At 44.0% G+C, this 144,179-nt stretch overlaps 1 protein-coding gene across 2 annotated transcripts; it reads right to left on the bottom strand.

The window, feature by feature from the left end:
* Positions 1–50,897: 50,897 nt before the first annotated feature.
* Positions 50,898–125,524, bottom strand: PELI2 (pellino E3 ubiquitin protein ligase family member 2). Of its 2 annotated transcripts, none has more exons than XM_056346750.1 (6): positions 125,325–125,524; positions 99,116–99,245; positions 63,721–63,822; positions 56,657–56,854; positions 55,801–55,989; positions 50,898–52,882 (listed from the first exon to the last, which is right to left on the bottom strand). In XM_056346750.1, exons 1-6 carry the CDS (start codon positions 125,399–125,401, stop codon positions 52,316–52,318), a joined length of 1,263 nt encoding a protein of 420 aa, XP_056202725.1. In that variant the 5' UTR covers positions 125,402–125,524; the 3' UTR covers positions 50,898–52,315. The 2 variants fall into 2 exon arrangements, with proteins under 2 accessions (XP_056202725.1, XP_056202726.1); XM_056346751.1 differs by having other exon boundaries at positions 125,349–125,524.
* Between the last annotated feature and the right edge of the window lie 18,655 nt (positions 125,525–144,179).

Genomic DNA, 144,179 nt, shown 5'->3' with positions numbered 1-144,179 from the left:
CTTTTTTTCAGCCAGCACACTGTAGCAAACCCAATTTTGGGTAAGGCTCTGTAGTTGTCACCAGACAGCATGCCTTTTCATGCAGGCCAGCACAATAAAACCTGGATCCCTCCAGCAGTACAGACGTTCCCTGCTGGTTCCCAGAGACGACTCATTAGGAGAGAAATAAAATCTTCAATAAAAAGCTCCTTCCATCCAGATAACCCTGCCAGCTCTTAGATCTTGTCAAGTATCTCATGACAGAGCAAGTCCCCAGTCACTGGGACGAAGGGAAGGCAGTCTCAAGGTTTTTAACGATCAGTGTTCTCAGTTCCCAGGTTTGTTGACAATAGCTTGAAAGCTTGATGTACTCCAAAAACTGAGACCAAGTGAAGGCAAGTTAAAAAAAAAAAAAAAAAGCATGTGGCTCTGAAGCTCATGTTTGGAGAGTGGTAAAATCTGGCTCAGGAGATTTTTTATTTTTTTTTTAATTTATAGGGTTAAAGACACTACAAATAAAACCTGTTTGGCTTAGAGCTCACTATCTCCACAAAGCCTGACCTATTGCTGTTACCACCTATCAGCCCACCTGTTTCCCACTTCGCTCTGTGCAGCATCTTCACCTCCCATGGGACATCAATACTTTCAGCAGCTGCAAGCCCAGGCTGTGGGGGTGCTTCACGAGCTGCCCTTGGTCCTGGTGCAGGAGCATCGCTGGGCTATCAGTCAACCCATCTTCAATGGGTTTTCCTTGTGTAAGGCACAGAACGTAGAACAAATGCAGGGCTCGAGCACTCAAGAGTACTTTTGTCTGTAGCAATGTTGTGTTTAAAATAATGTTAAATATCTGGTCTAGGTGTTCATGGCACATCTGTTCAGAACTCAGTTCTGTGCTTAGTTTGTTCTAGAAAACAATTTTGCTGGTCGAATTACTCTTAAGAATTGGAAGTGAATATCGCTGCCTGTTTTCAGAAAAGGGTGTTCGTACTCAGAAGCACAAAGCTGGTACCAGAAACCTCTTTGCTGAGCCACCTTCTATGAGGCTGGACTTACTAAACCAGTCTAATCTTTCCCCATAACCTTGTGAAATGCCCGTGCCAAGTTCTCTGCGGGATGGGCAGAGAAACAGGCAGACATATCCATCTGTCCTTACTTTTGAAGGATGCTGGGGCTGGAGTGGCAAAGGCGACCTTCAACAGATTGTCCACCCATTTCAAAATTAAGCCTTCTTAGCCCACGCACAGAAATTCAGAATATGACCTGTGACAACCATTTGGACATGAAGTATGCAGTATTTGTGCTGATTTTTTTTCCCACCAAAAAAGTGATGTTAATATAATAAATCATCTCAAACAGGTGGAAGAAGCACACTAGCTATCCAGGGAGCTGTTCATGAGTATCAAATCAGTTGCTGGTATCAGCCTTTGCCAGGCTCTTGACTGTCTCCATCCAGGCAGACGTACAGGATGGATGATAATTTGTGAGAAGCAGGGGTCCAGTTTTTGTTAAAAGTACAGATTTCCTCCCCTGGAAAGAGAGAAACACCTCTGGAGAGCATCTTCTGCCATTCTGAGTGGGACTTAAAGTAGCTAGGATGTGTCATCTCCTCGAAGAGTCCATCTTTCCTCACCAGCATCACGGGGAAGCCAGGCCAGCTTGAGCTGACCAGGATGAATCCACCCCATGCTTTGATAGGACCATCTGTCCGTGCTCAGCCTCATCCTACAGCAAACACAACATCCTTGATTTTCTCATACATCTTAGGGGTGCCCTTCCCTGGGTGCAGAGATGGGTGTTGAGGTGAGTGGCCGTGGTGGCACTATGAGATGTACTTTCTTCCCGTGTAGCCTGTGCACATCCTCCTGGAGCACGCTTTCCCTTGTGGAGGTCCTCAAGTGTGTGCGTAATCTGCTCCAAGAGCACAAGGCATTGGAGGGCAGCGTCAGGTTTGGAGATCTTTCTTGTGAGAAGAGGTGAAAGGAGCTGGATTTCCACAAACGAGGAAGAAAACCGTCAAGGGTCTGCAGTTGCATCTAAACGCAGGTGTCCTTCCTTGGTCTGATGGGCAGTGTGGACCCCAAACATGCCAGGTTCAACTGATTGTGAATCCGCCTAGAGAAATGAAGTTTTGTAATTGTAGGGGCTGGCTGATTCTGGTGAGAGCAGTGGGAGGGAAACAAGGTGGTTTAAGCAGAGGGTGAGCAGCTAATAAAGGGGATTATGGTCCCTGGCTCTGTGTGGCAGCAGGTCGAGTGTGTCCCCACAGCCCTGCGACCCACTTTGGAAGTGGCAGGTGGCAGAGGCCATGCAACTCCTCTCTTTCTTGGTGCTTTTCCATCAGCCGTTAAAGCTGCCATTCTCAGCAATGTGAGACCTCAGAAAGCTGAGCTGGGCCACAAATTATTGCTGCACGTGCAGCATCCATAAAGCAGAACCTTTTGGTTGGGCTCCCAAATGCTTGTTAGCCTTCTGTGACTCAGCAGTGGCTAAGTTAATGTCAGCTCTGCCCAGGGGAAAAGCTTCAATATTTTTTTTTACTTAAAAAGAAAGAAAAAAAATCCCAAACATTATTTTTAAGCTCCTAAAAGAGCATTACAAAAGAATGAAGAGGAAGAAAAAAGAGACTGTGTAAAGATTGCTTACCAGAGTCCTTTTACAATAGTCAGCCACACAACAGAAATAGGTGGACGTTAATTCATGCTAACGTTGCACACCTAAATACCATTAATTCATCAAAACTAATAACATTAATTCCTTCAAAAATGAGATTAAAGACAGGCACCCCTTGCAGTCATAATCTGTGGCTGATGACACTAAAATGAAACCTCCAGTATACAAAGCTACCAGCAGAGCTTGCAGAATCTCATAAATTGCAGCTGGCAATACATAAATCCTCGAGACAATATATTTTCTGGGGAGTGGGTTTTTGCATGCCAATTGCCAGGCAAAAAGGAAAGCAAAGCTGTATAACTTCTCTCCCAACACAGGAGTTGTTTTCAAAGAAGCATGATGCCACTCGGACCAATGCTTACCTAAATCTGTCAGGCCAGAGCAGGATTTAGGGCACACATCCTAGGAACCATATTTGTTTAAAATTTGCAAACCCAGCTAGCAGAAACAAAGTATAACCCAGAGCTGGAGGTGCCCTGATTTTCTGGCAATGGGTACATGACTTTGGATGGATATCTGAAGAACTGGAAGAGGTCTTTAGCAGGACCTGCTGATGCCTCTGATGTGTGCTGAGATGGCGTTAGGGTGAAGAAGGGCTCAACGATACGTTGCTTTCTCTCCAGGGCTGCATCCAAAGGCAGCTGTAAGTCAGCTAAAAGCTTTCCTTTAGATTTCAGCAGGTTTGGGCCATTGGTGAGGTGGTGGATTCTGAAGTGGCGCACTCTTAAGGGTGGGCTTGGGTGGGGATGGGTGAGAAATATTAGCTAAGGTTAGCACAGCTCCTCTGTCTGAAAGCAAATGGAAATCTGAAGGGTTCAGTTCCTGTTCCCAGGGTCAGAGCTATCACCAGGATTCGCATCTGTCTGCTCACTTCCCGCGTCTTGCCCTCTGCCTCGTCCTGTCCCCAGAGGCATGGAGGGGAGAGTGTGCTCCACAGCCAGCTGCCCTGTCCTGTGTCCTGCCTGTCCCCTTCTCCCTCTGCTTACTCCTTGGTGGAGATGTCCCTTTGTCAAGGGAAGTGCTGACCAGGGCTCCTGAAACATCCTTTTGCTGCTTTTACTACTCATATTTCAAGTGCATCTACCTGATCCCAGTGCCCGGCTCAGCATCACCAGGGCCCTGTTTAGCACTGGTGTGACCCTGCCACTGAGGTCTGTCACACATCCTTGCCATTTTCTCTGTTGTACTCATCGCATTTTTCTTTTCATCCCAACTCAGGCAGAGGTTTTCACCTGCACCCAGCCGGATGGACTGTTAGAGCACAGCCTTTGCCCCAGGGCTACATTTGCCTGTGACTGCAACAGGGAGACTGCTGCCTGGAGGGGGACCGTGACAGTCAGCATGTGCCATGTCCAACACATCTCCAGGTGCTGGACCCACAGCTGCATGCTACCTGCAGCTGTGTCTGCACCAGTCTAGGACCCTCACGGACTCCGCTTGGAAATAACAGAGTCACGGGCAGGCCTGGGAGGGTGTTCACAAACTTGCCAATTCACAGATTTCTATGTATTGCACTCAGACATCTACAGACCATGGCCAGGTTGAGGGCAAGATCACCTGCTGCTGCTGGTGGCCAGAGACCCAGAGATGTGTGCAGGAGGCCCTGGGGTGCTGCTTGCACCACCGGCTTGCCTGGCAGCACTACCCAGGGCACGTGAAGGGTGGCGGCTGGTACTGCCAACCCTTTGAGGCAGCGCCAATGCATCCAAAACACCGGAGGTATTATTTCAGATTAAGCCCAGATTAAGCCCATTTAATTTTAACTCAGATTAAGCCCCTATTTAGAACCTGGCCCTGTTTCCGATGCAGCTGGGCTAACCCCCCCTACCCCCCGAGGGGCTATGATTCACCGGTGGCCACGTGTTGGGTACCACCCAGCCTCTCACCCCCCATCCTCTTAACACAGACGGGTTAAAACACAGAGTTACTAAAATTAGGCTTGTCTTGTGAAAATTTATTTAAGAGTAGAGCCACACGTGGCTTTTGGGGTGGGCTTTAATGCTTCGTGGCTTCAGGAGGGACCCCAATGCCTGCTGCAGTCCACGGGGGCTTCGGGCAGATGTGAGCACTAAGGAGCTGCGCTGGTTTAATCTCTAAATAATGATGGAAGTGCAAGTGTGTGTATTACTCCAAATGAATGTATCACCCACACATACTACGCTCTTTGCATATTTAATTACACAGCACTTTCTCCTGCCCTGCTTTTTAAGAAATACTCCACAATCCATCAATGCCTTTTAAAGAATAGCTGATTTCAATGAAATTTAGGGAAAGACGCATTCAGACAAGCTGGAAAACAGCAGTAGGGAGAACATAATCAATCTCACTCATTTTTTATTCCGATCTGTGTTACCAGGGTATCTGAAGGGTCTAAATCCAGAACAGACCCGGCTGTGCGAGGAAATACACAACCCCCAAGGCAGGAAAAAAAAATAAATCTCTGTTCTGAGATGTAACAGTGAAGTGCAGCATGCGAGGGATGCACATGACTGTCTACAGTGAAAGAACAAGATGCTTTTTCTTTGACTGAGAGCTACAAGTCTTCAAGGTTTCTTAAAAACCAGGCGCTACAGCAAAGGCAGGCTTTGCAGCATTTGATTTTTTATTTGATAGATTTGTGGAGTAGTTCTTATTCTAACTTGCCTGACACTGCCTTCATCCTAACCCTGCGTTGGGCTGTGATATTAGGTGACTGTGTGGTGTGGTTTCACTTCCTATTGACTGGTTATGTACTTCCCTCCCGCTAATCCCTTGTTAATGGACACTTTCTTTGAGCCAGCTGAGATCTGAGTTACGTTGTCTTTGTGCTTCTTGCAGATTTTATTACTTGGATATCTTTGTTTTCATTATTTTGAGATTTGGGGATTTTGTCTCTTTCCTTCAGATTGATTCACGCAGTTAGAGACAGGCTGGCCTCCCACGGCTCCTGTTTGCATTTGAGCCGGGAGCGGTGGGAGAGCAGCTTCTCGGCTGCAAATAGCACAGTCCCGCACTTCAGCCGCCAGAGCCGAGAGAAGACCTGCTTTTGGCTTCCACTGGAAAGCACCTCCTGCTCGCGAAACAAAAAGTAAAGCTATTCCACTGCTTCCCACACTCAACTGGGGTGCACTGGTGTTAACCGGACCCTGCTTGCAGGTGCACATCCAGCAAGCTTAGAAACTACCCACAGTGGCAGGGAGGTGGCAGCTTGAGTGGGCAGGAGCGGGGACCTCCCCAAATCTGGCTCCAAGATGCCGGGAGACCCTGAGAGGTTTTGAAATGTGGAGCCCGAAGGCTGATGGAGCATGGCTGGGTGCAAGCTGTCATGATGTGGGGAAGCCAACGGTGACATCCCTGGACACGGTACCCAAGGCAGTGAGGATACACATGCACGGCAGGTTCAAGGACATAACTCTGACCTTCAGAGGAGGAAAAAAAGCACAACCCATGGGGCAACAAGGAAGGATGCAGAGCCCAGACAGAGTCCCCCAGCAGCAGGATGAAGCAGGGCCCCTCCTCTGAGAGGGAAGTGAGAACTGGGAAAATCCAGGGTTGCAGTGGAGGGCAAGGACAGGCTCCGGTGGGAAAGCAGAGAGGTGGAGAACCAGCAAAGCCACTGGCAGAAGGGAGACACACAGAGACTCAATCTTCCCAATCAACTTTTCTCCATCTGACACAGCCCTGGGCAAGGAGCAGAGCTGTATGACCATTTTTTCATGTATATATGGTTTAGCCCTGTCATCCTTAGGACGGGCACTAAGCCGGTCCAGGGAGGAAAGGCAGAGCAGTTGGTGTGGGCGTAATTTGTGCAGTCCCTGGAGAGCTGAGGCTGCATGTGGGGACCAGACAGGCCGCTGAGGGCAGGTGGGAACCAAAGCAATGTTGCATCAGGTTTTCAAGACAAGGCAGGAAGGTGTTTTCCGATGCAGAAGTCAGAAACCTGCCCCAAGTTTCAGGAGGTGCGAGAAAAATAAAAACTCTTAAGAGTTCAGCCAAAGGGATGTGGTTTGTGGGTGACTCTCAGCTGGGGCAGCAGAGCCTGGTGCTGGTCGCAGTGGAGCTGTGGCCATGCTTTCTCTGGAGCTGAATGCCAAATGTGAAATGCCAGAGCCCGGGAAAGTTCTGGCACGTTTGATGTCCCCACTTTGTCTTCTTAGTGCCCTCTCCTCAAAAACATTGAAAACTAATCTGATATTTTGATGCTTCCTGATAAAAGTTACGTCTGTCAAAATGACCTTTTGGTTAAACAGCAATAGCTGGCATTAATCCTATTATTTCTTCATGATTATTATTTTTTTATCAATCCAACACAGCTGCCATTTCATCTTGCACTAAGTGAATTGAAGTTCTCAGCTGGGGCACGCCACGCGCTCAGATGTGTGAAATGCTGATAGCTGCAACATGAATCACCCCTCCTTTTCCCTCCCTGGGACCCCACACTTGACTCTAAGTCTACATTGAGATGGTCAGAAAAGCCAGCTCAGCATCAAGAAAAACAATCTTTTTCCAGATCGTGGATGCATCAGATGAAATTCATGATTATCTTTTGTGGTGCCCACAGCTTCTTGCAGCTGGGCGATGCGAGAACACCTGTTAACTTCTGCAAAAGGAAGCAATGTGATAGAATTGCTGACATCTTAAAAGAAATAACAAATGAATACAAGACAGTCCTATTCCAAGACTGATTTTAAGGCAGATAAAGACGAGGGCTAAAGCATTTCAAATCCAGTCCAACAAAGTCCTTAAGCACATGCTTTAAGGCAAGCAGAGGAATAATGCTATTGACTCAAAGGGGTTGTTTATCTGGTTATATTTATGAGGGCGCTTAAGAGCTTGGCTGGATCACGGTGTCAGGTGTGAGAAGCAAAACACCCTGCTCACCTCGGTAATGACCTCGGCACACACAACCAGTGGTGTCAGCTGCTCACAAGCTTCACAGGGAGATAACCCAAAGGAAAGTACAGCTGTGACAGAGTTAATTATAAGGGCAGCAAAGCCTGAATAGATGGCTGAGTGAGGTGGTGGGATCTCATAGGAAGTCTTTATGAGCCAGTTAGACAAACACCTGTTTGGTTTGGAGATCTCTGATCCCACCTGAGGGCCAGGCATTGATTAGGTGGCCTTTTGAGGTCCCTGCTAGCCTTAGTTTTGTTCCTGTAGAAGCAGAAGGTTGGATTCACAGGAGATGGTCCTGCTGAGCCCTGCCTCTATGCTGCCCTGACCATGGATAGACATGAGAATGGGCATGGGTATAAGCATGGGCATGGGGATGAAGATGGACAGGAGCAAGGAAGTTAAGTCTGAATGACCTCTGGGACCCACCTGATAATGGGTGCCTGGTGGTGGTGGTGGTAGCCTGTGCTGGGACTGGGAATGTCCCAGCCCACACAGCGAAGAAGTGACAGTTATTCACCAGAGCAGTTCCCTTCCTCAGGGCTTCTCAAAGACTTCATCTCCAGAGAGTTCAGCCAACAAAAGTCCCTTCTGCTCTTGCAACCCTGTTCCTGGACTCCAGAGAAACTGAGGCTGAAGCCCACTCCCAGGACCAGGGTGACAATCCTAGGAGAGGCCGAGCCTTAGAGGATCCCTCTGTATTTAGGAGATGGTGTCGGATGATGCCTAATTCTTCTGCAACTCTTCATTTGTCCTTTACAAGGTTCTGTGATTTAAGAACGTGTGTTAAATCTTCTGCAACAATCAATTCAAATATACAAGTTTGGCTATTCAAATTACTTTTCCAAAAGTACTTTAAAATGCATTAAGTTATTAATTGCCTGCTGGCACTTTAATCAAACGGGAAAATTGACATAGCCAGAGGCATGTATTTTTGTGGAAAGGAAATTTATTTAAGAAGAAACAGCGGCTCTTACTGCTTAATTTAAACTGAGAAAACTGTGGAAAATCAACTGCTATGGAAAATTAATAAAACATTTCCAGCTGCAAACAGTGACTAATTGTACAAGATGAAGACTGCCTGGAATTAATAACTTGCAATCTTCTGTGTGAAGAACCCCCTACCAGTTCAATTTACTGGGAGATTAAATTACTTCTAAGTTTGCCATATTAAAACAGAACATGAATAAAATGTTAGTGAAAGCACATCTATTATTTACTGTCTGTGATATGGATATAATTATTTCCAAACAACTACAATGTGACGTGACTGGCAATATTTAAATTATTTGCTAGTGAATGTAGTTATACCACCTTGGTTCCTATAAAAGCAGCCCAAATGGGTTTTTACAGACGACATATTCCTGCCACGGAGAATTATCTCCCCATCCTCTGCCCTGTGGTGCCCAGCATCCCCGTCTTACTGCTCTTTCAGCACCACCACCACCGCGCTTCCCCCACTGCCCCATGTCATATGAACTCCGTGCTTCCTTCGCTTTGCTCGACCTTTACAATTTTTTCCCCCTTTTTAAAGCTGACTGCACTGAATACCTGGTGCAAACAAGAGCTTTGGTGGTGGTAGAGCATAATGAAGTGAATGTTTTCCCTGCGTGCAAGGGCTCCTTGCTGAACCTGGTGCAGAAAGCTCACCTGTGGAGCCAGCAAACTCATGCTTACCTCTTTCAAAGCATGCCAAGTTCATGGGGTGCATAAGCCCATTTCAAGGCAGCAGAAAATAGGAAGGCAAAAAAGAAACAAATCAAGGTGAGAGGGTATTTGCTAAAACCCAAACAAAACCCAGGGGGATTCTGAAGCCACCTGAGAAGGAGCTGGATGTGGGAGAGCCTCGGAGGGTGGAGGAGTTGCCAGCCCTCAGGGACACCCACTGGGATGCGGTGCTATGGCCTCAGTGTGTTGATGGGTGATGAGATACTGCAAAGAAAGGGACTGTGTAAGTGTGGTTTAGGTGGAGTAAATTTTCAAAGCACCAAGTGAGCTGGGAATGAGGAGAGACCACCTGGAACATGTTTGGGGCTGATGTGGTTGACCACATGCCCACTGCCCTGCCATGAGATGCAAAACACTTCCAGGGCCTTAGGATAAAATTGAGATCCCCTAAAAACCTGCGAATTATAAAGTGTTGCAGAGAGAGGTCATGGGAGGATGTTAATGGGCTGTAGGGTGTCAGTCCGTGCTGCTCTGCTTGGAGAAGACAGGGAGAAGGGCTGTGTGGCAGCATCCCTGCTTTAGAGAGGGAAGACCGAGTCACGGAGCAACCTGGAACAGCCCATCTCCGGACATCAGGTGGGGCCATCATCTTGGGCATCTTGCAGTCACAGCCATGGCAGAGACACCCACTCCATGTCCCTCTCTATCCAGATGGTCACTAAAGGATGCTCAAGGTGACACTCCCAGAAAAGCCTCCCAGCTGCTCGGGGTTGTAAGGACACATCGAAGGGCTCTCAGGAAGTCATAAAAAGGGATGAGAGTGATGGTGCTGGATGAACTGCAGCAGGAATCACTCAACAACTCGTTCAAATAGAAATCATTTTTTTTACCATTAAACGGGACTGTCTTTAAAGCTTTGCACAGACATTGTTAACTACAAGTGCAATAAACCAAAGCTGTGTTGGAGAAGGACAGGACCAGCCACAATGTGCTATCCCAAAGCCCACCTCATCCCGTGGTCCCTTTCCAGTGCTCACCATTGTTAAGCATGGAGTTGTACCTTCACATCTTTTCCTCACCTCCAGTGGTCTGCCACACAACTGCTTCCAGCCACGAGTGGTCCTATGGACCTGCGTGTGTTCCTGCGGTTGCGATGAAGAGGTTCATAGCTTCATCATGGGTCCTGCAAGGAAGGGCTTCCTTGGCTACTTGGAAATGATGCCCTAACCTGTCTGAGGATCCTGCTAGCTTTGGCTTTATGAGACAAAATGAACACTGTACCTTCCTCTGCCATCCCAACTGTTTGAGACATCTGCCACCTCCCTCTTCTGCTGACAGTTTTCCAATGGGGAACTTTCTGGGATAGGACCTCAACAGGAACGACTTGCACTTGTGTTTAAAGGGATTTGGGCATGCTCCATGGAAATGTCTATACTGCAAAAAAGGGAAAGATGCTCTGTGGTACCTATGAGCATCCTTATTTGCCATTTATTAGTCCTAATCAGTCCTCCAGTGTCCTTCCCAGCTACAGGTGAGATGGTTGCTCCCACTCCCTGCTCAGGAAGCTCCCATTAGGAGGATGCTGAGCCCAAGCAGAAGGCCCTGCAGAAACAAGTCTGCTTGCTCCCAGATCTTGACATATTGGCAAAAAGCAGCTTGTGTTCAGAGACAGCCTTTTGCAACGTGCTTCCAAGGCCTGTGTACGATAATGAGCCTGATTATCATCCTTCTTCTCTGCCCACAGATAAATGAGTTATATCTCAGATCTGTAGGTTAATACAGAGGACTTGCATGGATGGAGATGGAGTTTCCCAAAGACACTTTCACATTTCAATAACTGAGCGTGTCACATTTAATTGCCATAGGCCTGTCACTGTGCAAACCTGGGGAACCTCTCCTCTTGATGTCAGCTTAGACTCAATTGCTTAATTGCATTACCTGGGTAATTAGATAGAAATATAGTAGCCCTGTGCTGCACGATAGTGAGGATCTGCTTCCTAACAGAATTAGCCTGGCTTTAATATGGAAAATCTGTACACACACGGGCACATGCAACTTAACCTGGCTGTAACCACACAGATTAGGCCCAGGAGCTTGTTCCATTAAAGCAGACAAAACCGGTACAAGTTTTGTTCCAAAAAGCCTCCTTTATGCTGTAGCTTGGTTCCCAGCAACTAGAGGTATCAGGGCCACCACACTCCCACCATGCAGCACTTTTGCAGGGTTGCCCAAGAACTCAGTCCAGCCCAGCGTGAGGTGCTCCAGATTTGGATACACCAGCCACAAAGGTGCATCTTAAGCTTTGTGGAATCATGGTGCCAGGTAGGGTTTGGGGTGTTACGGGCTTCCTCTGTGAGTTGTAGAGGAATTATAGAGGAATGAAGGCAGGTTAATTTACATTGATAGTATACAGCTGTGGGCTTGCTTCAGCGGCGGTGGGTTGGCTGAGGTGGATGATGTGCAGCTGTGGCTGGTTCCTGCTGAGTAGTTAAATAGCTCTAAGGGGTAGGGAAGGGAAGGAGTGGATGAAAAGAGACATGGGAGAAGCAGAGGGAGGAGAGAGAGCACCCAGGATGTAGGAGAGACAAGGAGGGGGCCTGGATGAGGAGAGGGTGGCTGGAAGAGGAGCCTGGAGAAGGAAGAATCCAGACACAGCAGAGGCAAGAAGCAGGGTGGACTGGCCTGAAGAGGATGAAGAAACAGCATGGACAGTAGATGAACTTTTGAAGCCTTGTGGGGGATCGGTGGCTGTGTCGGGACAAGGTGTGGGGAACTACTTACTGAAGCTAACCTGGTATGGGGTGGTAAAAGCCTTGTTGTAGCCAGTTAGTTTTGATAGTGCAGTGATAATTGGTGCCCCGTGTGAGGCTCAAACTCTGGACCTTCAGATTATGGGACTGAGTGTCATGAGCAGTGGCCAGTGGTGATGGCTGTGCCAGGGGATGGTTGAAGCTTTGAATGGTGATGGTGGTGCCCACTGTAGCAGAGACAGGCGAGGATAGCCCGAGATCCGGATCAGACACCGGGAGAGGTGAGCCATTGGGGGTAAAGAGAAGGAAGCCTGACCGCCGTAACTCAAACTGCAACAGTGAGTCATGCAGGTGTTTGGGGCCAGAGTCACAGCAGGTCCCCTGCAATGGTGGCAGGACCTGGAGAAGATGGAGGGAGCAGCATTGCAGGCAGCAGGACTTACTGCAACCATGACTTGTTGCCGCCATGCCTACTGCCCCTGTGCTTTTTCTCAGCTGGGGGGAGAATCAGCTTTGCTCTGGAGTGGGTTCAAGAACAAAAAGAAACCAATAATCTCTCTATGGCAGGGTACAAGTATCATAAAAGCCAGTGGCTGTAATGCTCACCTGGAGACTGGTGAGATCTGTTGGCCTGAAGGTCCCCTTTCCTCCCTGTACGTGCAGAACTGGGGACGTGCCCACAGCTGCACTTCCACTGACCAGGGGTCACCTGCACAGACGTTGGGCATGGTGTGACCAGTGAGGAGCAGGAGGAAAAAGGCATCTCTGTGCAGATGGTGGCTGGCATTTAAGGCTGGACGAGCCCCTTTTCCAGCCCTTACGCTGCTTTTCACCCCTGTCTGGGACAACCTGGTCTTTCTTTGCTTTGAAGGTCCCATTCCCCATCTCATCTCTGCCTGCACTTGTCCCACCTATTCCTCAACCATCACGTTTCTCTCTGACATGCCACCAACCCTCCCTTTCTCCCCTCCTTTTGTTGCTTTCCCCCCCCTTTCTTTTTTTTCTTTTCCCCCTTAAAGAGCGAACAAAACAAGAAAAAGCGGTGCCAAGCCGATCCTCTTAACCCAACGCTCTTACCCCGGGGAGGGCTCTGGCAGCACCAAAGCGTGCGGCAAAAACCCCCACGCATTTTGTCCTGTTTCTTCATAGCAACTCGAGCAAATTGAAAGCCACGGAGGGGTGTGCCCCCAGGCACTCGGTAAATCCACTTCCTTTGTCATAACAAGAACAAATCCCACCTTTGAAGTTTTTCCTTCTTGTTACAAGGGGAATGTCTTTTGTTTAATCCATTTTAGCCTTTAATGCCTGACCTGGATCAATCCTGTTGGGTAGATTACACACTACTCACGCCGACTTTAAATTACCCTACAGGGATTTTTGTTCTCCCCCCCCCCCCCCCCCCCCCCCCCGTGCCACCCCACCACAGTAGTGTGAGAATCTCAGCAATAATCGGCATTATGACTTTAGACCGTCACTCACTTTGAAGGAGGAGACTGTCCTTTAACAAAGGGGAGGGAGGGGGAGGACACCCTCAAATATCAAACAGATCTGATCAGCTTTGAGGTCTTTCAATCTCATATTCATACTGGATCTTTATTAGTTATGAAAATCAGTGCTGAACTTGGCTGGGCTCTGTGTCCTCCTCCTCCATTTCATGCTCCGTTCAGGACTGAATTCACTTGCCCTCTCAGCCTTCCCAGCGCTGATCTGGGGGAAAGACTGGGAAATACTTGCCTGGCACTGCTACAGACACATTGTCAAAGTGTCCATCACCCACACCACATCTGAACTGTACTGTCCTCCTCCATCCCATTGCTCACAGGAGTGGAAGAGGCTGAAAACTGCTGCCAGGAGGACTCAGATGGCCCCCCTTGATAACCCGGACACGTGTGTTGCTGCACGGAGGATAAATCTATACGTGAACCTGTGACCTCCATCTCATTAAACCTTACATTGAGACTTGCTGTAGAAAGAGGTGGCCCTCAGCTCTTGCCACCCTGTTATTTTACAAGAGAACCTGTAGCATGGACTTCCTTTGTTAGTAACTACTTATAGCAGATACGTCCCTGTCCTGAGGCCTTCTCCTGCTTGCAGCATCTCTGTTCTTCTACAGCATTGAAGCATTTGCTGTGCTATAGGTCTTGTTGGCAGGTTAACTTTGGCTTTGTTGCTCTTTGTTGTGGTTTAAGGCTAATCACCAGCCTTGTTCTCGAAGGGATACAAAGCATCAGGGCTCAGGCACATGCAGGGCTGCAGGGGACCTCCAGAGGTGGTTGCAAGGAGCATTTCCCAGTCCTCCCCAGCTGTGGCACCAGGATGAAGCTAACAAGGCTCCCATCAGCCTTGCTTTACTCCTTGTGGCCACGAAGTTGGTGCTGGGGAAAGTCTGAATGACCTAGTCCCTTCCCAGGAGCTCCCTATCCTGGAAAGCTCCAAGACAGAGGCTCCACATGTTCCCTTCATCATGTCATTGCTCTTTCAACTCACACCAGTTTTGCACTGAGTGCAGTGGTTGCTGCTCTGACCTTTCTCCAAGGAACAGGAGGGCCAACGCCTGCTCCAGCAGCAGGCTCATAGCCCATGTCCTCTCACTGGCCATGGGCCAGGATCAGTTCTGTTCCTCCTCTCTGGAGTCTCTCCAAGTTGCTTGCAATGTTTTGAACATGGTGCTTCCCCTCATGCCTGGTAGGGTTACATGAGGCAGAACCAGTCCCTGCCAGGGCTCACATCTTTATAATTAATCCCCAAATTAAATTTTTCTTTCATGTCACGTCAGCCTTAGGCTGCACTCAGCTCTGTTTTCACAACCCAGCCCCAATGCCACTGCTTCCCTGTCTGTTCTTCATTTCATACTCCGGTGTCAAATTTTTCCCTCCTATTGGTACCCAAAAGCCCTGGGCCTTGAGGACTTGTATCTGCTCATTTTGGACCTTGGTTCATCAGGATCATTTTGGATTCCGGTACAAAAGCTGTGGTCCCCAAGCTTCACAGCAGGCAGGTGTACCAGCTTGATGTCTCATCTGACCAAGCACGGGAAGGCAAATGGAAGAGCTTAAATGACCCAGATATGCCAAGGACATCTTGTATTGATGCCCTTGAAACCCCCCAAACCTCTTGAACAGCTGAGATGAGGCCAAGACAGAATTTGGCACTTCCCCATGAGAGGGGATAAAAGGGAGACTTGTCTACCTGCTGGGGTCCCAGTTAAGTAATAAGTTGTAAACAGATTCTGTGTCACTAAGCAGACACCTTTTAGGAGCTGGGAAAACTGGGGACATGAGGTCATTGAGGATGTGGGACTCCTATCAGAGACCAATGAATGCCAAAACAATATTTCACCAAACTTGGGTGACTCAGGGACATCTTCCATCCTCACCCCTCAAGCAGCCCACAGCAAGCACCAGCCAAGGTCACCCCAAGTACTCATCCCAAGAGGTGGGAACCATCTGCTCTTACCACCCCCATGGCCTCATTTGAGGACTTTGCAAACAGGAGGCACAAAATGCCCACCAGGATGCTGTTGCATCACGCTGTGGGAAAAAACAAAGAGTAGGACCATTTTACAGCAGAAATACGCCCCCCCCCCCCGGCTTAGAGTGGCCATGGGTTAGGGCACAAGACTTTCCATCCCCATTTCTGACAGCATCAGCCTGGGGGATAAAGTGGCTTTTCCTTGGCTTATTGTAGGACCAACCCCCAACGATGGAGGTGGCAGAGTATTTCAGCACGTGGAGCCAACAGCCAGCTCAGGAAGGGGCTCGTTAGCCCCCCGACATCCCTCAGGACAGTCGAGTAAGGAAACATCTTTCTACTTTTTATGAGATTGATATGATTTGAAATTAGTAACCCTCCGTTAGCTCTCCAAATAGCTCTGAATCATTAGGGTCAGTACATCTGCACTCCTCAAAATGAGCTTTTACCTGAATTAGCATCTCAGAAAGGCAGGACTCCCTTCCCTGGTTTGAATTCCAGCATCATGCTGCACATCAGGATGGTTTTAGTGGCCAATCCAAGCCCCGCATCCCAAATACATTCAGGGGAACCTGCTGGCTTGTTTAAAATGTTCTTTTTCTTTCCCATTCTTTACTAAATGCCTATTATATTAATGTTTAAAATCCATTTAAGTTCATCATGGGTGGCTTTGTGAAAGGACACCAGCTCCGTCATTGTAATTAGATGATTTATTGCCCTCTCGTGGTGACACACGCTAACTAGAGAAGCTGTGATTTAAATTGGATGATCCTTCCAAGAGTGTTTGAGTGAGAAATAAAGGGAGAATTATTAATACTATTAGAGAGCAGTAGCGTATACGTGCAAGGGATATACTATGCTAGGAGAGGGATTAGCCAAAACTTGCTGTTCTGCAGCTGAGCACTGCTTTCACGGGTGTCTGGCTTGATGTGGGACCAACAAGTCCCATCAGCCAGAGCTGTGAGCAGGGCAAGGTGCTGGCACAGTGATGGGCACATTGTTAAAAACCAAAGTGTTAGCCAAAATCGCTGGGTTTAGAGTGGTAAACCAAGGGGAAACCACTGCCCCAGGATCTGCTGCTCCAGCAGAGCCAGGTGTCCTGGCTCTGCCCCACAAAGGGGGCCATCTCTGCTGTCCCTCCTTTTCGGAGGCTGCCAGTCACAGGAATAAGTGAAGGCATTGAATATTTTTTTTTTTCAGTTGAAATCTTGGTTCCTCTCTTCTCCCCACTGATTAAAACACATTAAGTGCTACCTGGTTGACAGACCTTCTCTTCGAGCATGCAACCTTCCTCATCCCCACTCTTGGAAAAGCTAGATGACTTCCAAAGTTAGCCCACCACAAGACAATTCCTCATCAGTGTAAATGAATCTACATTGACATTTTTCACTGATTTAATTGAACTGCAATAATTTGGTATAGAAATCAAGTATAGACCTAGCCTGGAGCTGTTATTCAAATGCTTGGGTTAATACAGTGTAAACCCATGAGCACATCCTCTTACGATGGGGCTTAAATCTTTTAAGAGTGGCTTATATCAATCTAGTTTAAGTCAATTCCTCACTGAGTTAAGCTAAATTGAAAGAAGCACTCAGACCCCAAACACAGTGACCTAATCTTTTTGCACATAGCAATGGCTTCGGCCAGGTGCCTGTTGGCACGGTGGGACGGTGCAGGGTATGGGTGGCCTTGGCCAGACCCCGTGGAGCACCAGGGCAGAAATTTGATCCCTACTGCTCTTTGAAAACACAGCTACCCCCTCTCAAAGGTCTCCTTTGCTGGAGACCGTGTCCTGACCATGTCCTTGCAGAGGACGGGGGTCTCCAGTTCACCATGCCTTTGCAATGAGCTGTCATCTCCAAATCATTCACATCTGCTTTTCAAGTTTTGGAGAAAACCTCTAATCTTGGGCTGATCCAAAGCAAAGGGCAAAGCTAAAACCCAGTAAGTAATGGTTTCCTGGCAGGAGGTAACGGGTACAAAAGAAGTGCCAGAGACAGTGGATGGATGTCCTGTGACCACCAAATGCGTGTGTATGCAGATGGGGACTTCCCAGTGGTAAAAGAAAAATAAAGGAAAAAAAAACTTTCCTCCTACCTGGCCCAAAGCTTTGAGGCCACACGCTGGCTCCGTGCTCAACTGCACAAGCTTCGCCATCAAACTGGGGTCATGCTGGCTTGAAGGGGGCCCAGGAGCTCCCAATGGGAGCATTGTGACCTGTACAGAGGTAAACTTCTTTGTGGTAACTAAATAAAATCAAACCTTGACTTTTTGGCATAGTCACTACGAAGATCCTTGGTTGGGTCCCATCAGCACATGGGCCACCAACCCCGGATGTACTGGCACCCTTCATCTCTGCCCTCCGCACCACCCAGGACCCCCACCCTGGTGCTGAACAGCACCTTTCCAAAAGCCAGAGGCAACCCCAGATGTGGTGACCTCCAAATGCTGTGTTTGTGTTCAGCCATGCAGACCTCCTGCCCTCTGTGCTTTTTACCAACCAGCAGGAAGGAAACATAAAGGCACCGCTGGTGAAATCATCAAGATCTCTTGGAAGACCCTCAAGACATTAAACAGGCACCACTTTGAGGGTCTCTTTGGGCAGGACAAGAGCTGGGGTTTAATCCATTTCACATGAATGAAATTCACACTCATTTGGGCGAGTGATAATTGGGAATATGAAGCCATATGGAAAAAAATAACCCTCTGCAGAAGTGACACAGAGTAAGGAACCTGCCGCTGAGGACTTCAGTGAGTATGAAATAAATGAAAAGTCATTACAGGCAGCAACACTACTTAAATACAGAGATGAATGAACCCATCAGATCTGACTTTAAAAAACTCCTGGCTCCTTCTGCAGATTTCCCATCCAGCCCATCATCCCCAGCAGTCAAAGCAAACAACTCTTTCACCTCCGGGGCAGAAAAACACTGTGGGGCAGCAATTTCAGGAGGACCGTGGTGAGCTGGAGGGTGGTTTTCCTGCAAGTTTTGGGTGTGCTCAGCCAAAAGGACCAACCTGTAAACTAAAAAGTTTACACCCAGGTCTACCCTGCAGCCCTGCTCGGCTGCTCCCACTACTCACCGTTATCCATAAGGTTCCTTGGGCTGGCGCTTGGGAAAGGAGCATCATTTACCTGCAGAAACAGTACCTCTTAAAGAAAGGGGGTTATTCTTTTTCCGTCCTAAAAAGTGTCTTATGTGTTTTGTTTGGTTTTTTTTTTCCCGGGTGATGCTCTGCCATGGGCCGCAGGGTCCGGCCGTGCCGTGCCTGAGCCTCCCTGCGCCAGCCGGGCTTGGGCATTAGATGGCAGCAGCGCCCAGGGATGGAGGGCAGCCCCCGCCGCCCCTCCCCCCCCCAGCCGAGGGCCTGGGACCGACTTCGGGTCACTTCTGCAGACCAGAGGGTCTGGTTCGGGTGGTGCATCGCAGGCTGGCAGCGAATATCGGACATGGGCAGAGAAGATGAAAGTATTTCAAAAAGTAGCTTTGGGCTGTCGGCGTTACACTGGATGCATCGCTGACCGTGGCCTCTGGAGCATCTTTGGGATTCATCCCTAAGCACTCTACCCCCATCCCAGGCTGGAAGAGAAAGGGGTTGCCAGGAGCATGGGATGGTGCTGAGCACACGGGTGGTGGGGGCAGAAAGCTGGGCACGGCTCCCACAGGTTGTATCTCCACCAAGCTGTAAAGAGATGCAAGGTCACCTCCTTGCTCCACCCAAAGAAGTCACTTGCTGGGAAAAAACCACAGGGAAAATGTCCCTTTTTATAGGACAGATTAGGGCCAGCATTCAGTTTGGGGTGGTGGGGCACAGTGTGGGGGCATTGAGATACTCCACTGTAAGCCCGACTTTCGGAAGCAATTTGCAGGAGGAAAAGCGATGCTCCACCTCCAGACACGATTTCGGGCTAACCAGCCTGGGTCCCACAGCGTTCTGGTGTCACCAGCGCTGACACAACACAAGTCCCCTCATCCCCAGATATGCCAAGGCAGCAAAACGGGTAATTCTTTTAAACCAGCTCGGGAAAGAGAGATGCTCTGCAAAGACTCTGGTGTGAGTCCAGGAGTGGTGTTCAGGAGATGCTGGGGGTCCTTTTCCCCTGAGCCAGGTGCACAGCACCAGGACAATGAGCAGCCGCTGCTCTGTCGAAGCACTGGAGCATGGCCTGGTGGCTGAGAGCCGGCAGCAAAACTGCAGTGCAGTCCTCTGCCAACCAGTGCTTCCAGCCCCGTGCCTGACCCCACTGGGCAGGAGTCAGAAAGCAGCTGTTTAATGGGTATTTTCATAAACAATGATGTTTTCAGCCCCAGCTTGCTGGGTTTGTTCCCATCAGGCATAGACCGTTACTTTGCAAAAAAACTGGAGAAGGGAAAAAGGCTTCTTGGCTGTTTCTGCAGCAAATTCCTGGATGCACGAGGGGACTTGTAAGGCACAGTATTTAGTTTTTTATCTGACATACCCACTCGCTCGGTTCACATTGTCTTATCTACCATCCTGAAAAGAGCCCCAGAGAAAAACCCAGCTGAGAAATTAGCAATCAAGAGCTATTTTATCAGGTCTGTGTGACAAACACAGGGACAGAGAGCAGCATGTCCTTTGGCCCCTCAGAGATAGGGGTGCCTGGAAACCAAAGGGCTTTTTACAAAACAGGTCAGAAAGATGATGTGGCTTTAGAGGTTTTTATTCCTGGTACCACTTCTGTAAATGCCTGGTGCATCTGTACCCACACCCCGTGGGTTCAAGGCAGGTTCAAACCCTGGTAACCAGAGGGTGCTTGACCATGGAGTTACTATAGAAAGTCTTTGTTTCAGCAAAAAAAGGGATATTTTTTTTGTCTGAACCCTCAGCTGGGTTTGCTCCAGAGCCCAAGAAAAGATGCTGATCCCCAACTGCCTGCCATATTACCGGCTTGGCAGTACATGGGGCGACCCAGATGCTGCCCGCAGGCAGCATCACCCCAGATCTCTTCTCTGCAAATGTGAAGTCCTCATAGCAAAAAACCCCACCACAACAAACCACAGCAGACTGGACATCCTACAGAGAAAACCACAGATGAACTAGCCATGGTCTCCAAACCTGAGAAACAGCCCTTTCTCAGGCCAGGTTGGGGTCTGGCATGATGTGCTCCCACCCAATGCTGCACCTTGCAAAGTGAAAAACCAGCAAGCTGCAGATAGGCAAGTTCACCAGATCAATATCGTTATTCAGATTTATATTTTTTAAAAAAGAAAAAGATTGCTTATAACCTTCAGCTGTAACCTTTCTCTGTCCTGCTGATGAGATTCAGCAGCCTGCCTGCCAAGAAGGAGTTGCAGGCCTTGCCAAGCGCTATTGAGCAGCGTGCCCTCATGACTCAGGGGGATTTCGTGCCTTATCACATGTGCGCTGCAGTGATTTCCACCATCAAGGAGGGGAAGCAGGAGGTCACATTCACAAATGTTGTGAAAAAATCCTTAATTACTCCCCCAAGGGCTGTTTCGGAGCTACTGTAGGGCCAAACCCGAGATTGAAAAGGTTCATTAAGGAAGTTGGCAGGCAGATGTGCCCGAATCACAGAGCCGCAGTATGGTCGCTGACCTTAAAACAGGGAACCTGACCACCGTGTAACGAAAGTGGAGGATGGAAGAGCTTTAAACCAGCCCTTCTTGTCAAGCAGCCATAGCAGGGAAGATGCTGTCTTGAAATGCGGATTTTTTCCAGCTGCGGATTTTGCTCAGTGCAACATGCAGCAATGCCAAGAGAGGGCAGCCCAAGCCGCCACATCACCGCCTGGCTTTTCCCAGATCTGTACACCAAGCTATTAGGATGCTGTGAGCAAGCAGAAATAAAATTAAAAAAAATTAAAAAATAAGGGGGGTGTGGGGGGGTTGGGGGGGAAATAAAAGGCATTTCCAGTCCAAATCCTAGATGGATAAATGCTGGGAGAGAAAATACAGGGAGAAACCAGAAAGAGACCCCAACTTTTGAGGGATGGAGAGGCTGAAACCATAAGGTTGGAAACTGCCTGTGCGCAAGAATGTTTTAAAAGGTGCGAGGCTAGTCCATACCCCCCCTAACCAGGGACCATAAGGGGGTCCGTGTGCTGGAGGGAGGTGCCCCAATGCCACAGCTCCGTTTCACCCCCTGCGAGGGACATGAGCTGATAGCCCAGGGGTTTGAGGTGCTCCCAGGGGTTGAGGTGATCAAATGCTTTGTTTTCCAAATGTTTTAGGAAAAAAAAAGCATCTGGGGAAGTTTCCTACCCAGGGCATAAATCATGTTCATGTGCCCACAGGAGCGGGTCTCAGCTCTTGGAGCGGGGCAGTGATTTTTCATGTGGGGGCTGGGGTTTCTGTCTCCCCCGCGCCCGTAGCAGGCCCCTTCCGTGCAGAAAGAGGCAGCTTTGCACATTTCCAGAGTCTTTAATAAATAGTGACAACAAAACCTGCGGAGATAGGGTAATGGACCGTGTCAATGTGCAAACATGTCTTCAGGGCATTTCCACGCAAGGGGCTTTAGCTCAGCAGCCCTAATTGTGGGGCAGAAGCAGGTGGGGTGCATCACACTCCCCAGGCGATTCAAACTGTGGATTATTCCCAGCCCCGACCCAACACTGAGCTCCTTTCTTCCATTTCAATGCAGATTTGGGCAGTCTTAGAAATCAGACATGTGTGGCTCAGGGGAAGAGAATAACACCTCCCAGGCTATTGCTCCCAGAGGGTTTGGGGAAGGGTTTTATCCCTGTTTGTGGCACTGGATATTTTCCTTTCTGAAAGAGAACAAAACCGCAAGACTTTTTTTTTTTTCTCTTTTCTTTTTCTTTTCTTTTTTTTTTTCCCTTTTGCAGCACCCAGCTGAAGCTGGGCTACGTCCAAGTGAATGTTCGGAGATGGCTTAGGTGAAAATCCAGGACAAGATGAGGTTCTGCCCCTGAAGTATCTGAATTTTACATGGACAAAATGAATTAATCAGGAAGAAAAAGAATTACCCAGCAAATTCCCTTGATGTGTTGCACCAATTTAAAGCAATGTTAATGTTGATTTATTGATTTGGAAAGGTACTTACACTTATAAAAGCAGCAAGGGCTTGTCTATAGTGCCAATAATGTAACACTGACCTGCTGGCTGTAATCCTGTGAGTCCCTTATCAGCATGTAAAATTCATCATGTGAGAAGGATGCAAAGGGAAATAAAACCAGGAAACTTTATTTTTCCTGGGAAAAAAAAAAAAAAAAAGAAAAAAAAAAAGGAGGCTAATTCACATTTCCAGCAAAGGCCACAGTATTGTATAATGAGCCAACTATCCCGCAAAGAGCCAAGGAGTTAACTAGGCTGGAAATCAAAGCAGCAATCGGATGGAACAGCGAGACCACTGACACATCTGAGGCTCAGGGATCAGTTACTTGAACAACACCGTAAATCCCTCAGATATCTCCAGAAGCAAAAGATGGTTCCCCCAGGGATTCAGCTGGAAACAGATAATATTTCCCAGGCATTCCCAGCAGGAAAGGTGGGAGGCAAGGAGCAATTTATAGGGGCGAGAGATGATGCTTTAGGGCTGGCTGAATAAAAGCACAGAGCATCAGTGAATAAACGTGGAACAACCTTCCTTAAATCCAGAGGGTTTATGTGTGTGTTTAATGGCACCATTTGGTTTCTGAAAAGCCCCAAGGCATTAGGTCAGAGTTGCTCAGCGAAAAGACACTTTTCAGTAAGAAGGGCTTTTCGAGCATAGGTTTACTCAGAGCAGCTCAGCAAAGTGTGATCAAGCGAAAAAGGGTTTCGGGAGGAAAAAGGTTGAGAGATGCTGCATGCCAAGAGCCTGGAAGTGGCCATGGATGGACATCCCTGGGGACACCAGGGGACAGGGCTGGCCCTAGCTTTTTCCCAGGTCACCTCAGCTCCCTCTGCTTGGTAGCTTGTCCTGGAGATTCATCAATGGGACAGAGACAGGAGGAAAATCCCCTTACATAGCAAAGGCAAACCCATAATCTGCTCCAGGCTTGCTGTTAGGAGACATGTGGGAATAAAGACATTTTTCAGAATAGAATGCAGAAAATAAATAATTTCTCATGAATCCAGCATGGCCCAGGTCAAATAAGCAGTGCAGAAAGGACTGACTTGTCCAAGAAAATACATAGAACCTCCTCATAGTTTGCTCAAACTCCTCACCAGCTTTTCAAAGTTAAAGAAGGAATTGAGCTTCTTGCACAAATTCTGCCCCTGGGATTATTCCAGGCTGGACTAACCCAGAGAGGGTAGAAAAGCAAGAAAAAAGTCAGTTTTCTTGGCCAGGACATCCCCCTTCTGTGTCCCGTGGAGCTCCTGGATGAAGCCCTCATGTCCTCCCATGCCCAAATACATCCCTGGAGGATGGGGTACCATGTAGATAGCTGTAGGGGGAAAGAGGGCAGTTGCTCTCTCAGCAGACAAATTATCCGCAAATTGTACAAGCCACAGAGGTTGTTTCAGTAACTAAATGTTTAAAGCATCTAGTCTCTGGAGTGATGAGGATGAATATGGTTTGAAAAAATGGGATATTTGGGGAGGGGAGAGAACTTCTCCAGCATCTCTCTGGGGGCTGGGCCATAGGAACCCTCCAAAAGAGCCCCAGATAAGTAAGACATCATTAATAAATCAATGACAGGGAAATGAAAATGGAAGTAGATGTATCAGCGAGCTGATCAGGTCACAGATGAAAAATAGCACATCTGCTGCTGCTTTCAGTGCATTAACAAATAAGGCCACTGGCTCAGACACACTAATGCTTGGAATAATGAAGCTTCAAGACCGATTAGAGCATAAATCACTTTTTTAAAACATAGCCAGCCCCTCCCCAACCATCGGGGGACATATTTGCTGTATCCCACACGCTTCCCGGCAGCTGCCGGCTGATGTTGCAGACAACGCTGCTGCCCTGCTCTGCTCCCGGTTTCCATAGGGTTGGCTCCCAGAAGCTGAATGCACCGAGCCAGGGCTAATCCATACATTCAATCCACACCAGTGACCGCCTGCAACCTCCACACCAACCCACTCACCAGCTGGACAGGACCCAAGCACCTTCCCCTCTTCCTTTTCCCACTTGCATTGATTTGGGTGTTTATTTGGACTGAAAAGGGCAGCGACTGCAGGCTGCAAAATAATCTGCTCACTGTTACCAGCTTGAGTTTTGGGAAGGGAGACAAAGCAACTTTTCCCTTGTTACACAAAAAAGCAGAGTGCTGGGAGTAGCCCCAGCCTGACCCCCCAGGGTTTTCCTGGGACCTTGGGTTTGGGTGCTGGGGCACGAAGGCAAAAGCGCTGCAGGTGGACCCACACCACGTATCGCACACAGCAAACTGACACTGAACAGCCACAACTGTGTCATTCCTGCATTTTTCAGTCTTCTCCCTGTTCATGGTTCCCCGTCTCCCTGCTATCAATCACAGTGACACAGCCCAGCGCGGCACCCCAAAGGCTCTCACTCATCCATCAGCTCTGCACCAGCCATCCCACCGAAAACCAGCCTCCAGGCACATTTTGGGGACACAAACCCGGAGGTATCAGCACCATCCAGACACCCACACCACAACCCACAGATGCGGCTGGGGGGTCTCCCATCCCCACTGCTCCCCAGTTTCTCTCTGCACATTCCCACCTCCTCTGTCCCCTTCCCTGGACACCATGGTCACTCGCACGTAAACGAGGAGATCTATAAGCTAATCAAGCTACTTCCCCTGCAGGCTTGATAGAGAGACAGATCATTATTGGTGTTTCTATTTTTAAATATACGAGAAGTGCCTGGATATTACAGCAATAGGGTCATCCGTGTCCCTGGCTTCACTGAGTCATGACCCCCATTACCAACAACCGGGGTGTGTAAAGAGAGGTACAGCCTATACATGGAAATTCAGTATCCAAAATATCAATGGGAAGAAGTGGTTCTTCAGCCCCCAAGGACAAGTGGCCTGAACAACTGCTGAGGCTGTAAAAAAAATAAAGGGGGGGGGGGGGGGGGGGAAAGAAAAAAAGAAGTCCCAGGCTCCTAGCATGGAGACTATGGCATGGACCACTAAGCTGCATTGCCCTCCATCCATCTGGGGACATGCTGGGGCTGACCCTGGGGCTCATCCTGACACCGAGCTCCTCCGCTCAGCCCCAGAGCAACATTCCCCAAAGCGATTATTCTGCAACGGTGGCCACACTGCCTGCCTGTTAAAACCAGAGCAATCAGAGCTTGCTCTTCCAGCCTCGTTAAATCACATTTAAACGAGGGCAGTGCTCTGCTCAGGGTCGGGGGGAGCCGCGCTCTGCAGCCACACTCTGGATTATTGTAGGACAAGATTACAGAGCCATTACGATTTTATACGCCACCGCTATCCAATTACTTAAGTACAAATGCCTCTCCCGCATGCTGAATTGCAACCCCTTGTCCTACCAGCAAATACGATTCTCCAGGCTGATTGCTGTGTGTTGAAAGCGAACTGGAATTATCAGTTTGCAGGGAAGGCTGGAAGGGCCAACGCCGCTGCCAGATGGCGATGGGAGGATGCTGGGCTGGGGGTTTGCAAGGGGATGCTTTAAGATCAGGTGGCAGTGAAGAGCTGCTGGGGAATATCAGGGAGTTTCTGATCCTCAGCAAAGAAGTCTGCTCTTGCTGGGAGATGGTCTATTTATTCTGGTGGCAGCTGCCTCCGTTTGTATTCATATTAAAAAGCAAAGGACCAGCCAGCTACATTCATTCATTAGGAAAAGCAACGCGAAGGAGCCTGCTCAGGCTGTGATTACCTGTTTGCAAGGGATATTAATCACTGAAGCAAAAACTAATTATGTGGTTCGCTAGTTTTCCCTTTCCCTTTGATGACTCTGCCATGAAACTCCCAGACCTGATGGGCAGGGAGACACACTGTGCCATCGCAATGGCACAAAACATCTCCTCCTTCCAAAAAGGAAAGGTCCAAGTAATTTAGGATGAGCCTGGAATTGCTGAGGGAGCATCATGGGGTTTGTATGTCAAACCCAAACTTCGGCTGTGAGCGACCGGGAGATTTGCACCCAGAGCCCAACAGGGTTTGCACATCACGAGCCTCCTCCAAGTGAAGCCCCCACACGTTGGTGTGAGACATGGGGGTTGTGCAAGGGGGGTTGGGAGGGGGGAAGCCCCAGCTGAGCCCTGCACCCCTTTCCCACCGCTGGTTCCCCTTAGGGGGAACCCCTGAAATGTCGATGCATTGTCTGCAGAAATCAAAGGGAGTACAGCTTACACATACCCCAAAGGCAACAGTCCTGGCAGCCCTGCAGCAGCTGGGTGCACGCTCATGTTTTCAGAGGAAAAAAAGTAAAATTAACATTTTTTTTAAAGGTCATTACACACACCCATCCCAGGGTGATGTGACCGCACTTCTGAATTTTTAAAGGATGCACTTTCATGTTGGGAAGTGTTTCAAAATTCACATTTAAACCTAAAAAGAGCACCTTGGCTGTGCTTTCAAAAAATGTCTGTCCTTTGAGTATTCAAGACCCCTCTGCTTGCTTGGTGTGGCAGGGCAGTGTGCTTATGGTGGAGCCGGGGGCTGCTGCAGGGGAGCCTCAGCAAGGAAAGGGAAAGGGAAAAAAGAGAAGAAGGAAAAAGGGAAAGGAGAAAAGGGAAAAGAGAAAAAAAGGGAAACAAGAAAGGGAGGAAAAGGAGAAAATTAAAATTAAAAGGCAAAGAAGGAAAAGAGAAAGGAAAGTTCCAAACATGTCCAAAGAGGGGCAATGCAGCTGATGAAGGTTCTAGAGAACAAGTCTGATGAGGAGCGGCTGAGGGCACTGGTGATGTTTAGCCTGGAGAAGAGGAGGCTCGGGAGGGACCTTACTGCTCTCTACAGCTGCCTGAAAGGAGGTTGTGGTGAGGTGGGTGTCAGTCTCTTGACCCAGGTAACAAGCGATAGGACACGAGGAAATGGCCTCAAGTTGCACCAGGGGAGGTTTAGATTGGATATTGGGAAAAATTTTATCATCAAAAGAGTGGTCAAGCGTTGGAACAGGCTGCCCAGGGAGGTGGTGGAATCACTGTTTAACACTGTTTAAAAGCCGTGTAGATGTGGCACTTAGGGCCAGCATTTGGTGGTGGGCCTGGCAGGTCGCCCGATGATCTCAGAGGTCTTTTCCAACCTAAACGATTCTATGATTCTATGATTTTGGAATCCTGGAAGCAAGACAAGGATGGGAGCAGCAACAGGGACCGTGGGGGCTGAGCAGGAGCAGCATACCTCAAGTCACCTCTGAGCACTCGCCAAGGAGCAAACCAAGAGTGCCACTGATTAAGTGGGTTAATTTGCATCCCTAAATGATTATTTTATTGCAGCAGCATTCCTTGGCAAGGCACGGGCCCTGCCTCCACCGACTGCTCTCCAACCCGCCCATGACAGCGACAGCCTTCCCCCAAAGAGCTCCCAATCTAGGTCAGAGCCACGTTTTAAACGTCTTTTAATATTAAACAAAACTAAGGCACTGAGAATAACTCGTTGTGGGGGTGGGGAGTGGGGGAGGGCACCAGCTTTGTGGGAAAGGCAGCCTTGCAAAAAACATGGATAAAAGGCTCTAGTGCTACTGGGGTCTCAAACCTGGCAGAGCCCACAGCAATAACAATCTGCCTTGCTAATATTTGATGTATTGCTCAACGTCGTGCCGTATGATGGTGGTTTGGTGGCTGGAAAAACCCAAGAGTTTGCTTTCTGCTTGAGCTCCATGGGTTGAACAAGTGGTCTGTGTTTTCCCCAGCAAGGGAGGATGCAGAACCATCTCCCCAGGCGAAACTTAACGCAGCTCCTTTTCCATTAATAGAAGTGCTATGGGTCTGGCACTGCCAAACCTCCAGGCATTGCAGGCGGGATGAATCCGTGTGTCTCCAGAGAGCACATGGGATTTGGGGAGCATTGACCATGGGGAAAAGCAGCTGTGCCCTGCATCCACAAGCAATTGCTCTGAAATTGCCATGGAGGGGCTGCTGGTGAGCGTGGTCAGGGTGCCCAAGGTTGGGGTCTCTGAGGCTGGGGTTTGTGAAGGACTTCAGCCGCCTTTGTCTCTGCGTGCCCACTCTCTTCCATTTCAGCTGCGAAAGCACCTGTCGAAAGGGGTTTCAGACCCGATAAATCCAACCTCAATTTAGTGCCTGTTACACTTGCAGGGAGAAGGACGCCCCTGTCCAGAAAAATGCACTTGCTGATTTTCATCCTTTTGATTTATAGAGCTTCTAGTTTAAGAGATGTTCCTCTCCTCTCCAAACGAAGCAGACGCCGACAGCTCCATCCATCACCCAGGCTGTCAGAAGCCCAGTGCTTTAAATAAGCTATTAAATAGAGATCTAGCTGGTTAACAGTCATAACAGACCAGAAATCAGAGAGTTTACTGACTTCAGTGCCCAATGAAATTAATTTCCTTTTAATGACCAGGGACTGAAGGGAGAGATCGCTCTGGTCTGGGAGGTGCAAAGATATTTCCGACCCTGGAGGTGGCTGGAGCATCAGCTCTAAGCACGTGGCTGTGCTTGCTCTGAAGGGGGAATCTGTCTTCGTTACTGATGGTAAAGCCTAATTAACAGCCTGAAACATCCACAGTGCTTGGCTGGCTGAAGGAGGTGGCAGCACTTTCCCTGGCAGCCCTTGGGGACCCCTCTGTGACCCATCAGGGATGTGCTAGGATGAGAAACAGGTATAAATTGAAATGAGATGTGTACAACTTACTGACTTTAAATCACTTTTGTTATGTATGAACATTACCTATTCTGCTTTTTGTCTCCCTAAAATACATGTTCATTACTTATGAGTGTTGCAACAGATGCTAAAGATAGAAGTTTTCTTGTATAATTAACCCTTGAACTTGTTTCGGTAAGCCTTGAAATCACAGTGCTAAAACAATAAGTGCTGTTATCCAAGTTTATTGCATATGCATGACTAAAGAAAGAAACATGATCTAAGTGTTATTATCTAAAGAAAAGTCCTACAAAGACTGAAATGGAACGTAGTCACTGTAATTATCTAAAAGGAAGTCTATTACTGTATGATAAAACTGTCAAAATAATGATGGGGACTCCTACAAATCATGCAGAAGATCAATAAAGCTAATCCTGTGGTACAGCCTGAGAATTTAAAAGTTGTATTTCGACCTTAATTCACAATGGAGGCATTAAAAACATATTTAATAAATGGGTTATAGTACTTCTCCTTAATTAAAAATTAGAACTATTCCTGTTGGGCTGGGACCATGGTGGGGCTGGGTCCTGCTGCGCTCTGCCCAGCAAAGCCCATAGCATCCCAAAAGCAACCAACATCGTCGGCAATGTAACATATTCCTCAGTGGTTTGTTTTTCTCCCAGCTCCCTGCAGGAAAATCCCAGCACTTTGTCTTTTTTAGTGAGCCTGGCGTCCTTGTCATCTTTTCCCTTTTGATTTCCACCAGCCCATTTCATCCCTTCCCACCCCACCATCTGTCTTGTCCACCTTCGCTCCCTAATCCAATCTCCCTGCTCGTATCACCTTGCCTCCGCGCCGCGGCTGATTTATTTTGGAGCAGCGGGGTTCTGCGCTGGGTGGGTTGGGACACCTGGAAACTGGCTCGGATTTAATTTCCAGACCTGGGAGGGGAGCCAGGGAGATTTTCTGGACATGTCCAGTAGGAATAGCTCCATAGGCTCCGCTGAGGCAGACCCCAAGGGGGAGATTGGGACCGCAGCCACGTCCCCATGGTTTTGCCCCTGCATAATTAATGGCCACCAATGCCTTCAGGGAAAAGCTGCTCTAAACTCCCTGCTTGGCTTTAAGCTGCCCACCAAAACAAGCTGCTTTGCCTTTATGGCATTTTTTCTACTCGAGACTGGCCGGTAGGCTTTGGTTCCCAGCCATTAAGACACTGCATTTCAGCAGCAGAGACAGCTCGCTCGCTGCTCAGTGAATATTTCATTTCTGCAGAGCAGCAAAGCCCCACTCAGTCTGGTCCTGTTGGCCACAGCTACATGTGTATCAGGAGAGGGATGCCATCGCCCCACAGCTAAATACACAAGTGGTGCCAAGTCCCCAGCCCACCTACCCTCCCCCCGACCCCGAGGTTGGCTTTCATGGGCATAGATCCACAAAAGGTCTTTATCTCAGCAGAACCATGAGGGTCTGCAACCTCCGTTCCCAGCCTGGCAGGAGGTGGAGGGCACAGTGCTGCGGGATGCTGCCTCCCCCGGGGACTACATGTGTGGGAAAGCCCTCGTGTCCCTTCCCCAGGAACCTGCCATGCTGCAGCAGGGATGCAGGAGCACACCAGGCTGCAGAGGTGGTGCCAATACAAATTCATTAAGCTCAGAAGAGGCTGGTTTTGGCAACCAGCAAGGGGCTGCGTCATCTCCCAGTTGCTCCCTTGCACTGCCATCGGGGCACGGCCACCCTCAGCCACTCCCCTCCCTCACGGGGGCAAGGCCACAGTGACCACAGGTGAGGCTGGTGGCTGAGCCCCTCTTCAGGAAGGATTTCTGCCTTCAGATGAATTTATGAAGTATCACTGCCGTGAGCAGACACCCTGCAGAAGGGCACGGCCAAGGGACCCCTCCTGCATGCTGACCCCATGGGCAAGGTACAGTCGTGCCACAGCCAGGGACCATCTCTCGCTCTCAGAGCAGTCTCCATCCCCATCAAACCAACTGCCTTGAAAGGCATCCAGGGCTTACACCATCACTTGCACCAAAACCAGAGCCCTGCCAGAGCTGCTTACCTCCAAGAGCTGTCCCTCCATGGAGCAGCAGCTGCTTTGTGATCAGTTTAAATGCATAAATTGTTCCTGGGGATTTTCCCACTTGTGCAGGCAGGAGCAGTCGAGGTTCCTGAAATCCCACCTGCCAGGGCAAAGCTGAACACCGTGATCCCTGCGAAAAGAAGTGGTGAAACTGAGGACCAGGAAAAATTGGGGAGGAAGGAAATTGCCAGGTCTGCAGTGGTAAACTCACCCTCCCTTTGCCCAGTGTTGGGAAACAACATTTGTTAATACGTGAATTGGCTCCCTCTCAGCATTAATTACATCGTTATCTATTGCGTGCTTCCTTGGCGGCTGGTTTTGCAGCGAGCGAGGGAAGTCATGTCCTTGCTGAAATTAAACGAGACACAAGGCCCTCGCTCGTCTTGAAATGAGTTTGCAAACAGGGATTTTGCAGGCATTTGCTCTCATCCAGGTAATGCTTCTGGGCAAAGAGTCAAGCCCAGACCTGCTGTCTCACAGCATCGTTTCAGTCCCTTTAATACCCAAAAAAGTAGTTTTTCTCCCTCTGCTCCCACCACCACTTGTTCCCCTCCTGTACACAACTGACACCATCCTGCAAACACACACAGCCAGACGTCATGGAGTTTGTTGGGATTAAAACCAGCCTGCAAAGAAAAAGAAGAGGGTTGGTTTAATTTGGATGGGTTCCCGGGAAGGTTTGCAGCTGCATGAGGAGGCTGGTGATGGGCAGCGGCACAGGTCAAAGCCAGCTCTGCTGGGCTTAGGTCAAAGGAATTACAGAAGTACAGCTGGATTTACCCTAGTGCTAAAGCTCACCCAAGATTAGGGAAAAAATAAGATGTGAGGATAATCCAAGTCTACCAATATTTCTCATTCTAACTATGGAAATCTAATTATATAGAGCAGGAGCATCACAGGCACCTGGGCAGCATCCTGCCCTTTCCCATCTCTGTGGGACCTTCTGCCAGAGGAGACATGGAGTAAGCTGTTCTCAGGGGCTACTCCTTGCTCTGCTGTTTGCTCCATCAAAAAAGGAAAAAAGAAAATAATAATAATAAAAAAATCAAGGTCGCAGCATGAGGGCAAATGGTTCCTTTTGGGCAAGGAGACGAGGCGAAGAGAGGGGTCATGTGCGGTGATGGGGAGCGCACCCGGCACCGAGGGAAGTTCAGCCAGACAGTGATGAATGGGCAGGACGATGAAAAGATACAGCCGTATTTATTACCACCGGTCATTTCTGACAGCAGAATGTTAATAAGAATACTAATAGTCAATATTTCTTCGGGAGAGGCTTCATCCATTTTTAGCAGCCTGCTGGAGCACAGTAGATGAGTTTCTTATGGGCCGTTTCTTGCAGCTGCCGACATGATGTGATGAAATCTGAGCTTCTCGAGCTACGGTACAGTGCAGTGGCACAACTTTATTGGGCTTTCAGAAATCCAATTTTACTGTGTCCAATATTGTGAGTTGATTAAACCTGATTTGAATCGACAAACATCTGCGAGGGTGGGCGGTAGCTTACTGTGAAAAAAGGGAGAGAGTTTAATAAACAGGCTTGGGAGATAAAAATCTTTTATTCCAATAAAACTCCTGTGTCAGAAAGCTGATGGTAGCATGAAGACTGAGAGAGAGAGAGCGAGAGAGAGAGAGAAAGATGTCTCCAAGCCAGTGAAGACTCAAAGATACTGAGAGTACAAGAGATTAAAATGGAAAAGCAGGCACAAAAGCAGTATCTGGGAGCAGGACTCGTGGGCAGAGTTTGGGGACGAGATGCAGAGCAGGGGGTGCTGCAGGGAAGTCCCCACCAGCACTGACTCAAGCGGCATGCCCGTATTTCTGTGTGGTCAGGAAAGGTTGGTCCTGGGAGGGAACAGCCTCTTTTGTGCTCAGGACAAGATCAACCTTTCCTTCCACCTGCAAAATCCCCACTGGGCTCAAAAATGGGCTGCTTTTTTGGTTTAAGGTGATGCACCACAACACCCAAGGCACAGCCAATGCTGTGGAAGAGCCTGGGATGGCAAGAGGGAAATGCAGATGCCCTCAGCTCCTGTCCTTCATCCTGCCTCCCTCAAGGTTTGGATGCAGCTCTCGGGGTGCTGGGCATTAAATCCCATCTCCAAAACCCAGCTCATCTCCCACCTCCTTCCCAGTGCAGCTGCGTGGTATCAGAAAATTGTGCACCTCCCCCAGACATGCCCTCCTTGGTCCCCAGGAGAGGATGGGGTGTGCAGCCACCCCTCACCGCAGCCCCTGTACCCCTGCATCAGTCCTAAAAACCTTTGGTACTGCAGGTTAAACCACCTCAGCTGGGAAGATCCCCAGCCAGCTCCTGCCTCACATTCAAACTCCCCTTCCAATAAACCCAGAAATCCTTCACCACTCAGAGCCTTGCCTGCATATTAACCAGCAGCAGTTGGTGCACTATAAATTCCCCGCATCCCTCTCCGGTAGAGCCATTCAGCGCTGTCAGAGCTGTATATAAAACCTTCCCCCATGATTTAGATGGAGGGGGAGATTAAACACGAACTGAGCGCTCTGCAATTGAGGCTCTTTCAACAGCTGCCTGAAAACTGCGGGGTCCTGGTGAGCCCCTGCTCTGCATCACTCACACCTCGAAAACCTCCCGAGGATGGGAAATCAGGACTGTGCTGTGCCGAGCCATGGCACGGGGCTGAACCCATGAAGTGCTGTACCTGGAGGCAAGGAAGGAGCAGATCAGAGCCCTAGCTCCTGCCAAAGCCTGGCAAAGGGCAGGTTTTACTGCCCTGCAAAAATATATTGTCCTGTCCTCTGCAGCCATGGGAGTCCTTATTATTCAGCCTGCGTCCGTGCCGATGGCTCTCTCCCAGGCAGCTAAAGATCACAGCCAGGGCTGCTTGAGACCGTCGCTGTGACTTTTTTCATAAAGAACATGTTGTCAAAAACCTACAGGCTTTTTGCAAAAGGTTTGAAAGAATTTTACAGCTGGGGAGCGAAGATACAAGCTGTTATTCCTGATCATCTTAGAGAGACAACGGGCAGATACTGACACAATCTCCAAGATGATGCTTGTGGCTGTTCGAACAAAAGCAGAGTGCAAACTTCAACCAGTGTCTCCTATCGGGCCACCAAACATTTGGCTTTCCCCAAATTTCTCTGGTTTGAACAAAGAGGCAGCATTTGGCTGTTCCCCAGGTCTCAATCTCCAGGACTGGGGCATCCCACACAAGTCCCCCTCAGTGTGTTTGGTAAGAAAGCATTTTGTGGGTGCATGGGGGTGTGTGGGTGTCCCATCCCCCCAGTGCCTGGCAGACAGGTGCATCTGCCCCCACCCAGTAGGCCCAGCACATCTCAGCCCAGCTGCCTGCAATCCCACCTCTGCTCAAATTATAATTAAATGGGAACATTAAGTACTTTGCACCAACCGCAAACATCCTGGTTGTGTTGGATTTTGGTCTCTTTTGAAAAAGCACATTTTGGTCTCTTTAACACAAGCAGATAAGGCAAAGCTCAGTATTTGCTATAAAACTTGCTTCCCAAGCCGCATGCATCCCTTGCCATGCGGCTCCCTGCCATGGCTGGCTCCCATCCAGCCCAGCAGCTGCATCTGGGCAGCTACCGAGGAACCCAGGGTAGCATCATGCTGCAGCTTCTCATTTGATAAATGTTACGTTATCACATGCCCTCTACATAAGACACCCAGACACCCATCGCCTTTCCTTCACTGCCTCCGGCCGATGAACTCATGTGTCATGTGAGGCACAGGGGCAGCTTTGCTCAGCATCCCTGGTCCCCTGAGCTGTTTTTCATTTGTCCTTGACAGCCAAAGCAAAACAGCAACATTGTTCTGGGAGCTGGGGGTCATTTATACAGCCGTGACTCTGAGTCTGGAAAAGGTGATCAGTGCAAGCACTTTTCATCAACCCCTCCCCACCTTTCCCCTTGGCTGGGCGGGAGCAGGGCCACACACCCAAACAGGTGGACCAACCCCTAGGGAAAGAGATTATGGATGCAGGCTCCACCTCAGCCTCACACTTGTTTTATTGCCCTCGTGGCTATCATAACCTAAACATGCAAAAGGGTCAGCCTGTCCCTCCTTTTCCATCCTCCCCCACCCATTTCCCTCAACATCATATTTTCCCTCTATCACTTCCAGCTCTCTCCCCTTCTCCCACAAAATCAGGAGCATTTCCAAAGCCATCAGCCCAGGAGGTTGGCCTCAGCAGGCTTTGATATGCACAGATGCCTAGTTCATTGCAACATGCGCATCCCCTGTGAGTGCATCCACCCGTGTCAGAGCACCCACACCAACATGAAACAGCAGCAGTTATTGCCAGGACCTAAACCCCACAGCTTTGGCAGGGTTAAATGTACATGTGCAAACCCTCCCCGTCGCATTGGCACCGTGGGTGTCCGAGTTATAGCAACAGGGATAACACAGATGAACCACACAAAAATCCCACTTGGGCTTATGCTTCACTGAAGCATCTCGGGATGCAGGCAGGCAGAAGCAAGCAGCACAGGGCTGCCCTGAGCTGCCGGCTAAGGGGATCGCTCCCCCAAAACCCACACAGGTGTTTAACAGCCCCAGGTCTATGTGTGATTTTTAAGCATTTATAGAATGAATGCATTTTATGCCAGGACAACTCAGAGCAATGACCCGTCTCCAGGGCAAACAGCTGGCAAAAGGCATTTTCAACCTGATTTCTCAAACCAGCTATGCCTTCCTCAGTGGCTGGTAGCTGAGACATGGAAATCTCAAAACTGGATACCCCCTATGCCCCACACCGCCCCCCATTTTCTATAAGATGAGGATTGAGCAAAACCTTTAATTTCTCAGGGATGAAGTTACACATTGGTATTATCATTTTGCTGATTTAAGTGTTGTGTTTCAGAGAGTCTGTACTCAAATCGCTGACAGGGAAGGGAAAATTAAATGAATCTCTAAAAATTTTTACCGCAAGTGCTCCAGGGCTCAGGTTTTTCGCCTCATCTGAGAACCAGCCCCATCCAAACACATCAGGTTTTCCTGGGAAAGCTGCATCTTTCCACACACCAGTGAGCCAGCAGCCCCAGCGCTTTGCAGCAACCCCAGATCCCTGCAGAAAACAGAGATTTTGCCTGCCAGGGAGAATAAGGAGGGAAATGACACAATTAACAGCTCTTCTGGAGAGAAGGAGCTGTCCTTATTTGAGGAACTGAAAGGCATCCCTGGCTCCAGCATGGGTGCGGGATCGTACCGTACCAGACACTGCTCGCCTGTGGCCAAAATCCCTGCCCTGAAAAGCAGCATCCCCCTCCCCTTCAACATCCCCCTCTTTGCTGAGTTCCACCCACACAAGAGGTCACTCGGTTCATTTTTTTTGGTGTTTGTTCCCTTATTCTATTTTCCTGTCCCCAGATCCCTCTGCATTTTAAAGCCAAATCAAAGCCCTGGTTTAGTTTGTGTTTTGTTGGGTCTTTTTTTTTTTTTTTTTTTTAATTAGTCATAATTAAGTGATTCTTGGCAGGGAAAAGCATGGAAACAGTGTTATCCCACAGACAGGAATTCAGCTAGGCATTTCCTCTTAGCCTCCTAGCCCTAAATACATCTGGAAAAATGTATAATCACTTTATTTATTACAGCAAGTATTTCCTTGCAAAATACAGCCCTCTTGCAGCACCCCAGGACCTTTATCGCAACAGCCTCCAGCAGGACCTTGAGCTGTGCCTTTGTTTCACTATTTGTTGAGTTCCACTTTTTCTCCTGCCAAAGTCACCAGGAAAAACCCTATGGATTTTTTTTGGGGGGGTCTATTTTTCAGTGCATTGGCTGGTGCCAGACAGTGAGAGCATCACCTACACAGCACTAAATATTGTGGGAGCTGAACATCTGCTGAAAGCTTAGCGGTTGTGGCCACCGTCTGCATCATGCTGATGCTCCTCTGTGAGTTACAGTGTGGCCGTGACAAAGCCTGAGCAGCCCTCACTGTAAAAGCAAAGTGGCTTTGGCAAGGGCAGGAAAACAGTAAATCTCTGATGAAAATAACTAGGTGCATCTCTTCTGTCCGGGCAGAAGCTAGGGATGCTCAGATGCTGCATCTGAACTTTGCTTGAGCAGTGCGATGGCTCTGGCTGAGTGATGATGCTTTGACGGCCTTGCAGCATCTCAGATGCTGTGGTGCCGCATCTGGGGCTGTCTGGGAGCCTGGTTTCTCTCTAGGTGGGTGCAATGGAATTTGGTAACAGTGTGGTGGCAGAGTACGTTGGAAAGCCTCCACTAGCACGGGCTCCAGGGCACACAGCGCGCGCAGCAACCATGCAATGTAAGGGTGGTCCCCCACAGTGACTTAACCATGCTGCATCCCCGTGTCGCTCACTGAGCAGCTCAAAGCTGCCCTGGTATGAGCTTTGCAAACCAGCAGAGCATACAGAGAGGGAAGAAGCACGAAATCACCGAGTGTCCCATGCACAAGCCAAGTCTTCATGGACTCCAACAGCCACAAGCCCTCTTGCAGCCTTACACCTACCTGTGGCCCCAACATCTGGCCTCTGCAGACACTACGGTCTTCATACACTCATGTTAGTTGTTTAACCTTAAAAAGAAAAAATAAATTTTAAAGTTCACTAGCGATGCTTTTAGCTGTATCTCTACCAGCAGCTTAATTCTGACAAGAGTTTACATGACAAACACCATGCACAGGGATGATACCCACAGCTGCATCCCACACCAGCCCCAGGACATGTGTCAGACACAAAACCTGGCGATACGGAAGGAAACAAGGAAATCAGCCTGATCATCAGCAATCTCCTCTAGCCCTTCCTTTTTGTTAAGGCCTGCCTGCAGTCTTGGGTCTCCAAAGCAGCAAACCCACCCTTTGAAAGCAACAGCATCCTTCCCCCATGCTCCAGAGGGGAAATAAACCCCAAGATTGCTCTTTTCTCACATCTCACAGCATTTTAGGAAGACCACCTAGGTCTCCTGGGGCAAGTAAGGATTCAGCCAAGTCTAAACCAGCCCCAGCATCCCCTTTCCAAGCTCAGGACTGTCACCCAGAAATGCTCAAAGGACTGATGGAGCAGGTTTAATAGGATGGCTGCTTCCCAAAACCCTAGTGCATCTCAGGGAAACATCACCCTCTGGCTAAACCCCCAAAACTAAAGAAACTGAGCTCATGTAACTCAAACGTCCTGCCAGGCTGAGTTGCTTTGAGCTCATCACGTTTTCAGCTTTGCGCTCGAGTTTAGCTCCACTTCTCCAAATAAGCTCAAGGAAAAGCCTGTATCCAGGACTGTCAGCTCTAAATATTCATAAGTCATGAGACTGGCTTCAAAGTCGGCAGATTTTTTAGAAACTCACTCATACATTGCTATTATTCAAAATTGTCTTAATTTTTTCTTCTTTTTTTTTTTTTTCTTAATGTTCTATATTTGGCTTTCTTTTGATGTATCTTCTCTTCGGGTTTGTTTCTCCCTGCAACCATATGGGTTTTAAAAAAGAAAAAGAAAAGATAGCTGCAATTCTGATACATTCACAAAGCTCCAGATGTTAATCCTTAAAACAAAGCAGATAGGGAGAGAGGGGAAAACAAAAAATCAGGATGAAACCACAATAGCTGGTGGGAAGCTCCAGGAATCTGCCTCCACACCCAAAACCCCATCTGGTACCCTTCCCGCCTTGGAGGTCCATGCCCTATGCTCAAGAGCAGTGGTAGGAACAGAGATGGGGTGTGTGTCAGGTACCTTATTGCTTCGCTAGATGTGGATTTGCTAGAAAAGCAGATGGCCATAAATTTGCAGATAAAAACCTAGAAAAAGCTGGTTTAGGTGACTGGGATGTCTGTTCAACGAGTTGGTGCTGTTCCCAGGAGCTAGGGATGGGGCAAATCCTCCTTTCCCGCAGCTCCACCCTATACCCAGGACTAGGCAGAAGGAAAAAGCCACTCTGATTCCTTCTCCTGCTGAGGCAATTAAAGGAAAACCCCATGCAGCAACCCAGAGAGTGCACCAGTGCCCCCCCAGCCCAGCACCCAGCCCTGCCCATGGGCTTCTCCATCCCCAACCAGCACTTTGCAGAGCTCCCCAAATCTGAGCAAGGACAGAAATAATCCCAGCCGCCATACCAGGTGTCTGCCTCATCCTGCCATTGCACAGCAAAATGCTTTGCATAATCCGATTAAATAAAATTGATGTGTTGCTTGGCGTGGCGTGGGGCCGGTGGGAGCACCCAGCTAATCACCAGGGAATAAAAGCTACCAGGACTTTGATCACTGCTGTAGTATTCTTTGAGGAACAGTTTTACCTTGTAAATCCTGAAATACTGGAGTACGTAGTTTGATGTTATCACTGGTGGGGGGGCGGGGAGAAAAGAGAAAAATGGGGAAGTAAAAAGCAAATGCCTGGGTGCAGAGTGCTTGGGCATTAACAGACTGGGTGAAGGAGGACATTTCTTACTGGTACTAATGGAAGCAGTGGTCAGTCAGCCCTGCATGCTGCTGCTCCACTCCTGTAAAAAACAGAGGTGAGAATCCCTCCAGAGCCAAGCAGCAGCTGACACAGTGCTGCCAATAGTATCTAATTAATTGTGGACAGTAAAGAAATTCTAGATAAATAGAAAGATGCTTTAGGGTGGATCCAGGATCAAATAAAGCAAGGGGGATAACCTGAGCTGTTTCCCACCAGATGTCAGTTCCAGGTGGAAAACTGCATGTATTTGTGCAGGATTCAGCTCAGACAACAAAGAAATGCAAAAACAACTGGTTGTGTAGGAAATAAGCATCAGACACACGTGCTCTCGTTCTTAATGAGCTAATGCTCAGGTTTGCTAACAGCCCAGCACGCTGTAGGGATTGCAGAGAGACTTCCAGGAGGCTTTTGACTTTGAACACCCTGACATTTGAAAGCAGGACTGCAAAATATCAATAAACATAGGCTAAGTGGTTTACAGAGTGGTCAATACCAGACTCTGGCTTGGGGGAGCTCCCCGGGGCACAGTGGGGATCAGCGCTGAGCCACTGCCTGGGGACTTTGCTGTTAATGAGCTGAAAATCCATCTGAACATCTCTGCTGAGTGCAGACAGAGTGTCAAGTAACAAGGAGAGCAGGACGGTTATTAGAGCAATTGGGCTTGTTGGGCAGGCTGAGCATAGCCCCGGGAAGGGTAGGGGTCCGCAGCCTGGGGATCCCCCATCCCACCTGCTTTAGCTCAACAAAAGCAGCAGCCCCCATTACTTACCAGCTGCCTGGAGCCTGCAGGTATGAACAGGGTGGTTGCAAAAATGGGATATGATCTGAGAATCATGGAATTGCTCAGATTGGAAAAGACCTTTGAGAACATCAAGCCCAACCATTAACCCAGCACCACCAAGCCCACCGCTCAACCCTTTTCCCAAGCACCACATCTACGAGTCTTTTAAACACCTCCAGGGATGGTGATTCCACCGCCTCCCTGGGCGGCCTGTGCCAGTGCTTGGCCACCCTTTCAGTGAAGAAATTTTTCCCAATATCCAATCTAAACCTGCCCTAGTGCAACTTGAGGCCGTTTCCTCCTGTCCTGCCACTAGTGATCTGGGAGCAGAGACCAACCGCACCTCGCTACGCCCTCCTTTCAGGCAGCTGTAGGGAGCAATAAGGTCCCCCCTGAGCCCCTTCCCTCCAGGCTGACCCCCCCAGCTCCCTCAGCCGCCCCCATCAGCCTTGTGCCCCAGCCCCTGCCCGGCTCTGGACACGCTCCAGCCCCTCGGGGTCTGTCTGGTGCTGAGGGGCCCAACACTGAGCCCAGGGCTCGAGGTGCAGCCCCCCCAGTGCCCAGGGCAGGGGGACGGTGACTGCCCCGGCCCTGCTGGCCACACTGTTTGTGACACAAGCCAGGACGCTGTTGGCCTCCTTGGCCACCCGGGCACGGTGCTGGCTCATGCCCAGCCGGCCATCCCAGCCCCCCCAGGCCCTTTCCCCCCAGGCCTCTCCCAGCCCCCTGCCCCCAGCGCTGCCGGGGCTGGTGTGACCCACGGGCACGGGGCGGGTTGAGCCTCACACCACTGGCCTCAGCCCATGGATCCAGCCTGCCCCGACCCCTCTGCAGAGCCCCCTGCCCTCCGGCAGGTCAACACTGCCCCCAGCTCAGTGTTGGCTGCAGACTTACATCTCTGTGTCCCACTGAGGAGCTCATGAGGGAAAGACATGCACAGATCTTGTAAAGAAACTTGAATAAAGCACAAAACCAGAAACCTGTGTGCTGGGCAGGGCTGCCAAAGAGATCCCTGGGCTACAGCATCCATCATATGCTTTGGTTTCCCACTGCAAATTTATTCTTGGCTTCAAAACTAAGATACTCTTTTTTTTCAGAGAAACCCATCAGTGTGAGCATGTCTTCAGTTCAGAAGGGCAGGACCTGGCCCTTCTGGTCCTCGCTTGCAGAGCACAGGAGATGCAGGGACACAGACAGGGCTGCTGTACACAGAGTGGCATTAATGGTGCTCTGTCCTCCCATGCTAAACACAGACATGCTTTGGCCAACTCTGCAAACCACCCACATCTGTTTCTAAAAACTTCCCTTTCAAAAAGGCAGATGCAGAGAAGTGCAGTGCAGTAGCTCCACCAGCCCCTGCAGCAGGGCAGCGACTTCCATTTGCTGAGACAAGGGGCCAGGGCACTATCTCCTAGCAGGCTCTGTGTTTATTAATTGCAGACCTTGAATACAAAATATGCCAAGTCCTTCAAATCTGCAAACAGTGTCTGGGTTCTCTTCCCAGCCAGTCTGGCATCATGAATCACTTGAAAACACTTCGGGCTTTCGAGGAAATTTCTGGTGTATTTGCTGGCACATGCAATGTTTCCAGTAACCAGAACCACAGCAGAGTCATTGGCTTGAACCTCTGCATCTTCCTGGAAATGTCACCTTAAAGATGTTTTCAGTATTTTAATTTATTTTGATGTTTGAGATTTTACATTTAACATGCTGAGGGCTGCTGCGGAACAAACCCCTCCCAGCACTTCTGTTCAGAAGCTGGTGGAGCAATGACAATGCACATTACAGAGTTTACTCAGACCAAACAGGTTGGAGTTTTTTTGAGTGGGGGAAACTTTATCCAGATCAGATGTTTTTCTGTTTAAAATGATTACAGCAGTGGAGCTTTGCATTTGTGAGCAAAGATCAACAAAGACTTACCGTCCCTGGAAACCAGATGAGACAGTGTTTGGAGGATGAAGACAAGCAAGGTGCTCTTTGCCTTAAACACGCCACCCTTCTATCCAGGCTATAGGTACTGCCTCTTAACTGTAGGGCTATGAATCATTTAAGTTTTAATATAAATCTCTTCTTCCACATGGAAATTCTATCCAAGTGAAAAAAAAAAAAACCCAAGCAAAACCCAGCTTGGTTATTTGTGTGCTTTTATATGCTGGAAGTCCCATGCAGATAGCTGCTTGGCACACACCTGACCCATCCACCTGCACCAGGACACACCAGAACTAGTGGTCAAGCACTGGATGAGGCTGCCCAGGGAGGTGATGGAATTACCACTCCTGGAGGTGTTTAAAAAAACGAAAATGTGGTGCTTAGGGACAGGGTTTAGTGGTGGGTTTGGCAGCCCTGGGTTAACAATTGGACTTGATCTTAAAGGTCTTTTCCAGTCTAACTGATCCTATAACCTACTGCTGCCGAGTGGAACTCCGTGTGGACAGACTGAATCTGAAGTTTCTCAGGTTCTCCGCACGCTCCTTGCCTGTCTGGCCAGGCAGCAGGTCCTGGCTGCTCCACACATGTCCAAGTCCTTTCTGTATTTGCTGCACACATACCTGTCCCTGCCTGGGAAACCTGCCCTTGGGAAGGGGAGAAGGAGCCCACCTTTGCCACTCGCTGTCCATGCAGCTGGGGAGCCTGTGGGTGGCCACGGTGACCGTGAGGCAGAACATCTGGCCCACATGTGTCTTGGGGAGGAAAGATCTCTCCTTGTATGTCAGGGACTGCCTGTAAAACTTGCTGTTCTCTCTGCTGGAGGCTCCTGGCTGTCTAGATTTGTTTGGTTACATGCACTCAAATCCCCAGCCGCTCCTGATCTAGCTTGAAGTGACCCTCCTGGCTCTCCTCCCAAGGAGGGGCCGCCTTTCCCTGCCAGCACAACTCTCCCCAGCCAAGGGAAAGGCAGGAGGACCTTGATATGCAGGTCCTGGCCAGAGGACTCAGGGATAGGGTGGTGTATCCTGGTGGGAAGGGAGGGGAAGGAGAGAACAGATCTTACCAAAGGGACAACCCTCCTGGGAGCCCACGGGGGGGTGAAGGGAGACCAGCCACAGAGGCAGTGGTTTCTGCAGGGAACATTCCCATTAAAACAAGGGGAGCATTTTCTGCTTGCAGGGAGGGGGGATAAAATCCTTTAGTCAAAAGCCAGATTTCTTTCAGAAAACCCTCAAATTGTTGTTTCAACCCCCCGAGCAGGGCTGGGTGGCCCTGCAGTTCCTATTCTTTAAATGGGAAATGAAAAACTGTGCAGCCCAAGGGCAGAGCAGGGAAAAGCCAGAAGTCAGACCTGCCTGCCCTGTAAACCCGCTGCCTTCCCCCTCTGTTCTTTTTTGGGCTTGAGGTGCCCCCACAGCACAGGGCTCCTGTGGCAGCACACTCAGCACCTTTCTGCAGGGACCTGAAGAACTCTGTGAAGGTCAAGGTTTCCAAACAGAAGACAACAGAGGTGTAACATGGGAGAGAAAAAGCAAAGCAGCTTTCCCAGGTCTACAAAGCAGGAGAGCGGGGAGCCCGGGGCTGGGGCACACACCAGCCTCCTGGTACATGCACAGGCAGGGTTGGCTGAATCGCATCTAATGTGAGAAGCGACACCACTTTGCACAGACACTGCTCTGACAAAGCTCAGCCCCATCCTCGGCTGGACCCTCTCATCAGAACGACCCTGGTCCATTCTCCCTCCCTCCACCCTTTCCCTGGCTCCTCACTTTGATTCAGAGAGGAATAAAGAGGGGAGGGGATGCACCACAGACCTGAGATCAGCCAGATGTTACTCATTGCTCTCCCCAGCCTGCTGAGCTGGATTTGTGGTCTTCGCTTGAACAGGCCATTTGGCCCAAATCCCACATCGCCCTCGAGGCCGAGGCCAAGCCCCTGCTCCTCTCCTCACTACCACACCTGGCTGCACAGCTGCTCCCAGAGCCACAGCTGGATTCCAGCAGCCTGGGCACACCTCCCTCCCCTTCGCAAGGTGATGCACAGCAGGACCACAGGGAAGCCATCTGTGAGGAAACCCACCAGCACAGGCAGCAGCAGGAATGACAGGCTGAGGGAGTTGGGGCTGTTCAGCCTGGAGAAGAGAAGGCTGCGGGGAGACCTGACAGCACCTGCCAGTGCCCAAAGGGGCCGACAGGGAAGCTGGGGAGGGGCTTTTTACAGGGGCCTGGAGTGCAGGACAAGGGGGAATGGCTTTAAACTGAAAGAGGGCAGATTTAGGTTAGACAGTAGGAAGAAATTCTTTACTGTGAGGGCGGCGAGGCACTGGCACAGGCTGCCCAGAGCAGCTGTGGCTGCCCCATCCCTGGGAGTGCTCAGGGCCAGGCTGGATGGGGCTGGGAGCAACCTGGGCTGGTGGGAGGTGTCCCTGCCTGTGGCAGGGGGCTGGAACTGGATGGTCTTTAAGGTCCCTTCCAACCCAAACCATTCCACGTTTCTATGATCCCTTTTCTGGGCCCCACCTGCCCCAAGGCCAGCACAGCCCCATCCACACGCTGCCATTTAACCCCAGACCCATGAGGGGATTCCGAGTCACTTCTCTGGGAAGGGCAGCAACAGTCCCCAGTGCCTCACCACAGAGCCAGGGAGCCTGAGGTTAGTTTTAGACTTCTTCCCTCTGCTGCTCTTGCAGAGGACAATTTCTACCCTAAGTAGCAAATTTCCGCTCAGTTCAAAGGCCAGGGCCCCTGCCTCTGCACACTGCTGTAGCTGGAGTTTTAAGAATACAGCATTTAAGGCAAATATTCCACAAAATGTATTTCTTTACATGTATAATTATATACATCACGTATGTAATTTTAAGCACTGATGTAACTGGGGTTCTACTGAATTCCTTTCTGCTGTGAAGTATTTCCTCATCTTGAGCTCATCTTCAGACTGGAGTTTTCAGCGAGTTCTTTTTAAAAAGAAGTATCAAGCTCAGACTCCTATGTCAAATTTCTGTCTGCCTTAGCTCTACATGAAAGAGATTTCTTAAGTTCTTCCTAACAATATGCATCCGTACAGCAACACCTTGAAAGAGAAAGAAAAGCAATCGTCACAACTGCTCTGGAAACCTCTCACAAAGATCATTTCCCAGCAGCACAAGCTACAGTAACTAAGAAATGAAGTTTTACAGCCAGGCAATGCAGAGGCAGGAATACACACTCTCTTCAGCAGAAAGCAGGAAAATAAATAAATTAAAAATAGACCACAGCATCTTTAATCAGGTAGCTGGAAGAACGAGGAGAAAAGTAGCAAGGGAACAGGGTCATTGGGATGGCATTTGGTCCCGTTTTGCATAAAATGAACCGAGAACAGGCTGAAAGCTGGAAGTTTAAATTAAAAGCAAAACTACTTGGGGTTGTCTGATGGAATTGATACAGAATCCACACAATTCGCATGAAAAGCTCACAAAAGGTTTACTGAGGGATACTATGGGGTTCCTTTTGGATGTGAGCTGCTCCCCAGGCCTTTGGGGACCACCACTGACCACCTCAGCTCTGAACGCTGCCTGTTCCTCCCTCTGCCCTTGTTCCTGCCTGAAGGCTCATCTCCCCCAAGGATTAGCAGAAACCTCTCCCACACCGACATCCACAGCAGAGCTGCTTCTCTTAGGTTGCCTCCAACTGTTTTTAAACAAAATGGGATCCTGTCTACCTCTGGTCAGGTATGAACAGCCATGCTTCACCCGTGCCCTGCACTTGGAGCACAGAATCCCTGCTCAGAAACCCAGAGACTGGTTCGACCACATCTACCAGCACCCGCCCAGCACCACCTTGAGTGCATCTAAGGTGTCCTGAAACAAAGCTGGTCCCCACACAGGCAGCAACGGTCCCAGAGGAAAGAAGGCTTACTCTTCCACTGATAGGGGGATATAGTTACACACAAATAACCCAAAGCTTCCCCCCAGCCCTTCGTCTGGGAGCATCTTCCCCGGAAAGTATTTAGAACTCTTCAATTACAAGGAAGACCCGACAGCCAGCCAACAGACAACCACATCTAGAAAAAGTCACAGATATCATTATTTCCCATTCGTATGCTCACAGCAACTTTTTTTTTTTTTTACTTACCAAAAAAGGCTGACAATTCATTTCAGTTCATTTAAAAAAAAAAAAATGAAGCTTACGTACTCACAGGGGTTGCATACAAAAAGGGATGAATACACAAATGCAAACAAAACACTGAATTACCATTATGGAAATTAATTTTAAGAGTCACAAAGCATGTTATTCCTGGAAATTGCTTTTATTTAGCAATTATGTTAACACTGCAAGGCGGCAGTTGGCACTGAAAACAAACAGTTCAATTTAAAAATCAGGGAAGTGAATTAACTGAAATTTCAGGGCACTCACACCTGAATATGCTCCACTACCTTGAATACTTACAAATCCTCAAAGGCTTAGCTTTTTGTTTGTTGAGTAGTAGAAAGGGGATAAAAGGGTAGGAAAAACTGTTTAAGTTATTTATATGCTTTTGCAAATCAAAGTTAAACCCTGACAACCAACCAGCAGGGGAAAAAAACTGAAGGAGTCTGCAACAATACTGAGATAATATTTTAATTTTTTTATAGGTTTTTTTTTCCTGTAAAATGGCTTGTACTTCCACAGGTACAACAGCAAAGAAATTATTTCAGTCCATTTCACATGGTGTATAAAAGACCAATTTTACAAATATACCCAGCAGTTCAACAGCTGCTAACACTGTTTAAAGGTAAACATCACTTCTCCATCATACAGGACTCACTGTGTGAGCAAGACTTTTCCTACAGTTGTGTCACACAGAGCCTCCCAGGCCTCTCCATCACGTATTTAATCCAAGAGGAAAGTGATACCCATCCCTAATCACCGTGACAAACAGAAGGGACTTCCAGGTGACTTGAAGACTGGCTTGCCCACCAGGAACGTATAAATATGCCCTGTTAAAAGGAAACCTTGAGAGTCACTAGTTTCATCTGTAGTTTGGTTGTCCAAGCAACTCACAGTTTTGTTCTGCTGCCAATAAATGAAAACTCTAATAGACACAAAAAAGAAAGCCCTAGCTTCACCTCTCAGGGCTGACTCTACTGTTAGCTCAAGACCGAAGTGCCAGCTGCAGTCACTGGGGCACAGAGTTTCCACAGGTCCTGCACAACTACTGCATCTTCATCCTAGAAACTACCCCCTCTCCACCCCCCAAAAAACCAGCCTTACCTTTTTAAGTTTTTCCTTTCAATTCACAACACCAAGCGTGAAGACTTGTGAAGAGTGCTTATAAAAAAATCAAAACATTGAGAAAACCTGCAGAAGATATTTGCAACTCCAATTTATATTTTCCTCAGAGATTAGCAAGCCCGAAGGTATCTTTTTAATTTTCTTCCTTGTTTGTTTTCTTTCCAAGCTTTTTATTTACTTGTTTACCTACAACTACACAGACAAACAGAAAATGAGAGGAGCCAAGAACTCACAAGAGGCTGAAAACTGAACAAATGAGGCTGAAAACTGAGCAAACGAGGAGGAATCCTTGGCCAGAGTACTGCAGAATAGCTGGGCTGTCCACACCTACTCAGCTCAGTCACCTAACAGACTTCTGTTCCTCCCTGTTCCAATTGACAGCTCTACCTGTCTATGCCATTTTGCATCCCATGTGGCATGTTAACAACAGTCTCAGGAAAAACAAGACTTAACCACCCGTGGCAGAGTGTTCCTTCGCAAAGAACAGACAAGCACAGCTCTTTACAACAGCCCAACTCAACTTTAAGCAAGAGTCAAGCCAGGCTGGTTTTCCTACCACTTTAAAAAATGCATTTAAATGCCTCTATCTGCTCTCATGACGATCACTACCAACAGTTCTCTGACCTCAGAAAAGTGTAGACTATGAGCTGGATAAGCAGAAACATGGTCTCTGAGAAGCTTCCTTCCACTTCCAGAAGAATGAAAAAATGGCAAGCAAAGCAATCTGCTACTGCAACACCACCAAAGGGAAAGTCACCACAGCTGAAAGCAACAGTTTCTTTTGGGTAGGGTGCGGAATTAAAAATAAGTAAGTTCTAGTCAGAGACTATTGCAGTTACTCACAATGGCACACTCAGCACCTCTGCTCCTCACTCAGGCTCTGAAGTAGAACCCTCAAATTCCAGGAACTGCCATTAAAACACCAGAGAGTTTGGTTGGGAAGATCACAACCCTTCCACATCATCCTGGCACTTGCTAGCAAACTGAGCAGAGTTCTTTTTAGAGCCACAACCAGGTCTGAAAGCAGGAACAGCTCCAATCACATTTCTGATCGGTCCCTGGTATGCCTTTGCTTCAAGGTGGATCTGTCCCCACCAGAACCAGCCTGACAATGGCTTTTGTTTCTTCTAAGCCCCATTCCCACTCTCACAAAGAAAAAATCCGTAATCCTCCTTTAATTACTCTGCCAGTACAGTACCACCACTGTACCTTGAGGTACAAAGTGACCACATTTGAAAAAATTTGTTATTAAAATGCAGTATCATGCTAACTCTTTTGTACAACTTGGACCATGATTCAAAATAAGAACAACCCTTACCACTCAGTCATCTATTTAGACTTCAGCATTCCATCAAAAAGCTGCCAGGAAGAAGCAAAGTGTTACAGCTCCCGCATGCATGGATGTGACAGTGTTTTTTGTTTTTTGTTTTTTTGTTGTTGTTGTTTTGTTTTGGGTTTTTTTTGTTAAAGATCAGACTAGAAAAATACTTTTAGCTCAAAGTTACACAGTCAAAGCTGGTTTTGAAGCATTCAAATAGAACGAACAGTAACAGGTGAAAAAAAATCCTTACAGAATACATTGCCAGCATTTGAAATGGTATGCAAGAAATATCCTAACACTGAAATCACAAAATAAGCTTTCAAAACAAAGTTTGTGGATTGTTCTCAAGTTTACTCCAAACAGAACCAGTCTTATTTATCCAGAAACTACTTTATCCTATCGAGTTACCAGACCAGAGAAGGTGTTTGTGTACCAAGACGAGGGAAGGAGAAAAGGGCTAAGCAGCCAAATGGTCCATCATTTACTTAGAGCAGCACGTGTGGCAGTAGCATTTGAGAAAAACAATGCTACAAACTCTTCTGCCTTCCCAGTAAATCCAGCTCTGCGGGACTCACCCTAGATTTGAATACTGGTTAAGGGCGAAGTACCTGGATTCATGCGAAGGGAACTGTGGAAATTTGTTTCCCAGGTAAGACGAGAGTTTTCCTTCCTGCAGTATTTCTTGCGTTACACAGAATTGCTGACAGCAAAGGAAACAAAAAAAAAATCTCTCAAACACCAGTCTTTCGAATAGACACTTCCCTTGGATACAAATCATTAGCCAGTCTTCCACTTCACGCAAGCCAAACACCACAACCAGAGGTGGCCTAGTCCTTCCAGCGAGGATTCTTCTAACACTGTACGTTCACTTTGCACAGGGTATAGCTATATGAAGCCCTGAAGCAGCAATTAAACGGCAAAGGAAGAAAGTAAAGAAGCTCGATAGTGGAGGTGCCTGGGAACCTGCGCGTTTACAACCTGTTTATGCTCAGAGGGAGACCAACCTGTTTATGCTCAGAGGGAGACTAGGCATGCGAGTCCTGACCCGCTCAGCAACACAGCTGCCACACCTGACCTGCGAAGATGTTGTACGTGGAGCTCGAGACCTCTGACCACCAGCCTTACCACACAGCTCATGGCCTTAATTCAGGAAATGTTCCTCGTTGAAAACCTGCTTTCATAGCAATTCTTGTGAGAAACAAAGTTAAGTATTTCAGAGTCCAGTAAGAAGGAGGTGGAGGTGAGACTGCCTCTCACAGATGAGGTATATGCTAAATAGAAATAATGCTGCAGTATGCATGTGGGACCTGAGGAACTTGTACTGAATATAAACAAAGAAGAGGCACCTTCACATTTATGACAGAAACCATGACAAGGAATTGAAGGCCAAAGGCATTTCTTCCCAATCTGGTTGGGCTGCCACTCTTGATGAAGATTAGCCACAAGGTTGTCTTGTGGGAGTAAGGACCTGGAATACAGAATCATAAGAGCATCTCATTGAAAAGGCACTAGGAAGAAGCGTATACTTTTAGGTTAACAAAATCGATCCTATTTCCAATCACTGACTGGGGCAAAAACTGTACAGTCTGGGATTTTTAGAGAAAATGCTGCAAAATTTCTTTTTTAACAGCAAAAACATAAAAAGAAAAGTAAAGCTATTTTCAAATTATTAAAATGCTGAAAATCTATACAGCAAAATTATATTAAAAACAGCAGCAGACAAAGTACGTCCCATCACCATTGGCAAGGAACATGTAAAATGTTTATAAGGTTAACTATAAAACAATTTTACAACCAAAATATGAACAGGCCAATTCAAGTATATATACACAATATATTAAAATCATATAAATTATGTATTTATACAAAGGGCACAAATATAGCAAAAAGCTATAGTTGATTAAACAGAACTGAGCTTGAATGATCAATTTCATCTAGAGATATTATAATTTTCTCCCAATTTTTTTTTTTCAACCTGGATAGATTGATACCTCAGATACCAAGAGTACAGAAAGCAAAAGAAAAAACCCACAAATCAAAGAGTTATCTTTCTGTAGGAAATGAAACTAACAGTGGGCAGGGTACATCTCATGAAATTCTGATTTAATTATTTCCATAGTAAACATTTATCAGCTCTCTTCAAGTCAGGAATTTCAAGTGATCCACTTCAGATGTACCACCCTGGTGCATATATTTGATTACACTTGCATGTTATTTGATTTGCAAACATTTAAAAAATGGATACAAACACATCTCAATCTGCAAAAAAAGGTGACAGATGGCAGCAAGTTGAAAATTCAACAAAAATACTCAGCTGAATTAGAAACGACTGCTCTCCTTACAGCATTTTGGCTAGTAAGTGAGCTTAAAAAAAAAAAAGCATTTTTAATTGCTTTTTTATTTCAAAACATAATAGCATATAACCACAATCCATTGAAGCACTTGAGAATCTAAACAGTCCCATCCGTGGGCTTATATTTAAACACATACTAAGTGCTTTCCTGAATTCAGGTCTATGTAAGTAAGTTTTGTGTAAGTTACACATACCTAAACCTTCTGTCTTGCTGCAGCACTGCCCCTTCATTAATACAGTTTTTTAAATGCTCGCTACATCTCAATTAACCCAATGGTCCCGGGCATGCAAGGAGCAGTTAGGGCAAGCGAAGTTAAGCAGAAATAAAAAGGCCAGACTACACATATACAGAACATCGGCTTAAAAAACAGAACTAAGTATGTAAAAAAGTAAAGCAGTTTCACCAGATGCAGGTTAAACAGGGGAGAAAAAAAAAAAAAGAAAGAAAAAAACAGCCACATACCATACACAATGAACAGTGGATATCTATTACACTGAAAGGAAATCAATGCCAACAGGATTTCCTCAGTTTCAAGTAATCTTTGATGCCTTTTTGGCCAGCTGTGTTATACCATAATAGATATTTTAATAGCTTTTATACTCTACAATTTAGGCAGCTAATTTTTCTCTTACATATCCAATTACCTCTAGTGAACATTCACCTATGGTTGTCCACACATTCTGTATTAGCTCCTTGAGAAACTATTCAAGTTAAATTATATTGCAAATTAAAGACAGTTACATTCTGTATGTTCCTTCTAGATTTGAAAAATAGGTTTTAAAGGCTTGTCAAAGTTTAGAGGAAAAAACCTTTCCATTAAAAAATCTTAGCTTAAAAAAATCATTAAGACACCTTTTTCTGAGCCAGGGTACTAATAAAAAGATTACAAATATACTACACTTTGACCAAGAAGACTTCATGAATATGCTGCTTTTGAGCATGCAACACCACTGATATCTGTCAAGTTCCAGGTATCAATGTATCCCAATTCCACCACAGTTCCTCACAATTTCCTTGGCAGTTCCCCATCCCCACCCTACCACCCGATTAATAACATTATAAAAAAAGGTAAAATCTAGAGTTAGTGGCAAAATCTTCACAGTAAATTGTTAAAGAAAATGTTATTGTGGTCATTGCAAAGTGAGATCAGTCAATTGGACCCTGAAAAATTAGCTTGATGCAGTTGTGTTCCCCAGACAGTTGTGTTGCACAAAAAGGGCAGGCAGCATGAAATGCATGAGTACCATGAGGCAGTGGGATTTGAGACCAGTATTTTGCAGACTTCTCAGAGCACACATGTCCACAGGGGGTGAAAGCATGAGTTGGAGGACCAGCATCCACATAAAAGCCTGCTTCACAGCCAAGCCAAAGAGGCACATAGGGGCCAATGGTTCTGCACATAGGACACTCCCGCTCATTGGCTTCTGTGTCACTGCGATGTCCCCAGTTGTGATAGCCATGAACATGGCCACAGCTGAGGTATGCCCAGGGCTGCTTCTCTTCTACCACATCTTTACGGTTGATGCTGGGAAATGCTAAAGTGTTTAACCCAACAGGACACTGTGGTCTGGCAGCGTTGATCTCCTGTCGCAGAGCTTCAATGTGTTTCTGAGTTGGAGTGTGAAACAGTCCATCTGCCGTTCTCCACAGAAGGGTGGCTCCACACAGGTCAATGAGAGAGCCATCTTGCAGGACGTTGGTCTCATTTTCTACCTAGTGGCAGAACACAAGGGTAAGGGGTTAAACCTGAGAGCTTTTACAGACAACTAAGCATTTTGTCTTTCTCATCAAATCATTACCCTCCCTAGCCTGCTGCCTAATTTTGCCTTATCATTTCCTTGCAGCCCCCCATTTGTCCGAATCCATCTCTTGGCTCTTATCTTGTATTTAAGAGTATAACGAGCATTGGTCTCTTATCCCGTGCTTGTACAGGAGATCCTAAATTTGCAACTGTTACATGCTATGGCAGTACTAATTATTATAGACAGGTCTCCCTGCCTGTAATTCTTTGGGAAAGGTGTTACATTAGTAATTGCTCATGCCTTCATAAATACCCCCTATCTACCTCTGAGCATGCTACTTTTTCCTCTCTATCATTGATTCTCTGTATGTTTTTATCACATTTAAGGTAAGGCATGATGGACTGAAGAGGAAACTTGCCATTCCTTAAGGGCTGTATTAGCAGATTGCTCACCTGGAATTCTCTGCCCACATAGACTGGCAGAGGCTGCTCATGCAGCAGATGATCATTTTTGGACTAAAAAGTGCTACCTGGGACAGACCAGCTGTCCTGCCACTCAGATAAACCCCCTTTTTTTTTTAGCTTGTAGCAACTGTAAAGCATTTTGCAGAAGCATGAACTCCCACAGTGCACCTCATCAACAGTGAAACTCTTCCACAGATCCATTAGGGATAAATGACAAATGCAATACTAGCTACATGCACAGGTACATCAGAGTGGATTACAGCAGAGTGAATTACCAGTCAAATTTCTCAAGTGACAGGTTCTCCAACTGAAGCCACACAGGTTCAACTTCTGAACAATTAACCACCCCAACTAGTTAGGCCCTTGATTTAATGAAGCATTCCATGCAAATACAGCCCCAACAAGCACTGCCGAGAGACTCCTCTTATCTGACTAAATGCAGATACTTAAAACATTTTCAAGGGATTATGCCAAACATGCATACTTAAAATAAAGATGATTCAGCCATGTCAAACAATCAACTTGTACTATTGCTACCAGTTGAGTAACGAATATATATTAAAAAGGTTCTTTATGAAATTAAGGAGAAAACAGACCTACTGCCTGCCTTTATACATAGCAAGTACACAGAAAATACCACTAAAGCAAAACAAATACCCAAACACAAATAAATACATTAAGTAGGTCACATGAAATCATCACATCTGCCAAAAAATACTATGAATAACAACCAATTTGGCATTTACATTTTAGATCAGTTTAAATCTACAGATGAACTGTGGATCATCCTTGTACAAGACACCTAGATGCTACAATACAGACTACAGGTCACCAGTGTCAAGTACTTCTAGCAGAAAAAAAAATGCAGCTGTGGGAGAGAAGCCTTGATGTGATGCACTTTTCGGTTAATTCCTTCACAAACAGTAAAGCAAAAAGCGCTCTCGTATGCAACACGTTCAATTCATTATACAGTGTGCATTTGGTTTTATGAACCCAATCAACGAACACTGATCACATCAATACCAGTGTGCCATGTAATTTTATTTAAATGAACATTCAAGTAATTTTGGATGCGGGGAAAGGGATTTGTTTTAGTATGCTTTTCTTTAGCAGCACTAAAAAGGTGTTTTGCTAACCACATACAAAGGGCGCAACTGCAACATCATCTGCCCCAGTCCCCAAGGCGATGTGTCTGCCACCGTTAAAGTGACAAAGCAATTTATGTACTGCAGGCTGTCTGCTCAGACCAGAACAAAATAGTCAGCCCACATTTTCCCAACTCCTTTAAGCAGTTTTCTGCAAAGCCAGTGGTAAAGTTGGAAAGTCAGTTCAGCACGAGTATGTGGGATACCTCTAACACAGTCAAGCTAATGGGAACTCACAGCAGCAGCAGCACAAAAGTAACTTTGGCATGGAAAAAGAGAAGGATATTCTCCCCACCACGCACACTTTCTTATCTTTGAAGTCTAGCAGCTGGGTGGTAAAAGTTGCAAAACAAAAGGGGCATATTCAGGTGCTATGAAGATGCCCCTTGAACATACTCTCACTTCCTGAACCCTAACAGAAGGGAGAATGGGTTTTTCCAGCTCTGCAGGGAAGACAGCATTCTAACCTACCCAGAGACAAAGACAACTCCTGGGGAGGCTCATCTGCCCTACTGGAAATAGGGAAAACTGTACTTTGCTGGGCTACTTTTATATGGTGGTGTTTGATTTTCCAACCACCCCCTCCCCCGCAATTTGAGGCTGGGGCCAGGGGGGAAGAGATGAGTGATGATAGCTTTTTTTTTTTGTAGGCCCCACAGGTCTTGGGAAGGGGAAAGAAAGGACTTGCTATAGGAATTCCCTCTCATTTTCTGTGAAGAAGTGGACACATGCTTTCGTGGGAACCCTTCTCCTGGTTATGTATGCCACAGGTCTCTGGCAGCTAGAATCTCTCACTTCTGGTAAAGGCAAAGCCCATCCCGCTTCACAGGATAAAATTGGAATACACTTAGCAGGGCTTCTCTTACCTTCCTAGTGGCAGGTAAATAAAACAGAGGCTGCATTATCCAAACTTGTTTTGCACGCAAGTGGATTCTTCATTTTAAGATAGTACTGCAAAAGACAGCTCCCTGTGCAGTAACTTCCCCATGTCCCAGCAGAACATTTCAAAGATTGAGATTGAAGAGCAAAGTTTATTTAGCTTTTACACTCTATGCTATTTCAGTTGCAAAAGTGACATTAGCAGAAAACTTAAGAGTATTCTCCTGTATAAGCAGAACAGAATAGCAGCACAGAATCTACTGTAACACACATCTACTCAGATTCCAGTGCCCACTAGTCAGGGACAGCACTATTACTATGCAGTTACACTGTGACTGTCTCCATGCCAGAAAAAACAGTATCCCTTATTTTGTTTTAATTACCAGTTACTTTCAACTTACCAGTTTCCCCCTTTGTTGAGCAGATCTGGTTTCCCGGAGAGTGTACACATCACCACAGACTGAGATCTCCCGCCAAACTCCAGGTTTAGACTCCTCCGTGAACCCTCCTTTTGGATGCATGACCAGCACCCCATTAGTTGTCAATCCATCCATGTGGCCATCAGGATTTTTCCACTTTGCCGCTTTTTCCTGCATGTGACAACCACCCAGGAAAGTAAGTTTGTCTAAAAGTTTATGGACTGAAGTTTTACTAGCACTGTCTGAAAAGCAACATTTCCTCACCAGCTGGCAGTGCTGAGACATAGATTTACAAAAGAAGTATTTTTAAGAATACCTTGTGCCAGAGCAGTAACGTCTTTTGCTTGTGCATCTTCAATTACTATTCTCCCTTAAATATGATTATTTTAAATTCATTATTTTAAACCTCGCAGGTCAAGTAAGAGTTAAGGCCTCAAGGGTCAGTAGCATACTCTTAACTACTGTAAATAGATTACCACTGCAACGGGCACATCCTTTTCTGTAATGCAGCTGGTGTGCTCCTTGGTCTTCAGCATTCAGAACTGCAACAGTGGCTTATTCCCAATGACTATCAAGAATATATCAAACAAACCTAAAGAAAATTCAGTAAGCTACTGAAGTAGAGCTTTGCTGTTAAAGACAATTATGACCATGAGTCCTTGCTGGTAATAAGTCAGGCACATAAAACTGCAGTTTCTACTTAACACTGCAGCTAGCACACTGAAGTAATAAAAGTCTAACGGCACTGTAAGTTATCAACTAGTACAAGGAAGTTCTGGGGCTTGAAAGTAACTGAATAAAACACCCAAGGTATGTTCATAGATAACAATTTACTTACACCAAGAAATATATTTTTAGATGAGTCAAATCCAGCTGCAAAAATTCTTGCTGTATATGGCGGGCTCCTGTCACAAACAATCCTGCATGCAAAACGGGATATGGTGCTTTGCGTAATCTGGGTTTCATCATTATTTTGACTTCCAGAAATAGTATCTGTTACTACAAAGTCTATGGGGCTTTCTGTTGACCTCCCAACCTGCAAAAGAATTAAGATAATGGTGTAACTAGAAGAAGCCATAAAAATATCAATCATTAAGGACACAATTTTGCCAAGTTAATGTTGATGACATCAGTAAACTCCTGTCTAGTGAATTTCCGCCAGAGCCTAATCCGTATTTTCACATTTGTCCGAGGCCGAAATACACCACTGATATGGCATGACAAATTTTCACTTACTACAACTGATGTACATGCTTGCCGAACACAGCTGCAATTAATTTGACAAAGTATTGCCAGTAACATGAAAGTATTATCACCTTGCTATTTAATAATCCAACCACAGCAATTTATTTACCACTGTATTCTGTCAATTAAGAAAACACTAGTTTGAAATGACAAGCTTTATTCGTATTTCTAGTTCCAAATTAATTTGCCATGAAAATACAGGACTTATTAAACCAGAACTCTTATTTTGATACATCATAACAAAAAGCTACTCACCTTCATGTTTTCATAATTTGTAGTTCCAGAATAGAAGAGTTTTCCGGTAAAACCCACCACATGATTAAATTTATTCCTATTCATGCACATGTATGACTAAAGTAATTTTAAAACTTTCTTCAGCAGAAATAATGCTCATCAGTACACAAGAATATTTTTCTATCTTGCCTTCTATAAGTTTTAATTCTAAAACTGGAAACATCTAGGCACCTAGAACAGAAAACTATTACAAAACCAAGGGAGGGATCTGACTGCCAAATACACAGTGAGACTTCACCAATACTTCTACAGGCAAATTAGTGTTACACCAGCTTTGCACATAACTTGCAAAGTGGAGCTGAGGAGCAAGGAGTGGAACAGAGTATTCATTTTACGGACAACCTGTGATCAAACAGAAGAAAATTAAGAACATTCTTCACATGAAACTGCCACTGCCTTCAGTATCAGGCATCTATGTTCACATAAAATAACTTCCTCACTGAACACTATCTCATTCTCCCCCAAGAAACTATTAGCTTCTTGCTTTGCCGGCTATGGGAAGACATGTATGGTTCCATCACTAAAACATTTCTGCAAACTAAATATGCTGTAAAGAAACATTATTCAAGAGTCAAGGAAAGCAGTACTATTAATACTTAACCCTTGTCACAACTGAACTGACAACAGTACAGGGATCTCTCCCACACTTCTCTTCTGTCTTCTGTTCTACTTTGCAGCACTGTGCAACTCCAACACATGTTGGAATTCATGTCTTAGGTGACACATCCAGTTACTTTCTCCAGATAAAGTGCCAAGGAAATACTGAAAAAGGCCTAATCAAAAGTGTGCCCTTCGAAAGTACAGTGACTAGTGGAATACCCAAGAGACTGAGTTTAGAAACTGTTTAATACAGGATGTTTCTGATTTATATAACTTGACAAGTTGAAGCTAAAACTTAAAGCTATATTCTTCTGCCTTTTACAGGACTATTTCTAACAGGCTTCTATTTCCCATCCAATGTAATTCCTGCTAGGAATCAGCACTGACCAGCAGCAGGAAGCTTATTCATAACTCTTTTACTATACACCATCTGCATGTGAAGTCTCTTAAAGGATAATCAATAACGAACATGAAAATTTTGTTCATAACAAGCTTCTGCCTGTTGCAGTCTCTCCAATAGATCACTCTTTCAAAGCTTTTCGATACAATTAGAGAAAAAACTTATTTTTCACTAAAGAACAACAAAACACATGAGTGTTTGCTCCCAGTCTTCCTTATGTCATACTAATACATCTATATAAAACCCAAATATGTTTGGATATAAGCATTATAATCTATATAAAACACTTTTATGTGGTTTTTAAAATCTGAGATCACACAATCTTTTAATGTATAAATAAATCACTTTGTTGCTTGTCACAAGTAGGTCTATACAACATCAAATATTGTAAATATTTGGTTTTCTTTTGTTGGATTTTTTTTCCTGTTGAAAAAGCCTTCTAGAGGATCAGTCTCATGTATTGTGTTACATTTCAACACCAGAAATTATTTTAAGTGGATTTCAAAACACGGCAGTTTCCTCACACTCCCTATCAAATCAAGATATTGGGTTTGAGATCACCTGAAAAGAAAGCCCCTCAGGAACAAATGAAGAACTTGATGCTATCGACATTTACCCACAAAAAATTTTAACTCATCTGATTTTGCAGTCAGCCTACAGTCACTACAGACCTACCTGCATTATTCAAAGCTACTCTTTTCAGACTTCATTACTCATTTCTTCTATTCTCCTCTATAGCACAGAAGACTTTCTTCTTTCTAGGAATTTTAGGTTGTATTTTGCAACTCTTCTTGTTAACTGTGTCATATTACATATTATTTCACTAATTTCCCATAACAAACCATAAATCTTCCAAATGATGCATAAGACAGTTTTTGTTTACACTACAGGTTATTGTTAAAGGCTACGTAAAAGCCAGGCAGTCAGTTTGCTAGTGTGCACCGTCAATCAAGGAAGTGCTGTTGAAAACATTTATTCCTGAGACAACGCAAAACCAGACAACCTGCCAGCAGATAATTTAACAGCAGCAGATTCTTGGACTTCAACAGAATTTCAGTCTGATAGAAGTGGACCATGCATCTTCTGAAGGGCTGTTCTTAGGGGGGGTGGTGGTGTAATAAATCAATTCTTCATATTGAATGTACCTGCTTCTTGTATAAACTTGTAATTATTTAGGGTACAGGCTACACATTTTTGTTCCTTGTAGTGGTATGAATAGATATAATCAACCAATTCTCATGCAAGCAAGTCATGAAGGAACAGGTTCTACTCAAACCAACGTACGATCAACAGAATGGTAACTGAACTCTGAAGAAAATCTTCATTTTTATCATCATATAGATACTGCAGCATACAGACTTCAGGAGATGCCAGATGGAACATATTAGTACATTCATTTTATTAAATGAAGAAATCCAATTGATGTCACTACGACAAAAGTAAATAGTAGAATTTGCACACAAATTTCACTATAGAATTACATTTAAAAAACCCCAAATGAAACCACACACAATACAGCAGAACAATACTTCAGTAAATACAGTAGGAATAAAGAAAAGGCAACAGTACAGGACATAAGAACAGAATCGTATGAGATGTCCAGGGCAACCTTCCAAAGCAGGAAGCTGTGAAGGTTTGGTTTTGTTTTGTTGTTTGGGTTTTTAAGTGATCCAGCAGATGCTTGTCAGTTGACTGACCAGGATATTAGCAAGTAGGAAAGACAAGAGCACCCATTTCTGCATTTTTTCCAGCTTTCAAGAAGCAAGACCATTCCTAGCTAGGACTTTTAAGTAATATTTTCAAACACTCTTAAGAGTACACTTACTTGTAAGTAACTCTTCTTGTTATTTTCAGACAAAAGCTACTAGAAGAACAGGGGTAGGACTACTCCTATATGAAACTTCATCATGCATCTACTGAATATGCATGTAACCTGCATGGTTAACAAATGATGTCTCTCTGTATGGCAGGGCAGGTAGACTATGTGCATGGTGATTCAAACCACGTGCGTGAAAATATGGTCATTTAATTATGGAAAATGTCAAGAACATTTGGTATTTAGACAGCCTGAACACTGCTCTTCAATGCCTTCTGAATTTCCTTACTGGCCCCTGTATATATATGCCTTACTTCCAACAAGCATCTCCCATGTTTCTTCTTGGTTGTAAGACTGGAAAACATAAAATAAGGAGCTATTCTGGGTTCAAATTTTCGAGACTTTCCTTTTTGTTTCTGGAAAAACTGCAGAATACAAGTCACCAACACTTCTTATTTTCCTTCAAAGAAAAAGGACAGAGATTCTGAGTGGAAGAAGGAAAAAGGTGACAGCTTTTTTGTGAACTGTGAATCTCCCTCATTTTCACAGGAAATCGGCTCTAACCCAATAGATTCAGCTCTCACAGGTTAGAAATGGTACCCTGACCAAGAAAACAGACTTCTGCCATCCCCTTTCCTCATTTCAGGTCCCACTGACTCAAGTGTTACTAACAACTGGCATTCTAAGCTTCTCACATTGCTTACTGTGGTTACTTTAGTGAAGTCATGCAGTGCTGCTCTCCCATTTCACAGAGGGGATGACTGAGATTAAAAAAATAACACCTAAGTGATTTGCCCAAGGTATTACATGTTAGCAGCCAAGCAGGGGCCTCATGTCTCAAGATAAGCCTGTAGTCCAGGTGTTATCCCTTCCCTTTTCAGTTTCCACATCCTTGTTAGCATTCTACAAAAGCCAGGAAAACCTATTTGAAAACAAAACAGCAACCTTCAGGGATTGTCTATCCAAGTGATGCTTGATCAATAGTAAGACTTTACTCCATGGATCAACAAACACCACTTAATTTGTCATCACGTACCACAGGGCTGCACAAAATGATCCTCAAGTAACTTTGCTCTGCCTACAGTAAGATTACTGAGAATAATTAAAAATCTAGTGGTGTTTCTAAATAACAGAAACCTCTTCAGCTGCTCTCTGGCATCACTTGAGCAGCAGCATATTGCCATAGTCTACCAGACTATTCTTTTTTCCCATTCTCACGGCTATCAACCTCTCCAGGGCAATGCATGGAGTACAATCCTCAGAAAACAGCCACAGTGTGTGGAAAAATGAACGAGGACAGTGCTTGAGGTCAAGCTGAGATCAAGTCACAGCATGACAGTCTGCACATCTCAAGACAGAAGAAACAGACTGCACTGAAAAGAGGAATTTCAACAATATGGAAGCCTTAACCCTGACCCATTACTCATTTCAGAGGGCACCAGAAGGACTGAGATACTCTACAAACACAAGATTCAGCTAGAAAAGCGTTCCTAAGATAGAACAGTATGACCTGTTACAAGCCAAACCAGTCATGTAAGTACAAATATATGGTAGGTAATTGCCTGAAATATGTCTCTCACAGGTGAAGCAGTACATGGGCCAAAATTAGCACTTCAGCAACATTTCACCAGGCGCCTGAGAGCTGCCAGAAGAAGGCAGCATGATCTGTGTTGGAAAAGCAGCAGTAAGAGATGTATGCTCCAGTGCCAGCTGTGGACATGCAGTTAGGTCTCTGGGTCAGGCAGCATGGTCCAAGCTGTCTCAGCGTACCACCTTGTGCTGATTCTCTATTGAGCATCAATGGATCTCAAAGGGAAGCAAGGGAAGATAAGTCATTAGCCGGGCCATGCTATGCTTAACCAGCTCATTCCTCACCGAGCCAAACCCCTGCTTTAGATCCAAAGCATCCTTAATTAGCTCCCTTAACCTACTGCCTTAAACAAAGGGTCACTTCAACCTGTGGAGCATTGCTTTGCCTGCACTTCATCTCCTCACCTCAGGCTGCTTGATTTCATCAGAGTTGCAGCTGAGCATCCCAACCTACCTAATCCTTCATCAGTACTCCCCCCAGGTAAAACCTGTAGCCACTACTAGGATATTATGCAATCAAGAAAAGAGCTGTCTATACAATATGCCCAGAAAAGCAACTGTTCTGCAACACCTCTTTATTCATGTTTTGGTGTACACAAGAAGTGGAAAAATTCCAACTTTCAGAAATGGCTTTTCAAAATCTATATACAGGAAACTTTCACTGGAGCTACTCAAGGCACAAAAGCATCTTGCAGAGATAAACAAGTATATCACACAATAACCCAAAAGATTGGGTTACATTTTTCTTTTACTAGTCAACATAAAAAAAACCCAACAAACCACTACTTCATTTCACTCTGGCTGTATGATCCTTCATGCAGCAGCAAGTGAACAAGACTTTTAAAATCAATCTCTATTTGGACCTAATCATTCTGAAATCACACTAGGAAAATTTTATATAGAGCAAAAAACAGAAGCCATATGAAGCAAAGACATCTTGACAGAGCTATTTCCTCTTCTGTCAACAGCACTCAACTGCTGACCCTTCTAAATATGAAAGACTGAATGAGGAGGGATAACAATTCATGATAAGATGCTCTAATTAGAGGTCACTGACAAGACAGACCTGATTAGTCCAGACTGGAAAACGTTGTGCATGTTTGGGTATTTTCCAAGCTTGAAGTCTAAGTTTGTACAGAATTTCTGCTTGCTCATTATATATAATAAAAAAGTATTGCATAAGAAAATAACTTAGCTTACCAGAATATTAGATGATGCATAAACCCACAAATGCATACAGGAGAGAGCAAAAACATGCTGCACAGGTGGTAGCTTAGAGAAACCGAGCACAGACAGTCCCCTACACCATTTGATATACTTGCAGACCTTTCAGGAACAGTTTTCTTTATCATTCTGTCACTAGTTTGGTCTCCTTTAGCACACAGCTCCCCACATTCCTCTCCCTACCTTTGGCTTTTACCTTCCTCCTTCCCCATCCCATGTTGTACTTCTATCCACTTCCTTGTTACCCCAGATACTTAGTTAACTGGAGGGTGGAGGGTGTACTCTTGTGCTTATTCATGAATCCAAACCGAGCACACATTTCTTTCTAGTACTATTTGTACAGTTGCTACACTGTCCTTGCAGAAAAAACAGAGTCCTGTGAAAGCAGTAAGGATATTAACAGATGCTGGCACTGGTTTGAGAAGAGCAGACAATGCAAAATTTCAAAGTGCTCCCATATTAACGCATCTGGGTTCAACCATGGAAATTCCACAGATCACAAAGATACGCAGAAGATATTGCCTGAAATATAAGTCTCTCACAGGTGAAGTAGTACATGGGCCAAAATTAGCACTTCGGCAAGTGCATTTCACCAGGCGCCTGAGAGCTGCCAGAAGAAGGCAGCATGATCTGTGTTGGAAAAGCAGCAGTAAGAGATGTATGCAGATAATGCAGAACTGTGATTCTGTATGTTGCTTTTAAAATACAATGCATGTATTGTATTGAGTCTTACCTGAAACATGTCCGTATCTTTATCATGAGTATATTCCACTACAACAGTCTGGTTTCTGGATAACGTGTAAGAGATACTGTGCTGACCTTTACAGCTGATGGCCTGTTGAATAAAAAAAGATGTCTATTATACAAAGCCTCCACAAAAATATAATAATCAAATTCATTTCACTATATAAATACCTTTACTATGATCAGGAAAAGCAGTGTATCGGAACATTTTATTACAAGGGTGGGCAAACACATACCATAGGATTTTTTTTGTTTTTAATGAAAAACCGAGCTACACTTGTTTCTAGTTCAGAAGTAGCCAATACCTTCCATTTTCATAATTTAGACTCCAAACACATGTGGTTTTTTTCCTGAAATTCTATTAAGTTCTTAACCCTCATAGGAACTTGTACCCCAGCAAAGAGCTGGCTTTTAGGGTTCCTTGGTTTGTTTTTAAAGCAAGTAAGCAGTACAATTGATTTCCAGTTAAAAGCACTAGGATTTCAGGGGTATCATTACAGTTAAGAAGATTCCTAGTTATATCAGAAAGGGCCAAGCAGTTTTACATAAATTGTGACAAAGCGTGAGCACTTTCAACCTGGGTTTCTTCATTGAAGGGTACTTCTTGCTACCCGTCAAAGGAAACTGATCTCTGTAGATACGGATCAGACTAAAGAGTATTCAAAATAAGACTAGAAGAGGACAACTCCTGTTACTCTGCTATATCTGACTGAGACTGCATTCCTTACTTAAGATTTCCCAGGTTTACATCTCTAAGTTGCCTTTTTACTAGTCCAGCAGCTACTTCAGAGAACAAAACAGAGGCATCACCCCCAACACAAGAGCAGTCCCAGTTCAGAGGAAAACAGCAAGAAACAGTTTTTCTTGATAAATAAACACAGAGCAGAGTTCTCACAGCAGAGAACCTTAAGAAAGAGCAGGGCCCAGTACAATCCTTTAAGAACCTCAGAGACTCAGCATACAAAGTTTTGTGACGCTGGTGATTGTTTCTCAGGCTTAAAAGACTAACTAACACTCACTTCAAATGATTAAGCGGTGTCTCAAAAGTGTAGCTGCACTAGTTGCACAATGCACATGCACTAGTAAAAGTTTCAGGATTGAGGGAAACAAGCAGAGAAACTAAATCTAACAGGGAATGTAAGGTCCATATAACTGCACGAGTTTATGAAAGGCAATGACTGTTACTGCCCAGCAAACACTTTGCAGACACTTATGTATTGAATTAATAGGTTAATTAAAGCTTTCTCCAGTTTTCTGCTAAGGAGGGTTAATTTTCTAGAAGAGGTTCTCTCACTAGCTCCATCAATGCTGCTCTACACCTACAAAATTCACAGATAGGGATGATTAAACTAAGCAACTAAATATAACCTACTCATCTGTCTGTCATCTCTTCACAAAAGTCTAAATTATTCTGAAGTTACAGATCAATTAAATCATTAAGCCTTAATGAATACTGGATGTATTAAACGCATCTATGTGCATACTAAAAGCCCACTAAGGGTTAGCAAAACTATTTGACAATTATTGAAAAAACAGAATAAAAGAATTTTTTGTAAACCTCATACATTTACAGCAACAGATTAGAGACTACTTCTACAACATGCCTCTTGCTGAAAACTCTTAGCAGCTCTAACGCTTGCTAAAGGTTAGGATTAGGTGAGAATACCTGGAAGCAAGGGGTTAGGCAAGATGACTTTTCCAGTCCCTTCCAGTACCTTTTTCTGCAACGAACCTTTTAACAAAACTTAAAGCCATAAAGTCTAGTCTCCCTGATTTTATTCCAACAGTTATAACAGCCAAAAAGTGAGGTAAACATATTTGGTAATCAGCAGTACACCGTTTCTAAACTTCCCAGTTTAAATTTACAGTGTTTCGTAATAACCATTATGCTGGTGCAGTATGTTGCAAGGACAAAGAGCATCTTGAGATGCAATTCAAACGAAATCACTAACACTTTGTGACATGGTAGGACACTAAACTGTAGTAGGTCTGAAGCATGTATAAAGTTTGACAACTACCAAGGGGGTCTCAAGCCCTGAGCAGGTCTCAGGTGTTCCTAGAATATAAATGAAACTGTGATGAACAGGAAACCCTTACACCTGGCATTTTAAGCCTAATATGGGAATAATTAATCTATATTCATATCATATATCATAATTTCAAACACCAGAAAGTAATAGCTTTCACACACAAAGTTTTCATGAATTTCCACAAAATCATGTTGCAGCTGCAGATACAATGGAGCACAGGCCCATCAGCAGCTATTAACAACGGTCCTGGCTTCAGCTCCAGCCAGTCTGTCAGCACCGACCACCAGCAACTGGGTAAAATTCCCAGGCAGGGATACGTGCCCTAAGCTTATGCTCTTGTTAGACAAAACACTGGATCAAATGGAAATTTTGGCAAGACCCAAACCTGGAAGTTTTAAGGCCAGATAGAAAAACCAAAGGGGGGAAATTTAAGGACTTCCAGAATTCTTTAGTTAGGTCATGTCCTATACCGACAGAACTTGGGACTTAGACATATTAATAATTCCCGTGAGGTTGACCAGGGTCAGTATCTCCTCTGAAATACTAGGGTAGGACAATCTTTTTCTTTTCTGTGCGTGTTCCTTTCCCTCTCAACTTTACTTCCACATCCTATTTCCCCTCCTCTTTTGTTTTCTGCTGTTTAAAACCAGTTACTTTTAGTGTGAAATGCTGCATTTAGTTTCCTGGAATTGTGTAATTATTTTTTGAAAAAGCCAAGAACATTATGAGAAAAGTTTCAACTTGTGTGCTTTCACAGTCTGCTCAGCAACAACAGTTGCTCCAATTCAAAGACATTATACAGGTATTTTAATTGCTGGTCTCGAAACAATTGGCCACTTTCAAGTCAACAAAATAACAGTATTTGAGGAGCTACACAAAACAGAAGAACTATTCACAATGACTATGACAAGTGAAAGGTAAGTGTCTCAATAAGACAACATTGTAAGTGTTGCCACAGCAAAGTCATGAAGGATTTTGACAGCTTGAGGAGCTACCGAAGCATACTACAAGTACTAAAAAAGTTTGGAGAGTGATTGCCTCAAACCTCTGAAAATTGGTTTGTAGCAGCCAAAATAGCAAGGTTGCCTTTTTACTGCTTTCAGCATTCAAATTTCCAGACTTTTTTCTACCAGTAAGACTAACACCCCACCCACCCACCAAAAACCTTGATGCTGTCATGTAACTGCACTGCTGTGGTAACTGAAGTTGGGATGAAAAAAGCCTTGACTCCCATGGGACATACAGAAGCATCACACGTTTAACAGATGACTTCAGTTTCAGGCTGGACACCACCACATCCACCTTCCCAGACACGAACTAAAACATGAGAGCACAAAAACTAGGCACCGAACCTTACCTCTGTCTCTGCACCTCCACCCCAAGACTGCAAAGACCCACCAGAGCAGTAGTGTGTATTTTCAAAGCTCATACTCAAGAGCCCACCAAACTCTTCAGTGTATTTGAGAGCAGTTCTCTCATATCTTCCAGGTTCTTAAAAGTTTAGTGAAAGTCATCAACAGCACAGGAGAAAAACACTACCCTAAATCAGCTCCCAACAGAAACAAATGCTGGAAAAACCTTCCTAATGTATATAGCCTGAGCCTGCCCAATGAATGTGAAACATGGCTCCAGACTAGCCATAGCATATGGCACCTCTTGTCCAGCCGGAATGCTGGTGGGGAGATAGAGGCGAGATGAATTCAGCCGCCTACACAACAGTTTGTTTTATATGGTTAAGAGTCTCAAGCTGCTGAATTCAAGTAATTCCCTTCGGAGGAAACAGATAGCAAAGTACAGACTGACAAAAAACCCGTGGTGGAATAGAGCGAACAACCAACAGCAGCAAGATATTTTGTCCAGAATAATTCCACTGTTAGTGGCTTTATGTCCATATTGGGGCTGGGGAATTTTTAAAAGTCCAAGTGCAAGCAACAAGGGAATCCTGAGGTGCCACATCCCTGGCATGAAGGGACAGATCGCCACAGCATCTTTCCAAGACAGAGCTCTTATTTGCACAGTAATCCATCCATCTCCACAGGGCTTTAAAGTTGGAGGACAGCATGCAGCAGCTCCAAGCCTCACTACATATTGAGCCAGTTTACCGTAGCAGGCAGGCTCTTCTCCCCATAACTTGAAGTAAACCCCACAGCTACCCACACTTGCATGGCACTCCCACTGCCCTGAGCGCTCCCATGATTTCGGGTCATCAGAACCACCATATCTTATCAGAGACTGAAAGGAGCTGCATCTGAGAAGTCCCACTGTCTCACCCCCCATGCTAACAGGGTCTAAACAAATATTAAAAAAAAACAAAACCAACACAAAACACTTTGCTAGTAGCTTAAGTTTTTAGTTATATCCTTTCTGATGGCTGGAATTACACTTAGCCTTGCTTTTCCCCCTGCCTCCTTACATACACTTTTCATTCTTGCTCTCCTCTGTTTTGAGAGCAAAACCTTGTTCCAGCACTCTGCACTCATCACCAAAGCAGCAGCTAAAGGCTAGAGCTTACAAATCTGTCCGGTCTCAGAGGAACTAAGATCATATAAATACTACTTTCCCAGCAGCAATGTAGCAACTCAGCCAGCCCCTGGCACATCCCAGCCCACCTGAGTTCTTTGCTCTCCGCTCACACCCCTGCCCTGGAAAGGTAGCTGCTATCAGTTTTACCACCATTTCAAGAAGTGAGAAAGTAGAATTCCCTCACCCCACATATAAAACCACCTTGCAGATATGGGGAACAAGAATACACAAAGGTTTCATTCAAGAAACAGTTATTTCTTAGTACTTTGCTTTTTTAGCAAAGATAGATAAAAAGGAGGGAACACAAAACTAAAAATAAGTCTTCAGCAGATTGGACGTAGGCCCAGCTGACTGGCAGTGATGCCACTGCCACATTTACAAACACTGCGTTACCCAGGAGCGTGCACTGTGCTGAATGGCACAGCTCCACTGAGTGCCACCTCTCTCCCAGCCACTGGTCACATTGGTGGCTACTGTCCTGGAAACCAGCAGAAAGGTCAGTACATCTGAAAAACTTTAACCTGTCATTGTGCAACAAAAACAAATCAGTGTCAAACATCTCCAGAAATGCCTTTATCAACCAACAAGCCACAAGGAGGCAAAACAGCAGCAAACCACCCCTTCTTCAGGAGCACACGAAAAGCCTGTAAAATCATCTGACCTAAGACGGAATTCTTTTTCAAGAGGTTAACTATACCATGTTGGATTTCTCCAAGCACAACAAGAAAAGCCACATTTTCCTTGCATTCCTTTTTTTAATGGGCTATTCTTTGAGATCTCTGAAAGCTCCTTTTTTTGCACACCATGATGAAGCAATGTATATTCTTAAAATTTGTCTTCTGTAATAAGCATGCCACTGTTTTGACCAATGACAGACGTAAGGGTATATAGCAAATATTCTGGCTTAAGGATCAGACCTGAAGAAAGGCTTGCAAAGTACACATTTGTTTTTTCCCCATCCCCCAAAATTATACTAATTGTTTTATGAAGATGTTCTACATTATATACTACACAGATTTTACATCTACCCTCAGCCAGAAGCACCTATCTAGAAGCACCTTCTGGTATGCTGCAGCTCTTCTGCACACTGATGAAGTTGCTCATTTCCCTTAGTCATCTTCAGCTCAAGAATTCAAGAACAGGTCAGGTGCTCACTGCATGACTACATTAACAGAACAATATTAGGTCAAACCTTCCATGTAAAGAGTATGTCAATGAACTAGAAAAGCAGATCCCAAAATTCTCACAGCATTTAGGCTGCTGCTTACAAGCCTTGCAGGAAGCAGGTCTAATCCACTTCTAGAAATGGAGATTTTGCTTTTTTTCTGGTCTGCAAGCAATGTTTCCAAGAAAAGAAAAGAAAAAAGCTCTGCATTCAGCAATTTAGACTTCACAGTCCACTTGTGCCTAGCTAGCTCCCCAAAGATCAGGGGGGACTTAGCATTATTACGGTTACCAACTCTTCTGTGCTATAGTAGATGTGAAGGCTAAAATCCATTAAGAAAGAGAGGCAGATGTCTCACAGGAAGGACTGCTCCATTAGAATAAGAGGTTTAGTTTAGTTAATTAGGTTGGATTAGGACAATAAAATGATTTATGGGAACACTTTAGTTTTCTTTGTTGGTAGTCAAGCTGACCGACACCACACTGACGTGTTTAAAATTAATGACAGCAGTGCCTTCATGAGTTAAATGCTTTCTTACTTGGCTGCTGGCCTTCAATTTCTTTTATAAAAAGAGAACACAAGAAACACTCAGGGACGTCAGACAAAAGATCTTGCAACTTAAAAGGAAGCTTTAGCTGGCAAGGAAGGAATCCTTTTAAAGCAAAGAACACATCACATTTCCACTGGATTTCTGGACAGACTGACTGCCAGAGCCAGCAGACATTAGGTTACCGTAAGAAAACACAACAAAAGCTCGTGATCATGACACACTGATATTTTGCCCACATCAGAAAACTGCGTCCACTTAGGAAGTTTCCCAGCAAATTATGACAAATGTCTATTCATATAACATTAACTAAAGACTGTCTGCAATTTTACTCTGTCTCAACTGAAACCCAACAGTAACTGTCCCGAATCACTGCTTCTGTAACACTAGAGCTCAATAACACTGAAAATTTACAGTGACCTCTGGCTATTGATACGGCTATTATATATAATTTTCCTCTAGCCTTTTGCAAAGAAAACAGAAGACATTATCATGGAAACCTTACGGGTTTCATGTGCCTACAGGAGGGGCTGAAATGACTGTACCAACCAGAATCACAGGCCCGGCTGTTTAAGAAGTCTGCATCTGCTCCCTGCACAGCTCCATACAAGCCCATCCTGCCGCGTTCTTCCTTCCCTTATAAACAAGTGTCTACATTAGAACTGCACTAACATCCACATGCACATTTGTTGAATACCAATGCTAACACCTTGTCTGTAATTTCAGCTGTCAATATTCTCTTGACAAGTAAACGAGTGTTAGGAAATGGTCACAAAAGACCAAGAGTCAGCAAATGTAGGTAAAGTAGAATGCATATGCCACCATAAAGAAATAAAGTTTTGTAGACAGCGCAGTGCACATTTCTGACAATTTTTTAATACATATACTGATGGTGCAACTACCTACAGGCAAATTATTTCTTTTTCCTACATGGTAAATTCAATAGAGCAATGATTGCCTCGTGAGAAACACCAATTAACTATAAAACCATTACCAATTCCTCATTGGTGTCAGATAGTTTTGTTTATTTGTTAAATGGTCCAAGCACTAACAAACAGACCGGGGAAAGCTCAAAATACACATGTAACAAGTTATTGGACAACAGACACTTGACATTTAAGAAAACAGTTTAAAACTAGATACATGTGGCACTGTTGGCACTCCTCCTCATTATACACCAGTTGATGCATGTAACCTGCAGCCACCCGTCTTCAATCTGCTGAATGCAAGTCACCCCCACGAAACTCACGGTACAGGGGCTCAGTGCCTATGCAGAATCAGTTTCAGCAAATAATCTAGTTTATTTACACTTCAAGATTTTATGGCTTTCAAAGCATTCACAGGTTTGTCCTATGTACTCTTTCATGCTGATCTTGGAGATTAGCAGGGGAGGGAGGTGGGCAGAAGGGACAACACATTTGTCTCTAGCATACATCAAAGCCATCTGCTACAAGTGCACATGAGGTGGTGTGCTACTAAAGCAATTTACCATTTATCAACTTAACAGACAGATGTTAAATCATTTTCTCCTTGTGCTGAATTTGCATTGCTGTGCAATTATAGACAACTAGCCAATACAGTTGCCTACTGCCTTTCTCCAGAAGAGGCATCAAAATATGCATTCTCGTAATTCTCTATTTTGGGTACTGCAACAAGTAAGGAGGCAATGATCTAAAAGTATTTCTAGATAAGCTACTGTAAAGCTAGGTCAGGCTTGACAGACACTTGACTGCATGCTGTTATTCCAGGGAACAATGTAGAATAGGCTACTCCTCAGACAAAAGCAAGTTTTCAAAGCACATCTTCAAAATGCATAGTGGGTGTTGACTAAGTTGCACAAATTAAAGTCCGGTCATCAAAACCATCACTGCTGCAGGCACTTACTAGACCCAAGTCCTATCTCATACCTAGGAGTCTTGCCCAGCCCTGGTAAAGCAGCCCAAGTTCCTCCACTTAAAGTATCAAAAGCAGCTCAAAATAGGTGCCAGTTTATACTAACAGGCACAGCTATACAATACAGGAGCTGAGGAATTCTTTTGTAAATCACAAACTTCTGGTGGTTGTGAATCAACCCCTTACCTAATCAACCCAAGAATCCTTTTCCTTCCTATCTCATCTTTTATCTTTTCTAACCCTTAAAACCTTTCCTTTCCCCTTCCATTTTCTTCCATCCACGCTCAGTAACATTTTATCACAAGTGATCTTTCATCCAGCTTTGAAATAGTCTGTGGTTTTTCTCTTTTAGTCAGCTTGGTAAGTTTCCTTCACCAAGCAGACTAGAGCTAGAGACCGCTCAGAGGCACAACACAAAGCTGTGGCAGTGTCACATACATCAACTACCCACAGCATAAGTCATTTACCCCAAACTCATGAACGCTCCTCTGGGCAAATTACTGCCTGCATATTGCTGCTACACTTTCTATCACAACTGCTCTGGAGTTACCTGCTGTAGTCCTGTGCTGAGGACGCATATCACCTGCTTTGGAAACCCAGGAGATGTACGTTTATTACTGTCCTGTTCATCTATTTGGTATGTGACCTTAACTGACTTTGAACAATTATATTTTAATCACACTTCAAAAAAACCCTCAACAAACAACAACCTAAGTCATACTACAACTTCTTATTTACTCCACCAGGTATTCTCTTTTCATTATCTCAGCTGATCACTACAGAGCATATAGAGATCCATCCACTGTGTTACAGGTTAGATTTCCATGTACCTGTGAATACAGATTACAACCGAATGATTTAGATACTTTTCGGAAGACACATCAGTTCCTGTTTCAGCTTCAACCCTCCATGCAGTCATATCGCTATCTACAAGAAAAATGCATATAGGCGTGAATTTGCAAAGTGGTTTTGCAAAGTATTTTATTGCTATTTGTGAAAAGGAAGCAAAATATCCCCCCAAAATAGGACCAAAATGTTTAACATATTCCTGCCAGGATACTGCTTTGGAACAAGACCTCTTACAATATACTGAGCATTCGAGGCTCTCTATCTGCAGCAAGCAGGGAAGAAAATAAGACATAAGTAGCTGCGCTATGCTGAGAGCTCCTGTTCCTAGTCATGCTGCTAGGACTTTAGTAGCACTAGAGCTGATTACCCTCATATAATGGAGCTGACTCTCCTCATCTCCACAGTAAAGTAGCCTAAGAAACCCTTTGTTGAAAAAGCAAGGGACACTGAAGAGACTAGCAGTCTACTAGAACAGGCTTTGCACAAGAGACAGTTCAGCTACAGCTGTTCCAGGCAGAAACACTAAATTGTTGACTGGAAAAAAGCCTACTATACCTAGAGCTGTGCTGAATATGATGCTTGCTGTGTTTAGATCACATACCAAAGACCAGTAAGACCTTCACTGACATGTGACCTTCCAAAAGCAAGACTTCTGACCCCAAAACTCCTGGCATTAGTTCACTAAGGGTAGGGTCTCTTTCGGGAGACTACAAGCCTATAAATTTAAAAATGAAGGCATAAACTCAATTTTGCCACTGCAGCTGGAGCACATCTCCCAAGACTCTTGATACACCCACAAAAATATCAGTAATTAGAAAAGGATGCAACAGTGTTTGTAGCTGAACATTCTGGTGCCAACAGTCTACAATTCATTTATATACATCAGGAACAAAAGCAGCAGATGCCTGGCTACATTTATGTATTTTGATATGCCAAGCACACAAAATAGCCACAAATTGGAATCCTTAACTAAAAATCAGACAAAAAAATAAACAGTGATAAAGTCCCCTCAAGGGCTTCTATCAATACACAGACTGAAAGATTTGTACACTCGGCGCATCAGCAGTGAATGCTTCTGTGAATCAAAGCACCCATGAGCACCAATCTGAGTCTGCCTGCCAAAGGAAGGCACATAATAACACGATGAGAAGCTGCATATCATTCTGTAGCTTCCAGAAACCATAAATTCAATCTGACACAAATAAATTTTACATTAAGACACCCAAAGACTCTCCAGACAGTTACCTTAACAGACCTGTTAAGCAGCTGCACAAAAAACTCAAGAGAAAAAAAATAAATTAAAATGTGAACTTCCTCTTGCCAAAAAGCCATTTAGTGCTTACAGAAAGCAGTTACATTATATAAAGCCCAACAAGGGACAGAAGCTGCTTGCTAGACTTCACACTATAGCTAGAGTCTTGATAGAAAGCACTCTTCAACAGAACAAACTCAAAAGCAATCAGATTCTTTTCTATTGGTCTGAGATTTCTACAGAAATTACAAGCCATCACAACAAACTGGACTTTGTAGCATTTTGCTTCATGAAGACTACCAACAAAAAAATTCCTGCAGAATAGTTCAACTGGTACTTGAACCAAGATGGACAAACATTACTGACAGTAGCTCTCAGGAAATTCAAGTTAAGCCCACCTTCCAAACAGAGCATCCTTACTGCAAGACACTTCAGTGGCAGAAGGCACCAAAGGGTACATCTGTAGGATCTGCCTCCTATAGAGATGAAGGCAATGGGTCTGACCAGCAGGCACTCAGTATGCTAATACTCAAGAAGAAATAGCATGCATCTCACACATAGGAAATGATCACATTTTTTTGAAGTCCTATGAGTCTACAGTAAACAGAAGTATTTCTAATCTTTCCAGTTACTTATACATATCACCAAGCATCCTCCTACGTGAAGGTCAGAACTGATAGTCCTTGTACACAACTTAGTATAGTTAAAAACACACGCTCTTTGAACTCAACTGAGCTACTGAAGTGATTTAAGTCAACAAGATAACACAACAAGCAGCAGTCAAAATGCAATCCTGATTTATGTTGCTGCACAGGAGTTGAAAAATCAACTTGCTAACAAGTGGGAAGCAAGGAGATGTGCAATTGCTAAGCTCATTTCAAATCATAACTGACCGCAAGCCCCTCCAAGTGCTGTCTCTGAATCCAGGCAGAACTGAAAACAAGGCTGGCCCTGATGCTGAGACTTTTTAAAAAAATTATCGAGGAGAAAAAAAAAAAAAAAGACAGACCATCTCTTCATGCAGATGGCATGGCTCTGGGAGTAACTAGTACTGCCTCCTCACCTTGCAAATTGAAGACAGTGAGAAAGCAGTAAGTACATATCCCACTCTCAGTCACCTACCTGAACTATAACAAAGTGTTAGCAACCAAATTCTGGATTCATTTATCAGAATGTTTTAACCCTGCAAAAATGTTGTAGTCCAAGTTAACAGCTAGGTTCACAAAATATATTCAACACTAGTACAGGGAGGTTCAACTAAAGCCAACTATTTAACTACAGCATCTTTGTCTATTTACTGACTTCAGTGTGGAATACCAGATTGGGGAAAATTTCAGTATTACCGGTTCGCTACGTAAAGCAAGTACAAAAGAACTGTCTGAAAGCACTTAAGCTAAAACATGGGTCATGTCTGCCACTAAATAGCTTCGACATCACAGTGAAGCCGAAGAGAACTTGTACATCAGTCCAACACAGTCACTGCTGCAAGTATGCCACATCCTCAGCCTCTGCCCCCCAGAGCAGAATGCTCCATCTACCCGATCATTTAGTTACATTCCAAAACCCAGGGTGTGTAAGGGTGAGCACAGGGCAATTAACACCCAGGAAAATTCAAGCCCATAGACAGACATCTGACAGAGCAGCCACATCTGTTTCACTTCTGTCAGATAAAGACCACCACAGCCCATTACTATTCTGAGTCAGCAGCAAAATCCCTCCCTCTGTAGCTTTGGAACAGAATAAATTTTGCTTAGTCTAGATTGTACTGAAGGATATTAGTGTTCAGAGAAAGTAATTAGGGGATTAGTCGCCTCTATTGGTCTCAGTTCCTGTTATTTTCATTGTGTTCTCAAATTCAAATCTTCTGTCATTTTTCAGTAAGATTAATTCAGACAGAGGGGAGCAAGGAAAATTTATGTCCCTTAAATTTAAATCTATCATACCAGCTTAAAGATTCAAGCCACAAAGATTTGGTTTAAAATTTATAATACTGGGGTTTGGTTTTAGCAGGCCGTGCTAGATGCAGTCATATCTGTAAGTTACCACTTATCTCTTCTGCAATTTATTACAATTTACAGCAAGCTTTACAGGCAACTTGCTTTATATTCATGTTAGATAAGAGAACAGCTCATCAAAAGCTATGCACTTCATACAACATGGTTTTACCACTGATATGACCTGTTTCCCCCTCTTCCCCAAACACACATACAGGCGCTCTCAAAAATAAGCAAGGCAGAACTCTGTCCTGTGTTAACACTTTTTTTTCCCTGTATGTACATTTAGTAATAAGGCCCAAGTTATCTGAGCATATGATCAAAAAGATATTTTTTTAAAAAGGTACAAGACAAGACTAGAGTTGCAGCAGCAAAATTACAGGATAAGTCACTGTTTCTATGAAAAATACAGACTAGTACCTAATGATGTATGGGATTTGGGGGTTTATAGTGAATGAAATAAACACTGAGAAACAATATTACACAATGCACTTCACAGGCCCACAGCATAAATAAGGCATGGTTTTAATTAGTGCTATGGAATATCAAGTGATTCTGAGGGTAAAGCAGCCTGTATTTATGTGGAGAATATAGAAAGCCTATGAAATGACATACAGCAAAAAGCACTTCGAGGACCTTTGTTTTCCCCACCAGCATGCCTAGGCACAAGTTCACATAAAAATTAGTGTTTCCCAGTATTAACTGATTTTAATCAAATTTTTAATTTGGTGTCTTGAACCACTTGTTTTCTTACATCAGCTGTGTAAACCAGGTTTTAACAAGCTGGAAAATAACTGCATTGAACTCCTCTCCTGGTAGAGCTTTGAATCTGTCTTGTGACAGTTAGGGGCATTTGGCACTCGGTACTATCAGGCTGCCCATAATAAAGATAAATGGGTTCAAGATTATTGCTTGCATTTAAGAATTCATAAATTTACATCCATTTGAGAGTTTTAATAGCAGTATTTGACATGATTCAACCCATCTCACCATCCACAATTTTACAAGTTTACTGAAAAGCAGAACAAAACCACCCTCCCAGTATTTCCTCTCTTTAAGTCTTTTGCACTGCAGCACAACACACACGCAGCGTGACAAGCCTGCGAGACTCCCCTGTATAACACCACACTAAGTTCAAGTTACAGCTCTGTGAGCTTCCAAAAGACTTTGCCCCGAGTTTAATGCTTTTGACTGCTGTCAAGACATTCATTGTTTTCCCTTGGAGGCAGCACATGAGCTGCAGATTGCCAGTTAAAGAGTGTTGGTGCAGACACCTACACATTTTGTGTACCGCTGAAGAGACTACTGCTTACTCACTCTTTGCAGCCCACGACCACAACTGCTGCCAGTGGAACAGCTTGTGTAGATGGTCCTGAACCTGCCCGGGTCCATGAGCTGAGCTGGCCAACACCCACTATTTTTGACGAAGTGGTTTAAAGGACAAACCGCTCTCATCCACACAACCGGGTCTGACGTTTAGTCTGTTGATTATGCACGTTATACAGGTTTTTAAGCTTATTCGACACATGAAATGAATACATATTAACTGCTGTTTATTACAGACCAATGTTCATAAGTTTCAGAGCTTTGACAATTCCAGCATAAAAATGATGCTGCAGATAAGAACAAGAAGACTGTCTTCTGCAAGCCCTCTGACAAAAAAGCCCATTACCACTTTCCAGAAAGTTGCTGCATAAAAGCAGTCCCAGAATCATCCAAGTCATTTGCACCATCCCTTCTTTCTGCATCAACCTCCATCCTCCAGACTTACCTAACCTTTATGTCCTCTTGACCAAATAGCTAACGACTGTTGTTCCATGATTCGGAAAACATATATTGTATTATATCTATATAGTATATCATTTAAAACATTAAAATCACATGGCTTGGGTAAAGTGTTAGTCAAATTCCAGTACACTTCTGGAATATCTGGATGGTATCCATAGGAATCCTCAGGATGCCGAATGTACAAATGGCAAGTTAAGTCAAATGAATATGACTGAATTAGGAAGCAGCTACAGCAACTCCCTAGAGCAAACGCTATCTACAAATACATGACCAGATTATCTAATGCAGGTAGCAGTAGAAAAATCATGAATAGACTGTTTTAATATAAAATAAACAGCAGTGACTGTGAAGATCAAATTGCTAGAACTGAACAGCCACCACTCTGCTGAGCTAAAAAAGTAATTTAAGAACAGTTAATGTGGGAAACTGCACTGAAACAAATTGATTCTTTCACAAGGTATGAACTGTGAAGCTACAAAACCCAGTAGGAAACCTAATTAATGACAACAGACGAAAATGCCAATCCAGATCAAATGCCAGATAAAAAAAATAATTAAGAAATTATATATTTTTAGAGCAAATACAATAAAAGGAAATGCAAAGAAAATTATAATCTCTTCAAAGTCAATATAACTAAAGAATGTATTCAAATTCACATGTACCATAAATTGTAACTGAAAAAAAGCTTACCGGTATTTGTAACACCAGTGCAGACTCACTGATCCTTAAAAACAATAACTAAACAACATAGTATTGTTGGAGAAATGCAGACCACAGAGTGCAATGCCAATAATTTTTTTTTTTATGTACAGATTGTACACAAATAGGTAGCTTTACTTAAAGCATTACTTTCAGAAAACAGTAGCAGAACCCTTATTCAGTTCTTCAAGAAACATGTATGGAAGGGTTTGAGTGGCTCAATAACTGAATGCACTCCCCACCTGCAACATGACTTTGAACAGCTTACTGTCTCAGCACATCTTGTCCTATCAAAACATTAATTTTTGCATTGACTCTCCAATGCTTTAATAAATTTCTGGGATAATGGCATTCATTCAGTAACAGAAAGCCTAGTAAATGAGGTAATATGTAGAAAACATTTCACAACTAAAAGGTTTTTTTCCCCCAGCTACATCAATCTATCCTGCTAGATCAACCTTTATTATTATAGCTATTATATGTAAAAAGTAATTTAGAACATCTTTAAGTATCTCATTTTGGCCTTTTAGTTTCTGTACACTGCAACTGATGTGAAATTATTTTCACTCAAGAGATTCACCCTCTGACAGTTGTTAGGCCAGTGAGTACACATCAAACAGGGATTTAAAGTGACAGCAGAAGCTATAAACCAAAATTTCTGTTTGATTATAAGCCATTTTACACTACATACAGCATCATTCCAAATTTACAATTCCACAGATTAAATACAAGCTTCTGTCTGAGGATTTTTTTGGTATTGGATTTTGTTATCAAGCCTCTGTAAGAGCGGCAAGTTCCCTAAATCTCTGCTCCATTCAAGGTGGACAGCAACTGCTTTGTCCAATGCAGCACCAGAAGCCTCAAGAGCTGAGCGGGTTCCTCCGCAGTCCCGCAGGCATGGGGCTTTCACCTCCTTCCCTGCAACGGGACGCCTCTGCAGACAGAGCTGAAGCTACAAATCACATAGGGGCAATAAAGCTGGTAGCTTCCTTTAGTCTTCCAAGACTAATGCTTCCCAGGTTTTCTATCCACATTGTATACACAGATACTACTCTAAGTACTATCACTTTCTACATATAAAGAAGTGAGTCTCAATTTTGGCATTTACTCCCCCAATGGCCCTAATTTTTATTTTTTTATTTATTTTTTTACAACATCCAGTTTCACACATTGCAAACAGTGGCTACTATACATACAAGGACATTTTCATCATTCTCAAAACACCGTAGTTACTGCAGCACAACTTACCTCACCCCCACCCCAGCTTTAAAGCAAGCAGTGAGCACCTGCTTCAGAATAACCAAATACCTCCGTGCACTTCGTATTTTCTCCAGAAGAACACTAAGTAATTCAGAGTTTAAATCCTAATGAGCATTTCTTTATCGGCTCTAATTTTCCCCATACCAGATCTCTTCCGATGTCATCAGTTGTCCCCATATTGCAGTTGGGTTTTTTGTTTTTGTTTTGGGGATTTTTTTTGGTGGTGGTTGGTTGTGGTTTGTTTTTTAAGTACACTGTGTTTGGCAGATCTTTCAATCTGCTCCACACTAAATTGGTTTCATCAAGATATTAAAAGTCATCGTTCTTACTAGCTTTCTCCAATAGTTAACTATTCTCCGAAACAGCTTCCCATTTGAGTTGGTTTGGCTTCAGCTTCTAGCTCTCGTTATTGATTCTCCTGCTAGAACAGACTGCCTTTTCGTACCCCGTATTTTCATGGCTGCAGGATGCACACTAGCAGAGCTCAATAGTCTCTGAGAAGCAAAACAGACTGTTCTTCAAGGAGCTTCAGCTTTCACACAGCAGCAAGTTAAAATTGCTAGGCAGTTGCTGCAGTTCAGAAGCAAATTTGTGAGCCACTTTCTGCCATGGAAATGGCAGCTTCTTCAGTAGCTGTGGTAACTTGTAGAAAAGCTAGTTTAAGCTGCCAGTTTTCATTTGATGCTATACAAGTCAGACTCTCTATACACTCCTTCAAACCACTTTCGCAACTCCTCTTTGCATCCTCTCCAATTTTTCAAAATCCTTCTGAAAACTTGACAGCAGAGCTGCACATAGTATTTGATTACGCAGCCTCATCGACTATACAATGCCACCATTCCCTTACTCCCCCTACTGCTCTCTTCATCCAAGCCAAGAAATCTACTACTCCTTTTTACTGCTTGTAGAAAACTCTGGTTTCCAAGATACAATCCCTGTTGCAATAGCTATAGGCCCTATTGAAACACTCCAAATATTTAGCTTTGCTAGTATTTTGGCTATAGTTAGATTACACCTTTTTTAAAAGCTTGTTATCACCAAGCCATCTAGACCACTGTACACAGCCACCTTTATTTACTCTTCTGACAGTTAAATTGCTATGAGTTTTGTCAAAGGAAACTTGAGGGTTTTGTTATTTGGGGTTTTCTTTGGGTTTGGGTTTTTGTTTTTTTTTTTTTTTTTTTTTTAGTTTTCTTTCACATGATGCATTTAACACTGCAAAATGCTTACCACTATGGAACCCCATTAGTAGTCAGCTGAGGAATTTGTTTCACAAATAATTTATTGGGATTTAAATTAATAGCCAGCTGTTAACAGCTAAGATATCACAAAGAGCTCCTTCCCACTTCCCTCTTCTTGACTTTTCACACCAGAGTATCTTTAAAAAAAAAATCTTAAAGAACAAGGAAAATGCAACACACAAGTTATCATAAATCAGCTGTTCTACTGTCCTCATACACAATTCTCACATCACAGCATCCCACAATACTGTGGGGCGCTAGCAGTTATTTAATCCCTCAGTTAAAAACAAGTAAGCTTCCTCATATTCACCATAGTAACAGCCCAGTTAGACTTATCACCGGGCAGCTGAACCACAATAGCTTGTTTAGGATTATATGCAACAGGGTATTGATACAGTTAAATCAGACAAGTTGCATGCTGAGGTCCCATATAAGTCAGCAGATTATTGACCGAAGCACATCATCCACGGAACTGTGTTCACTACCACCTATTCCCATCCTGTACATGGAGTTATAAAATTCAACCCCATTCCCTAATCATCCAGTTTACCTTTTCACGCTCTTAGTGGCCCATTAAAACTCTTCAGGAATTCCCCCACTGCTCTAATATCAGTAATCAATTACCAAGCCAGCGTGTGCTCTCGCTCTCTTTGGCCACTTTAAGGTTCTCAGAAACACACTCATTTAGAAGTGTTTCTTCTAGTACTTACTCAGTAAGCCAAGACTCGCCTTATAATTCTCCAGTGAACTGACACACACCGTTCTGCTTTTCCCTCCAAACACAGGCAACAAATGAAAAGGCACTGAAAAGGTGTTGTGTGAGCTTTATCCTGCCCACCCACTGTTGGGAAGCAGAGAGCCAGGCTCTCTCATGTTCCTAACAAACTTAAAGAATGCCTCATTACTTCAACTATAGAAAGGATACCGCAAGGGGCCCAACCTAACAGAAATGGATATGGAACTAGATCATGGTGTTCATGCTATGCTCCTGCCCCTTCCTCAGTGAATGGGAGGGTAATACTTTAGAATACCACATTTGCTGTTCCTACTTCCCCATACACTTTCTCAAAGTGTCTTTTATTATATCAGCATTTCATTAATGCAACTCCTCAGCAAGTTACAGAAATGTCAAAGGAAGTTTCTTCTCAAATGATGACTTACACAGATTCTTTGCATTACTATGTAGGCAAGCAAGGATTTTTTTCGGACTAGAGCCTGCTGAATGAGTTTCTCACATATGCTGCTCAGCACACCATAGACTGTTCTCCTGGGTGCTCTCAATTATCTTCAACCCAGATGACAATTCCACTTGCGAAAAATTAGGGTCATCCTTCATATAGTCCTGTCTTCCATTGAAATGGAACAATATAATGCGTAACACCAGAACACTGAATTCTCACTGGTCATGGCACATTTTTTCCCCGCCTCCTCTTTGCTGAGGGGGTCTGAGAAAGCCAGGATTTGCATCATGCCAAATCTATGTATTGACATATTCTCTTTTAAGAAAAATATTTTGGATAGACCTGTCCATACCACCTCTGTTTCTAAAAATAAATACTGAACAACAGTTAGCATTCATTTTCCAGGCATAGACAGAGTACTGTGAATTGCAGATAGCTACTTAAATACATTCTTTTGAAAAGATTATAGACTTTCCCTTAACAAGGAGCTATAAAAGCATGTATAAAGCATTCGTTTCCCCAACGTACACTCAACACCTAAATGCTGGCAAAAATATCACTATATACACTATGGAAAAAGAACTATGCCCCACTGAAATACATAAGCAAAAAAAGAAAGATGCATGTAATTTAAAAAAGTAGTCTAATATGAATTATATGGAGTTTAATCTTTTAAAGGGTCTTGAAATATTAGGTGCCCAACTGACACATTCTTATGCAGTGGAAAGCATAAACATAAGACAATTTTTGTGTACGTAACCCAACGCATCTTTATCAGTCTTGTGCTGAGGCTCAAACTTAGATTTAATTGCTAAAACTGTCAAATGAATGAAGGTTTAAGTGTTATGAAGAGACAAAGCACTGCCTGAAGAGGACGATGTTACCACGATACATAACTAACAGCCTGGAAGGTCGGAATTATTAAATACTTGCCCTCAGGGTTGATTAGCAAACCTAAAACTTCAGGAAAGCCTGCTTAAATACACTATCCCATCATGAAATTGCTGTTATAGCATAAAAGTTAAAGTATTATGTGCCTGTCAAACTGCATTAAGCAATATTAGAAATACACTAGTTTAAAGCCATTTCAGAGATGCAATTGTCCCTGTTTTTAGCTGAGAGCAGTGAATGAGCTGATGCAGCAGAACAGTCGATATTTTTGCTACATCACTATCAAACAAGTAGGTTTAAATACTAAAAGGTCTGTCAGAATTCACACAGATTCTCCTGTTGCTATAAGAACAGCAAAAAAAAAAGGCTGTTACATGTTCCATCTGCAAGTATGAAATACTACACACAAAAATATTTGTTGTCTCTGCTGAATCCTGAACTTCACCATGCTGCGAAACCGAAGCAGCTAAAGAGCAGCCACTTTAATGAAGCCCCACGGGAGGACAAAGATAGAGATAACTGCAGCTTTGTATCACTGCACATCAACCTGACTAACTTCTGTTAGCAAGTTCAAATGCATTTTCACAAATTAAAGAATTTTTTATTTTTCTTTTGTTTTTAGTTAAAAACAAACAAAAACCCCACACAGCACTTATGGAAAAGGCATTCAGAAAAGAACAATGCGCTTAAATTGTAGGAACAAAAGACAGACATTCCTCCTAGAGGAAAAAAGCTGAGTTGTTATTATGAAGCCTCTCCAGCACAAACCCTACAGGAAAAATGAGCTGAAATTCTGTCCAGATCTAGAAAGACTCATTTTTATTTGTGACACCAGGAGATCACAAATCAGTGTTCTGCCGCTAGACACGCAGAAAGATGACTGACTTTCAGCTCAGACTAGCTTCCAAGCAAAATAATAGTACTGAGGAAACGACAGCTATGAAAGAACAGCATGTATCCTACATTTTTCCCTTCAGCAGTGAAAGGCTTCAGTACCAAGGAAAATATAAAAACAGCAGAAGAGTTTGAAGTCAACTGTAACATGTAATTTTTGATGCTTGCCTCTGTGCATCTTACTTAGCAAAGCACATGAAGTACTGATTTTGAGTATGATATAGTAAAGCAAAGACATAATCTAGTGTAACTAATATTCTAATTATAGAAGCATGTGTATTACTCCAGGATTCACCTTCACAGAAACGTGAACAAACAGCAATGCAATAAAATCCTACAATTTCCAGCTGTACAAAGTCAAGACCTATTTATTCATGAAGATTCAAAACCAGGGTTCAGTGAAGATTTTAGGATTTCAGCCAGAACCAGTAGTGTTCTGAACTACTTTCACGAACACCAGCATTGAAAACAAATTAAGAGAACAATCTGTAGTTCTAACATTTTAGATTATTAAAATATCTTTTCCAGATCTAATGTTACATGTGAATATTCTGTCAACACATCTCCCCCCTTTCTGTTGATACACTGCCATAATTTGTGTTCAGAGACAAGGGATGAAATCTCTATGGCAAAAACAAGTTTCTCATTTTGCCAGCTCAAGAGGAAAAAATTAAAAATCAAACGCTACGAACACATTTGGTTGGTATTGTGGATTGATATATGGATTGACAGGGTGGAAGTGTTAGTGGTACGAATGAAAAAACCTGGGACACATCAAGTCTCACAATTCCTATTTTTACTTCGTATGTATTCTAGTAGGAACAAGGCTCTACAACAAGTAGTGAGTGCTAAGCATAGTGCATATATGTTTTATATATTAAATGCAAAATGAGAAAGAAAGTTCTCTTTAAAAAACCCACGAGTACAGTTTTTGAAAAGCAAAATGTTAAAAGAAAATGTTCAGCAATGTTTTTTCAAAGAGCTCAGCCAAGGCATCTCACTGATAGCTGTCATAGGCCAGCTAGAAAAAAGAAAAACCTCAACCAGCCTCAAGACTCAAGAAGTAAGGTGTCCCTTACTTCTCAGTGACACCAGAGCACTGAGCAGAGGAGCAGCACAAGATAGGTAACTGGCAGTGGATGGGAAAGGGGAGGTGCGTTGGGAAGGACAGTAACTGCAGAAGAGCTTTAACCCATCCTTTCAAACCATTTCGTTAAATCAAAGCCTACTTCTTTAAGCTATGTATTACATCCACTTTTGTAAGATGTGCAGGAGATTAGGCATAAGGGAAAAAACCCAAACCTGATATTAAGGCTTCATTATCAGCTTGTTTCCAAATTATATGACATTTTCTCATAAGAAGTTATTAGAATACATTCTTCCAAAACTATGTCACAGCCCAATCCTATATATTATTTAAGAGTTTAACGCAACCTCCTCAGCCCCAGTTTTTAAGGCTTTAAAGTCTCAGCAGAGTTGAGAACTATCTCTCAACCCAAATCACCAGAAAGCAACCCTTCACTTTTTACACATACAACCAACCAAACTGCATACTGGACAAGAAAACAACCTGCCCCAGAACAGTATAAATATTTAGTTTTTGCCAAAAGCACTTTAATATAACTACAATCCCCATTTCAGAGGTGTGGTGGTTTCCTCCAACCTGAAGCAAAGCATACACTCAGTGTAACATGTTATTAATATAGAACTACTACAGCAAAGCATAATAATAAATTGGATTAATACAGCACTGACAATGCCAAGACATTTAGTACATTTTTTGCTTTTCTGCTCTGCCTGCAATTGCTTGCTGTTGACAAAATTACGCCAGCGAATTCCATCAAAGGTGAATCTTACTCCACTCCAAGTCTTCCACTAGTCTCCATGAAAGAGCATTCAAACATCTTAGCAGCTATAGTTAGTAGGCACTAAACACACACATTTAAATGTATCTGAGATGCTTCACAAAAAAGGGTTGCAATTGTAAATCGCATGCCCCCCCACCCCCCAAGATTTAAGTTTCCCTTATCAATAGTTGTGTTTTTTAGTGACAAGAGTATGGTATCGAGACCAATGCATAAACAGAAAACCAACCAAACCCAAAAATAAAGTGCATAAGCAGCAAACCATCATGTCCAATTCACGTGAAGATTTTTCATTTTAATGAAAACCTACTTTTTATTGTAATTGTCCATGAAATACATATTGATGCACAACAGGAAGAGTTACACAAATCATACAAGAGACATTATGTACCTGTAACATGCATTTCAAGTGCTCTCTCCTTCCTGTTAATCAAGCCTGAGAAACACGAGACTGAGACAATCCTGGAACACTAAACAGGCTGATTAGATAAGAATCTAGGTATCTGATTTATGAACTTTTACTAGCACTAACAACTCAATTCACAAGTTGGCAAGTGAAAGCCAAGAAAGAACTGCCTTTAAGACAGACCATTCAGGGCTAAAAAAGCCAGCCTTAAATATCAGCAGAGCTATGCACCATTAGCAAATGATTCTGGGTATGACATTTCCTTGAAGGAGACTTCCTTGACTTCAAAACAAAGAGAATTGGAATCTTGGCAAGAGGACAGAACAAAATGACCCTACAAACACTCCCTGGGTGTTTGGCAGAAATATTACTGGAGGACAACAAATTACACAAGGCTCCAAAAATGTTAAACGGTCACTGTACCCAAACTTGCTAGGGTTCCTTCTGGAGTCATCTTTAAGCTAGGACTAAAACAGCAATTAAGACACCTAAATAAGTATGACCTACCATACATATCAGATGGCTAAGCCGCTACTGAGTCACCACAGCCTTGACCAAAAGAGGCACATGCTGCTCAGCTGAGCCACCTTCTAGACTCCACTGACGTACAGACTAAACCTGCACAGACAAGGCTTCAACATCTTCACACCTATAGCAAGCGTGTCAAACACTGGTGTTGGTCTCAGACTCAAGCCCAGCCTTAATGGCCCTGACACTCCTTTCGGTGACCTCCACAAGCAAGAGCTGCTGAAACAGCTAGGCTGCCAAAGTGATGGAGTAGTTCTACTGTATCGACCTTTGAGCGCTGTTGTGGTGTTTTGTTTTTATCTATTGCCAAGTGGCTTATTCAGAGCAATTCTAGGCAGGACTGTTTCACCTACTCAAATAGGGTGGCTCCCAGACATATCGGAGATCATCTAATTCGCACTAATGCTCTGCTATCAACGCTGCAGCTAAGCATTATGTGGCACACACCAGAACAGAAAGGATTACTGCTTCATGAAAGCTGTAATATTTGCTTGTTGAGACAGAACCATCATCTCCCAGCATTTGCATAGCCCGCAATCCTACCTGAGGCAGAAGTATTGTTTGTTACATTCTAAAAACTTCTCCTTTTCAGAAATTTGTTTGAAGCCAACCGACCCTTTGACCTAGGAGGGTGCCTCTACACTCCTGTTCCAAAATGGTTTAGTGCTTTTAAAGTTACACGTGTTTACCTTCACTGACACCACGTAAAAACACTGTTTCAGTCTGAAAAAAGCTCAGCACATTCATACTGCCACACAACATGATGGTATTCCCTCGTCATCTGTATTTGGTATGCATATATGTATTTTTATCGTTATCGCCAAAGTTTAATCAGAGTATTTTCTACATAGAATTCCTGTGCAGTCACAGGAAAATCAGGGCTCTACTTTTTCACCTTAGCAAACACATCATCTAAAGATAGACAGAGACAGGAAATCCCTCCTGAAGGTGATGGAATCAAGCAATGCAATGCCACTGCTTCACCTCCACCATCACACAAATGTCAACTTTCCAAAGCATTAAACAATGTTCCACATCAAGAGTTTAAAAAATGAGGAAGACTGAACTAAAGCAATAGCAGACAGGACAGCAGCAAGTACGCAGATACTGGTATAGAGAGAGATTAATTCTAGAGCACTAAGGATTTGAAATAAACTTGGATGTTACAGAGGTTTGCAGGGTAGGTGCAGGCTAATCTATCGGGATTTGGGGATGTTCTTCCCACCCACTCCCCAGGAAAAGGCCTTCTGAACTTGAAGGTCTGGAATTAATCCCCACAGCAAACAGGAAGAAAAAGATTCTGCCAAAGAGTTTTAATAATAGATTTATAAGAAGTAATTGTTGTCCAACATCCAATATTGGAACAAAGTACAAGGTATAGAACACAAATTCTTGTTCAGACTTACTGAATGAACTCCATACTCAAATTTTACTGTAAAAATTTTATATCCACTGATCTAAAGCTACAAATTCTTTAAATAACGATTGGAATGCTTTTTTCCCCAAATCCCTGAAATATTTTCATGGCAAAAGCCATAAAACCAGTTTAGAAAAATATCTGTAAAACACACAATGCATCATCCAAATATGTACATTTCATAGTGTTCGACAAAGAAACTTCTGGAAGAGTTTTGAATTAGACTAATGAATGGGGCTACTACCTTAACTTGATAGCCTGATCTTTTCACAATCTACTCAAAACCTTGAATAAATTCATACATCCAAAGAAAATTAAAAGATATGCAACATCTTTCCTTTATGAAATCTTGTTCTATTATTTCCAGAAAAGAAAAGGTCCTTAGGAAAATTCTGTTTCTATATAAATCACATAATGACACAGCAATACTCTAACTCCAGTGCTATCTGCTACTATAATACAAAGACACTAAGACACAACATTAAATAACCAAAATATTTTTGAGCAGGGTAACTAGAGTTAGACCTTCCCATTAACAGTCAAGATAACAGAGTGGTATTTTAAGATATTCTACATGGGTTGACTCTTGCACAAAAATGCAAACATGTTGTTTTGACTTACAGTTTATTTATTCCACTCAAGCAGCAATAAGTCAGTTTTTGTGACAAAACACCAAACAGTAAGATTTGAGAAAGCTTTGAGGGGGAGGGGTGATTTAGGAAGAACACTTTATGAGCCATTAGAAGTTTCATAATCCAGCTTTCCAAGGCCAGCTTTTCATTTGGAACAAAGTAAGAGCAGCTGCCCATGCTGAAGCGAGGTCAGCTTTCTTCCTGCCTGCCTCCCACCTGGACCACCAAGGCACTGCCTTATTGCTGACCTTCAGCAGTGGAAGATTCCTTGGTGGGCTGAAGCAGAGAGAAAATGGTGTGGAAAACAAAATGCCAGCATAAGAAAACAGGGAGGAGGAAAATATTTCTGCATGTCTTACACATTAGTCTATTGTCTAAAGTTTATAATAGCAAATGTCATTATATGAAGGCTAGCAGTCAAAAGTAATCCACAAAGCCCCCCTGAAGTTCCTTTCAGTCTTCCTTCCAGTTTTTGTGGGTTTGCAGTCCCTATCCTATTCAAGATTTCCTCCAAACCTGCTTGGTAGAAAATTCAAAACTAGTAAGGTTTGGATATATAAAGTACAGTGTGATCAAATGTGCAAACCAGAAAAACCAGCCTATAATTGCTGAAGATCTTTTTTGACCGTTCATGCACTCTTTTTGCATTCATGCAGTACAGATAAAAAGTTTTGCTTTAATAACAAAACCTCAAACACAACAACCCCACACCTCTCCACCACAGGAACTCCTTAATTACCTTTTCTGGAATTCTGGAGTCGGGAGGAGACTGCATGTTAAACAGATGCATAGTCAAAATACTGTGAGGGAAAGAGCTTTTAAGAGAGAGGCTGGTTATCTGTGTCATCAGCTTAAATCCATCCATCCATCCAGTGAGGGACTCCAAGGAGAACTACTCAAGACTCAGTTGTGCAAAAACAGTCTCCCAAAGTCCACACTTAAGCCAAGGACTGCAGGACAGCTTTTCCCACATAGAGCATCTGGGTATTTTGGCAGTAGCGTTACACTGGTGACACGTAACTAAGGCCAACGTCAGGAACTGAACCATTCTTTTAGGAAGACAGCACAACTCATTCAAGAATGCACATACCTTATGAAAGCAAGGAGAGAAAAAGATGGAATGAGTAATCTCATTCAGCTAAGATTAAGCTTCAGCAACAGCAGCTGCTTAGGAAGAACACTGTCTGGGGAAGGGAACAGAAGCTCTAATCCTCAGAGGCCGTAACCCCTACCCAAAGAACAGCTTCTCTGAGGATTCCCCAAAGAGCTGGAGAACAAGCAAGCTGCTACAGGTTCAGAAATAGTAGGATCATCCAGAATATAGATGTATATGCTCTGGTCCCACAAAGTCTTGATTTCCAGGAGAAGTCTGATCCTACAAAAGGAAATATCCCTTCAGCTGAACTTAACTGAGATTTGAGATAAAGGAGCAATAAAAACCAGCAGTTTGCCTTGCTGCAGAGCAAGTATTTAAATGTGGTTTGTATCACCAGGAAAGTTCCAGGTTTTTTTCAGATTTCCCTTCTCAAAAACAATATCCCTCACTGAAGCTGTTCAGACACAAGAGCTCTCCAAGCTGCAAACTGGGAGTGCTTTGTCATCTAAGCCTCTCACCAGTTGAAAAGTCTGGGAGGAGAAACAGAATTGGGCAGCTACAGGTAACTACATGCAGACCCTGGAACTGAAGTTTTGTTGGTCACACGGGAGCCATGAAACAAAGTTAAACAAGTAAAAATCAAGCCTGCTGTTTGCTTCCCCTTTCCTTACCCTGCGTTAGGGCAAAGGAGAAAGAAAACGTATGTCTCAGTATCTTAAACCTAGAAAACAGGAATTGTTCCCAGGGAAATCTCGGGAACCACAAAAGTGGTAGTTGTCAACATCGAAGGCTGAGCACACAACACTTCTGGATGATCCCAGTCCAAGACAGGTCACTGTTAAGGCACTGGTTTCATGCTCACGAGCAACTAGTCAAGTGCCAGGCCAGTAGCCACTGGAGTGAGTTACAGGAGAAATACGTGAATCTGACTTCAGCATACACCAAATCAGTTTTTTTTCAGCCAGACAGGGACCAACACCCTTCCTTGGTTGCCAACACTAGAAAGCAAAGGAGAAGGCATCCATCATTCCCTGACTGTAGTGAGCTCAGTGTAGGAGACATCCCTCTGAGCTCAGACTGATAGGAGCTGGAGGAAAACAGAGTACTGTACAACCAAGCAAGCTGGCAGTGCAGGGCTTTTAATGAGCTTCCTCAAGTCACAGCGATAGGTATCTGCTGTTACTGAAATTAGAAGGCCTAAGTATGTATTACCACACACGTTATCCATACTAGGCATCTGCAGAGTCCAGAACTTCCTGAAGTACTGGCAGAATCACTATGGACAAGAGACATATCCAGAATTTCAAGACAAGTCTGTACATAACACATGCAGTCTTGAATCGAGGTCATATAAGTACAAGCTCTGATGCAGACCCAATGGCTAGACAAGCTTGCTTCCATGGAAGGACAGCTCATGAGATGTTAAAAATAAAAAAGATAATGATCTTGTAGAAGCAAACCCATAGTGCTGAAGAATTCTGAATTGCTCTTATGACTGCCAAACACAGGTAACAATTTCTGCACACAGCGCTAAAGAGCTTGGAGCATTCAGTGAATGAACCATCACCACAAGCACTTTGCTGGGGATACATCCCCTCAAGAGTACTCCCTGTTTTTTCCTAAAATCTTTGTAAGTTCTTCGGTGTTGAGTAGGAGCAAAACAGCAGGATCCCAGAACAAAGTAGTCCTGCATCTAAAAAAGTATAAACACACCTCAGACAAGAGACCTATAGTGGAAAGAGGAATCTTGTAGTCCCACAAGTCAGTCACCCCTCTAGTACTTCACTCAGTGCAAATATGACTACATCTGTAAAATGAGTAATTTTATAAAAGACTCCCAAATAGAGAAATATTTAGATTGTTATTTCAGTCAACAAAAATCTCAAAGCACTCTGGAAAAGAAGTATTTTCTATTTTCTAAAAAAGGGGTATCAGCTGTGTGTTTCTTTGAAAATTTACTGTTGGCCCATGAGGCTTGAACTGCTGTGTTTTCAAAATAACTGCCTCTCCCAACAAGGCCTTAGAGCATAGGAGTCACATCTACTCTTTGAAGCAGTTCCAGCTCCTCTGTTCCAGGAGAGCTGTTCCACACTGCTATCACTGAGTATACGCTACCTTATTCTTCCAACACAATTCATCCATTTAACACAATTTCATTTGGACATTACAGTTTGAGGTAACAGGAAAAGCACATATATCATTAGCTGCATGTTCCTCTTGGCACCGCATTTTCTTTTGGGAATGAAAATATATACATAACATTAGCAACAAATACTCCAGGAGCCTTCAATTTTATCAAAACAGGGTAACACAAAAATAACGTGCACACTGCCTTACACCTCCCTCATAGCACCAGAGCTCTGTCTTCAGTTCTGTGGTACAAGTCTCAGTCAAGTCCAGACACTGTGTCATACATGCTATAAAACTACATTCTATACAGCTCAGGATCCAACTGTCTCTCTCTACGGGGGCTTTGCAGTTCAAAGCTAATGTGAAAGTTGCACTTCAGACCTGTGTGAAGTCCCCCCATGACAGAGGTAATGAAGCATGTGTCCAAAACAGTAGCTAGGAATTCCTACTTTACAGATGCCTCAGACTCTTCTAACAGTTGTATACAAGCCCCTGTAGCCATCAGGCTGTTCATAATTGTGCTGCAGCACAGCCCACCTACACACCTGGAATGCAACAGCAGATTGTCACCACTTTTTAAAATTCTAGTGAAGTTCTCATTCAGTAATGCCAGCTTGCAACGTGTTACCCCTGACAGCAAGTTCCAAGTTCAAAAGGCAGTACCACTGTGCTCAGTCCATGTGGCTTCATTCAATCCAAAACCAGTTTCAGGTTTTCTCCTAACTTTTATGAAGCTCAGCCCAGCCCAGCTCTCAGGAGACATGCCCTTCTAAGACCAGATCCATTCCAGCCAATTAAGAGTCTGAATAGAACATGTGTAACAGGACAGACCTTTACCGCTACAGTAGGTGGTCCAAAATTTCCACTTTAAATCCTGAGGAATGGTAAGGGTAAGCATGCAGAAACCAGTCAAACTGGAACAAGGTAGTTTTAAACAAGTTGTGCTATACGAAGCTAAAGCAGTGAAATTGTTTCTTTCAGTGAAACGAGCGGCTCTGCTGCCTGCAGTAGAAATCCCCCTTGTAGCTTTTCCAGTGGCACAAACAATCGAGGACATTCCCTGATGGGCAAAAGCATCCAGCATCTGACCTTACACTACAGCATTTTAAACTCAGCTGAGGTAGTCTCTACTTTACCTAGCTCTGCATTACCACAGGACCAAACTCCCCCACGTTATTTCTGACACGGTTAAGGAAGCTGCAAACTGATAGGAATTGCACAGCAGTGGGTTACACAGCCCGGCTCCCAGAGGGAAGGGAAGTGGAAGCATACGGGGAAATGCAATGCTCCCAAGTTTAACACTAGCCCTGGTGATCACTGCACCTTCCTTTGCTTTCAAAGGGCACCCAACTTCATATAGAATCTGCTCCAAATACTGATTTAAAACAGATGTAGTTTAAACAGAGTTTACAAGAAAAGCATTTTTTGATCTTCTGTCTACCCTCTGAAGGGAGAGCATGAAAACAAAAAACAACATTAAGTCATAAAAAAAATAATTGTTGTAGTCCTCAGCAATTTTTAATTCCTTTTCCTTCACTAAACATCTGGTTTTTGTTAGAAAACACTGTAAAATGATTTTCCAAAACCTTTGACATGCATTCTGCTCAATAGGTCCCAAAACTTCAGGAAGGAGAGCTTCAAACCAACCAACAGTTGTTATTTATTAAGCCCTACTAATGAAATTTCTCTAACCATTTTCTTCTGTCTAGCCATTCCCTGCTATGTGCAAGGACAAGGGCATAGGAACTTAGCGTGTTAAGATGACGCTCATTTCATAGAAAAGGGCATTACACCAAGGAAACTATTATTCAAGCAGACTCAGTCCAATGAGCCAAGAAAAAGCTTCTTCTGCACAACTCAGGACTCTCAGGATACCTGTGTGATTAAGTTACTTCAGAACAAATTAGTGCTCCACGAACTGATTACACCATAAATAAGCCCAGTAAGAAAGAGGAGGATACTGTGTCTGTCAGTGGCTTCTGACAGCAGCTAAGCTCTACAGCTTTCATCCAGAATGAACACCAAAAAGCTGTCAGTACTAGAAGGATTTCTGGGTTTTTTTTTTCTCAAAATTCACAAAGTACGCCAAAGCAAATGCAATATCTACAGCAGATAACTAATCACAAGAATCCTATACTTTCATTTTGTCTCATCACTCAAAGCACAAATTGCAGCTCTCTCCCCAACCTAATAATTATTCGTATGGCTGCATTTTGTTCTTCTCCAGTAGCAGCATGAAACTTGATTTGAGCTGCAGGAACCCAGCCAGTGACTATACAAGCTGCTGTTGTGATAGCACAAAGCAGAAGCCAACTCGGCAGGTAATTGGACTTGAAGTAGGAAAGATCTTCCCCAGTCAGCTTGAAACAGTAATTTCATAGGGGAGAAAATAGGTTGTCTTTATCTACCACAGGTTACCAAAGGAAAACTTTGATCCCAAGACAGACAGACATAATAAATACCAAGACATGGCAGCATAAAAAGGTATTAAAAGGTGGGAAGTTTTGTAGTCTATAGAAGATTGCAAATGTCTTTTGAATTGCTATCAAATTATTATTTGCTATATAATTGCTATCAAATTGCTATCAAAGTATAAGAATGAAATGCTTAGGTATCAAAACGCAACATTCACTTGTTAGAATGGAGTACTTTTAGTGCTTGCTAGTTATAATCTCTTGCCTACTGACTCACCACTTCGGAAAGTTTCAAATGCTGTACATGCTATTACAATAGAATTCATTCATGCTTCCAGAATAATCCTAAGGAATCCTGGAGGGCTAACGTCAACAATTCATGCTTCCATACTTGAAGTAACTCAAACACACACGAAGCTCCTTCTTCATTTTTCTAAACTTCACACCCATGGATGTAATTCCAAAGCATTAGAAAACAATAATGAAATCTAAATGCATGCATACCTAAAGTCATGGAGTATTACGTGACTTGAGTGTTCAGTATCACCAGCAACCTCACTGTTAATGCCAGCTGCCAGCACCCCCCTTCATATGGAACTGGGGGAGTTCTCTCCCAGTGTTATACAAAAATAACTTCTCCAACAACATCCAACAAGGAGTTAGTGATGGCTATGAAGAGGAGGAAACAGGAGTGAAGATCTACCTGTGTTTGCACAGGGAGAAAGTGTTAACCTAATAGCCCAGTGAACAGATTGGATGTGTACAGGAACATGAACATCTTTGCTTAGCAGAAATTGGGATCATACAGTTTTATTTAGACAGAGCTTATAATTCACCTACTTAAGATCTGTAAGAAAGATATACTGTCCTCAAATGTTACTGATTCTACAACATCATTAAGCTGGTTTTGTTTTCAGTTACAGACACCTCTTTCCCTGTCAGACATATATACCCTCAGACCATAAACCCCCCCGACAAATCTCCAAAATACAAAAAAAATCCCTTCAAAATCCTCCCATGCCCACCTACCCCCCAACCCCCTGCCAAACTAGTAAACTCCAGTTTAGCATCTTAGTATCCCATCATTCCCAGGCGATTATTTTGAAAACTTACATCTCCCTCTCACCTGCAGCTCAGCACTCACTGGAAAATTTCTGCACAAGAAAACCATGTAACCATTTCACACACCTAGACTTGAGTCCCACAGCATTAACTATCACGTATGAAAGCAATAGTTAAGATAACTCAACCAAAATAAACATTACAACTAACTTTTCATTTTGTTAAACAGCCCTACTAGCTTGAAGATCAAAATCAGCAATCCTAGCTATGTCATGATGAACTAGTAGCAAACTTAAACCTAAGAGTTTGATAGTCACAGGAAGGTTTTCACAGATCATACGATCATGACTGATGACAGTCTTCCTCTTCATCATCACTGCAAAACAGTGCGGCCAGCAGGACCAGGGCAGTGACCGTCCCCCTGCACTCTGCACTGCTGAGGCCGCACCTTGAATAGTGTGTTCAGTTTTGGGCCCCTCACTGCAAGACAGGCACTGAGGTGCTGGGCCATGTCCAGAGACAGGCAGCAGGGCTGGGGAAGGGTCTAGAGAACAAGTCTGATGAGGAGCAGCTGAGGGAACTGGGGGGGTTTAATCTGGAGAAGAGAAGGCTCGGAGGACCTTACCGCTCTCTACAACTACCTGAAAGGACGGTGTAGGCAGGTGGGGGTTGGTCTCTTCTCCCAGTTAACAAGCAACAGCAGAAGAGGAAATGGCCTCAATTTATACCAGGGGAGATTTAGATTGGCTATTAGGAAAAAATTCATCAAAAGGGTGGGTTTCCTAATTGGCTATTAGGAAAAGTTTCATCAAAAGCATTGGAACAGGCTGCCCAAGGAGGTGGTGGAATCACCACCCCTGGAGGTATTTGACAGCAGTGTAGATGTGGTGCTCAGGAACATGGTTTAGCAATAGGCTTGGCAGTCCTGGGTTAACAGTTGGACTTGATTATCTTAAAGGTCTTCCCCAACCTAAGTTATTCTATGATTCTATGAGACCCAAGTCAATCGAAAAAATGTGACTTGATTTCAAAACAAACTCTCTGGTCTAGCAAAGTGGATTACTACAATCTTGAGTAAGATTCATACACAGTTAATGAAAAGTCTCACAGTCCCGCTCCCCTCCCCCCAGCCGTGTACACAGACACAAACAAGAGACAGCATAAGAGTTTTAAGCTTCCTTCCTTACAGTAATACTGATTTTTACAATGCTCGAAAAAGTCTATCTTAAACTGTCTGGATTCTGTAAAATAGGGGACAGTAGAAAGTTTCCTGAATGGTGCCTAAGCACAGAGTTAATTAAAAGGCTTTTAAGTCAAATGCATAATTTTGTAGAGATGCATGCATATTTTAACAATACTCTGCTTGAGACTTATTACCCCATGCATTTGGCTTTCCCCCAGATATACCCATATACACTCAGGTCAAACAATTCTAAATTTTCTTCAGCACCTCCAGAAGGCAGAGTGGCAAAAACCAAGCACTCCAGTGGAAAAAAACAAAAAGGCACTGATTCATATGCAATTAGCTCAGCTAAATTTACTACTGAAACCATTGCTACTCCAGCTGTCCTTGACACCTGCATAGCAGGGACAATAGAACATGACAAGCATCCTCTCACTATCTATTGCAGTCTTCAGGCTAACACACTAACTTAAAATTGGTGACAGCTACAGTTCTTGAGCTGCTGCATTAATGCAATTAGCACAAAACCAGCCACTCACTGGAGACAGTCAGTGCTTTACCCACTCCTGCTAAATCAACCACCCAAAAAGCATCAGTACTCTAAAAAAACCATGTTTCTTTCTACTCAAAAGATTCAGTTTAAACAGTGACAGGCAAGCAAAGCAAAACAGAGAACTGGTATCTGAAAGGTCTGAAGGAAGGATGTAAAGGGAGGAAACTTGTTAATATCCTGTGCAGCACAAGTTCCCACTGTTTTATCTTCCTTAAATAAGAGTTAGGCTGAAAGACTGAGAGCAGAACACAACTTGAAAGGTCAAGTTGCACGTTGTTTTCTGAAGACAAAGGCAGCTTACTATTTATTTATACATTAGTCTATATTTCTGCAATCATTTACAGGATTTGTATGCAGAAACCATTCCTAGTAAAACAGACTTAGGCTCCAGTATCGAAGATGTCAGAAAAGCCTACTAAAGCATCTTAAAATGTAAGTGTCCTTTCTGTGCATCAAAAGAGCACTCACCGAAATCCACAGCATCACTGTTCTGGCGCACATCCACCAGCCTTGCCCCAGACAAAAGCTCATTTATAAGGGTTCAGAGAAAGTGCAAAATACATTCAACCTGACATTATCTACCTGAATCCAAATCCTCAGAGGAGGGGCTTTAATGCCTCAGACCCTATTCTATCTTTTTAAGGGCACTAATTTGTACAGCACACATTTTACCTGCACTACAATAACAATGCAGATAAACGTTAACCAGATACCTTGTGGTGTTTAAATATTTTGCAACTAAAATGCCAAAATATCATCTGCAGTCCAAATGCTTAAGGCTATCCAGTGAGAACATGCGTGTATTTCCATCAGCTATGTAACACTTTTTTCATTTGTTACATTTTAAGCAAGAGACCAGAGCTACCAACACACAAACATATACTACAGGCCCATTTTGAAGGTTGATTTCATCAGGAAGATGTCACTCGCAGATGCTTTAATTTTGAGAACACTGAAAAGTACTTATAGAAACTGTTAATCCTAAAAGGCTACACATTTATCTGCACTAAGCAGGCCCTATACAATCTTGAAAACAAGCTCTGATATTGTGTGTTTTGAAAATTTTAGGTGTATACTGTGTATGGTATGCATTCTCAAAACATAATCCTGTACTACGGATTAAACAAAATTCTTTTCTTGGTGAAAACAGCGTAGGTTCTCTCCCTCCCCCAGTACGTATTTTGGTAAAAGTGATGTGCACCTCTTACAAACCATCCACTTTTGTGAGGGTCACCACAGAACTGCTCCTGCAGTTTGGCCCGAACTCTAGTCACTTTTTGCTTCTAGGAAAAAGGTTTTGAGAGAAGAGATGGCATAACTTCCTGCAGCTTGAAATATTTTCCACCACAAGAACTCTATCCTGAACAGTTCTACAGGTTAATACGTTACTATGTTAATATATTTACTTTACTGCTTTTCCTCCTTCACCAACACTAAACTCCAGGTAAGAACATACACAATATCATTATTAGCAACAAAAATTAAAGGCCAGAGGGATCATGACTTTTTTTATACCATGACAGTTATTTTCCTGAAGAGGAAAAAGACATACCAGTCTTACAATCCAGTGAGAAAGAAATAAAAGTACTTTTTGTATTTGCATCACCCGACTACTCTATAGCTCAAATAAAACTGTTAGCTCTGGCAAAGTCATCTTTCTGAACAAAGACAGAAGGGTCAGATTATCTCATACCTGAGGTTAAAGACTGTTAACAGTTAAATGGACTAAAATTAAAGATATACCCCCAGAAAGAAAATCCACTGCAGACTTCTTTAAAACAAATATATCTGTCACAGAATGAACCAGGAGCCAGGTAAATCAGTAGTAACATATGAGTTGTTCTCCAGCCCAGATCATCAGCAGAACAGAATTCACCCCACTGCCCCATACCTTTGATGCTTGAGGAGTAGAAATCACGTGAACAGTGCTGGGCTTAACTCCATTTGCCTTCGGTCGCTTATAAAGGGCAAATCTGCTTTTCCTGCGTCCTCTGTCACCATTAGGGAGGGATCCATTATACCTAGAAATAAACAAAAAAGTTTGGCATAAGCCACCACCAGTCTGGAATAGAGAAAAGGAGAGCAGCAATTTGGTCACAATATCCTGATGTCAAACACATGCACAAAACCAAGAAAGGTAACCACCATGGTCAGGTTTGTTTCTTGAATTACAAACATTCAAACATTCTCTACCTACCAACGGCTGAAATTTTATTGATCATTAACAAGGTAATAAACTACAAATGAAACAGTTATTCAGAGCCATAAATACTTAACTCTACAATCCAAGGAATTTGGTATAACTAATCCTAAATCTTCTCTGTAAATTCAGAACATGGAGTTTTAAAAATGTTTTTACCCTGTCATCCCCTCCCCACATCTCATGCAGGAATGGAGAAGACAAGAGGAAGAACAGGGAAGAGGAAGAAACGAAGTCATTTAGGGGCAAGTAAAACTAAGTGATAAGGAATTTTACTCATAGAAGGTTTTTTTAGTTGTTTTCCCCCCTTTTTTTTAAACTCTAATCCTAAAGGCTTCATCTATTGTTAAAGAGGATGCAAGTGTTTTTAATTCACGTGACTATATCTGAAGACTCACTAATGACTTCCTTTATCAGGTGTAACACTGTAGCCTTCGATAGTTCTTTCATCTTTCTCTGAGGACAGAGACCCAACAGATTAATTATTCAGAGAAGTCTTAAGCCTCAAGGGGACACAGCTCCTTCCCCAGGGAAGGCATCAACTGGAAATCTCTTTGCAACACATAAGCACAGAATTCACCATCACCCCACCCCGAGGATTTTGGACAAGTAAATGCTTTGCATCATAGCACTGTCACCTGTAATATTCTTAGTAACTCTCAGCTGGTCTATGAAGATCTCCAGGCTTTACTGTATAGATGCCTCTTGCATTCCTGATCCTCAGAGATTTCAGACTTTTGCCCGAAGAACTACAGAAGTTATTCCATTTATAAAATCTCATTTGCCTTACTGGTGAGTTCTGTTCTGTACTGATCACATATATCCCTCTCCTACAGTCTTTATGATTAAAAGCTAACATTGCAGTCAGGAAAAGAATATGAAAAGGAGAAGAAAGAGGAAGATTTAAAGGTGACTAACTCCCTGCAAAGCAAAAGAGGTTAAAAAAAGTTAGAAGAAATCATTATCTGCTTACAGATACACCCAGAGGTAGCTTAGCTCTACCATCTGCCACACTATCTGCAGATTAAAATCATTTGTTTGTAGCCCTGCAGAGGGCTAATAGCTACTCACTGTTGGGCTATAAGAACAGTTCTATAATAATCACCGACTAGGAAAAACAATGCAGTAGCCCAGAACCTTTTTTTATTGTTATTTGTAACTAGCTCGTGTAACAAGAGAATGCACTTGGAGAGCCTTGTGTCCTTTTGCAAACAAACGAGAAATGGGTAGTGGTTGAACGCAAGCTGTCTCAGAGTTGAGGCTGTGGAGCAGCCCTGTGCAGAAGGCTTACTGCTCACTTCAGCAAGGTTCACCTGCTGTCACACAGGAAAACAGGCTAAAACTTCATACGCACAATGTCTAAACACCAGTGATCTGAATTGCAGGACTGCTGAACATTTGTGAGCACAAAAAAAGAACCAATTTAAATTTGAGATTATTTCAGTCTTAAGTACCCTAGAACATCAAAACAGACTTTTTTATATACATTTAATACACGATGCTAGAGACTTATAATAAGTTAAGAGCTTTTCAGCTGGGCTACAATTAAACTTTATCTCCCACTACCATTTTCATAGAGAGAAATACTGTATCTTTCTGGAACATTAAGAGATTCCCAGCACAGTGAAAAAACACAGGAGCAAACCACTATTATTTCAAGCCAGGCCCACCCACATCTTGGAAACTTGTTATTAACCCTATGCAAGAGAAAAGTAGCACTCTTAACACAGCAAATCCTTGTCACAAGAGAGAAACTCCTAAAAGATACATCAATACAATCCACAGGCAACTTAACTACTAGCCCTTAAAATAGGAATTACTTGATTCTCCAGCTTGCATCTTTCTAGATATATACATGTGCTTTCTTTCAAAGACATTATTACTGTGAATATGCCAGCAAGTTTTAACTTGCCTGAAGACAACATTCTTTATACAAGTATTTTTATCTGAAAACCTGAGAAAGCAGTAACTCCTTCAGAAATAATATTTAACTAGTATCATCACTAGCTTTATATTCTGTAAGTAAAATTTTTGTATTTGTGTAATTGTTAAGCAGTACTGAACTAAAGTGGCTCCACTGAAAGTTAAAACCAGGCTAGTGGGGTTATTTTGTTTGTTTTTTCTCATGTTCACAAAACAACTGTAACTGAGAAAGGCTACTTGATTTCATTTCAGGTCTCTGTGGGATTTAATTACCTGTTTTTAAAAGAGAGAGAAACCACTCAAGGTTAAAAGGCCTTTTGGAAACTTTAAATAGGAAGAAAATACAAGCAAACTGAAAGTTTAATTCATTCATCCTGATTAGCACTGACAAGTTTGCATGAAGGTTTTCCTTGTGCCAATTTCTAAATTTCATTTGCACAAAAGGGCAGGAAGAATTGAGTGGCAGATTTACTATTCGTTATGCTTTAATTACAGACCTGCAAGTTTTATTTTGATCTGACATTGGCAAAAAGAGCTAGGACAATTACTAGGCATCCATGTGTGTGTTGTGTTGTTTTGTTGTTGGGTTTTTTTGGGGTGTGGCTTTTTTTTGGGGGGGGGGGGGGGGGGGGAGGGGCAGGGATCACTCTTGGAGAACTCTCCACAGCTAGCAGACACCTTCATTTTTTCTAGGCCAGGACTCTCAGCTTGTCCACTACAAATCAGCACTCCCCATGGCACTCTTGGCCACACCTTTCCTTGCCACTACCTAAGCAATCTTCATACCAAACAAACCAACCTCGGGATCTTGTCAGCCGCAACAGGACTCGCACCCACTTACCCACCCACTCAGGGTTTCTGTCCTGGTAAGGGTGCAACTAAGGTTGCTCTTGAGGCAGCAGACCCACGGTCACTTCTTGGCAAGTCCCTGCCTTTCTGAACCAAGCTGTCCCACAGGACACAGTGAGTTTCAGCATTCAGGAGGGGGAATACAAGGCATGTCCACCCACACCTTGCCAAGTCAGCTCTTCTAAGCACAAGCACAAGGAACTATAGCAAGAGAAAAAGCCCTCTCAATTTTTCTCAGCTGTTCTACTGAGCAATGCCTGGTGAGGAACAACTGCCTCCTCCCGGGCAGCAGCAGGATGGAACCGCACAGCAAGAGGAGGGACATGGACAAAAGGCCACCAGTTCCCCATCACTGAACACTGGAAGACTCCAAGCTTCCCTATAACCAACAGCAGCTTCATAACCAAAACAGAAGCTCCTTGCTGAATCCCCTCCTGACTCCTCTCCACAAACATCTGGCCCTTTCCCTTTCCCCACACCCTTCCGATAGCTCTAGAAGCCTGATGCAGCTTAGGAACGAGCACATTAGCATGCCAGTATTTTGCTTCACAAGACAGCTAGCACTACCAAACGATAACCTGCAGCTAGAACTCTACTCCACCTCACCCAATGAACAAAACAAAGAAAAACCTACCAGATTTCATAGAGACAGAATGACCATTTCTGAGACAGTCCTGCTCACACACTGATCTATGGGGCACTTCAGAAGTTCTCCAGATGTTCCAAAGCAGATCAATGCATATGGTAAGAGCAGTCCTATACTTCTTCCAAGTGCTTCTCAGTTAACAGCAATACTGGGACAACTAGCATTATGAAACCTTGTGGGGATAATTATCTCTGTTAATAGCACTATTCCTTGCAAATAAGGGAGTGGTGCTGGCATAGGCTATGGGCACCATAATTATCAAAGCCAGTTTCCTACAGATTTGCATCAAACAGTTGATGACTTTAGTATATAATGAACTGCAAACTCCAATTAAGTTTTTCCCATGGTTGGGATATGTAATGCAAGTCTCTCCTCTGCATGGATTCATGGCTGTAGAGCAAGACCACACATGCTCCATTCCATAGTTCAAGCACTGTGGCAAGTTCCTATTTTCTACAAGTCTTGTATGAACCTACTTGACTACTTCAGAGATCATCAAAAACTTTTGAACCATTTGTCAGACAGCTTGTTTTGTTTTTTTAAAAAGAATCAGGCTTAGCCAGTGGCAAAGAGTAAACAAGACCTCAGTTATTTATGACAAGAGCTCTAAAAAAATCTTGACTTGCACCTTGACAAGGCTTCAACTCAGGGAAGTCATCCTCAAAATTAAGCAGAATATCTACTAGCCATCAGACACAGAAGCTGCTGCATATAACAGATTTAAAATTTCTTTAACAATGCTATGAAAATACAAACTATCGTTACACTTAAATACTTCTCCATACTTATGCAACCTACCTCATAAAAGACTACAAACTAGAAAAGTAGTAATTTCCACAGATTAAAAAAAAAAGCGCAGTAATTTCACTCTACTTTCCTCACCTACTACTAGTAGTCTACCGCACACTTCATTTTTAGATGCAAACCATCCCATTTCACAGACTTAGCTATGAACAGATGACATACTACAGTTCAGTTACTATCATAGTTCTAAAAATGAGTAAGAGAAAGCATATCCTTGCTGTGCTAAACAATAAAGCTGCAGAAGTAAAGCCAGACTTGAGGGAATTTTTTTCTTTAAGTATGTTCCGATTCCAAGTTTGGCATTATCCAGTAGTATATACTCCACACAAAAAAAAAATTCAGTGTATGCTTACACTGTATTTTTACCATCACTGAACTAGCACGGGCCAACACTGCTGCCAAAAGCAGCAGTCCTACCTTTCATTTGCTAGTTTGTTCCTGCTACTTCTCTCCCTGGTTCACATGAAGGGGAAACAAAACCCGATTTATGCTTTAAATTTAGTTTTAAACCACAAATGCCTTGCTCTCCAGTTCACTGCAAAGCCACAGAAGCACTTATGTCAGCAACAAGGGAAAAATGGCATAGAGGGATAGGAGAGATTCCCTTGGAAGTGCTGCAAGTCCGAAGTTATCACGACATCTACAACATTGGAACTCTAAAGATACATTATTCAACTCCACAACATCCAGCCACAGAGTTTTTCACAACTGTATGCTCAAGTCTTGACTAACTGGAAAGTCCTCTCCTGCTGAAGCATCTAACATTTACTCCCTTGAATGTAGATTAAAAGGGAAAGTCGCATGCTACTTTATATCAAAACACAAACAGAAAGCTTCAACATATACAATGTTGACATAAAATTAAGTGAACTTGCGTCTCCTTTGATGTAATACCACCGCCAGCACTCACTCTTTACACCATCACCCCTTGTATCATACTGAACTGTTCATTCTGTATCTAGAACCAACAGCAAAATAACTTGAATGGCTTTGGATATATTTTTTTTTTTTAAGACAACATTTATTACAGATACATTCTTCTGTAGCAGAACTTAATTGGCAGACAGCAACTGCTTGTTCTATGATCTGAGAATTTCAGTGAAACAGAACAGTGAAGTTATTCTCAAACTTAATCTCATTGGGAAGTGCTGCCAATTAGGAAAAGCAAAGGTAGGTAGTACTTCTCTACCAACAGGATAGTACTGGTTTATTTTCTCCTTTGAACTCCATTCTCTGGTACTGTGTATCAGTATTACAGATATTAACTCATTATGAATTTAAGTCTAAGCTTGTCTCCTGCTGATTATTACATGTATCAATTTCTGTCTCAGAAGCAGCCTCCACTACCAGAGGTACTGTTAATTGTCAGCCTGTTCCTGTAAGTGAAGTTCTGGCAGTGAATGCAAGACTGCTTCTTGAACAGTGCAGTGCTTCATAGCTGACTACAACAGACTACAACAAAAATCTTTTAACTTTGTAGTTTCTTGGAGGCTGGAAGGAGAACACTGTTGTCCTCATCATCATCACCCCCCAGCACTCAACAAGCAGCTCAACAAGTCTAGACTGACCAGAAGGTTCCCTTCTGTCTCCCAAAGATGCACCTTCCCAACTGCTTTGCATGTACCTTTGGCACAATGCACAGCTGCTTCCTGATCAGAATGATAGAAAACAGAGTTAGAACTCCAAGGAATCCCCTAGTCCATACCACAAGGCTTGATCTAGTCCATCTATGACATTTGTTCTGGTTCGTCTGGAAAATCCAGGCCTCACCACCTCATTTCAACATTTTCAGTTAACACTCTCCCCATGCACACAGCAAGGGAGATTCAGGTCAAAGTCAGTCTCCTGGACTCCTGCCAAATCTACCAAAGAACCTAAACAACCTAGTTCCTTTTCTTTTCCACAGCAGGCGCATGTGCTACAAGATTTGATTCCCATCTGATCTATCTTTCTTTCTGAAAAGATTTTAAGAAGTTGCAGCAGCAAACTGAAACACCCTGCAGAAGAGTTTTTGTTACTATAATAACTATAGCAATGAGTAACTCTGAGTAAGCAAAGGGCTTCCATCCTTTGGGTAGCAAAAGGCACTGATCCAAGACCTTTGGTTTATGCAACCTTGGAGGAAGTCCCGAATGAAAGACAGTTCCACCTCAAACTCTGCTGGCTAAGACATCTCTATAGGCATAAATGCTTCCTAATCTCTACCAGCAGCACAGCTTAATAAAGCTGTCTGCCTGCAGAGAAAAAAAATCCAAACCACTCAATTCCAAAGCCCCAAATAGTCTCATGTCTTTCCCCAACTAAGAGCAATGTTTTTGCATCTGTGAACTTGATTATCCCTGAAAAAGGTATGGTAGTTAACTGTGGCTATAATCAGCTGCTGCTTTTTTTTTTTTTTTTTTTAAGAGATAAGTGTGTGTTCTTACAACTTGCATCTGTGAGGCCATTTTACTCTCATAAAACACTTTAGGAAGTACTCCCTTCTCCAGTACTTCTGGAATACTCATTGGCACAGCGATCAATGCTGTGCATTCACCACAAGCATCCTCTTCCCCAGCACCAAATTTCAGCACTGCCTGCCTAGTTTACTGCTACGTGTACAGTTCTAGAGCTTTCATAAGAGGTTGCAGTGCTTCACTGAAATGCAGTCTGATCTGATAACTATAAGGATTATCAGGCACATTTTTCAAAGGAGGCCAATTTACATCACTGGGTAGTGAGTAAGGGTTTGTTGGATTTTTTTAGCTACCCTTCAAAAGTTGCTCCTAATAGCTCCTGCTACCACTAGGAACCTAGCAGTCAGCTTGACCTAGACACCATGGAAAAACAACTTCAGAGGCACCTACAATAGATTAGATAGGCTAGAACCTACTTCCCTCCTTCACTAGGTATACAAATTAACTAGAACCTTATCTAATGAAAACACCACAAGAAATCATATGTGAAGCAGCTGGGGTTCTCCAGGGTAACCTTACTTCTCCCTTGGTGTTCTGAACAGAACTGGTTGCTCTTCTGGTTCACAGGGAGAAAGACTATTTCTGGCTGCTATACCCCCCTCAGCAATGTAAGGATCTGGTACGCTACAGTACAGATTAGAATAGTTCAAAAAGTGGCCTGTGAATTACTCTGCACACTCCCCCCACTGTCAGCAGGACTAGCCCACTAGTATAAGAACTGTAACATAATAGTTAAAAAAAGAAATAAATAGTTTTTTTTAGGGAGAATATTTATAGAAAATACGGCTGACTAATCCTCATGCATGCTTATCCTGCATAATATAGGCAATTCAAGAATATACACCTGCTCTATATTAACTCCATCCTATACAAAAAGTTAAAGTATGGTATTGGCTGGCAAATACCAAATCTGTTGTGCCAGAATTGCTTTTAGTCAGCTTTATTTACACTACACATCCAGTTTCATTCAAAATTCCCAAACCTCTCTGCTATTTTGATACTCCCCTCCTCACTGACGTAGAGGGAAAAAAAAAATACAGAGCAAGAAAATATAGAAGTAGCAAAAGCAACCAGTCTCAAAGTGAGGGGCAGGAGAAGCTGGGGCTTTATGAACAACTACTTGTAACAAAGATGACAGAGGTCCAATCAGGAACAGTTTTGGCACTTGTGTAAACTAGCTGATATTACTTTTGGGGTGGGAGAAACTTATCACAGAGGCTTCTTGTAACTCCTTGACCACATTTTTCTTAGCAAGCACTTTGCTACTTGCCCCAGATTATTCTGGAAATTAATTTGTTACTTCTGCTTTTGTGAAATCAAAGACAGCAGACCCTTGCCACCACTTTCGAAAGTTTCTGTAGAAGTTTCAACTGGCATTGCAATGTCATTTTAATTAAAGAAATCAAAGATCTTCAATTGCACATGTTAATGACAATGTGGAAATAGGTATTTCGCAAAGCAGTAATGCAGGGCATTTGCTGTACAGGCTTCTGCAAGACCACTATATAAGGAGCACAAGTGTTTGATTAAAAGCCAATACTCTGGAAGAGCCTAAAGGAGCATGCTGATGCAGATTACTAGAGCATCATGGTAAGTATCAATTAAAGTAGTCAAATAACCTGACAGTTCCAAACAACTTCATAGCTGAAAACCTATATAGGCAGCCCAGTTAAGCACTACAGCCAGAAAAAGGATATAATCTCACTTAAAACACAGATTTCTTAGAAGCTATCCATAACCATGATACTACTGGGGGAAAAAGAAAAAAAAAAAAAAAAACCAGCTACCTTTAACACGAAAAACCCCACCAAAACCTCATGTTTAGCTTACTGTTATACCAACTCCAATACAAGTAATATGCCAGAAGAGCATTAGAATGCAAGGGGTTTTCCTTTTAGAGAGCCATGGGTAAGGAATGCTGTTCTTTCACATAATGATTTCTTTAACAATCCTTATATCCAACATTCTGCTGCTCCCCCCAGCATTCATTTAACAAGGAGGCAATTTTATTCAGTGCTTTGAGCCCATCTCCAAAGCTGTCAACTAAAAACTATTCACCACTGCGTAAAACCAACAATGATAGTGCACAGCAAAATACAGGGTATAAATTAATCAACTTCATTTCAAAGGATGCTTTTTATCCTAGCTAAAAAAGCATAAGAGGTGGGCAAAGCACCATGTCTAGCGAATCCGCTTTCCAGCCCTAAATCTCTCATGCCATAGAGGAAATGCTATTCCTCTGAGAACTATCTATAAGCTAGCCAAATGCCACTGAAATTGTTAGATACGGCATTTTGTTAAACTAAATACAAACACGATAGAAAGTGAGATCTAGCTTTTACTGCATTCAAAACAAGTCAGAAAAACACAAAATCCCTTTCAAAGGGAAGTACTATGCACAGCTGGGTTTTGATGCAAGAGAGAAAGAAATGAAGGAGGAAGGCTGTTTATCCAAAACACCATAGACTTAGGATCCACACACTCTGGAAACAATTTACAATCCCCGATCAAAAAAAGGCTGCTAGTTTCAAAATGAAGATAAACTAGACTTCACATAATGCAAGGGGACAAGAGCTCAAAACACACCTGCCCTGACATCCCAAACATGCTCCCAACCTATTTGTGCTTCACACATACTTGAAGGTGCACAAGCAAGCTGTTCAAATTTTAGTCTGAGGCGTGAACAGTAAGAACACCGTATTTCATCCGAGACTTCATTACATTAAACATTATGGAGAAACTACATTTGAGTCAAAGGACCATTTGGCCCATTTAAAAAAAAAAAAAAAAAAAGCACAATCCAGACAATTCATTTTCTAAGCAATCAAATGCTTCCCCTAAAACACTATCAAGGACTATTTGACAGTTCACATTTTTGTAAGAAAAAGTGACAGCTTTCTTATAACTTCAGTTATTCTCCAAATACAAGTAGTTGTAATATCATTTTTGTGATTCCACATACAGGAAGTTCCAGGATGTCTGTTACTTATAGCTTTTTCAAACCCTCAGGCATGACAAGATTCTTCTTAGGTTAGCTCCTGTATCATTTAGCACAGAAGAGAGAAAATTTGCATCCATTTTGTGAATATAGGTGATCTCACAGGCAGTGTACTGAATAGAAAGCGAAGCACTCAGCTACTGTATCTGACCTGCAACGTGTCAAATCCTATCAATTTTAACATTCCTTTTAGTTACCCAGATGCCCTTACAAACACCCTGTTCAATCCCAACTGCTTAACAGAATCCCAAATGTTTGCCTTGGAAGCAGAAAATAAAGAATTGGCTTTCCTTCTTCATAGCACTTGCAAGCATTACTGGCTTTCTGAATGCAGCAGCTTCCTTAATATCACTGGTGCTGCTGCATCATCACCAACGGCTACAGCAGCGCAAGCAGTCCAAGGCAAGACAATCAACCACACAGCCTGCTCCAAGCAGATTTAGAGCAGGTAAGTGAAGAGAAAACCCAAAGAATTACCTTTCTACCTTCTGCTGCCCAGCAAGTTCTAGAGGTTGAAGTTTCCAGATGGAGGTTAATTTAGAGGGCAGCTGTACTACAACCTAGCAGATACACCAATCTAGCTGAGCATAATTCTGTGGTTACGTTTAGCATGTAGTATTCAGCTTGGGTTCCTTAAAAGCGTTCCTGTTTTTAATTCTTACTCTCCAAACAATATAAAAAAGAATGAGCATTCTGAGGTAGATATAGAAATAAAACCAGTGGGACATAAAGGACACACAGACAAGCCTGGAAGAACTGCACAGCCCTGGAAGTCTGGAGAGCACCATGAAGCAACACAGCATAACACCTAGAACAGCTAGCAAGGAAGCTAAGCAGTACCTGTTCTTTGGTAACAAGCATGTTATGTGCCCCAAAAACCCATACAGGCTAAGTTATTCTTCACACCCAGTTTTAAAGAGCTACCTGAAACCTACCAGATCAGGGTGTTTAAGTACACAAGTATCACAGCACAGCTGAAGCTGTGGGTTTGTTGTTGTTGGTTGGTCGGTTTTTTTTTTTTTAAAAAAAAGGTCTTAATAAACCAGAAATTAACAGTGCAGCAATGCAGAGAACTAGACTTCAATATATCTTCTTCAGACTTAAACCACACTGACAACTCACTAATTCACAGCAACCTTGGGTGTTTGCTTTTATCACAATCTGTAACAAAGTTAATCAGACACCTCTAGCCAGCAAAAGAACTTGCAAGGTTATGAAATGTTTACTGATCAGCAAAACCAATTCTAATGTATATAGCTTTATGAAAAAACGTTTCAGTTTCACACTTCTACCCACAGAATTTTGAGATTTTTCTTCCCTTAAGAGGGCTTCCCAAAACATTACATCAAATAAACATTGACACTTCACACGTCTCAGAACACCAACACAAATATTCAAGAATTATAAGGTATCTGCATGCACCTACTAAGAATGAATCAGTCACAGAAGTGGTGCATTCCTAATGCTTTTCATGTCTGAATTCTCAGAAATTCTGATCTCTAGAAGAATCTAATAGGCAGCTTCTTGCTAGCAACTGCTGGAACAAGAGCTTTTGCACTACTGCTGTCTCTAGATGGGAAGGCACATTACTTTCACTGATGCAGAAAGACATGGTTTTATGCAAAATAACTATGCAAGACTGTTTTATATACAGACGTAGCCACTGAAACCCTAAAGCCACGCGGAAGGCTCTTACAGTGGCTAAGTTTCTTAAACGACAAAAAATTTCACTTTGCTTATTTGCAGCGCTAATGCAGCCTGCCTACTTCTGATTAAATACTCTACAAATTAAAGTTTCATAGATTTTGCATTTATACATTCCAACAGATATTAAGTAATGCACACAAGTGGCACAATGGTTTGTAGAAGAGAAAACAAGTTTAAAACCACATGCAGTTATCCCTCAAATTTTTTCCTTTGAAAATCCAACTCTTTTTTCTTAGCCAAAACCCACAAAGACAGTCAGTATACTATTACTATTTTTGTTCACCAACTTTCAAAAAACAAGCCATCCTATATGTTTCTCTATTTATCTAGATTTCTTTGATTTTAAAGGATCCCCTATGGAGCAAACCAGACCAAGAAAACAGAGGATCTGTTCAAATCAGTGTTTCCAAAAGTACAGGCTATAATTCCAAACAGTATTACAGGACTCAGAAGTAGCACTTGCAAGCCAAATGGAAATTCAGCTGTAGAAATAAAGCTCATGAGCCCAAGAGTGAAATTGGAAGTGGATTCCCCAGCAAAGCACGTCCGAGAAAACTAGTTCAGAGACACAGAAATCAAATAATTGGTTACAGCTGGCTGCCTGAAGAGATTCTCTTTTGCCCTCAAGTTTTTATACCTGACATCACTTTCTATAAGGGCATCTTCGCCATGATACACTGTTTTTAACTGAATAGGGGAGCAGTACAATGCCAAGGAATTCTGCATCCTACTCCATTGCCAGTGCAGGAGGATACGCAAGTACAGACATTAACTTATTTTTATGAGGGTTTTGCAGATACCCAAATTCTTACCTCTCTTCCCTCACTCAGCTAAAGATACTGCATATGCATTTTAGAAAATAAAGACCACATTCCCTCACTACTCTGCCAATACTCTGGCATTATACCTATATCTGTAAGTCTCCCACAACTGTTTTACTTTCATCTTACAGCCCTATTAAAAACAGAAGAAAGAGCTATAGCATTTGCTTCTACTATGTAGAAATCTTTCAGGCAAGAGATGCCATTGCTCTACCTCCAACAGAGGATAAGATCAATGTACAGAAACACTCATCCCCCATCAGCCTGTTTCAGTATCTTTGCCTGTAAAACTCCAAAGTAAATCTTATGGAACTGCCCATTATAACGGAACGAGCCTGAAGTCCACTAGAGAGGCATTCACATCTGGACAAATCCCAAACTTCTCCTTTCAGAGTTTTGGCCAAGGACAAAAATCCTCTACTAGGCTATTTTACAACCATGTGGAAAGGGAAGCTTTTCACATCCAGAAAATTTAACATTTATATGAAGTAACACAGAATAGTCATCTTAGTTCTGAACTGAGCTTGTACATGAGAGGCAAAAGTGTGAGGCTGCTGAACTACACAGGACATTATTTGCAATTCCCCAAACAAAAGTTTCAGGCTGTGTTCAAACTGCCTCCAAAAAGCTGGTTGTCCAAGAAAAGCAGACAGTTGGGGTTATTCTTCAGGGACACCTTTTTCTACTGAAGAATCAGAGATGAACTAATACAAAGCAGAAGTACGTACCACCACAAGACCTATGTTCTATACTGAGTTCCTCATGAAGTACACTTACTTAAGGCTCTTCTAGTACCCCAATAAACAACCAGAAAATTTTTGATCCCAAGGCACTGTCCTGACTTGTATACACAACACAACGAACATTTACTATACTGAAGTTTTCTTCAAACACACCTATGACAGACCTTACGGTGTGGCCCAGGCTGCCCTAGGGATTACAACACTTCTACAGCCAAACCCCTTCCCATTGTTACCTGCAGTGCCAGAACATGTGTCCATTCCCATTCCAAGGCAACATCCCACCATTACTGCAGGCAGTAGAGGTGAAGCAATAGCAGTGACATAGAAAACAACCGAAACCCAAGGAGTTTCATAAGTCAGAGAACCAAAGCATGATTTCCCCTGGGTATGTCTTGCAGTTGGATTCCTTCTTTGTCTACTGAGGTGACAGCTCCAATTGAAGGTTTTCTTCAGAGGTGAGAATTGTAGTCACATGGATTCCCTGATGTCTAACAAGGCGGGGGTGTGTGGGGCTCATTCATCTTACAGGCTCTTCTCAATAGAGCTCAAACAGCATTGGGAGGCTTTGGAATAAAAATCAGTGACATACTTCATTGCTAGTTACAGACTACAACCTCACCTGTCACTACATCTTTCAGGAAATCACAGCATATTCATCAGAGGCAGATGGAAAATTACTGGAATAGGGACCCAACAGTGCCAACAGAATTGAGGATGCAGTGTCCTCCTGCAAGAAGGTTGCCTAGACAGCCAGGAGCAGTAACTACCTCAGACATCTGCCCCTACCCAATGTCTGCCCTTTACAGCTTCAAAGAGGCATCAGATCTTTAAACAGTTTATCCCACATCACTTAAATACAAGCAGTTCTAGAGGTTACAAGGAGTTACCATGACTGGTTTGAAACAGGTTTTATGCCAAGACAAACTACACATCTGAACAGTCATTACCCAGACTTTTGTTCTTCGAAAGCAAAGAAAGATAAAACCAGCAACAAATAATAGGAAGCTAAAAGGTCCTGTCAAATTCTGTTTGCTATACCACCTTCTGTATTTTGACAACAGCTGTCACACTCTGCATAGGTCTGTACATCAAATAAAGCTCCTCTTCCTTCAAAAATGGGCAACAACACATGTAAAACCTAGGAGCGGAAGGAGGAAGAAAATTAAAAGTTTAGAATAACCCTAGCCAGACCAATCTTTAGACTTAGTAATGAATATAGGTGGGAAGTTACCTTCACCGAATAAACAAGACTCACATCAGCTTCACTTAGCTCATGCACAAGAAAATGGCGCAGGTGGGAAAGATCACTTCACACATCTGGTTTTAATGAACAAGTTGTCTTCACAAATTAATACACTTATTTTCTGTACATTAAAGGGCACCAATTATCCACAAATGTTTCTTTCAGTTTAATTCAACTAAGCATTTTGCTCTAGACTTATGCATGACAAACTCATCTTTAATGCACTTCTCTAACTCTACATAGCACAAAATATCACACTTTTACCACCTGACAGTCTTAACAAATTTCATCAGTTCACAAAACTGAGACAGCTGTTTTTTCTCAACTGCCATCTCTGCCCAAAACTTACAAATCAGCCCATACTCCTGCTTTGGGTCTGAATAGAGTCTGCAACTGGAATGCAGCCAACCCCAAATCCAGTTCCTTCCTTCCTGCCTGCACTGGCTACAAAATGCCCAGAGGAGAAAGAGTAAATCACTTTTGCCACAGAAAGATCTGCTTACCCTTTAACAAAGTATTATTTTACAATTGCTCTCTCTACACTGAGAGTTTTGCAGTAGGTAAAGCTTTAATATAAACCGGTCTCCTCCAAGGTGTTTAAGGTGCAAACTAGTAATATATGATCAGAGGCCCATTCCTGAATTCAGTTGGAAGTCACATTGCACATGATAAACTAGGAGAGTACACTGAGCTTGACTTAGACCCTAGGTTTGCTTACAGAGGGAATTGTACTTTATATTTTGTATTCTTTCTGCATCCTTACATGGAAAGGTATTTGCTATATTATACTAGCCTTTGCATGTTGGAAACAAAACTTGAGTGCTATATATCTAGTTTTATTGCAAGTACTGCAGCTGGAAGTGTGATTGTGCAACCATAGAGATAAGGCACAGCTGAGCCAGCAACATAACAGTAGTATTTTGTGCTCAAACATTGGAAGTAAGGCACAAAACAAAAGTCAGAAGTTAAAGCTCTTTTGCCCTTAAGCAAGCAGACTGTGAAAATACAGGGGGTGGGGGGGGGGGTGGGGGGGGTGGGGACAGGACAGGGGACAGAACAGAAGAAAAGGCTTATTTATCTTTCAAAGGGAAAAGGAGGGACATATTTAGAGCTTTTGGGAAAACTCCGTCAAAGTCTGTAAATGGATGCAGAGGGTCACAACCAAAAAGGGTTATTTAAAAAATGCTTTTGCCATTGTGAAAAACATTGCAGTGCACATCCCTAAAAATAAATGAGTAGCTTGCAGACTCTCTACCCTTGCACCTTCAGCAAGACATCTTATCTAAGGAAAAAAAATCTCAGTGCAGTCAGTAAGACTAAAGCATTGCAGCTTCCACAGACCCTGCCCACAGAGACAGTTCCTGTAACCTCTAGGACCACCAGTACCATCCCAAGGGCAACTGGCATGCCAGTGGTGTTTAAAGGAGTCTCTCATGTTTCAGACTTTTCATTAGTCCAGTAAACACCAGTTAAAGACAAAAGAGGAGTAAAAAACAATGCAAGACTGATCCATTTGGCTATTGCCAAACTTCCTTCTCCAGATTTAGCTCTGATGGAAGAGGTTACTCGGCTGCTCATGTCAACTAAAGCTTGCCTCCTGACAGACCTGCCCTAAGACCATTTTTTTTCCATTTGCCTAACTTGCTGCTAGTTTTTTGGAAAAACCCAGAGGTACTAAGAGCCCATTTAATTAAGTCTTCTGGCAGAATCAGATTAGGGAACAGTCTTCCAAAGAAATCTTATCTCCACTGCTATTCTGCCAGAGGGAGTAGGGACCTGCAGCAAGACACTAACTTCTTCCCATCACACACACAGCTCTTGAATAGGACCTCTGCCCACAGCTTACGACAAATGGCCACCCACACACACGAATTCAAAACTCACTCCCTGATGCACTGGGAAACTATTCCAGAAAATTTTAAGATTCAGAAAGTAATTCAATGCAGGCTTTACACATCTGTTAACAGAAAGATTAGGACAACTACATGGTAATGATGCCTATCTGGTCTGAAAGATACCTCTCCAATACCAAAATGATTTTTGAGTCTAAGCACTGAACTTCACAGCTGTCTGCTCTCAGAGGTCAAGCATGGAATAGGAGGAAGGCAAACTGGAAGTACAGCAACGTTTTGGTTTATTAGTCAGCATTCCACAGAACACAGCCATCTGTGAGACCGAGACCTTGTCACAGGATGTGCAGGGAAGCAGGAACCGTGCAGCTCTTCCTATCTTTCAGCAGCTCAGTGTTTCCTGTGAAAGAAGGACATACACACACTACTCCTGTTTCAAAGGCCATTACTACTCCACCATTACTAAATCAGACCTCAACAACCAAAATATATAAAGCCACCCTGTTACACACGAAGAAATACAGCTGTGCTTATATCTAAGTTTCAGCCCATTAACTTCTGTGTCTAGACTAAACAGTTTTTTTCAGTCTTCCTAAAGGCACGTGCGAGACAGTTTGCACATTTGGTCTCCAGTTTATATGCAATACACAAGAGGAGAGTTAAGCTTTTATATGCTTCAATTTGTTCAGTTTACTTTCATACAGTAATTAATTGTCTTCACACTCAGTACCACTTTGTCTTCATCCATGACACTCACATGCCTTAAGAGGATACACCTCAGATCTGAAGCCTATCTGTTTGCAGTTTGAAGAATAAAACTGTTTCATGACAGTTTGAGCTTACTGGATTCAGAAATAAAGACAGCAAAAACATTTGAGGGCAAAGAGTAATTTAAAAGCCTACTAAATGCATCACTACAGTTGAATATGAAGATTGCCTTCCAAAAGCCTTTATCAGTTAGAGAGAAAGATTATGCCAACATCTCTCCCTTGTCCTCAATTCCTTGAATGTAAAGAGGAAAAAGGAAAAGTTTACAACAATGGGGATCAGTTAACATTGCAATACTCAAGAAGACCATAATGCTTCCTGACCTTCTCCTTTTTAACTTACTATGTGCCAGCTCTATAGAAATTTTCTTGCCTGTCCCCATTCCTTTGGGGAGGCAGTGTAGTAACTGACATTTCACGTTAGTATTTGTCTCACAGTGCAACTCGCTGTTTTCATCTAATACAAGTAGTTGCTACACTGTAATGTAGCTATATCGTAGTTAGCATAAGCAATATGACAGCTAAACATTAGGTCTTTATTGCCAAACACTTCATAAGGGCACGTGTGGCCTTCGCACCATTCCCTAGCATAGCAAGCTTTCCAGGCTTCAGAATAGATTAGGAACAGTCCCATATCTAGTTCATCCCCAGTGAAGCACACTAGTTTTACCTACAGTGAGGTCAGGATATGCATCATGCCTAACTCAAGTACAGAAGATGATATTGTCAAGTTTACCTAAAGTAAATCACTTCCCAAAGCAGAAAACAGAGCTTGCTTACTTTCCCTCCCTACAAAGGAAATAAATTGCTATTGACAGAAGCATGCCTAATAGGTCCTTCAGCAATCGGCACCTTCATATCATGCCTAATCAAATTGAGTTCTTCTTAAAACCACTTAGCTTTTAATACAACAAGCTCTTCAGCATTGTAGATTATGTCTGTACCCATTTTCACAACTGCTGTTCATAATTTCTTTCATCTATATGACATGTCTGTTGTGACATAGAGAAAAGCTTTTAGCTGAATTACTCTCTTCACCATGAGCTAATAACTGCTGCTACCATGAAGCTGCACGCACACTTCTGACTGACCTCACAGGACTTCATATCCTGGCCTTGGAAGAGTTGAACAAAACTTCACTGCAAAACAGCTGATACCTGCTATTCTTCGGAACAGGAGTTATACTAATCAGAACAAAAGAAAGCTACATCTAGACAATGCAAGTCCAGTGTCACCTTGATCACGTATCATTTATAACTCAATCATACTAAACCACCACATCCTCCTGCCACACAGCACCTCAGTAAAAAGTTTTCACAGAGTGCATGTTTATATTGAAATTGTTGAAGCTTTGCTGTGCGAAGATTTCCTGCAAGGACTGGCTTCTTGTATCTTAAGCTCTATTAACTCTACCCGAGAAGTGACGTTCGTGGGAAGGGCAGTCAGTCAAACCCAAAGACTGGTTGCCTTTACTACTGAACTCCCAGCACCATGCTGCCTACTCAGATGCTAAGAAAACCCCACAAACAGCTTACTGCCTGCTACTCTTTCCCTCCCCCAATCTTTGTCTTAAATCGTATAGCCAGAAGTGCACCCATTATACAGGCATCCACAATACACAGAGACCCAGCGAGAGACTACTTGCACAGCACCTCATATTACAAAGTTAAATGTAGAAGCTGCCACAGAAGAGGCACACCTGGTCATCCAGAGAGGATGCACAATGGTGCACCACAGATGAAGAGCTGGGACAGCACTGCTCCAGCTATTCTCCAGCCTTCAGAGCACACTAATCTGCTGCATTGGAAGCCCCTGCTGTCTTGCCTGTACTATTTGCTTACTATGAGGACCGAGACCTACTCTAGGCCACTGAGTAACAGGACTAAAACAGTCTAATCCCAGATGTTACTTACAGTTTGCCAGAGAAGTTACAAATTGGTCCCCCAAAGTACACAAACAATGCTCTGATCTCAAGATTCTGTACTAACTTGCATAAAGCTACATCAGTAGACATCAAAAGAACAAGGGAAAGGTAAGGGAGGCATAAAATTCTGAACTGCATCTTGTCAAGAGGGAAACAAGTCATCTAAAAGGAAAGTGGGACCCTTCAACATGGTATTAGCATATGCAGGTTACAAAAGTGAAGAATGCAAGGACACCATTTAGTGATGTATTTATGAAACAAACAAAATGAGAAGCTTTGCCTTGCAAGTCTGGAAGCAGGCATGTTCTCTATGCCAGCAAACCCATTCCTGTACCTCAACGTTTCAGCTTGTGACAAGTCACATGCAAGCTTTTCAGTGGTGACCTTGGGACAGAGTAAGAATAAACATAAGGATATTTGTTGATAAAAGGAAAAGCATCCTCAACACAAATGAGATTTAGGGTATCAAACGGTGCAAGCGGAACAGGATTTGACAGCACAAAGTATCCAAAGAAACCAACTAGAGTTTCTGCTTCAAGCTGGGAGCTCAGACCGAATCCTCCTCTACTTCACTTGCCTTGCAGACCACAGGATAAATAAGCCACAAGTATGACAGTGCAGAATAACAACTCTAGATGACATCATGAAACATGCCTTTTTGTGCACTAAGACTGCAACTATACAACATGCTAGAGGAGACATCCTTGGAAAGTTTCATACCCATACTAGTCACAGATACTAAAGGCAAATTCAGAACCAAAGCATGTTGCAGACAATACCAACAAGAAAAACACCACAAGATAAAGGCTGGTTCAGCCTACCTGAACAGGTGTTGCCTACAGACACATCTATAGTATTTTGCCAACAGTTGTAAAACTTCTTTGCCAGCACGCTGAACTAATAAACCCTACCACCAGCAAGGCACAATGGCTCAGGCTGAGTGCCATACTACACTCACACAGCTTCTCATTAGCTTAGAGTATAGGAAAAGAAGGTTTGCATCTTCCCAAAGTATCAAGTTCATACGTGCTACCACTACTGAGGAATAAGGACTGAGCAATTTAGAGAGTAGCATTAGCTCCATAATAAATGAATACAAAACAGCCATAATTTAGTTTGAACTGGATAATAAAAAGTTCCTGGCTTCTTAGGAAAAAATCTGTTCTCAAGCAACCTTGTAATCACAGTTGAAAAACAGCCTGCTGTTAAGATGGAGCATGAAATAGCTTAAGCAAGATGCTGCTTTCAGCAACAAAAAACAAATCTTAATAGCCTAGAAAGTAATTTCTAAGTTTGCACACATATTTTAAAGTAGAACCAAGTGGACTTTCATGGTATCTACTCATTTATAAATTTCAGCTGAAAATGGAAAACTATTGCATCCCTGATTCTGCCAAGACAGGAAAGGAGCAATGGGAAAGAAGCAGCTATTTGGTTCTACATGAGAAGTGCACCAGTGAAAGACAACGAAGTCTTACGTCTGTCAGACTTGTTTACTCAGAGTAAACACTTATTTCCATCTTTTAAGGGAAAAAAAAAATAATAAGTCTTCCACTTTGACATGTGTGACCTACTGCCTGTACATGCCAAGGGGATTACAGTTTAACTTCCAGAATGCACTCAGTTTCCTTTTTATAACAACCATTAAACACACAGATGTTTGATGGTCTAATTTGCTTCAACAAATACAAATTTTAGCTTCTAGAGTTTGAAGTTTCTGCTCTCTGATTTTACATCAGTATCGAGATGCTGTGAATAAAGCCTACAGCTGGATACAAACCTGCACTCTGAGAAAGTCAGAAGTACTCCAAGGAATAGGATAGTCACAGAGAAGAGACTCTAGTATGTTTTCTCTGTTAGCTTAAGCAGAGCAAAACCTTTGCTCTATCCAGTTATACACAGGCTTCCACTGAAAAATCCACGAATCTTTCCTCAAATACAATCCTTTCTACTACTTTTTTTCCTCCATTGCAGTTAATGTTCTATTGAGACACAATACTTCTGGTGTATGATTAATCTAGTTGCAAGCTCTCAACTGGCACTGATCACATTCTTAATATGCAGCATGTAAGATCCATCATAAACTAAACACAAAACATAAAGGTCTCCAAGAAGCCACTGTCCAAATCAAATAAAAAAATAAATCAGTTTCTCCAGAACAGCAGCCTTCCAGCTATGACTGTTGAAGCAAATTATTCTCTCTCAGAATCATGACCTTGAACATATTTAACGGGTGGCTACCATTATTTGCTATGAACACTCCTTTAAATGAAGCCTAAATAAGGCTCAAAAGTAGAACACAAGTCACCTAAGCAGTTTCACCAATTTATCTAAGCCATATAGTGCAAAAAATTACAGAATCATGAAACAAAGCTTCAGCTTGATATCAAACAGCAAATCCATGTAAGTTCAGCGTTAAGTCCCCAGTTTAATGCCATAGCCAGGATGAGCCTCCCTCTGCCTTCAGTCCATAAACAGCAGCAAACAGCTACCAGAGGCAAGCAGAGATACCATATTGTGCATGCATTCGTCAACACCACTGGAAAACTGCATCAGCTTCTTCCTGGACTGCACAGCAAGAGATTAACAAAAGAGTTCCGTGAAAAGCCAAACAGGTGGAGTTAAAAACCAGAAGGGTGCTTAAAAGTAGGAAACACTTCAGGAACTTTCTTTAGCTTGTCAAGGAGGTAGTGGTTAAGGAGCAACTTTCATCAGTCACTAAAAGCCTGTATGAGAAACAGGAGTATATATGGAGGTCCTTTCAGATTAACACAAAAAGACATGTTCCAAATCTAAATTTGATCCAAGTACAAATCGATCCATCACAACAACTTGCCCAAAATTACCATAGAATTTATCACACTGTAAACATCGATGAGAAATTTATTCTATTTTTTAAAAAAAGTTAAATTTAAGCAGACCTACAGCCAGCCTGTTTATTCAAGGATGCCCAATAGTCCACATTAAACAAAGCTTACGTAACAACGTATAGTGGCTCCTTTGGGCACTGTAGTTAACTTGAAGTTAACCAATTCATTTATTTTAATTGTTAACTAGGGAAAACTTATACATAAAATGTTGAGAGCGATTTCATAGTGACCACTATAACAACACTGAGCAATAGCCCTTAAGAGTTTTGTCTAGATTGGGAAAAAAAAAAAAATAGATTTTGCAGAACCCATTAAGTCTGTAACACAAGTCTTTCCCAGCTGAGGATGCACCAGGCTGCACCTCCTTGCTAACAAGTAGCTAACGGAACTCTTTGGTTAGTAAGAAATATGACACATGCACATACCTATTGAAAACCCCATCTGAAACTCCCCAGAATCGGTTGCCATACATCACACTGAAAGTGTTTAATGCCAGGTACAAAATCCTCTCCCTCCTATAAAACTCAGCCATTGACTAAAATGTAATGCTACTTCGGTATTTGTGCTTCAACTTACACAATTTTAATCAAGAGACTTTTCCGTGAAGTTAAAGCTGCCCGTTGATACCATACAGTCCCAAAGGATGTTAATTTCTGCCCCCAACCAAAAGTTTACTTTAAATTACATAACATATTTAAATGTTGAAAAAACCCAGTGTCATTTTATGGTGTTCCATATGAACACATCTAACTGGATTTGTTTTCTCCCAAAAGCCACATTTATGTATTGATGATTACTGCAGGCTTGAACTACATATAAATCAAGACATAAGAGAAGCTTCCATTAATGTACAATTCCATGGTATAACATGGGTTGGACTTGATGATCTTGAAGGTCTCTTTGTAGAATCATTTAGGTTGGAAGAAAGATTTAACAGCACCAGCCTTCAGTGAAGGCTGCCCCATGCAGCCAGGGACCAAGCACCCAAAATAAAGCCACGCTGGCCTGAATACCATTACACCAGAATGAATTCTTCAGAGCACACTTCAAAGCTGGGGGAAAAGGGGGTACTGGGAGGAGGGGGACAGGACATAGACCTCAAGATGCTAACCAGATACCAGACAAGTCAAGCAAAGATTACTGACAAACAACGTACTAATACCATGACACCCTATTCAGGTACTCATACTGTATTCTGTATCTCCTTGAAAACTCCCTCCAGCCCCACTTTCCAAGAAATACATAATGGGCCATTACTTTGACGGGACTTCAAAAAAACCTTTTTGTTTCGCCTCAAAAAAAAATTAGAATATGAATGTTTCTGCTTCACCAAAGAAATCCATAGCCTTTTGTGAACAGATGATGCTAGGAGCAGATGTACGCAAGCAGATTCACAATCAAGCAGATGATCTCTTCTTTACCAGCCATCTTGACCTGGCTGGCTTGATTTACATAAACTGTTTTTATTCACAACAATATTGATTATGTAAACCTTGACAAAAACTTAACCAAACACACACTGCCATACCACTGACAGAAAATACGTAACACACTACTGGGAGAAGGTTATTAGAAATAAATTTGCTGCAATGACTGACTTCAATTGCCTTAGGCTTTACCCTCTGATCACATTCATGCGCAGACAAGCAGTCACAACTACTGCAGGACAACACAGGAACATGTTCTAGTGTGGTAGAACACCTTCAACCCTACTTTAAGGCAGAATAAGCGCAAAAGATAACGTTTTGTCATCTCAAAAACAGGACTCTCAGCAGTTTGCCAGGTATGCCAATCCCTTTGTTTATCATTCTTTTCACCACCTAATTTAAAGTCTCACAGCTCAAGACAGAAGTTGTTCATCAACATCACAATCAATGTGGTTTTTTTTCTAAACCATGCAGTGTCTCAAGACAACTTTTTTAAAAAAATTATCTAGCCATGAGGTCACTATCAATTTTAATCAGGCAGTTGTAACAAGAGCTGTGACACTACACTTCTGCTGATCCACAGGTCTGTGTCACTATGGAGAGAAGAGCAGATTTACATTGTCTAATTTAAATGGAACTCCAGATTACAAGATTTTAATACAAAAGAGGTATTAAGAATTTTTTTTTAGAATACCGAACAGATGCTTAAGCTGTTCCAAGAGTTCCTAGTCACAAATGTTGAGTCATCAAAGAGAGAGATGTTTGTATTATTTATGGCACTACATAAAACATTTAACATATCTCTGATAGAAAATGCAGTGATCAACTCCTAAAGTGTCAAATGGATCTTAAAACCCCAACCTTCAGTCCAAAAATGGAAAGTGTAGCTACTGAAGTCATGACATTTCCTGGACTGCTTCCATCATATCTACCTATTTCTACATTACATCTACCCAGCACGTTGTGTTGGTAAACTGTGACATGCCCTATTGTTCCAGTGCAGCTTAGAGAGACATCCTGACCAGAGATTCAGCTGCCTGCTTGCAGACTTGTTCATAGCTGTACTACAAGGGCAAGAGGGTTTGTTTGCTTTTTTAGTACATGTAGCACCCAGAAGATACAACTTTAGTAGTTTAAGGGAACAGCTGATACTCAAATAAAAAATAAACTCAGTCATGTAAAGTTTACTTAAGTTTTATTGGCATGTTTCAACACACAGCAGTGAAGATCAAGACCTCTGGCAGAACCGATAAGCTGAGATCAATGCATTTCCATATTAAAGGGAAAGCACACCAGACTTTGCTAGGTTAAGATCAGAGCCAAAACATTTCATACTTCTGTACTTTCAACTGCTGCTAAAAATAGTGAAGCAACAGAAAGGAAAATGCTTCCAGCTGTGCGCAAAAAGCCTCTGCAGCACAACATCAATTTATGCTCTCTAATTTAATTAAAGATTCAACATCATACTATGACTTTATTGCCAGAGACAGTGTGGCACAGCTGAGGTTACCCTCCATTTCCACAACTGAAACAGTAAGAACATTTCTTTATTAAATCTAGTTTGATATGGATATTTCTCCCAAATCAAGTTAGTCCACTTAAATTCAAATCTTTCAAATGCCAGCTATGCCACCTTCATGGCAATAGCTGTATTTTATTCCACAGTAACTGTATCTTGACCTAAACTTATGATAAAAAATATTTAGCATCCCTTAAGGAAAAAAGATACACCACTGGACACACGAGTACCCAGTGTTGACTGCTCTTTTTATCTACTCCCAGAGATTAAAACAGTTATTCTGCAGAGGTAAACACATGCCCTACGAAATTACTTCACCAGAACAAAAATAAAATCCCTAAAAAACCAGAGTAAGGTTGTCTACGACCTTGCAGCAAATATGTAACAGATTCTGGGGGAGGCTGAATAACGCACCAAGGCTGTAACTGTTCCGCTTCACAGCTGGCTCAAAACCTTCCTATTGTATTTGTTACTAAAAATTATTCCATTAACCATATGTTTCTACATACTAAACTATCAAAATTAAGCATCTCTTCCAAGGTTCACAAGGGCTCTCAGCAAGCACGGCTTCAACGCCTCTCCCTCATCTGCTTCGACGGTGCTCAGCAGAAAGGCTTCGAGCTTTAACAGCAGGGCAAGAACATAATACCAAGCGGATTACTTTAAGATCCGTATCAAGCTGAGAAAATAAATATTTCCACTACGAATCTGAATACAAGTGCTTCACCCTCCTCCCCCCGCCCCCCCCCCCCCAAAGTCATCTCCCCTGCAGTCTGCCAGGAGGACGCCGGCTCTCGCAGCGAGGGGAGAAGCCGCCAGGGAGAGCTCAGCGAGCGGCTGCGCCCAGGGACGGCGGCTCCCGGCACCTGCGAGCGGCACCGCCGCGGAGGGAGGTGTGTTGGGGGGCCGGGGCTCCCCCGCGGCCTCGCCCGGCAGCTCGCGCCCCTCCCCACTCCCGCACAAAGTTTCTTCCCAGCGCGCCGCGCCGTCCCCGCGGTCCCGGTGCCCGACAGCCCGCCGCCGGCCCTCCCTCTGCCCCCGGAGCCGTGGCGGCGGGGCCGAGCCGCACTCGTACCGCAGGGCAGAGCTGCTGGCGGCGGCGGCGGGCGGCCGCCCCCCGGTCGCGGGGTGGGGGGCGACGCGACACTAAGGCCGCCCCGTGCGCTCGGCCCGGGGAAAGGCGGGAAGCGGCGCCCCCCGCCCCCCTCCGGGGGTCTCGCCCCTCCGAGCGTTACCTCAGCGGGGAGCCGCGGCCGGCGCTGAGGGGACGGGCCCCCCCCGCCGCTTCCCCCCGCCCCAGGACGGGCCCCGCTGCTGCCGCGCTCCCCTCCGGCGCCCCTCCACAGCGCTCACCCCAGCACCACCAGCTCCCCGTACTTGACGGGCTCCTTGTTAGGCGCGCAGTGCTCCTCCTGGCTGGGGGAAAACATGGGGCCGCCGCTAGGTCTCCCGCCGCTGCAGTCCCACCCGCCGCGGGGGCGAGTGCCGAGCGGGCTCCGCGCTGCGACCCGCACTGAGCCGGCGGCCGCCCGACAACGGCCACTACACCGGGGGGGCGGGGGGAGGAGTGCCGAGGGGGACGTACCAACCCGCCGCGGCAGGGGGTGGGAGGAGCAAAGCGGCGCCTTCCTACCCACCCTCCCGCTCCCATTCACCGCCTTTGGAGGGGGTGCGCCGGCGCTCCGCCCCCTTCTTCTCACCCTCCCCCCCCCCCCCACCGCCGGCAAGTGGTACGGCCTAGCTGTGTTATGTAAACATAGAGTAAAGGGGACGGGGCTGCTCTTAAAGGGGCCGCGCTCCGGCGGGCGCAGCGGCGGGGGGAGCGGGGGGGGGCGGGCGCAGCGGCGGGGGCTCCAGGCCGCTGCCTGACCGCGGGATAGGGGGAGGTTCTAGATTACCTGACCGCGTGGGGGTGTCCTGGATTCCAGATCACCTAGGGGACTGGATCGCTGTGTGGGGCCCTAGCTCGCCTCTCTTTAGACCCACACCTGCCTGGAGGCCTGAGGTTCTAGATCACCTGGGCGTCTGGGTCACTGCCTGTCTAGAGCAGGGGTTCCAGATCACCTCACGGTTCTGGGTCATCTCCAGGGGCTGCAGGCCACCTCCTGCCCAGGAGGCCACTTCCCTGTGAGATCACCTCCCTGTGGCTCTGGATAGCTGTGGTACTCCGGGTGTCCCCCCGTGGCAGCTCCTAAGTCAGCTCCTGCCCCAGCAGGAACAGGGCTCCAGACCCACCACCCGCCTCCTGCACCTTCCCCGCCATCTCCAGCACGTCGATGTCCAGCCATGGGGCCGCCATCAGCTTCTGCGCTTGTGGCTGAGGAATGGCTGCTCTCCCAGCTCTCGTCCCTCGGTGAGGAAGGAGCTACGAGCCCACCATCCAGCCTCTTTTCTTTGGTGTCTTCTGAGGGTGCAGGAACACCCCCACCCCCACCAGCCTTTGCTCTTCAGGCAGAGCTTTGCAAACCCAGCGCTTGTCAATGCTCTGACTTATCTCTCCAGGCACGACCACCATCCCCAGCATCTCCGGTCTGCTTCAAAGCTGGGCCGGGCTGCCTTTATTCCTTAAAAACCTTCTTTTCCAAACAAAAAATCCCCACATTGTAAGTCATTCTGTCAAAAAACTGGTGGGCAGGCAGGCGTCTGGGACACATGCGTATCCACCAAGACCTTGTGCAATCCAAAACGGGGCTAAAAAGGCATAGGTTTAGCATAGGCTAAAGCCCCAAACACCAAACTTTCTGCAGTGACTACCAAAGACTTTCCCCCCGCCCCAGCCCACCACTGCCCCAGCACCTCCCCACCATGCCCTTTGCTCAGAGCTTAATTCCCTTTCTCCTCAGCACCCAACGTAAGCAGAAAAACCTAACAAAGATTAGCTCGACATCGATTCACGTTGAGGATGGAAATTCTCATTAGCTGCTCTTTGAAGTCTCCAGCCTGGGAGCCCGTTAACGAAGACAAAAGTAATTGCAGTGGCTGCCACGCTGCTCCTGGCCTTCAGCAAAAAGCTTCCCCCGGGCCGGCACGTTCAGGCTCAGGATCGAGTTCTTCTTCTGCCGAAAGCTTTCCCTCTGCCTGAAATTGTATTTAGCTATTAATTTTCCCGGTAATGTTATTTTTCTGTCGTTTCTGGTGAAGAGGTGAAATGGAAAAACCCAGCCAATCTCATAGGGCTGCAAAAAGGAGATCTTCCCAGGGGCTGTGTGAAGAAGACAAGATTTTATTAAAGACAGAGAGCTGAATTATTACAGATTTATCTTCTTTATTGCCCTAACAAAATAGAAAAGAAAGCCGGGCTGTAAGTCACTGTCAAAGAAAACAAATACGGCCCCAAAAACAGTGTGAAAAAACAAACCTCCTGGCTGCATCCTCTTCAACTTCTCCCATTTCTCCCCCTGAAAGCAAGACCTTCGCAGTAGATTGGCTTTTGCACGGCATAAACAAACTGCAATACTCTTCCAAAAAGTGCTCCCAAACCACTCTGCTCAGCTGGGCTTCCCATAAGCAAAACCTCCTGTTAATGTGGCTGGATTTACAGCATCTTCTGCTGCTCCTCCAGCCCCATGTGGGGATGGAGGGATGAGGAAGGACCCTGAAGATCTGATTTTGCCCCTTTTTCCCACTTTCTCATTTTTCAACGCTATGTCTTTTGGAGAACAGGAAAAAGTTGTGCATGAGGTTCATAACTGCAAGGTTCTGCACCCTTTGCCAAGCCTGAGCATTTATTTTCAGCATGCAAACCAGCACATTTGCTGTGTTTAAATACAGAAATACTGAAATTTTTAACTACAGAAAATGCATTAGTTTGTATTGCTGAAAAAAAATCTTAAATACAGAAAATGCACTGGTTTGCATTGCTGAAAAATAAACGTGCAGGCCTGGAACAAAGAGCTTGGCGCGTTTCAGGGGGGAATATTTGCACCTGATGCATTTGTAGGAGGCAAATGAGCTGTGCTGGGGTGGGGAGGCACCCACCCGCCACATACCTGTGCTGGGAGACAGCAAGATAACCTCTGCCACTTGGGTTGACGCATTATTTTTTTCCTTGGAAATGTGCTTCATTTGTACATGCACAATCTCTTCATTCTGCATCTCCCTACAGGGTATTTTGGGCTGGCAAGTGAAGAGGGAAGCTCAGCCACAGCCCCACAAGGTGTTTGAAGGGCTTCTGGGTCTTTTCTTCCCAAATCATAGGTTTTCTCATTGCCATTTCTAAGGTCCTATTGCTCCCAGCACTGGAAACCTGCTTTTCACTTTTTAATTTTTTAATTTCTGTCTACTGAAGTGGAGGCAGGAGGAGGAGGGAGCAGCTTTGCTGTATGTCACCCTGCTCCCCATCCCACACAGATCGCAGCCCCAAATCCCAGCACCACTATTTCCTCCAGCTCCAAAAATTCCTTTTGCAACCTGGCATTTTTCCCCAAATCCATTGAAAAAATTGACAAACGTAGCCACGGCTGCATTCCGCTATTTTTCAACTCAAAATGCCTCATGGTCTTGGATCTGGGATGGCTCAGCATGGCTCTTCAGGGTGGTGAAGGGAGGTTTGGTTCTTTACCCCCTGGAAATGAGAATCACAGATAATTTGGAGCTCTTTCCCAGCGACACCAGCACTGCAAGAGGCAATTTGCTCCCAGGTTTAGCACGAGCAGCTGCTTGGCTGGCTGGAGGGATATCCAGCCAAGCCAGAAGAGCATTAAAATCAATGTTCGAAAAAATCCCAAACATGAAGAAATAGTACATGCCCATTTATTTTTAAAATGTAATAAAAAGTTATTTTAAATGCAGGAAGATTAATAAGGCTCTAATTCAGCAAAGTACTTACAGATGTGCTGGACTCTGAGTAAGTACTTCAGCGCTTTTATGAATCGGGGCTAAGGGACCAGGCTAAAAATATAGAGAAAGTATTGAAAGACATACATAGCTCTTGTATCTTACCTGTGGCTTACACTACACATGAAACTCATGGTACATGGGATGGGCACATAAATAGGGATAAATCTTTTCATTCCCAGCTCTATACTATTGCTGTTAATAAAAAGGTTTCCAGGAGCAGGATCAGGTTTATGTCCAGCCATTAGTGCAGATGGTTGGGGCTGGGAAAGTTGATCTCCGGGGTAGCAGCAGCCTAGCTTTGGTGCTCCAGGGTGGGGAATAAACCCCAGGAAAGAAGAAAAACTCCAGCTCCAAGGTAAGGATTATCCAGGTGTCGCCTGGGTGGTTGCAAACCTCTCAAGCTGGAAAGTTCCAGGCTCACAGGTAACAGAGTCTCTCGAGCAGCCAGCAAGTGGAAACAGCAGAAGTAAGAGCTGTAGAGGTTTTAACATCAGGCTTGATAAATATACTACAGAAAAAATATTATGTGAATGCTCATAATGGCACAGTACTGAGTTTAGCATATTTTGGGGACCCTTTCAGTCCTACTTTTCAGGGGTTCAGTGCCTAACTTGATAGATTTGCTTTTCTCTACAACATTTGGGAAGCTATGTGCTTCGAACCTGCTATTGTCTTAATTTTCCACCATGCCATGTAATGTTCTTGATTCACAGTAACACCTAAAACTTAGAAAGGTGAATTACATTAAAAAATAAATGGAAGAGCTAAAAGGATAAAATACTTTTAAGTATCATGGCAGCAGCTTAAAGATAGGTTACAGGCTCCAGCTTAACATGTAACACTACTTCGTAAGACACTAGCGGATTTTTTAAAAGCAGACAATACAAGTAACAGAGTGAGGAGGGCTATTAGGAACAAGAAAGATAGCCATCAAAAAGCTACATTTAAAACCACAATAAGGCAAGTGAGAAAGAAACTGCAGAACAATTTGCCTGAGGCATAAAAATGCAGGTAAAAACATAGCAGAGACAGAAAGTCTACCAGGGACTCACTGAAGCCAACAAGCAGTGGAAGTGTGAAAGAAGTCTTGGGTGAAATAAAACCCTAGAGGGTTGGGTAAATGAGCCCCCCAGGTGTCTGCGCTGGGAGACGGGGCTGGAGACTCCACAGCCAAAGTCTCTTCATCTGGAATGGGTTTGACAAGCATCTAAAATACAAGTGTCACCAACACAGATTTTGGAATAAATGGGTCAATTGAGAGAGGAGCAAATTGCCAGGGTGACATGTCACTGGCCCAAGACTTGTAAAGAGATTCAAATATAATTACATGAATAATTAACAGTATTTGTCCACAGCAGATAAGAAATAGCAAACTTGACACTGGTTTCTGAAGAGGCAAGTTAAAGAGCTGTGGTCCAATTGGTCTGACCTGCGCTAGGCAAATGACCAGAAAATACAATCAAGTGTAGGTAAATAGGGATATGTAGGGATGCATTTGGCAGATGTGATACACCATGGAAAGGGCAGTGGGGGGCTTTTGCAGAAAGACATCAAAGTTATAACACATTCACATCCTTTGAAGCAATGAACATGATGGAGAAGGTGACCAAATGTGTATCACACACCTAGGCTTCATGAACGCTTTGCCATCGTAAAGGCTGTCAAAGCAATAAAAGTAGCATGAGATACAGAAAGGTCTCCATGGATTAGCAGCTGATTACAAGAGGAACCAAAGGATAGAAACAGGTTCTCATTTTCACAGTGGGGAGAGGCTGTTGCTGGGATTTTGTGGTATTGTGGGGCCCTGGCCAGGCAGCTGACTTCTAATGGAAAAGTTTGCTGAGAAGACAAAAATTTTAAGCTGACCGCAAAAAGTCGTAGAAGGACCCAGCAAGAAAACGTCCAAGTACATAAGAGAAGATGACCTTAGCCATAGCGGTCTAATGACTGGCTCTAATTGAGCCATTATCATTCAAGAAAGACATCCTGAGGTTTTACAGTCACTATAGGTCCTCCTCTTGGAAGATCAGCTCAGAGATGAACCTAAGTCTAAAATGCAGAATCTGCCACAAAGCTTCTTTATGTCTTTTCCAGTGACATGGGTTATTCTGGGTGGATGGTCTGTATCCCTTTCCCTATGGGGCAGAGCCAGTGCTGTGCCCTGTGCCCCATAGTTCACGCATCTTCCCTGGAGCACCAGCACTGTGCACTTTATTCGCAACATCTTTCCTGAAGGGCTCGTCATAGCTACGGGGGAATAAACATCTTTTGTATGTGTCTGCCAAAATCAGAAGCACTGACAACCCGAATCTCAGCATTGCCTTTCTTGCCACTTCCCCTGGAGGATCTGGATCCATCTGCAGCTCCAACCCCTACCGCGGATCTGCAGCCCAGAGCCAAGTCCCCTCTCAAATCCCCACATCCCTCTTTGCAGGATGCTCTCTCCTGCCTCAGTTGCTCATCTGGGGATGGACTTTCTCTCTCCAAGATGTTGCGCCTTTTTCCTTTTAAATTTTGCCCCCATTTGAAAGTTAGCACTAACACAGTAGTAGGAGGTAGAGGATGGGGACAGTTTCCCTATAATGTACTTATATCTAATTTAGGGGAAATTCTGCTACTCTGACCTTCATCCCAGCAGGCAAAATTGGGGAGGCTGGTTCCCTGGACTCGGACCACATTATCCTACTATGGGAAAAATCCCTGGCAATGATGTTCCCCATCCCCCAGGAGAGCAGCTTCGAGAGCAGATGGCTGGGTCCCCATCCACAAAGAGGTACTCAGCCAGCCCATAAATCAACCAGACTTCTCCCATCGAACACAATGGAAACACCCAAATCACTGCAGGACATCAGGTAGGAGCAGAGCCTTGCTTTTCAAGTGCTGAAGCTCTGGTAAAGCTTGGCTGCACGGTCTCGGCCTGGCTCTGGTTTACCTTACACCAGCTTGTGTATGAAAGGCTCCTGTTGGGACGGCTTGTCAGCTAATTGCACTGATCCCTGCATGTGCTGAAAGCCTCATCTAGCTGCTGGTATTACACCACCATTTTTTATTAACCAAAGAATCTGCTTTTCAGGGGATGCTCGAGGAGTGCCGGGATGATGGGAGCTCTACTGTGTCAGCACCGTGAACCTCAGACCCAGAACTTTCCTCAACTTGTAGGCACCAACGTATTTCACACACCAGCAAAGCATGAACACCCACAAAGTCACTTAAAATCAAACATAATTTTCACATATTTCCACTACAGAGAATGAAATGCTTTTTAGAAATTATTGCATGTTAGAAACAGGAGATGGTCCCCGGGCTCCCATTCAGCCAGCGGGTTACAGAAACACCCTCCCCATCTCCTGTGTGATCCAGCCCGTGCTGTTCCCAAGCAGGATTCAGCTCTGCAGCCAAAAGCACCGAGCCAGCGGGGGCCCATCGGCTTGTCTCCCCAATCTCCTCAGCATTGCCTTTTGCAATCTTTACAGCACTGATACATGCATATGATTCTAGAAGAGGACAAACCCACCATTTTTCTAAGGACTGTAAGATCTGCGGTTAATAACTACTTGGGAGTTCAGACTTCACCAGCAGTCAGACCTAGCAATTAATCAGTTTGCTCCTCTGGATCTTGTTAGGGTAAAGAGGTGCCAGGTCATATCTGAATATGGTAAAAGTAGCATTTGGCCTTCAAAGTATATACATCAGTAAAGCCTTTTAACTACCTCCTAGCATTTGACATTCTTTTCATTACTATAATTTACTAAGTGCATTGCCAGGTGCTCCTGGCAGGCTTCCAGGATGCCTTCAGCTAGCCGATGGATAAACTCAGAAAAAAAAAAAAAAAGGCTGTTGTTGCCCCTGAAACCTTGAAATCTAAGCGGGGGGGGGGGGGGGGGGGAAGAAAAAACCCTAAACAACAAACACCCCATTAAAAAAAAAAAAAAAAGACCACCAGCCAGGCGCAGATGTCAGAAAGATGTAGCAAAAGGAACAACATCCTGCGACATTCTATTAAGTAGACATGCTCCTGAAACCCTGAGCACTGCCTTCCTCCTGGTCATGGGAGCTTTTGCTGTATGAATGGTTATAGATGGTCACTCCTCCTACACCTGATCGGTGTGGGTAATTAGTAAGTCGTTAGCTTTGTAAGCTGAAAGGCTTGCTAACGTCAGGATGGGCTGAGATGCTGGTCAGGTTGTCATTATTATGGGCTCTTTAGCAGATGGAAAGCTGAAACTATATTTCGCAGCAATAAGTTAATGGCTGTGAAATGCAATTCTGGTAGGTCCCCAACTGCTATGGGCTTTTGCTGGAATTGTCAGGAGATGAAGATGCCTTGCACCTCATCAGATAATGTCTTTCCTTAACAAGGAGCCTAGTTATCTTGAAAGAGGTTGAGAGCTCCTCGTCTTTCGGACAGGGAAAAAGCACAGTTATGTGTTGCTGAGATTTACTAGTCATGTTAAATTAGGGAAGATTTTGTATGGAAACACTAGAAGAAGCTATGAAAAGATTGTGAGACAGTCTTTGGTACAAAAAGATCACACACATACCTGCTGTTGCCATTAAGAAACAGAAGATGAATGAAAAAAGCCTTTGAGCTGAAAGAAAACCAACATGAATTCATTGCTAAGTGTTAGCAATCATGTATATAGCATACATCCAACTACAGCAACAGAAAATACGTTATTGAAGGAACAGAAAGGAATAGAAAGAATGGGAAACCTTTTGCTAATAAAAATCGCCATCTGCCTTCTAGAATGAAGGACTCCTCGATTCAGAAGTTTTAGTCAAATCAAAGCATCCAGGAAAGCAAAAGCAACCTTATAAATCCACATCTGGATAGTAAGGAGCCGTACAGCTGGTGGTGAAATCTCATTGACTTAATAGGTAAAGGATAGGGTCTTGTAACTCTGGTGCTCCAAAGGGTGAAAGCAATGCAAGGTGGCCCTGCGGCCACATTTACATCCCCTGCCAAGCTGATTATACGACAAACATCCCAAACCTGCTCTGAGAAAAAGACACACATTGCATTTTCTTCTCTGTGGGCTGTTAAACGCACTGATTTCAAGGCACGTGATGAAGCCAATGGTAGGAACACGCTGAGATCTTTACGAGGAAGGACAGGCCGTGACAGCCCAATGTGAGAGCGGGGAGTTATGTAGTGTTTTGTTAACCTGATTTTTGGGAGCAGATGGGCACAGAGCCATAGGAAGCCTCCTCCTTTAAGAACTAGCCCAACTTGCAACTCATTAGCAAGGCCCTACACAGCTAAACCCTCTGCTTGTCCCATCTGCAGCAGCCAAAACCTTGGAGACCTGCAAACCCACCACCTGGGAGCCCCAAGCCCATGCTTATAAATCTTTACATTTGAGACGCACAGGCGATCAATAATTTCAGGATGCAAATGGAGCATATGGAGACTATAGCAAGGAAAACAAAGGTAGAAGCCATGGGCCATTTCCATGATCACAAAGAGAAAGAGTTTCTAATTATGCAAAGGTCATTGACTCAGTATAGTGCTACATTTAAATATTTTAGTGTGTCTTTGCCTGGATCCTCCCAGAAATGTTTGTGTGCGTGTGGGTAAATGCTCCTCTGTGTTTTTGGTCAGATAAGGCAACACAGAAAAAGTGCAGATGTCTCTGTTTCATGCCACGTGAGAACTTTAAAGCAGACACAAGCATCTTAGAGGCTTTGGGTTTCTTTTTTCCCCCCTGTAGTTATTTATTCATGCTTTGACTCCTGGTTATTTCATGCAGTTTCCAGCATGAAGTCGTGATAAACATTTCTACCTCCCAAAATTCAGATCAGCTTTGTGCAGCACTGTGTGCAGCACTGATGGATGCAGCGACAGCAGCTCAGTGCTGCAGGGTGTCACCTCCACCCCAGCCACCCCATCACCTCCCTTGGGCCCATGGGACATGGCGGGCATGGTGAGGGCAAAGGAGACAAAGTCTGACGGGTTTTTTCCCCTCCTCCTCTTTACAAATGTGTAACAGTGAGAAGGCACATTGTCCACAGGTCCGTGGGAAGCACAAAGCGATGGCTGTGCTGACCTCCTTATAAAAATTCAAGGCTGCCCTCATTTCTCCTGGAGGTTTTGGTGGTTTGCACACACGTATCTTTGTTGTCCCCCCTCAGCCCCAGCGCTGGCCCGTCCAAAAGCCTCCAGTGCCAGCCCAGACCTACTGCCCACACAGAAACCAGGAAATTCTGACATACACAGTCAAAACTTTGACAATTAAGGACAAATTTTGAAAATTTCTTATTGGAGAAAATCCCTGCTTTTATTTCCAAGGATGCTGCCAGTTCAATTCAGTGAAGCTCAGTTGCTAGTGCTGACAATTCGACTTTTCCCAAACTCAAGCCCTAGAAGCGTCTCTGGCCGGTTCCTCCTTGCTGCAAGCACAGGGAAGGGTGGGATGCTGGATTTACCAGGAAACTAGTTTACCTGTATAATTTGGAGATTTTAATTTAAATATATTCTCCACAGCCACTGAGGTCCCTGGCTGGAGTCTGAGATTTTTTAAAAGAATTAGTGCTGTGGGAGCCTTCATCAAGATGCCCCCCCAAGAGGTTTTGACCTGGTTACATGTTGAGTACTTTGCCCTCTTAAACCTACTGCTTCAAATCTCTTTCGCTTTTCTATTTCCAGCCCTATTATTTTTTTTTCTCTCTCCTTTCAAGCATTTAAATGCTGAGGTCAATACAGGTGTAAACAAATTTTTAAAGAGCTCTTAATTTAACAGCCTGAGGGCTTATATTGTACTTTTTTAGGAGGATCGGTGCCCTCAGTCATGCAGGGGAATCCATCCTCATGGGGAAGCCTGGGCTCAGCAGCTGGGATGTGAATGAATGGTCCTCGCCTCTTCCTACTGCCCAGCAGCATTTTTGGATTGATGCAGGGTCGTTCTACTCTGCTCATCTCTGAAAATTTGTGATTTAAGTGATATTTGGGAGTGAAGAGTTATGCTGTTGGTAAATACAGGGGGTGTGTTGGGTTTCTTCCCTTAGCCACAAGCAGGATTAAGGCCAAAGAGCTCCTTCCTGCCAAAAACAGGGAGAATAATCCTGTCATAAGCTATTAATATGGAGCTGCATTGGCACTTGGCAGCAAACCACCAAACCCACAAAGTTGTGTTTAATTTGCTGTTAGAGGACAGACTGAGTCTTCTTCACTCAATTATAACAAGAAGATATTTCAGCACCGAACCCTGGAAAAACGCCACTGCTCAGCTCTTAATGTCCCCACATCCGCATCCCAGGGTCACCAGCATTGCCCATCCACTGCTACTCGAAAGGAAATTTCAGGAACTCCTGTTTGTCAAGATGGCCCATGTGCAATAACTCAGGGGGGTTGCCCCACACGCCAGGGCTGCTGTGGGAAGCAAAAGGTGCTTTGCCCCCCACCTCCACCCCACCAGCCCTGAAAGCCAGCCTGAGTCCTGGCACCCATCTCACTTTGGCCGCACGCGCATGACAGAGTAGCAAGAACAAGCAGAAACAACCCCATGTTTCCCCCAGAAAAAGGGCCAGGTTGGATTTTTGACTCCCCCCAGGGTTTCTTCGCCCCCCTCCCACCCCAGCCTGCAGGTTCCCATGTAAGCTGGGCTCCCCGCTGGTGCTGGGCTTTGCCTGGTGCCTTCCTGCCTTCCCCAGCTCCCCACCGGACGCAAAGCCTTCCCTCGTCATCCAGGATGTCGTTTTCTATTTTTACTCAAATCTCTTTAACTTCTTGACATTTTTAAAGCAGCAGCCTGAAGGAAATAGATTATCCCGCCGGTGGTACTGCGTGGCTCCAGTCCTTGGTTAAGAAGATAAAACTTCTTGTTCTCAGGGTTCATCACATTCCTGAATTGGCTGCAACTCCTAACTCACAAAACAGGGAATACAATGCCCATAAGCTTTTGTTCCATAAAATCTTATGATTAGTCATTGTATCCTTCATGTAGATGGGGAACAAGAAAATAATATCTCCCATTTTAATATATACAGCCTGGGAGACAGCTCTAGCCTTTTATCTCAGCTCGTTGAGTATCACTTGGCTTGCTCAAGTCCCATGAGAGTTAGGAAACTGGTTAGCCACCCTGATAGACAGCTTCTGTTGTGTGGTGACATGAAAAACAGGATGCAAGGATGCACTGAGGTCTTTTACAAACTGCAGTGACTGAAGTAGGGACTGCAAAACTTTTTTTTTTATTTTTGTATACTGGATCTGCCTGTCGGGCTGCACAGCCTCACCATGCACAAGCAAATAATACCAAATAAATGTTGGTATTAATTTTGTCCTACACTCACTATGCAGAATATGAGCTTGATATTTCCTTCTTTTTGTTCTGCCACTGCATTTTTTTTTTTCCCTGTTTCAAACAAAATTGCTGTTAGGTCCCACTTTTCCTTTGTTTCCAGCACACAGAGATGTGCAGAACAATCACTGCCTTAGGAGTATTTCAAGGCAGCAAGAGGAGAAACTCCAGAGCAGCTCTGGGGAGAACGCTCCCACGTTCCTGAGATTCCTCTTCCAACGCTCCACAGACAGACTCACAGTTTTATTTGCAAAAACTGGGAAAGCTTCCAAATCCCAGCCTGTAAAGCCTTCCATACACACACACGCAAAAAAACGCAAAAGAAAAACCAAACAAAAAAAACCCCACACCAAAAATACCCCCAAAACTACCACCAAAAAAACTCCAGGAAAATCACATTTTCCCCTGCTGTGGAGCAAGAGACCCTTGCAAGCAGCGAAGCCCCTGCAGATATGCCCCCGTGGAGCCCAGCGTACTGCGAGCATCCACAGCCAATGCACCACTTCCCAGCAAGTGTGCAGGGACCAAGATTTCAATTTGCAAGCCCAGCTCTGGGTTCTGTCTCCACGGATAATGTGCTCTTCATCTGCAGGAAAATTCAAGATGGGAATAAACAGCACTTGCTGGGAGCCCTGGCTTAACAGGGTCCCTTGGCTGAGCTCTTGCACTGATTATTCTTGTGTTGGTGCCGCCAATGCAGAGCAGCAGCTGAATTCCATGTACCTGGATGACAGACTCTTGCATTTGCCCTCATTTTCACAGCAAGCTGGGAAAAAAAGAGAGAAAAAGGGGTGTTTCTGCTTGGCAAGGGTAGGACGCATGTAACCCCTCACACCTGCAGCCAAGCCAACGTGGGCAAGCATGTCCCTGCAAGGTCTGATGCCTTGATGTCAACACTTGGACTGATGTGAGCAGCGGTGGAGGAACCCCTGCTAGGGGCATGATTTCATGCCGTAGGCTCAGGGCTTTGTAGCAGAGATATGACTTTTGCTCCTTCATGTTTTATTATCCTGCTGGAGCTCAGAAAAATCATTGACCTTGAAAGCAGAGTTACCCTTCTCTCCAGGTACTCCACTTTGTCTTGGTCAGTTACCGTTAGTGACACCAACAGAAAAGAAATAAAAAGCTGAACCAATGGCTATTACATTGTTTTAACCTAATTTCGCACATCCTGGGCACTCGTTCTGCTGGCCAGGGAGACGGGTGCACTCTATCTTTCCAGATCTGATCTACTCCAACTCACTGTAGCCTTTCCTGGAGCCACACACTCTCAGACCCAGAGGTGACAACTCCCCAACCAAAGTAAGGCAGACAGGTGGCACCAATGGATGACCTGTCTTTGAAAGACTGGGTGGTCACAGAGGAGCTGGGTGAGGGCCAGAGTCATCCGGGTCTGCCTGTCGGGCTGCACAGCCTCACCGTGCACAAACAATTAGTGTTCATGCAGAGACGTCTGACAGATCCTGGTTTGCAAATACTGAAGTGTTGACACTTCACACCAAGGTGCGTCTTGTGTTATTGGCAAAGGTGAGATGCAGGTTTCCCTGGTAGACCTTCCCACTGCTCTAACTCAGAAACGGCCCAGCGCTGATGTCCATGCTCACATCTGCAATGGAGCACATTCATTTCATTGTCGATACAGCTACAGCCTGCTTGCAGATAATCTAAGTCAGCAATGGAAAAGGTGGACAGGCCTGGCAGAGGTGAGCTGGGTGAAGCTGGACTCAGTGGGGCATGGGAAAGGCCAGTGTCCAGACTTGGCTCTGGCAGCACCAACACCTGACATATCTCAGGTCTAAATGCAGGTATTGTTAGAGGACCCTATGAGCAACCCAGATCCACAACACAGTCAGGAAGCAAGATGAAAAAAATCCATTTTCCTACCCTCTGTCTCTTCCCCAGCCCTCTCCACGCCCAAAAGTTTGTTGTGTCTGGAGCTGGTACCCATGCACCATCCTGCTAAGAACTGAAATGCTCCCATCACCTCTTAGTTATAATCTTCATTGTTTGGATGCAGACTGTGTAGAAAGGCTGAAGGCAGGTGCTTAAAGGTCCCCCAGCCACCGACGTGCCTGTCTCCTATGGGAAAACCTCAGTGCCTTTGAAAGCCTCCCCTCCTGGGTGCACACTTTGGTTTTGCTTTGAATTTGAGCTGTCTGACGAACAGCGCACTGGGTGCCCCCCCCCTTCAGAGCAAAATCCATGCCGTTGCACTTGCACGTTGCAGCCAAGCCTGCTGAAGATGTTATCAGGAAAGGGAATTATTTGCTACTGGAGAATGTACTTGTGCCTCACAGCTATTTGGCTGCACAAATATGTGCAGTGTTGCTGATAACTCACCAAGGGAAGTCTGGAAAATGGATCTGCAGCAAGATAATTCTGCTTGTAGACTCTTATTTTATGTATTTCTGTTTCCTTCCTTCTTCTCCATCCCCCACATTTTCCATTTACATCTAAATGGGATCTTTGTTTTTTCTGAGTCAATATTTAGTCACTTGTTTCTTGTTCAAGCCTCTCAGCTCAGTTTCTCAGAGCAGAGGCATTTCCAGGAAAGAGTCAGGTCCCAGCGAGAGGTGGATCTGGTGCTGCACAGCTCCTCCAGGTATTCACAGTGCACACTGGGAATGACCTTTACATATGTATTTGTAATTGAGTGATGCAAACTTTCTTATTGCAAGCATCCAGAAATAAATACCACATCCTATATACCAATATCCGTGCCATTTGGTATGACAAAAATCCAGGATTGGGTCCACTCTAGAGGTGGTTTCCATCAATGTCACTGGCAAACTGAAAGTTCCCATAACTTTAGATAAAGAGACACTTCCCAAAGACCCTTCTCAAACAAGGATGTATTTCCAACTAATTGTTTTAGAGCCTCTGTCTTGCAGAGACTTGCATTAACTTTAGGAACAGACAAGGAAACCTGTCCGTTAATGGATTGATTTCCACTGAGGTATCAGTCACTCTTTGTTCAGCTATTGTCAGAGCAGCCGATGGTGCTTAGCTGATTTACAAAGCTCCAGCACTCATGGTCATTGCTTTTTCTTGCTTTTTGCACCAAAGCTGTAAGTATATATATGTTTGCTTCTAGGCTTGCCTATATGCAAAAGTATTATGGTCTTACCTGCAAGCTGAGTTACACCAGCCAGACCACAATGTTTGCCACTATTCCAATACAAGACCCTGTTAAGTCTTATGCTCTAAACTAGATTTAATTTATGTTTGTAAACGAGCATTTACATTAAGCAGAAAAAAAAGAAAAAAAAAGATCTGCTTAAGCTTACATGAAGCATGGGCACAGACCTACACTGAAATAAATACAAGTTGGGTTACAACCTATAAACACTGTAGTTTTTCTAACCAGAGACCCAATCATAGTTTTTCAGTTCCATCATGTGGAGAAGCCTGTAGGCTGAGACCTCAGACTGAATTCACACAAGTGCATGGACTTTCGGGGTTTGTTTTGTTTGCTGCAATGCTGTTCTGCCTTTGCTCAAGTCAGCTGGAGATGGCACTTGGCTGTATGGCAGGAACCGACTTCTTGGGGAGTAGCAATGGCTGAAAACCCAGGGATGCAGAGTTGGGTGCAGATCCTGGGTGAAGACAAGAAGGTTTCAGCCACCATCTTATTGCCTTGCCTGCATTGCTTGGCAGAAGTGTTCTCACCTTATGAACTGCCAGGAAAGATAGAAATACTGGAATGGCTATGCAGAAAAATAGATTCATCTTTGGTGTGAGAACAGCAAGAGTTGTCTAGGCCACAGATGGTCCCAAATTAGCAGCCCACACAACCACCAGGGTGGAGGTAGGCTTCTCTGTGACCAGAAAAAAGCAGGGGAGAGCTTGTGGGGAGAAAGGGGGAGGAAGTGCTGCCAGACACACACAAAAAGCCGTTAGGTACAGGCTGTGTGTGATGGTGGCCAAGTTGCTCAGGAGGATTTGGGAGTTTTTAGAATCAGAGAATTGTTTGGATTGGGAGGGACCTTTAAAGGTCGTCTACTTCCAACCCACCTGCCATGGCTGGCCTTACTGAACTTGATGAGATTCACATGGGCCCACTCCTCAAGCCTGTCAAGGTCAGGCTGAATAGCATCCCTCCCCTGAAGTGTATCAACTGCATCGCTCAGCTTGGTGCCATCTGCAAATCTGCTGAGGGTGCACTGAAACCCATCGTCTATGTCACTCATAAAGATATTGAACAACACTGGTCCCAGTACAGTCCCTTGAGGGACACCACCAAATGGTCTCCATTTCAACATGGAGCTGTTGACTGCAACACTTTGCATGCAGTCATCCAGCTAATTCCTTCTCCCAGGGAACAGCCAAATTTGTTGTGGTAGATGACTGTTGGAGGCAAGATGTGAGCAAACAGGACGGACCCATGTCCTGAGGCCTCTTGCTTAAACAGCTGGTGGAAAGGGGACTTCTCAGATGTGTTCTGCACCAGCATGCTAGCCCCCTCCCCAGCCAGTCCAGGGAGGGGAAGGGGCACAGAGGCACAGACACCCACCCCCTGCCTGGCTCCCCTTCTGCAGGCCCCTTCTCCGATGGCCAATGCCATTGGCAAGCAAAGATTAATTCCGTTTCCACATATGACTCCTGGGCCTTCTTGCGTGCCATCTGGAGATACTTCACCAGTTCTTCCCAGTTTCCACTGGCACTGGCAGCTTGAACAACTTCCATGTATGAGGAAGGATCATCTGCTTTAACATACAAGTCGATTCCTTTACCATCCCCTTCTGAAGCTGTGCTTCAGAAGCAATGCCGCCTTCTCCCTCTTTTCAGCACGGCCACCTTTCCGTGGGCCATCAGCATTTTTCAAAGTGAAATACATCCCTACGCCCTCTTCCCATGGGGAGATTTATAGCAGACCAGAGTGAGATCACGCATTTCCTTCAGCTGAGCGCTCCCAAGCATACACACACAGCTTTATAGACACATATCTAATTCTGACCAAAAGTAACTTGAATCCAAGTGATGCAATTTAAAAACATTAGGTTGGCACTTGGCTCCAAACCCCTTCTGCCTCCTCAGCCATTGACCACAGCAGGATGATTTTGCAGCCAGGCTCAGTGTAATTCTTCTGCCTGCTGTCTTGAAATCACGCAGAGATTGAATTATATAACAATACTGTTTAAGCACTAGCAAAATGCACAATTTGATTAATCTCAGCAACGCGCCGACTCCGAGATCTAAAAAGACAGCCATGTGCATTTTAACGAAGTTAAAGCCCAAAGCTTTTCATTTCACCCTAATGGATAGCAAAGGTCATTCTCCATTTGATAAATGACGACAGCACTGCTGCATTTGTCTTCTGGCTGGCGGTGCTGGATTCCTCTGAAGTTCGTGTTAATGAGATTCCTCCTACCACAGAAATTAAATCCTCCAGTGAGGCACTGGCACTGGATTTATCGTGAAGATACCTGTTCTGCATGCACACAACAGAATAAATGCAGCTTCCTATCCTGCTGGCAAGCTGCCCACAGCAGCCACGTCCTGGTGGAATGACATTGTCCATCACATAAATCCCAAGCAGTGGGAACTGACTTCGCAACTAGACATACTTCCCCCCATGACTCAGTTGAGCAACATTTTTCAGAAGGAACAAGTATCAGCAAAGAATTAAAGGGTAGATTCTATATTTTCCCCTTAGGAAAAATGCCTAAAAAAAAGCTATCACCCTGAATCCTGGAGGGATGGTATTTATTTTGCTTGCAAAACCACTCAGCAACAACCAGAAGCCACGGAGTTCCCGAGCTGGACTGTAAATCAGCAGAGATGCATGCATGTGCTTAACACTGTTCTTGTGTCTTACACCATGAGAGATGGATGAATTAAAGCTGTAGGAGGTGTAGGACCTCTCCTTCAAGACTGGGATAGGAGCCATGAGGGAAGAATGAGACCAGACAGCAGCACAGAGAGTGAGATCCTTCTGCAGAGGAGAAGGCCATGGTAGGAAGCTCAGGGAGCCGGCACAGGTGCTGTAAAAGCCTCAGAAGAGCAAGCACTGTGTGACAGCCCACCTCCTTCTCCTCCTGCTGCTCAAGGAGCACAGCAGACCATCAGGGAAGCAGTAGGAGGAAAATCTCAGGAGGCAATATCTCCAGAGAAGAAATCCTAGCTGGAGCATCAGCTGCCAAACTGGGCATGACCAGTTTGGTTCCTTGTCCCAGCTCTTTACCCTAACACCATGGGTTTTGAGGGCTGTTCCAGCAAGGAGGCAGACTTCCCCAAAAACATGCTGAGTCCTCACAAGCATGCACAGATCCCTGATTGCTTGGGCACTCAAACATGCACATACCTAACCTCTTCTTTGAGATGGAGGCATCCACCTGTAGTTTGGCTCTGGAGACCTTTTTCCAGTTGCCTCCTCCTGCAAAGGCAGGACAGTCATTAGCACTGATGAGTGACTCGAAGTGATTAGGAATGCTTCAAACACAGGGGGTTGTCCTTAAATTATACAGCCCATTAACAATCCCAAATTAAAACAAGACTATTAGCAGGAGATCTGAGGGAGTAGGTGGCTTCGATTTTTGCAAGAATGACACATAACTGAATACCAGACATTTAATATACAAATAATAGTCCTTCCAATCCAGTCTTACCAACTGCAGTTGTTCAGGTATAACCAAGCCCCCCAAAACCTTGAGACTGACACTGGAAAAAAATCAGCAGATTACAGATAGCACTCCCTTTCTTTAATTTGGCATTGGGGTTTTGAGTTTTCATATTTTGAAACTGCTCAGTACCCACAAAAAAAAACCCCTTTACCTTTAAATAACCCATGCAGGGCAGTTTTGCATGTAGCGGCAGAACTGCGTTAGGTAAGAAGCTCTGGGCAACCTGTTGCCCAGGCACCCAAAAAGCTTTTTATGTTTTAATGTATCAGATAACACCTGTGTTATTCTTCCCAATCAGGACAGCTCACGGGCAGTGAGAGGTGCCAAGGAGTTACCCAGCTGCTGGACAAGCAACACATCTCATGCGTGCCCATCATCTCTGGGGGCAGTCCCTTGCAGCATAGGACTTACATGAGACAGGCATGACACAACCAGCACGTGCAAGTCAC

Source organism: Falco biarmicus, chromosome 7 (assembly GCF_023638135.1).
Source record: "Falco biarmicus isolate bFalBia1 chromosome 7, bFalBia1.pri, whole genome shotgun sequence".
Classification (NCBI taxonomy): Eukaryota; Metazoa; Chordata; class Aves; order Falconiformes; family Falconidae; genus Falco; species Falco biarmicus.
The sequence above is the reverse complement of the archived record's forward strand: the minus strand, read 5'-3'. Positions and strand labels throughout refer to the sequence as shown.

Bases quoted from the DNA above. Each gene is read 5' to 3' on its own strand.
- PELI2 (XM_056346750.1), bottom strand. From the start codon at position 125,401: ATGTTTTCCCCCAGCCAGGAGGAGCACTGCGCGCCTAACAAGGAGCCC. The intron at 63,823-99,115 runs GTATGGGGCAGT...TTTATTCAACAG, and splicing joins CTACTCCTCAAGCATCAAAG to GCCATCAGCTGTAAAGGTCA. The intron at 56,855-63,720 runs GTAAGACTCAAT...ATTCTTTTGCAG, and splicing joins AAGATACGGACATGTTTCAG to GTTGGGAGGTCAACAGAAAG.